The 144,179-nt window shown below is 28.0% G+C and overlaps 10 protein-coding genes and 1 non-coding gene across 16 annotated transcripts; 5 read left to right on the top strand and 6 right to left on the bottom strand.

Annotated features, from left to right (window-relative positions):
- Window positions 1-1,167: 1,167 nt before the first annotated feature.
- LOC105364001 (probable phospholipid-transporting ATPase IIB) lies at window positions 1,168-10,720 on the bottom strand. Of its 4 annotated transcripts, XM_011501835.1 has the most exons (14): window positions 7,421-7,922; window positions 7,134-7,348; window positions 6,137-6,281; window positions 5,788-6,060; window positions 5,318-5,560; window positions 5,046-5,234; window positions 4,263-4,849; window positions 3,629-4,042; window positions 3,366-3,531; window positions 2,887-3,265; window positions 2,235-2,475; window positions 1,993-2,159; window positions 1,697-1,900; window positions 1,168-1,602 (listed from the first exon to the last, which is right to left on the bottom strand). In XM_011501835.1, the coding sequence occupies exons 2-14, from the start codon at window positions 7,187-7,189 to the stop codon at window positions 1,469-1,471; spliced, it is 3,198 nt and encodes a 1,065-aa protein (XP_011500137.1). In that variant the 5' UTR covers window positions 7,190-7,348; window positions 7,421-7,922; the 3' UTR covers window positions 1,168-1,468. The 4 variants fall into 4 exon arrangements, with proteins under 4 accessions (XP_011500137.1, XP_011500134.1, XP_011500136.1 ...); XM_011501832.1 differs by lacking the exons at window positions 7,134-7,348; window positions 7,421-7,922 and adding an exon at window positions 9,859-10,720; XM_011501834.1 differs by having other exon boundaries at window positions 7,134-7,922.
- A 421-nt stretch (window positions 10,721-11,141) lies between these two features.
- LOC105364000 (coiled-coil domain-containing protein 103) lies at window positions 11,142-12,128 on the bottom strand. The gene is made up of 3 exons (XM_011501831.1): window positions 11,843-12,128; window positions 11,528-11,775; window positions 11,142-11,462 (listed from the first exon to the last, which is right to left on the bottom strand). Exons 1-3 carry the CDS (start codon window positions 11,993-11,995, stop codon window positions 11,153-11,155), a joined length of 711 nt encoding a protein of 236 aa, XP_011500133.1. The 5' UTR covers window positions 11,996-12,128; the 3' UTR covers window positions 11,142-11,152.
- Window positions 12,129-13,753: 1,625 nt separating this feature from the next.
- On the bottom strand, window positions 13,754-22,781 carry nan (transient receptor potential cation channel subfamily V member nanchung). Its single transcript, XM_011501976.1, has 15 exons — window positions 22,691-22,781; window positions 22,430-22,608; window positions 22,024-22,114; window positions 21,762-21,938; window positions 21,367-21,556; window positions 20,554-20,707; window positions 18,956-19,210; window positions 18,805-18,887; window positions 18,063-18,560; window positions 17,636-17,801; window positions 17,301-17,562; window positions 14,482-14,663; window positions 14,205-14,321; window positions 13,976-14,101; window positions 13,754-13,879 (listed from the first exon to the last, which is right to left on the bottom strand). Exons 1-15 carry the CDS (start codon window positions 22,779-22,781, stop codon window positions 13,754-13,756), a joined length of 2,697 nt encoding a protein of 898 aa, XP_011500278.1.
- A 1,423-nt stretch (window positions 22,782-24,204) lies between these two features.
- TRNAP-AGG (transfer RNA proline (anticodon AGG)) lies at window positions 24,205-24,276 on the top strand. The gene has a single exon. It is a non-coding gene; the product is annotated as a tRNA-Pro (tRNA).
- A 1,251-nt stretch (window positions 24,277-25,527) lies between these two features.
- Window positions 25,528-47,821, top strand: LOC105363999 (tubulointerstitial nephritis antigen-like). Its single transcript, XM_011501829.1, has 8 exons — window positions 25,528-25,833; window positions 43,202-43,494; window positions 44,869-44,932; window positions 45,002-45,194; window positions 45,556-45,851; window positions 47,002-47,204; window positions 47,295-47,452; window positions 47,530-47,821. Coding segments are annotated over exons 1-8 (1,329 nt in total). The 5' UTR covers window positions 25,528-25,831; the 3' UTR covers window positions 47,650-47,821.
- Window positions 47,822-51,648: 3,827 nt separating this feature from the next.
- LOC105363998 (venom acid phosphatase Acph-1-like) lies at window positions 51,649-56,634 on the bottom strand (the record flags this gene model as incomplete). Its single annotated transcript, XM_011501828.1, has 6 exons — window positions 51,649-51,828; window positions 52,184-52,392; window positions 55,128-55,411; window positions 55,568-55,833; window positions 56,338-56,442; window positions 56,539-56,634. Coding segments are annotated over 6 exons (1,140 nt in total), but the record flags the coding sequence as incomplete, so codon positions are not given.
- A 4,564-nt stretch (window positions 56,635-61,198) lies between these two features.
- On the top strand, window positions 61,199-62,887 carry LOC105364111 (venom acid phosphatase Acph-1-like). The gene is made up of 6 exons (XM_011501975.1): window positions 61,199-61,243; window positions 61,347-61,460; window positions 61,537-61,750; window positions 61,840-62,039; window positions 62,117-62,452; window positions 62,588-62,887. The coding sequence occupies exons 1-6, from the start codon at window positions 61,199-61,201 to the stop codon at window positions 62,885-62,887; spliced, it is 1,209 nt and encodes a 402-aa protein (XP_011500277.1).
- A 4,772-nt stretch (window positions 62,888-67,659) lies between these two features.
- On the bottom strand, window positions 67,660-72,973 carry LOC105363997 (putative GPI-anchored protein PB15E9.01c). The gene is made up of 7 exons (XM_011501827.1): window positions 72,720-72,973; window positions 72,207-72,355; window positions 70,590-70,839; window positions 69,720-70,265; window positions 69,093-69,592; window positions 68,500-68,801; window positions 67,660-68,061 (listed from the first exon to the last, which is right to left on the bottom strand). The coding sequence occupies exons 1-7, from the start codon at window positions 72,778-72,780 to the stop codon at window positions 67,989-67,991; spliced, it is 1,881 nt and encodes a 626-aa protein (XP_011500129.1). The 5' UTR covers window positions 72,781-72,973; the 3' UTR covers window positions 67,660-67,988.
- Window positions 72,974-76,529: 3,556 nt separating this feature from the next.
- On the top strand, window positions 76,530-79,156 carry LOC105363995 (uncharacterized). Its single transcript, XM_011501826.1, has 3 exons — window positions 76,530-76,739; window positions 77,193-77,587; window positions 77,737-79,156. Exons 1-3 carry the CDS (start codon window positions 76,587-76,589, stop codon window positions 79,133-79,135), a joined length of 1,947 nt encoding a protein of 648 aa, XP_011500128.1. The 5' UTR covers window positions 76,530-76,586; the 3' UTR covers window positions 79,136-79,156.
- A 2,119-nt stretch (window positions 79,157-81,275) lies between these two features.
- On the bottom strand, window positions 81,276-125,039 carry LOC105363994 (gonadotropin-releasing hormone II receptor-like). Of its 3 annotated transcripts, XM_011501825.1 has the most exons (10): window positions 124,847-125,039; window positions 122,955-123,225; window positions 111,285-111,406; window positions 99,133-99,238; window positions 96,278-96,485; window positions 93,523-93,709; window positions 92,926-93,131; window positions 91,892-91,984; window positions 91,622-91,746; window positions 81,276-81,761 (listed from the first exon to the last, which is right to left on the bottom strand). In XM_011501825.1, the coding sequence occupies exons 1-10, from the start codon at window positions 124,894-124,896 to the stop codon at window positions 81,681-81,683; spliced, it is 1,449 nt and encodes a 482-aa protein (XP_011500127.1). In that variant the 5' UTR covers window positions 124,897-125,039; the 3' UTR covers window positions 81,276-81,680. The 3 variants fall into 3 exon arrangements, with proteins under 3 accessions (XP_011500127.1, XP_011500125.1, XP_011500126.1); XM_011501823.1 differs by lacking the exon at window positions 91,892-91,984; XM_011501824.1 differs by lacking the exons at window positions 81,276-81,761; window positions 91,622-91,746; window positions 91,892-91,984 and adding an exon at window positions 92,147-92,223 and having other exon boundaries at window positions 92,891-93,131.
- Window positions 83,917-89,306, top strand: LOC105363993 (hydroxysteroid 17-beta dehydrogenase 12 spidey). The gene is made up of 4 exons (XM_011501822.1): window positions 83,917-84,137; window positions 86,253-86,628; window positions 87,313-87,656; window positions 88,919-89,306. Exons 2-4 carry the CDS (start codon window positions 86,254-86,256, stop codon window positions 89,175-89,177), a joined length of 978 nt encoding a protein of 325 aa, XP_011500124.1. The 5' UTR covers window positions 83,917-84,137; window position 86,253; the 3' UTR covers window positions 89,178-89,306.
- Window positions 125,040-144,179: the final 19,140 nt, after the last annotated feature.

The following is a 144,179-nucleotide window of genomic DNA, read 5'->3' as shown; positions in this document are numbered from 1 at the left end:
AATTACAAATATATGATACATTAAACAAAACATGTTTAATATGAATTAGCGTATCTATTTTTAATCACCAAGATTACAATGTCCGCTATGTGTTTTAATTAATAAAAGATATATATCTTTTCCGAAAACGGTCTTATCATTATGTGAGAAATTTTTTTTTTAAACTAAGCAATTTAAGAGAAATATATACTAATCGATAAATGATATCTTTGGTAGATTAAGTTCAGCTATTTATGAATTGATGTAAAGCTAACTTACATTAACTTTACAAAGTATAACATTAATCGAACGTTACTTGTAAAATTAATATTTAACATTGATATTGTAAGTCTATTTTTGAAAGAATTCTTAATTATAACTTCGTTTTATGTTATAGGGAAAATGCAAGTACATATTTCTATTCTTATAAAATCATAGGATTAAAGACGACTAGTTACGAGAAACTGTAGTTATATTCTAAAATATCTTATTAATAACTATTTGATAACATTAAAAACTATGAAAATAGCCGTGCAGAATTCTGCAAAAGTTACTACACCAAATGCTAGTAGTCTTTATCTTGAGACTTGCAGGTTCCCTATGATATTGTTATTTTTAAGAAAGATATTTATCATTAGATGATAGAATATTAAATACAAAATATGCTCGTTAAAAAAATCATTTTAATATATTTTACATAAGCGGAACAGCGATTGATGTTCACTTTTACGCCATCACAGTCTGTTTTCTACGACATTTGTACACACAATGATTTACTTCACTTCATAATTTCCACATATATTAGAAGTAATATTATAAATAGCTAATAATGTATATTGAATAATGATTGAATTGTGTATAAAAAGCAAAATTTATCGAAAAAAAAGAGAATGGATGAAAGCTTGCAAAATAATCGAGAAATCATCAATCTCGTGTGTAAAATAACTGCATAGAATACTGAAGATATTAAATTTTTGTATTAGAAAAAAATATTATTATATATTTTATAATAATGCAATTGCTCAAATTTACACCGGTCTCAAATGTTATCTAATCACATACACAGAATAAGATGCACTATGAACCGAAGGCAACGCACTTCCGTGTCTCAATCGAAGTCAGGATAAGCGTAGAGGGGAAGTCAAAATTTCTTGATGATTACAGAAGCAAAATAATATCAAGTCATCTCTCCTTATCAAATATCCAAGAGCCGATATCAACTCTTGATCAACTCATGTCTGGCTCGTTGTGAATAGATTTACCATGTACAAGTAAATTAGATAGAATTTGTGGATATGAGGCTACTAATTGCTTCGTATAATAAAAAATTAGTAGCAAATGCCACATCATCGATATACGATGTTATTTTAAAAACGATTATACAATAAGTTAATCGGATCAGTGATTTTTAAAATAGATTAACTTCTGTTGGAAATATTACATTCAAGGCAAAAATGTATATTTGAATTTTATTTACTGACGACAATTTCTATGATAACTTTGTGTAACTTGGCGGAGAAAACTTTTTCCTCAACAGTTTAAGTATGTAAAGAGGCATACAAGATACGAGAGTTATAACCACTACTTTCCATAAGAAATCTGGCGTTTTAATAAATTCGGCATCTAAGACAAATAAAAAAAAAAAAAAATTATCCTTTCCGTTTTATTATACTTTATTAAGTAAATCGTATAATTATAATTCAAATTGTTTACTTACCAAAATAATCTTTCAAGACAACTAGTGATAGCATGTATAAGGCCAAAGAGAAAACTTCTGCAAGAACCATTATATGATGCCATGTTCTAATTGTCAAAGCTACCATAATCAATTCTGTTAAAACTAAAGCTGAAAAGCTTATAGCAACTATATGAATAAATTCATCTTCAAACATAATTAACGCACCATACATTATAACACCGCCTGCAAATGCACATTTATACATTGAATTTACTTCAAATAGATTTGCATAAATAATATATCATATAAGCATTCATAAAAGAAAATTCTTTTACCTTGGTAAATGCTGATTAAAACCCACATGAAAAATGTTTTATACGACAATGACCGACCTTTGCTTAAATCTTTATAAAGCTCTGGAAAAGTCAAAGCTATTTTTCCAGACACATCTTTGTCTAAAACAAGTGAGAAAACAGGGAACATGGTATATATAGTTGCGTATCTGTAAAATGTAAGTTAACGTTAGTATAGGCACAAAGCAAATATCAATAATATACTAATCTCTTTTACTACGTACCCAACCATTAAGAATCCTTGATAGAGTGGAACTGACGAGAAGTAAAATACAGCGGAAAATACAGCCTGCATTGTTGAAATAATTAGACCACGATGTATAACAAATTGACTCAGAGCGGCGGATCTTTTATAACTTCGTCTACCATGAACAAGTAGCAAGTTTGCCAAATGACTAAACTGTTGAATTGAAAAATCAGCAGCCAAAGATGCTTGTCTACCTTCAAGACCTTCAATACCAATACCTATTAAGACAATTTTAATTAATTGAAATTATTACCTTGTTCTTTATTTATATTACACTAAAATTATTTAATTTTAAAGCCAGGTTTAATTTACGATTTGTAAATATCATAATAAAATATGTAAATAAATTTCAATTAAATAGTCTTTCTCTTTCATATACAAGTATTAAAATAACCAAATGCGTGTAGTTAATTTTTTAGAGTTAAAAATTCAGAGAAAAAGTAAAATCGCACAAAGAGCTAATGTTCCATATATATGTACATTTATATTTATATGATATTAAATTAAATAAAAATGTAATTTTATTTTTATTGGTATTGTAGACTATTTCAACGACAGATTCATATTAAAATCTTCCTGAAATACTCATTTCACTCTTATTATTATTGAATATTATTATAAAAACTTACCAGCATCAGCAGACTGAATCATAGAGACATCGTTTCCACCATCGCCAACAGCAGCAGTCCTTTTGCCGGTATGCCTTTGTATTAAGCTAACAACCTCAGCTTTTTGCGTTGGCGAACAGCGGCAACAAACTACAGCTGGTGAACCACATGCGAGTTCCAAAAATTCATCCTCGTAATACTGTAGGCATACCTCCAGAGAATCACCACTTATAACAAGGGCGCAATCTTGCTTTTTCCGGAATATATTTAATTCTAAATGAGCATCTGTTCTTGTTACAACTGATTTAAATACATGGAGACCCTGCGTTCGAGAAACAAGTCTCGAAGATTTCGCTATACAAGTTGCGGTCTCTAGTTTATCTCCGGTTAACATCCAAATCTACAACAATTGTTATTTTATTACAAATCCATATATTTTCGATGTTTTTATATAATAAAAAAAAAAAAAAAAAAAAAAAAATATTAAAAATGTCTTCAACCTTTATTCCTGCATTTCTTAAAGATTCTAACGTAGATCTAACTTTATCCTGTAATTTGTCTTCGACTCCTGTAACACACAGTAATTCCATTTCTCGTTCAAGACTCTCAATTACGGCAGTAACTCTTGACACACGATCAGTGACACACATTCTTGCGGCATTGTATCTAAAACGTAAGAAATAATTTATCTTGCGTAATTTGTTGCTTTAATAATAAAGTATTATCATGTGTTGCTTTTCATAAATATAATAATGAAAATTACCTTGCTTCAAAATCTAAGTACTGCTCTTCAGTCAAATTCTTTTTTGCTACAACGAGTGTACGAAAACCTTCTCTAGCCATATTTCCGCATTCTTCTTCTAGCCAATCATTGTATTGTACAATTCCAGCCATCACAACGTCAGCGCCTTTCAAATAAAACGTAATTTCATTCGTCGATTCTTCTTTAACGATAACACCCATTCTTTTTGTTTCGGAAGTAAAGGGAAAAATTTGCAGAATCGTATAATTTAAAAGTTTGCCATTTGGAGCTTTAAGTTGCATGGTATTTAAATCTCGTTTTATTAATGCCAAACCAACTTCTTCGGTCCATTTAACTAAGGCTACTTCATCTGGACTTGATGCTTGGTACGTAAGTCCTTGATCTGAATTATAATTACTATCTCCTTCTGGTTGACTAAAATTTTAGAAAAATTATACATTAAATTAACTTTTTGTTATAATACGATTACATTTTTAATTTATAATTATTATTAACAAAAGTCAAAAGTTTAACATATAATTGAGAATTGTACGTTATATTTAATAACGTATGTACGAAAATTTAAAATTGTCTGTTTGTTTAAGCTAAACTGAGATCATTATTTTCTAAATAAAGTAATAATAAAATTATATACCTTCGAACAGAATTAGTTTCCACAGTTTCAACACTATCAGTATCGAGTTTACTATTAAGATCTTTATTTTTGACATCATCGTACACAGGTGTAACATTGTGACATAAAGCTAGTGCATGTACCGCTTCGTAAATCCTTGTGTTTTCTGATCTTCTAACTTTTCCCGAATATGTATTAGTCGATACCTTTATCGGTGAAGATTCGGAATCAATAGTATAAAAAGTTTGTAAAACAGAAGACACTTCATCAAAAGAATCTTGTCCATAAGAGATAGTTCCCAAATGCAATTTCTTAAACACCATTTTATTTTGTGTCAAAGTACCAGTTTTGTCACTCAATAAATATGATATTCTGCCAAGTTCTTCCGGAATTGTAGTAGTTCTTACAACTGTGCCAGCAATATCTTTATCTCTTTGGATGCACCAAGCATAAAACGTTTTTCCCATATCTAAGTTTACTCGAAGACTGATTGGAATTATGTAAGAGAAAAGTAATACAAAGCGGAACATATAGCGATACCATGGACCACTAAATCCTTTCAAACACATCATAACTAAAGCCAAACCAATAACAGCACAAAACAGAACCTAAATAATATGTTAATATGAATTGTTTTATAAATACATACGTACAAAAGGGCATACATACATAAATGCATACATACATACATGCATATATGCGTACATACGTATGCGCGCGCATACACACATACACGCGCACACACGCGCATACACACACACACACGCGCGCGCGCGTTCAAGCGTTGAAATTTTTTATATTTACTTTTGTTAATTGATTAATTTCTTCATCGAGTAAACCAACTTTAGATCTTGGTGCCGAATGATTCATTAATGATCTTGTTTCCTGTCCTGTATAAACAACAACTCCTAATGCTGAGCCTGATGCAATTGCTGTATTTGCCCACAATGTATTGTCAACCCCAAGACTTTCTTCACTGCTATATCCATCATACTGCAAATAAAGTTTAATGTCGTATAACTTATTTTATAATTTTGATATTTTTAAACTAGCTTAAACAAAAGTATGGCACATACTCTTGTAAATGTACCAATAAAACTATGAATATCTTTTTGTGGCTTTTCTACATAAAGACTAGCTTTAATATCAAATAGCTGAGAGTCTCCGTCTAATTTTTGCGTTGTTGGTACTGCTAATCGCAGTTTCCAATCAGTTTCTCCATCCAGTTGATCAGTTCGTACAAAGCAAGCACCAGACTTTTCTGTTGTTCTCAAAAGAACAAGATCTGCTGGCACTCTCTGACCTTTTTCTACAACAACCTATGTAAATTTAAACTATGTAATTAAAAATTTAAAGCACAGAAAATATGAATTGTCAAAATAATGCATGTGTATAATTTTTCTTAATCTTTCTTAAAAAAAAAAAAAAAAAAAAAAATTTTAATTTTTTTAAAAAAAAAAAAAAAAAAAAAAAAAAAAACTACTTCTTCAAATAATGAAATGATATTATATTATTTAATAATATATATAATATAGTAAAGACTTACTAAATCTCCGACTCTTAATTTTGAACTTGGTACCAGTTCTGGTGTATTAAAACCTTTAACTAATCTATAATATTTTTGACCATTAACTTCTTTATCTCTCTTATATCTTCTACAATCATCCACAGCCTCTCTGCAGAGTGTGACTGCCAAAACAAAACATAATGGTCCCCAATATGTATATAAATATCCAATTCTAATGTCTGGTATAAATTGGGAAATGGCCATTAATAAAAAATAGAGATTGAGAAAAAATTTAAATTGTTGAAATAGAACCTGCGATTAATAAAGGATAAAATATTGTTAGAATTCTTTTTAATTATATTTTTAATGGAATAGCTAGAGTACAAACCATTGGTAAGAAAGTAATAATACTATATTTTTGGTTACGAATGACATTTGTTGGAAACTTTTCGTACATTAGCTGACCAATTTGTATAGTTCTTGCCCTCAATTCTTTTTCTTTGCAACATCGTCGCCACATCCATGTACAGCATCTGAAAGACGAAATCACGTAAATAATGCACACATAGCAAACGTTAAAAGTTAAAATTTTCAGACAACAGACATAACTTCTGATGTTAACGATTTGCAAACTAACTTTATACAACAAAATTATAATAAAATAGATTAATAAAAGTGTATAAAGATAGTGTAATTAATAGTATATAATAAAAGCTTCAGTGATAGCATTAATTAAAAATATGCACATTGTAATAATGACAGATATGACAGCACAATAAATAACGTGTATCCGCATTAAATTTACAATATACACGTTTACATGCAAACTTTGTTTATCGAATGGAATACTTGATAATTTGTTTAAGAATGAAAGATCAATGTTTTACATTAGCTATAGTAATGTAATGAAACTACAATATAATGTACCATTTCAAAACAACTATTGATCATAAAACAAATAATTAAGTAGAGTATATAAAATATATGCATACATATATATATAGATATATATATAGGTACTTCCGCATACGCGCGCGCGCACACAAACGCACGCACGCACACACACACACACACACACGCGCGCGCGCGCGCATATATATAAATTAGCAATATGGTGAATTGAATGTGATGTAATGTTGAAGAATTTAAAACACATTGTAACGTTGATTTTTAAGAGCAATTATGAATAAAGCAATTTCCTTCTAAAACATTAAGTAATGCGTTTGAGAAACAAATATTTATGATTTACTTATGAGCGCAGTGCATGCATCAAAATATGACAAAGGAATCTTAGGCAAAAAGATCCCTAAACAAATCACTATGTAATTAAACAACTTTTGACAATGTGATAAATTAATAAAGTATCTGTCAAAAAAAAAAATTACAATCGTCGCAAGAATTGACCGAGGGCCGAGTAGTAACGTCGCAGTCTTTCCATCATGTGCAGCTGCTATGGTGTTTTTTGTGTTGTATTACATATGTATATATAACAATATACGCGAGACTGGACAGAGTGCGAGACTGGATGTGGCAGTCGTGAAGGCTCGAGGCTCAAGATATGTAAAACAGCGCAGAAGAATGAGTCAGAGACTGGCGTGGCCTGCACGAACATGAAAAAAAACCTGCTGGGGAGAAAAGTTCGGTTCTGACGCCTTCTTTATTAATACGTCACCTCGTCCACGAGCTGATATGTCGCGGCTTGCTTATCAATGGAATGTCCTCCTTCGACAGGCGAATAATGTTGCTCTGATTTTCCATTTCAAACATTCAGACGGGCGTAACAACCCGCCCGTCACGCTAATACAACACTATCACGGCTCGTTTTTGGCCCCCGTAGATACGCGAATATGTTCACTAATCGTAGCACCGATTGAAAATTAACGTAAACACAATTGGGAACGATGTAGGCAGTAAACTTATTGACAATTGTGCTGCGGCGCTCTTACGTGTGGCGTTTCAGACTTGAGGATCTGTAAACGCATACGTGCGTACATAGGCACACTTCCACGCATTGAACCGTTCTGCCTCAAATGACGTCAGAAATGTCATATTCAACTGAGCATAGAGAAGGAAGTTTCAAGATCAGCAACAGCAGCACCTCTACCCACTACACGCCTCTGTATATTATGTATACAGAGTAATTGGCCTGTTTACTCGCCTATTAGCAACATCTCTGCTTTACTTTAGATTGCGACATTTCTCGTTTGATTATTAATTACGCTTGTGATATTATAATCTCTCTCTCTCTCTCTCTCTCTCTCTCTCTCTCTCTCTCTCTTTTTGTTTTTATAAAGGTAAAGATATTTTTAACAATATTTCATCGCGAAACAAACGCATTCGTCAAAATGCATTTGAAATCTTTGTTTATGCAATCGAATGCACGTAGTACACGTTCGTTCTCCACGTTCGAATTGAAAATCGTGCTGGCGGATTACAGAGACATTAGTTAATGATTATAGAATTAAAACACCGTCAATAATTATAGAAGAATAACTATATCGACCCGTTCGATAGACTGACGCATCATTATAATAACCTTCGCATTGTAATTCGCGTTTTATTTTGGTATAATCATATTTATATATATATATATATATATATATATTATTAAAGTTACTATTTTTTCGGATTACATAAGAACGTTTAGGTGGGTGGATGTCGCATAAAAAAGAAAAAAAGGGAAAAAACTGTAATGCTGCCAATATTTTATTTTTAATCCATTATAATGTTTTTTTTTTTAAAAGACCATTTGTTTACGAAATGTGACGAAATTTGAGTGTATTGAAAAAAAAAAAAAAAGAAATGATAATGATAATAATATTAATGTTGATACAACGTACGTAGATATAATTTCGGAGAATTTGAAATTATGATTATACATATCGATCGATTATATAAGCGTCAACGATGAATCCTAGATAAATATACAATCTTGCTTATTAATTTAATAAAAAAAAAGACTTTCGTAGCATATAATCATAATATTTGGAATGTATTAGTCACTGAATGAATGTAAGTTTTCCATTAGCACTCTCAAGTTCAGCTTGAAAATACTCAAAAGTTTATAGCAGCACGAAGAAAATTATTAATATTAAAATATAATTTTTATCCTTAACATAATAAATTAACATATAATAAATACTTATCAATTACTATTTGAGATTAAACAAATTAATTAACATGATTTTCAATTAATTTTAACTTGAACGGCTTAAAACTGAGACTTCTATTTTAATATTAAGAAAAACATGTGTACATTAGATGCATAAACACCATAGTCAGCTTTAAATAATTGATTTGCTTTACAATGTTCTTTATAAAATTATGAAATATTAATAAGTATGATGTATTATAAAAAGTATTTATAATCAGTTTCTTTTATTAACTTAAAAGTCTTCAAATTTTTTTCTCTTTATTAACCCTATATAATCTTTATTAGGTAACAACATTTGTAACAGTATTTTTCAAATTTAACGCCCTTCATCTGGTGGACAATTCAACAACTAAAAAAAAAAGAGAACAATATATCTCTGCACTTATCGAATAACGAAACAAGGATGCATGATGCCGTATAAATCTAACCTCTTTCTTTGACAAAGTAATAATATCCGATTCCATTATAATCAGTACGTTTATATTTTTGTTTTCAACTTTTTTTCTCCCCCCCCCTCCCGCCCCACCGCCCCCGTCGCTATAATTTTAACAAGTATAATCGTGCAAAAGCAATATTTTCATTTTAAAAATTAAAAACCTATTTGGTTTTTGATTCACACAAACAAAATATGTTTGTCAAAAAATAATAAAAGCCTATATGTGTTTGTTTGGCGGAAGTGTAGGAATCGCGTTCTGATAACTTATGTGCTTTATCCAACAACAAACGCTTTAAAAAAAAAAAAAAAAAAAAAAAAAAAAAAAAAAAGAGGAAAGGAAAGGAAAAAACAACCAAACAATACGAGTAATACGTGAAAGAGAAAAATCCTGCTATTTAGAGATCGAACGATTAAAGGTCCCATTAAAATATTAAAAAGACAAGAAGCAAAAATAATGAAGTAAAGTAAGGCCCAGGGGATCTTAAAAACATTTGCTCCCACAGGCGCATTACTCACTCACCCACACAAGATGTGCTTGAGCAATTGGGAGCATTTGGACAGTCGTCCGTGACGATTCCTATTGCTCGTCATCATGCGTATACTATCTTCCGCCGGCTGCAAAAGATAATCGGTTTCCTCATCCATTTCAAAATCCCGCTCGTCGGAGCTCAGCCGCAATGGCATCTCCTCTAACCTCATCGCCGTGTTCCGTATTCGAGCCAGCTTTCTTCAACTGTTGCTCCAGCTTCGTAATGCCAGCGGCGATGGTACGCCAATTTCCTCCTACTCGCTTCATCAATCAAAGGACGCGCAAGGTGACCACGAGGATAATTTAATAATCGAACGGCTAAATAAACAAATACAGCTGGACGACGGAGGCCTTGCTCGACAGTCCCGTCCTCGTTCCTCCGTCCACCCCGCGCATAACAATCGCGTCAATCGTCAAAGCTCCCACCACTTCGCTTGCAGGCTCCCTGGACCGTTAACGCCTAACCATGTCGTGAAATTGGAAGGAATTCGCCATCGTCGAGCACACGCACCAGCGCGCAAACGTAGAGTCATTCGTACCCACGAGCCAGCACACGCGCATAATCATTAGTGGGCACACGTGCGTTATAACCGAGGCCGGACAATTCGAGCCCGTTGGACTTCCGCCTCCTTATTCCTACGAGTCTTGCGATGCTTTTATCTACGTACGCGCGCGACTTATCGATTGTGCATACTTTTTCACGATCGAGGCTAAGCGTACACACGTGTACGCCATACGCGCCGCAGTCCCGATAAAGACGTCAACATAATGGCATCGTGCCAACTCCGTTCAATCGCAGTGTCAAAATAAAAACTCGACGTCCCGTAAATTCCAGTCTTCACTACTCATATTGAGACATCCCTTTCTCTCTCTCTCTCTCTCTCCCTCACACACAGCCCCTCTGTCTAACTATCTATCTATATCACTCTCTTCGTAATGCGGATTTCACGTGGACTGGCTGCTGGATCTTTCATTAAATTTGCGCACTCACAGAGCTAGGAATATGGCCTTATCTCTAAGGAGGAGACGTTACGAAATTATGAGGCCTAAGGCTATTAGTGCAATCGCGGAAACGCTATTGGAGGAGTAGATTTTTTTTTTTTTTTCAAGCACGTTCAACCGGTACGACCACATCATTTCTATACTTTATTGCCATTATTATCAAAGTATGTATATTATGTATTTTTCGCATTTAATTATTCCATTATTAGATAAGTGCCACGCTACGTATTTTAGATAAGAAAGAATAAATATTACTCTATTACTTGTGTTTACATATGTTTACTTATGTTTTATTATTTAAGCTATGTTTTTCCAATGAAATTAAATAAATTTGTTCAAGCTCTTTTATGCTATCTATTGCCGTGTCGTCCCTCATAAGAACCAATATCCTTTCGAATAAAAGCTTAATAAGACTCTTTTCGGTCATCATTGCTAAACTTAAAGATAATCTATTGCATTTGCTAAAAATTTGTAATAGTTCAATGACATCCGCAACATTATCGGTAGCACAAATTTCTATGGTAACGTGAAAAAATTCTTGAAGAAATTCGGTCGGCACTTCAACATGGAAAAACTTTTTTAATAAGTATTCCCTGCAATATAATTGCCTTTTCAATACCAAATTCAAGCAGTCATGCATTATCTATTAATTAATTACCTAAATTCGATCAAGTACTCGAATTTTAATTTACAATCGGACAAATTATTCCAAATCCTCAAAAATTCTGCATTCGTTTGTGGCTTTTTAATAAGAGAATCGTTACTTGATTTTGAATTGAGAATATTTGATGTATTGTGTGCTTGTAGGAGCGCTTCTTCATTTTTGTTAAAACAATGATTCCATGATACTTCAGCTTTTTTTTTCATCTCTGATCGCTCTAATGGTCGTAGATGTGCAGCTTGTACCTGTTGCACTCACTTAGATGACTCGATAGGCATTAAAATATTATTGGAATAAATAATAAAATCTTACCATATTATAAAAATGATCATAAGTTGGAACTCTTTGTTCAATCGCTCGAAGTTTCGCGTCATTTTGTAATTTATATAATTCATCCGCTTTCAAAGCTTCATCCAACTCGTTTTCTAACATCTTGTAATCTATAGGCTTCTTAAGACTACTCATTATTTTTTAAATTATAACAATGCCTTGATTAACCAATTAGATATTACGAACTATCTTCTACTGCATAATTAGGCGATTTTACTGTTTTATGGTTATCGTTGTCATAGTAACCATAGAGCTGCTTACTATAAAACTAACACGAACATTATTTTTCAAATATTATAAATAAGACTATTATTTACATTTAAAGAACATATACAAATATTAGACAAATATTTATACAAATTTTAATTATTTAATCTTTTTTATATTAAATGATGTACTACTATATGCATTAATGGCTTTTAGCCCAACGTTTTATACGATTAGAATAATTAAATCAATGGCTTAAAAATGAAAGTTACAAATTTTAAATATTTATTATCGCGAGTGAAATTAAAACAAATTGTATAACAAAAAATAAATATATATATATATATATATATATATATATTATTTTTGTCTATAGGGGATGAATGAAGAGGAATATTTTAGTTTATTCATATTATTCATATTACTTAATTAAATAAATATAAAATCTGAAGTAAATAAAAACTATGCTAGTAATATTTTTATATACTTCTTATATTTTTGATTAAGTTTATTTTATTTTTCATGTAAATAAATGAGTAATACTTTTATTAGAAAGATGTAGAAAAATATAAGGAAAGATAGCAATTTTTTAATTTATTGCTAAAACGCTCCATTGATACAATTATCTTAAACCTAATAACGACAAGACGTTTTTAAAGATAAACAATACTGCAATTAAATTGATTATCTTATTTATCTTTAAAAACATAATCGCCGTAATTTAGTTAAAAGAAATTTATATAGACTATATCGCTTAAGTACTCTGCTTTATAAAATTAGTTTGTGAAAGTATCGTCTAGCCTCTTTTCATGTAGAGATGATTCATAGATAAAACTGTTCTTTAATAATCTAATAATAACGGAATAGTTAATAATGCGTAAAAATGATCATAAATAAATGTCCATAATATTCTTCAAAGTGCTTGTACAAATGATGTTTAATTAATAAATTACTATTCTTAATATTTAAAGACATTTTTATATAACATACGCAATTCAATCATTTGTAAAATTAATAGGAATGTTTAATTAATTTAGACGATGAGTCTAATAGTTTAGATATGAAATGGAAAAATATTTATTGCTAAACGTTTCTACCATTTATCATATTTCATATCTGTTAACAAAAACTCCCTCAGTTTTTTTCATCGGATTTTCAGTTTTGATATCTGAATATTATATAATAACAAAATATTTATCACAAAAATCGCTAAATATAAAATATCCATAAATTTTTATGTTTATAAAATTATGTTTATAGAACCAGATAATGCTTAGAATAATATATTCAGATCAATATTCAATAATATCATTAAACGATTTTCATATCATATGCATTTTTTAATGCAAGTTTCTTACGCGAGTGATATTTAATCGAGATTAAACAAAAATTAAAAAGATTTAAAAAAAAATACGGGGAAATTCAATAAATATTCAATGGATATGCCTTAAAAAGACAGATTTTTTGTTTTTTTTGTTTTTTGTTTTTTTTTTTTTTTTTATTTTTTCATATACATTTAAATTTAATTAGTAGATTGTTAATCATAAGAACCTTTTTAAATAAACTTTTTTTTTTTAATCTATTGATATTATTATTATTATTATTATTATTATTATTATTATTATTAATTACTACTATTATAATTTCAGATAAAATAATTTATGTTAGAGTATTTTTTTTTTCTATTTACTGAACATGCGTGTCATCAGTGATTTCCTTTTCTTTCAGAAGCTTATCTTTTCGTTTCTTCACCAACTTTTCGTGAATTCTTTTCATTTCAAGAATTTCTTTCATTTCTTCCTTATCTTCTTCCTAAAGCATAAAAGTACGATTATTATAGCTTTGTCATTTGAATGTGCATACAATATAGTAATTAAGATGTGGTAAAAAATTTGGAAGAAATCTTACGGATTGATTTAATCGTAACACCAGTGCTTTTCGCCCATCAGACATTGGCTGCGAATAATCGTTTAATTTTTTCAATCTTTCCGCAGGACTCACGCCTCTCTCAACCACAAGAACAATTCTTGCCCACTAAAACAATATTATATTAATCCATGCTTAATCTATATTTTATTACCATCTATCAGTTGCTTATCAAACATAACGAACGTATGCATTATAATGCCGAACAAACCTGTCTTTGCCATTCGTTTCGCGTTTCCGCTATTTTTTGATAAGTGTTGCCCATCATAGCGATTAGCATGTTTACCAGTAGAATGGCAACGATAGCCATATAAACCACAAATAGCGACTGCAATAGAGAGAAAATCTTAATTTCCACGTCGGCTTTCATACGGCATAAATAATGCATTAAGCGTTAATGCATAAGCGCCCAAAATATCAAAAACGCTTGTAAATGCTATTTTCGAGCTAAGACGTAAGCATGCGAATCACTAGAGAGTCAGAGTCACCTTGGCCTCCATCTCGTGCTCTGTGTTCTCGAACGCGTCATAATAATCGCCAAAATTCGTCATGCTCATAAGGAACATCGCCATGATACTCTCCATTGGCGATGGCATGGGATTAGCCTTTGAATCGTCAACTCCCTCGGGCGTGATTGGATTGTCAAATGACAAGAATATTATGTAGTAGGCTGAAACAATATTGTTGCTGTAAGGCGTTTGCTTGACGATACAACCTAGCGAAGATCCGAAGGAATAAGCGGACGTTGCGCTACAGATTTGGCGCACATATTTTGTCGTCCTTATAAGTACCGTAAAATTGAAGTATTCTGTGATTCGTTGGAATAAGAGAATCGACGCGTGAGAATCTAACTCGAATAGTTTTCGCTTCGTAGAGAAGAGGCGAATAACTCCAATGTCGATGGTAAGCGAACAATTTTTCAATTTTTCTTTTCTCCATATTTTTTTTAGGATAAAAATTAACTTTCTTCGATCTCTCGTTGTACTGAAATCTATAGATACTACGCGATATAAATACTTTCGTCTGTCTTTATTTCATTTCTGACATTTCTAAAGTATTCCAAAGTCGTGTCTTACATTATCACTTATCTGCACAATGGTATCGTGCACATATCGACGTACAATCCTAACTTTTTTTTTTTTTTTTTTTTTTTTTGTATTAAAAGTCGAATAAAAGTGTACTCGAACATTTGATAGCTTTGTTGATCAGAATCGTTATGATTATTTAAAATAAGTGTCATGCTCAATCATGCGATCGGTATAAAAATCTCAAGACTAGGAAGCAATATTGCATTTTTAGACGATTGATTTTATACAATCTATAAACGTCAAATTTCAAAGAGATTGCTAAGAAAAAATATTAAAATTCGGAATGCAAATAAAATATAAGTCAATGGCACCGTGCCATTCCTCACGGGGTGCATAGATGATTCAGTTTTCAGAAGTGCATAGAGCAAACACATAAAGCGTTACATAATACTCGTGCACAGTTAACATAATCTGACCTTGGCATAGTACCCGTATGCTCCTCGCATTCCACTAATGATGGAGTGAATTTATGTCAATATCGGGTTACAATATGACTGCTTATTTGGCTTAATCCGGTTTTCTCATTTACTCTATTTACAGGAAATTTCATTTACACCGAAAAACCATATCACAAAAATTGATAGTTAAACAAAGCAAAAATCATCCCTCTAAATCTCGATAAAACGATCCGCGTTAACCCACGTAATTTGATTGAATAATCAGACATCGGATGGACTAGTCATTTTCATCACTATTTAATTTCAAAAAGGGATTAATAATTCTTCTACTATTATACATAGATACGATGGCGAAGATATACTGTGCTCATCAGCTCGTATATTATGTACTGAAATTCTTGGAATGTATCGTATTACAGGAACGGACAGTAAATTTGCCATCGGACAATTAATCATCGCTTTTCTTATGCGTCTGTCATGCTTGTATTTTATGAATCTTACTTAATGGAACAAAATAACAATGTAGTGGGCGTTTAATTTTATATTTTGACAGTATGTTAACTGGTTTTTCTTGCTTTATTAAATATCAAAAGTGAGGTGGCTTTTAAAATTTCATATCATTTAAAATTCTTTTAAAATTCATACATACTTTATGAAATGATCAATAATTTCTAAATAAGTTCATAGAGAAACTTGAACTTGAATTGTCTGAGAGCTGACATTATTTTAGTTTTAATTTTTATTTGTCCCAAAATTAAATAGATTTAAAATATGTTAGTTGCATTTCACATTTGTATTCCAACATGTTAGAACACTGTCAATTTCAATAAATCATAAATGTATATAATAAACTGCATGGTATTAACAAAAATCCATGAAATTTAAAGCCTATTGGTTGTAATTCATGCGCGAGATAAGTTTTATACCTTAAATAATCTTGCTTATTCTTCGTATTCGAAGAGCATAAAACATGCAATAAAACAGGTTTTTCACGAGAATTAAAAATTTAACAATAAGCATATTTATAACTTTACCTTTTGTAGGTAATTAAAACAATATATTAAGTACGCCGATTTGATACGAAAAATTTGATTTTATCCACGTGCAGTGTGGACATTTGAGATTGTGTTTGTGAGTAGTTGCTTTAATAGAATTCTAAGTATATTAAATAGCGACTGTGTATAAGTAGTATTTGATTTATTATTAGAAATATTGAAAATAAAATATTATTTATATTGCGAGTAAGTTATGTAATTAATCATTCATAATACTGTAATTACGAATATAAATATTTTAAAATAATGATTACTCGTTAATTCGACAAGAAGTAAATTCAAGAATAAAGAAATCAATATTGAACGTCATCAAGCTTATTTGAATAAATCTTTTCTTATTTTGTAATTAATTTGTCAATTTATAATTAATTTCATAATTTTAATGACCAATAATGAAGTCTATAGTAATCACGAATTTTTTTTAGCTAAGATGCAATCAAATATTTATGTATTTAATAACGCAAACGATGACTGTATACATTTGCATAGAAAGGACAGATATGTATTTATAGGAATTCATTCGTGTAGTGACAAATATTTTGCACGAAAATTAATTTTAAATGAGCAATTATTGAATTTATAAATACATCCACCAATATCCACCAATCAGAGAATCTTCGGAACATAATAATTTACCGTTTATCTTTACGCGACTATAACGTTCATTTAATCAATCCACCTCCCGATTATCTCGTTCAATTGACGCTAAATGATGGCCATAAAAAAAAAAAAAAAAAAAAAAAAAAAAACTCAATGTAACACCTGCCTTGAGAGAATCCCATGACGAAGACAAGGTAGATCGAAACGAAGCGCAGTAGATCTCCCATTATCATTCGATAAATCATGACGACGAAAGGTCCGACGGTTTTAAATCCACGGCAGAAGAAGAGGAAATACGGCGCGGTTGTCAACATGACGACGACCGCGAGTTTGTCCTCGACCTCGTCCGCACAGATTATCCGTAAAAATGGAAAAGACAATAAGATGCAGCAAGAAAAGAGAAACATGACACGCGAGGGAGCTGTCATCTGTAAATAAATTCGTCTTCTGGCATGTACTGATTTCAACAGGCAGTGCCTTGAAATGGATGTTCGACCTTACGAGATTCTCTACAAACATGTTGAGGCCCAGGAATCTCGCTTCTCGTAAGGCTGCGCATATGTAAAGTATCGCCCCAAGTTCCATGAAAATCTCCGCTGTCAGTCTGATTTTCGATACGGAATCGTTTAATGACAGCAGTCGGCATTCGCCAGTCAGATCGTGCCACCTGCAATATGTTACTACAATATAGGAATTTTCCAATAGCCTTTTCTTTTTGGCCTTTATTCTTTTCAACGAATGGCCATTTGAAATTCAATTAAATTCTATTTAGACACGCTCACATTTGCATATTACATTAAAATTAACGCCATTAAAGCAAACATTTGAGCAAACAATCGTTACTCCCCGGTGCAGATTATTGTTAAAATTGAATGAAAAGACAAAAGAAAAATATTTTTGCCGTTGTATAATGAGAAAAGTGGCTTACCAATCGACAGTCTCTTCCCTCTCTTTATGTCGAATCGGTAAGTTCGTTTGATTGAAATCGAAATTATTCAAACGATCGTCTGTATAATTGTTCGCGCTTGAATTGAATAAATCGCTGACGATATCGTTGAAATCGTCATTGCTTTCCAGCGTCAATGTTGTATTTTGCTTCTCAGTCAAATTCCAAATATCCTTTATCGTCGAGCTTATGTTCGATACAATTTCTAAAGTAATTTTCTTCATGGAATTTGTTATCGATTTTTCCGGAAGCTCCAGATTTGCCGCAAGATGCTCCACTAGATTTTTCGTCAGCAATGATGTAAGCGTGAGTTCCAGAGGTTTAACTGCAGAAGCTACAATTGATTCGGACGATGTATTATTGTTTATGGATTGCTGAATCGAAGGTTTATTTGGCCACGGTATCGGACCCGGTCGAAGCGTGAAACTTATCACCGAAAGAACGAAATACGAGCAGAATAGATAAAATTGCCTGTAAAATCTGAAATTTAATACGATCGATTATTTATTTATTTATTTATTTATTCAATATGAGGCGATATATATTTATCGATATCGGCGATATCGATAACTTATTGCTAAGATTTGGAAAGTTGCCGCAATTATGAAATTATTTGAATATCATTTGTTAAAGCCTTAATCGTTCGAAAATTTATCATTATAAATAAGCGAATTTATAGCCTTAAACTGTGTGTCTTTTGTGCTTGTAATAAATTTATGTAGACCTAGATTTGACAAAAGTATTCCATTTAGCATTCAAAAGATCTATCAGTACTCCATCCATTAGTTCCAAATGCTCGTCCTTGTCCTGTAAAAATATGTTAAGTTTATTTTAATTTTACCAAAGTTATTTATAAACGAGATTCCGATACTTGCTCCAAAGACTACCAAGTTTAGGGCGGAATTGTTGCTTATTTGTCCCGTATTAACGTCAATCGTATCTATTTGAGAAAGTGGGTAAGCGGCGCAAGTTATACAACCGATTTGCCAATAAATTTCTCTTTCGATGTTTAGAATGTGAAAGAACATGTCGATGCGTGCGAGTTTGGCAGCCAACGTCAACGGTGTTAAATGTTGAATATTTCTCACTGATAGTGATGATCCTACTTCATATGCCATGTCAAAAGTTATCTGCAATTTTTAAAAATCTTTTTACTCAAAATCGGTGCTTTATATTTTTCTAACGACATAATAATTTATTCTCGATTGCATAATGCTCTTCTCGGCTCGAGTATCTTTCATATTTATTATATTTCAATTTTTATAATATAACCCTGCCGTGCGTAGTTATTATAGATTCGTAACATTAATTTCATTTTTAGCCTCAGATTATTCATCAATTTTGAAATTTAAATACAATAAGCATTAGATTTAATTATTCAAAGCATTAGGTAAATTGAATTAATAATACAAAATTCCCATTCGTTTGTCACGAGAGTATTTCAATTAGCATAAGCCCTTCAGCAAAATGTATTATATTTTTCAATAATAGTGTTGTTACCATGTCTCGTTAAAGCCAATTTTTCTTTCCAACTAGACTCGAGCAAGCGAATGCCCTAAATTGCTAATTTAGAATATAATTTCACCCTGAATTAAACCTCGAATATAATTTTAAGATTGTGATGATATATGATTTGAAAATCTCTGTGATCTTCAACTACATTTCTCTTGTATTTTCAGGAATATTCATTTTATTTATAGAATGCTCGTATGTAGGAAGATATGATGGGAAAGGAGCGAAGGAGGACAGAAGATGCCGATACATACATCGCTTCTGTTTTGCATGCGTCGAAGTAGGTGTTTGACTTTCCTTGCTAAATTTAACAAATAACTTTGTCTGGCGAATGCAGGAAAATGCGATGTTATATCTTTGCCTGATTGGAAACTACCATGTGGGCATATCTTGACTTTATGAGCAGAACAAAAATTGAAAGTAATGGTTGTTTTTCGTAAACTATAGTATCAAAATATTTTAAATTAAAAATAAAACGCGCGCGCGCTTATGGGTAATATAATAAAAAGACAGTGAGAGAGATATTTCATTTGGATAACAAATAATAATAATAATAATAATATTAATAATAATAATAATAATAATAATAATAATAATAATAATAATAATAATAATAATAATAATAATAATAATAATAATAATAATAATAATAACGTTTTCGCTACAAATAGAACGCGCATTTTAACAATTAAACGGCTCTTGTACATAGATATACACACAAGCAAAGGCCAATATTTATCAAATCTATAAATATACATCGCAGTACCTTTCAGTACTCACTATATTATTAATTTTTAAAATAATTGTTATCATACTTTCAATGCTTTTGCGTTTCTATCGCAAATGAAAAGAGTTATGTGCTCATGTAGCATTAATAGAGAACAAAATGGGCACAGTTAGATTGATACTAAGATTTGCTGTATATTTTTTCCCTTAGATGATAATTCGCATTCAAACTCACGAGCTTTTGATAAATGACGAGCATGTGTAGCACCGTGTTGCCGTTTGTGTCTTGCTTATCAGGATCTGCGCCTCTGGCCAGTATCAGCCGGTAGCATTCTTCCTGGCCCAAACAAGCAGCGAAGCTCAAAGGATATTCACCCCAGTAAACGTAACTGTTGTGTCAAATTAATCAATCTTTCAATCGCAATCTTTCATTGCCATCAATAGTTTGTGGCTTTGTTTTAAAGTCTGAAACCCCCGTGTAAATTGTTACTATTTAAAAGTAACCCCCCCCCCTTTATCTTATAACTATATAAATTCTTATTTGTTTGTTTGTTTGTTTTTGCTTCATTTTCCATCACTGAATCGTTTAATTAAAGTATTGATTCTTTCGGAACAACATGGTAATTATCTATTTTTATCATTGCCATTAACTAAAAACAAAATTGCTGTCCATAATAATTAATATCTATCCTTGTATAAAAAAGACAACGATTAAACGTTAAAATCTCACGAAATAGTATGAAATTGAATTAAAAAATATATATTAAAAAAATATAATTATTTAGAATTTGAAAAGTCTGGGCTTTAAAAAGCGAGGAAGATCGAGAGATCATTCGTCGAATCATTCGAATAATTAGTGCTTTTATTTTTATTGAGGTAATTGAGTAAAAACGAGCTAATTAAGTAGTGACAATGATATTAAACAAACATATTTACATGCGAATGGTCGTTCAATTAAAATTCGAAAAAATCCAAGTAAAAGTATTTCGCTGAAAATTTATCCATACTCTATGTATGAGTTAAAGGTCTGCTCTTACGAGCGCCTTACCCGTCATAATTAGTTTCTGGACACACGCCTACCCATTCGTGATCGAGGCTGTCATTGCGTGACGCCTTTTGATCCTCCGGGCACATAAAGTTACCGAAACAGCGCTCGTTCACGTTCGCACCGCTGTCGAGCAGGAATTTCACCATCGACGGATCCTCATTCACTATTGCTATGTGCAATACGTTTTCGCCTGCGTAAATAATAGCCTTTTAATTATATCTTTTGATTAAGCGTGCCTTTTCTTTTGTTGTTCACCTAACTAATAAAAACAAGCGAGCTTTGACGCTAAACGTAGCAAGGCTTTTAATGAACTATTTGACCAAGAGCAATTATTATAAAAATATTATGATTATGGCTTTAAGACGAATTTATAACAATTCGGTCTCTTCAATTACCGTAATATTCATCGTCGATGTAAATGTCGTTGATAAGATTCGGATAAAATCGAAGCAACCTTTTTGCCAAATCCGCGTGAATGGCCGTGGCATTAAGCATGCACAGGTGTAGGATAGTTTCGCCAACTGCGCCTCGTTCCCCAAGAGTCCAGCACACCAATCTGTATTTACTTTTATCTATCGGCATTGGTTAATGCGCGTGTAACGTTGTGTTATCGATGCAGACTGCCGTTTATTTAGTTAATTTCAACCAATTTCTTACCGATTTTATGTTCATCAACTTCTTCGTCGCTTTGCATGTCTTTGTCGATATCATAGTCCTCGGGTTTCTCCATTGCCTTCAATACCGGGAGCTACGGGTAAACAGTTTTTAATTAAACATTATAATCAAGGAACAAGTAAGTTATATATACCAGCTTTAATTTAAATAACAACAAAGAAGAGGAGAAGAGAAAAAACTTTTAGATTATTGGCTGAATCGTCGTCATACTGGATTCAGCCCGTATTAAAGATTAATTTTGTCAACGATACGCATAATAAAATAAGCGTTTGATCTTAATCCCAGATCACGAGGACAAAATAGATACATTTTTATTAATCGTTCGGCGTACTCCGACCCATAAAAGATTATTAAAGCTCAGTGTACAAATATTTAGTATGTCCGTAACCATTTTATGCCTCGGCCTCTCTTTATTTCTCAAAAGTACTAATTTTGATATTGGTATCCATTTTCCTTTGCCTCTGTTGTAAAGAAAAGGCTCGACTTTTGTCCTAATTGCATGGTCAATTTCAGCATATTGCTTTGTTTGAGATGCTCGCTTCATCATATCTACTAAAAGGCCGCCGCCTGTGAAATTTTTAATGATATACGGTAACGGTAATTAAATTCCTTAGTTTATAAACAGCGATTTTTTTCAATATTATTTTACCCTTTAAATCGACGAGTTTGTACAGTAAAATAGACGATGCATCCGTTTGTTTCTTTACACCACTAGTCACGTTACTTTCCGTATTACCCATTATTATTAACAATGAACATAAATATTCTCCTATAATTAATATAATTGTCTTGGAATATTGAATATAATAAAATTTTTATATCGTTACTTTCAAAATCGTCGTAGAGTAGTCGAGAGTTTTTACGTTACAATGAACATTCCGTTTCCATGACGTAAAACAGAATTATCGATCAAACTTCATGGTACTCATTTACAATACACTATGGTAATGTCTATTGATAATTTACGTTAAATTATTTGATAATTTAAGATTTTTCAATAAATATATGGTATCAGAAAGAAAAAAAAACAGGCCAAAAATTGATATCTGTATAAATATTTAAAATATCTTACCGATCATACATGATTGTTAATGTATATGTGACAATAATGATTGACCTTTACGGTTTATTTCAAATTACACATATAGTTCTTATTTTTCTTCGCATCGTTTTAGAAATTGAATTTTAAATGACAAAATTGCATTTAGTTCAAGCACTTTAATAGTGGTTATCTCATCTATAAATATGACTTTTATTGCTATACACAAGGTACGAGAAAACTTACCGCAATAGTCGAGAATGATATATTCAGAAAATAGTTTGATTGTTAACGTTATTCCAGAAATTAAGTCAATCAACTTTAAACAAAGGTTTCATATTTGAGGAAAACGTTTCAATATTAAAAAAAATTATTATTAATACAATTATAGAGTTAGTACATCTTACAATTTATGACGTAATTTTCATTTTTGCTTATTGCACAACTAGTTGTTTGCAATATTAAATAAACAATTTAAAAATAATGTTATATCTTTTTACCATTGTTTCTCAGAGAAATTTGAAGCTCACATTATTGTTATTATTATTTTATTTATTTTGTTTTTGTTTTTTAATACCCTAATGAGGAAGACCGCATGCGTTAAAGTACACATAAATGCAAATATATGTATTTTTTATATATTTATAACAATTATTGTTGCAGCAAGGATCTATGCTATGCATAACTTCCCTAGAATTAGAAACGATATTTCTATGGAAAAACAAAAAAAAGAAAAAAGAAAAAGGAAATATGTTTTATTACTATAGAAATATTCATTTATACGAGGAAATCTATAAATTATTATTTGTCGTATTTTTTCATTAATTTCATTTGATTGCCACCTCATAGTGGCAATTACTCATTAAATTTTTCTAAAAACAAATTATTATTATTATTATTATTATTATTATTATTATTATTATTATGCATTATCAATATACTAATGTGTAAAGTTCTCGTAACATCGTTTTAATAAAACTGTATCATCTATCGCAGTTCATTCAAGAAGAGTATTTTTATAATATTCAATAATAATTACAATTTTGTTAATAAGAAAATACTTCTCTTTTTATATCTATGAGTCGTGAACGTAATGTAAATAAATAATAATTGCACATGCGCGCGGCTCGTTGGTCTAGGGGTATGATTCTCGCTTAGGGTGCGAGAGGTCCCGGGTTCAAATCCCGGACGAGCCCGATGTTTTTTTTTTTTTTTTTTTTATTATTTGTTGTCTCGATAAGATCTATCGATCATAAACTATAGAACTGTGTTTGTATGTGGGATTTTGTATGCGAAAAGATACATTGCGCGTTTATAGTAATTAGAGCGAAAGAGCGAGAGACGCGCGCCTAAGATGTACGTGACTACAGATTGACTGAAATTGTAAACAATTTAAATAATTAACGATAACCGACAGCGTGTAATTATTAACAGTTAACTGGCATATTAGCACATAGACAATGACTTTATTGCTTTTGATATCTTAGATTTTTCATTTTTCTTGCGCACAGGTAAAAATCGACATTCGTTTAATCCTAATCGGATTGTAAATCGTCGACGGCTTAACCAATATTTATTGTAATGTAATTAACATAATCGAGAGATCTATTAAAAACATCACCGATAATTGACTATCGGCATATGCATATTCTACGATATATATTTTAAAAAGGCAAATTATATGGTTGTAATAGGGAATTCAATTAATGCTCGCAGCAACATTGATTAAAAGCAAAATCAACGAACAATGCAATGTTTGAAAGTTTCTCAGCTCAATATTTAAGGTTTCGTTCCATTTATAGAATGGATATGAGAAAATTATTGTCCAACATATGTAAATGAAAGAGAATTAAGATGACGTTTGCGTGTATTTTAGGGATAATCAACCGTAGTTATTGCGGACACACGCGCAAATAATAATAGTGATATAAAAAATGCGATTTCATAATTTTTGCGCGGTGACCTTGGCTCAAGTGTTCGGGAAGCGGAGCTTTAAAAAAAAAGGCTCGATTAAATAAAATTAAATAAAAGGACAGGAGAGGAAACGGCGTGTGAGCCAAGCGAATAATCCGGCGGCTTTTCAAGCTACGAGGAAAGCTCATGGTCTCTCAGCGCTTGAGTCGACGCTTGATTATCGTCCGTGGACGGCGAGAGCGAAAAATTCATTGCGACGATCGGAGCTTTGGAAGGGCCGAGTTTTCACGATCCGCGGGACCGACGTGCGTGCGTGCAAACGTGGCGGGGTCAGGGGGCGAGGTCGGAGGGTCGAGAAGTACAGACTAAAGACGGGAAAAAATATGAAAGTGTAGAATGGCCAGAAGGAGCGAGAGCGCGCGGTGTCGTGTCGCCGCTGCCACCGCCGCCGCCGCCGCCGCCACCACTGCCACCGCCACCACCGCCACCACCGCCACCACCGCCACCACCGCCGCCGTCGCCGTCGGTAGCGCGCGCGCGAGAGTGCGATCGTGGCTCTTGGTACGGCGCCGCTTTAGAACCGAATTGTAATACGGGCGCGAGACGACGAGACGACGTGTACTCGCAGCTCCTCGTACGGGGCTTCGGCTTACGTTTACCTCCGCGGTACCCGTCTGGGTCAGTGAGGCTCGCGCTTTCGACTCGCAAGCACATCGTCTCCGCGGCTCCACCCCGTCGCACTCTCGCTTTCATCAGACTCGCCGAGCAAGAATTAGCCGGAGAAGTGTCGAGGGTGGTGGATTCGTCGTTGTCGAACCTCCAAGCGCCTGCCCAGCCATGTGAGTATATTACTTGCTATTGTCCCTGGCGGCGTTTATACCGTCCAATCGCCCGAGGCTCCTTTCTCACGCCCGCCCCCTTTCTACTTATTATTCCTACTTTCCGAGCAAAAAACGAAAAAACAAAAAACAAAACACAAAAAACAAAGGAGAAAAAAGCAAACAAGTAACACCGCAAATAGACAGTTAGGTTGATCGGGCGAGTTGCGATTAGCGCGAGGATTAGCGCTAGTGAGCGAGTGCCCCGAGCGAATTGGGACTTACGGGTACGTGGACCCATCCTGAGCGTTATCGGTAACGTCTCGACGGGAATAAATGTCGAGAGGAGGGTTACGATTAGACGTGGACATCGCGATCTTCGTGAGCCCTGGCTCGAGCGCTCTCCCCTTCGTCACGCGCGAAACAATGGACACAATGGAGGTTGAGGAGGTGGGCCGCGGAGGAGAGATCGCTCAGTTCGCTGGCCGTTATCGGGATTTCGATTTTAACGAGCAGGGTCCCCTTTGTCGGACCCGCGATTGAATTCGCGCCTCTCGCTCGGCGTAGCCAGAGTAAGGGTCAACGCCGATGACATAACCGCCGCAAGCACTTACGCCAAAAAGCGCGTAAGAAGCTCGACTCGGGACTCGCCGTTCCTCCCCGTTCCTCCTCTTTTATTATTTCGCAACACTTGTGATATTTAAAAAAAAAAAAAAAAAAAAAAAAAAAATTCGAAAAAAGGTGCCGCTTTCGCAACGCCATCCTTCAGCTTCCGTTCGCCATTCGGGTGCTCGCGCCGCGCTCCTCCTCTTTCTCTACGTCTTTTTAATCTTGTTCCGCGTTCCGCAATGCTTAATGATGTTTTCTTATTTTTAAACTAATTCGTTGAAGTGACGCGCTCCGCGCATTTGTTATCGTGCGTCCGCTCGCATTATTTATCGTTTGTTTTCGCTCGCGTTCGACCATTGAGAAGCGATACGATATATCGATAAAGGCTCGCATGAAAAGCGATGCGTTATCTTCGAGCTTGACATTAAAAAATGCATTTTTTTTTTTCCACGATTTTATCGATGATATTGCAACGACAATACGCCGAGTAAGTGGTGAGTGACGATAATCCATTCATGTACGTTCGTAGGGGCCGATTTCATCTTGAAGCTGTACATTTTCATCATATCGCCCGCTCATTCTTATTATAATTCCAAACGCTATCACTCTAATAAACATTGCTATCGTATTTATTTACCAAAGTTACGAAATTAATTTTAACGTTCTTAAGATTTTACAATGTATGCGATTGAAAATAAAAATTTGTTCAGTCGATAAGCTCAGTTTATCGAACACGACCTAGAAATCGCCAGACTCGCGAAATAACCGTCAGTGTCCCGTGGCCCTTTGCATTTACGGGATCGGACGATGATTGATTATTAATTTTAATAAAAGCAAAACAGCTAATGAGCTAAATAGCAACAAAGCAAATGAGCAAAATAAAATAAAAGAAGAGAAAAGCAACGTCATGATTTCACTCTTCATTCCACACAACGTTATTTTTTATTATTAATTTTATATATTAATTGTTAATTAGCGCGGGGAGTTGAATTGTTTTTATACGTCGTTACTTATCTTTGAGCGAAATACGATGTATAGGCTCATCGTTTTATATGGGACACAAGCGTTGACACACAACCGTTGAAACATTAGACAACGCGGGTACGAAGCTTAAGATTATCATGTCTTTGTGCGTACGAGCCCCTCGACTGCGAAACTCTTTTCTTAAAACGAGGATTCCGTCAATGTAAACGCGATTTATTTACCGAACAAACGATACTATTGGTACGTCAATGGGACTCTAGGCGGTGCATTATTACGCAGCTCATTCGGAAATATGGGAAAATCTCTGGCGACGGGCGCGATTATTTTTTTTTAACGTTAAGTTGATTAAAGCTACTAGGATGTCGTCGTCATTTTGTAAATCTTAGGCGAGTGCGAGTGGGATGTAAATGCAATTTAGACGATAGCCCCATCGTTGGAACGGAGCGCGACTACGAAAGCGCCGCTTCCATCAGCGAATTTTCTCATCGTCAACCCTCAGTCATTGCACTCTTTGAAAACTTCGCCCCTCTCCGTCACTTCATACACGCGCCCCGCCTCCCTCGCACCCCATTAAATCTCCCTTCCCTCCTCAGCTGGTCTGGTACACTCGTTCGTTGATCAAAGATGCGATGGCCGTCGTCGTCGCGGTAATTTTACGCGCCGAGATGCCAAACAGGTACGAGGCACATGTGGCTGGCTCCGCGGATGGATTCGCGTTGTTTTCGCGGGAGGGCAATCCAGGACAGCAGCAGGCGCCCCTATCGCCTCGACTCATCGCTATTATTAGTTGATCGGATATTTAGGATGAAGGCACAACGAGAGCGCCCATCGTCGGCATACGGGAATAGAGTGGGATAAAGCGGAGCCGAACTGAACGGAGGAGAGTATTCGAGAGAAAGCTATCTACGCGCACTAATGAGAAAAGTATTCGGCGGACTCATGCAGCGTGACTCTTCCTCTCGTTGCCGCTATCTATGCGAATAATTAGCCTACTTTTTTCAAGCATCGCTCGCTTCTGAGCCGAACTCTCGCGCAAGAGGTGGAGAAGGAGAAGGATGAGGGGTAGGAGGAGGATGAGTTGATCGGGTAGGAATTTGGTGTCGGTTATGGAGGGGGTGTGTGTGTGTGTGTGTGTGTGTGTGTGTGTGTGTGAGGGGAGGGAGGTGAGAAAATCCGAAATTACTTCCCGGAGCGTGAGTTATTAGGAAATTATTGTTAGCGCGATTCGTTGGAACGATAAAGTGAGACTCGTACGACGCGTCTCTCGTCATATCGAGCGGAAAACCGAACACGTGTTGCGTATTTGATATAAGCGCTCGTCGATCCACACCGACGATTACCCGCACCGCACTAATTCCTATCTTACATATTCTTAAACGATTGTGCAATAATCTTAAGAATTAGGGCAAATACGTAATGATTGGCTTATTCGTTCAATTGGAAATTGATGGCACTTGGTGATGAGCCTGTAGGTGAGAGTCCACGCAACAATGATGTTAGTAGAGTTAAAGTTAGTCTTGGACTTTTTCAGCATGTAAAGTCCAGAGTAGCTTTGTGGAAAGAGAAGGGAGGAGAGTGCGATAATGCCGCTGCGTGAATCACGCAATTAGCACGAACCTCGTCATTTCGTCGATGATTATTCTAGATCGATGACGATCCGTCCCATAAACGCTGGCGAATTCCAGAAGTATTATTTATCTTGACAAGCCTGCGTTTCGCCTCTCCCTTTCTCCCTCGACGCACGTGTTTTAACGTTCGCGCGCGCCTATTTGAATCCACGCCATAAACCGAAGAATAACTGCAATGCAGCGTTTTCAGCGTTTTATCTCGGCTCGATCATTACGCGCTGCATCTTGGCTACGTAATAAGCGGCTCTTAAAAAAGCCGATGCACGAAAGTTTCAGCTAGTATGGCATGATCGGTAACGCACGCTCTGCACAAAATCGCTAATTCGTTCATTTTCGTAAGCACATGTTTCATGCCAAGCATTTATCGTGAATCTACCGATCCGCGTTCATTTATATCCATTTATATCCATCGAGCGGCTCTTTTGCGTCCACCGGCATTCATACATTGTTTACGCGCAGATGAATTTGAATCATTGATTAGTCATGTATCATAGGAGACCTGATTGGTATTCCTCGCCCTAAGAGCATCGATCCCGGCGCACGAGTTGGCCGATTACTTCATCCATCAGCTTGACTAGGCTTATAATTTGCCGAGAGGCCCGATCGATATTACCGCTCAATCCAAAGGAATATAATATTATTTATTCAAAATATTTATATTGAAAATTACTTCGCGCTCCGCCCTTAATCTCCCCATCCTTCCCCCTAACCCTATACCACCACACACCACATAATCTTTTAATTCCTCATTGGCGACACTTATTCTGGGAATTGCTGTAATATTCGTGGGCATAGGAACGTGATAAATTAAGGCTTTTTATTGTAACACAGTGTATAATATAAAATTCTAAACAACGTATAAAAATCTTTGTGCGTGCGTGCGCGCGTGCGCATTTTAATAATGTCTATGAATAATTGAGTAGCTATAAAGAGTGAAAGTAGATGCGGAAACTTTTAGTATTCTAGTCGACTCGAAACAATTACATAATTAAATTATACTTGTATATTATTTCGTAAAGTACTTATCGTTAAAAGACCAATTTACTTTACAATTTTAATGAAATATTTGATAATTGCTTTATTTCACCTTATCATTGTCCGATGTAATATCTCGTTTCTGCACTTTCGCCTTTATATCGAATTCTTGAAATACGCTTAAGGATTTTTTATTCTTTCGCTCTTTTTTTTCACTCTTTCTTTACTCAACCATCAAACTAAAGATACGTCGCTATTTTGTATTCGGAATATAAAGAAACTAGGAGATGCAATTGATGTTGTATTGCGACGGCAACGTTAAACGACGGCAAATTCAAACAATTAACTAACCGCACATGATAACTAAGCAGTTTAGTAAATAATTACAATAAAAAAATCATCGAGCTTGGCATCTGGGACAATCGCTCCCAACTCCGCGTGTATCACAGGAAGGTCAATGAATATAAATTAATATTTATCCATGCGAATATCTAATATTTTTCATTATAAGTTGCGAGGCAAGGCCCTTGATGACTAGTGATTTACCGTGACGGCTGTCAATAAAAATTAGATTTGTAGCGAACCGGTCGTCTTTTTTTCTTTTCTATCTTCATCGTTTTGTTCTTTTTTCCTTTTTCTTGTTTTTATTGTAAACTCGGGATTTAAGACTTTTTTTATTGCGATAAGCGACAATGTGCAATGAACTCGATATATCACCGACGAGAATCTATACCTGCGAGTGTTTTCGCGAAGAGTTCACTCGCCTATCTATGATTCGCGCGGTAAAGACCTCACCTTAATTCGATAAAGTGGCATAGCATTCTGTTGACGGAATATTTTTGAATAATCTTCGGATTAATTTCGCGGTAGCCTATATTTATTAATGTGAGCACTCTTTTGCCACTCGTATTATTCACATTCTCAGTCAAAATTTTTTATTCCTTTCATTATATTGCACGAATTTATCTTGTATATGAGAGAAATATTATTTACGTGACAAATTTTTCGTATGATAATTTAATGTTAACATCGAAACTGGCATTTAAAGTATAATTTCAACATTTTTTTTTTTTTTTTTTTTCACTCATTATCTGAACAATAGTGCCCCTTCAATATAATTCAATTCTGTAACTTACATAATGCATTGTATCGTAAATTACACATTACTTTAAAATAATGATAAGTGTAATTGGATTTAGATTTACTTTTAATTCTATTATTTACATTTACAATGTATTTCATATAACTAACAATAAAGATCTTGACAATTGGAAGTAACGTAAATGTAAAAGCATTTTGATGCAAATAATTTGGATATTCGCCAAATAAGCCAAATAATATCAATAATATTTATCATTTATTGAAAAATATTTATTAACAATGTATGTAAGATAAATCAATCTGTTAAGTAAATGTCTTAATAAATTGGTAAAATAGTGATCGTGTATGTAATGATCGTCATATTTAAGAATCAAATTATTTGCAAAACATTGATTGATATAAATATTGTTTGTACTTTTCATAACAAAAATTAGATTTATAATAAGATAAATATTGTCGTTGGATGTTAAAAATTTCATTTATCTCGAATCACGACAGCCAATCATTAAAAACTTAAATACAATATATCAAATGTTGAAGCCATTAGACGAGATGGATGATGATTAGTTAACAATTAGCATAAAGATAACTTTGATTATTAAGCGAGAAAATACTCGTGTACATGTATGATGTATAGGAGGTTTTAGTCGTTAAAGGATTATTGATTTGGTAATTTATGATTTATTGATACTTTGATGAATATAATTTTTTTTTTAGCGGTGGAAAAATTCATGCTTCCAAAACAAAAATTGTATTTTTCAAAAATATTAATAATTTATATATAAAATATGATTCTATTGTTATTCAAACAACATCGTGACGGCCTTAACGCCGAAGGATGGAAATTCCGATATTTCATTTAAATGTTTATAAGCTACACAAAGATATTTTTCGATAAAAATAATACTCACCATCAGAATTTATTTGGTTTTTTAATTCTGTTTATTTATCCACTCATTCAAATCGTTATCATTCTACGAAATAAGTAATAATTATTAAGAATATTCTGTTAAATTATAGTATACACTTAATTCGCCAATTTATAAAACCAAGTAATTTTACTAATTAATATTTCATGACCGAAGATTTAAATAAAATTAAATCTCAATCAAATCATATATTCAAACGAACATTTATAATTAACGATATGGCTACCACCGTAATTACATGTTTATTCAACATTCATTCTAAGATTTACTTGTACATATTTTTAATTTGCATTTTTGATTTTCTACCCAATAATTTATAGATAGTATGTAATGAAATTCGCTTTTGGATAGTCATTAATAATGTAAGATTTCTAACAAAGGTTCAATCCAAGAACTAATCATATTATTAGAAATATTATCAGTGCCAAAGAATTTTTCATTAACGTGTATATCATCATGTGTTTTCAACTATGTCGGAGTACTTAATCATATCCTCGAATCATTTAATTTATTTCGTTCTTGTTACGAACAAAAAAAAAAACCAAAAAAAAACCAAAAAAAAAAAACCAAAAAAAAAACAAAAAAAAACCAAAAAAAAAACCAAAAAATAATAAACAAGAACAACAACAGCGCCAAGGTAGGTTATCGATAATGCAAATATGAATTATTTAATGTTGGATTAAAAAGGACAGATATCGAGTGAGTATCGAGCATTAATAACCATATGTATTAAATCATAAAGTGCGTTTAAGTCACGGATCCGCGTCATCAGGTGCACTCTATCGCAATACAGGCAATGGCACACCTAAGCATATATTTTTAGATTATTACGGATTTATAGAGGCAAAGCTGCGAGGCAAATGTTACGATTATCGTATTTGATGTAGCCAAGTCGATTCATTGATATTTCTGTTACTGCCGATGATGCGATTCACTACCATTGTGGATATAAGAATCATTAACGCCCACTTACTTTAAAATTCTGGCATTTGTCAAGAAAATATACGAGCCGGAGCCTCTATTGGTTTTAGGCCTTGTAAATATACTATATGCATAGCCTTTTATTAAAATATACGTTTTATTATTGCAAACTCCTTGATTTAAACGCTCAACTAATCTGATCATACAACATGTAATATTATCTTATATTTATGCATTTAACGGCATTTGATTCAAGTTTATTAAACAGACTTATTTTTTTTTTTTTTTTTTTTTTAATTTTTTTTTATTTTTTAATCATTAAATTTATGTAAAATGGAATTAAGCCTAACTAAATATACTATTATGTTTTATTATTCTAAGAAAATTATACCTTATAAGGCCAATGAATACACAAGCTTTTTATATCTTTGCTTCTATATCTTTATTATTGAAAAATGGGCAATTTAATATAATAGTTTTTCTTTTCTTTTTTCTTTTTCATTATTTTTCAATCCATTATAAGATGGTGATAATTAAACAATAATTCATTTTATTTAAGATTTTATGAAGCATCAATTTTTTCAATGCTGAGCATAATGCTTTCTAACATTAAAAATTACAAATTTAATAACAGTCGAATGTACCGAATATGAATGAAAAAATTAATTATTTAATTACAGTGCCTTCGCATGCTGGTTTGCATGTGTCCGTCCGTACGCGCATGTTTCAGAAAACCGTACGAGGAATGATTCTTTCGAAGAATTGATAATTATCTAGATATCTCCATTTTTTTAAATAATAAATAAAAAGACTTTTTTTTTTTTGTTTAATGGAAAGAAAAAAAAGAAAAAATATATATATTTTCAAAACCCATCACTATTGTATAAATATATGTCGGTGTATTATATTTCTAAGCAATTTTTTCGTCTTATGCTATGAATGTAACTTAAAATGTACCGTTTCACCCGATCCTTTTTGAAATATCCAAGCATTATACCTTACTATACAAGTTTCTTAAAGGTACACGAATAAGAATTTAAAGATAAAAATATTTTGTATGATAAGCAGAGTCGAAAAATATAAACATAAATTAATTTTAAGTCTTACTTATAGAAGATGGCATTATAATTAAATCTATCGTATTATATTGTATTGTATTTATAATGATAATATGTAAAACGTTCGTGAATAAAAAATGGGATAATAGAGTTAGATTTGAGAGAGCTACGTTTGAGAGCATAATCATGAATTATAAATATGACAATAAATGATAATTTAAATTTAAGCCCATAAAGCTGATTATACATTTGATTAATCTGCCGCAATCCAGTAGTATCGACGCAAATCGTTTCGATACCACCAAGAACACGGATATTTTGAAAATGCATAATAGCCGTAACCATCGGTATAGGATTATTTCTAACGGATAACATTAATCATTGTTCTTAACATCTGTATCAAGTGGGTCAAGAACGTTATGCTGTGCTTTCATAATGCAAAGCTAATTGGTTAACTTTGATGCGTGGCTGCTCAATTTCGACTGAGTTGCATGGCATACAAAAATCATTGCAGGCTGTGTACTTTCTTTTAAAGCGCTCAAGTTCCGCTGTAGGAATTCTACATAATACATGCGCCAAATAAACATTTCTCCGATATCGACTCTAGTCGGCACAGTCGTGGCATTACATTGTGCTGATAATCTTTTTGTTGAAATTTCATATGATAATGAAGTAGCGATTTATTCAGCAATGCTTATTTATACGTCATGTTAAATAAGGGAAACAAGTGCATTTATTGCGTCTTTTTGCCGATATAATGTAAACTATAATTTGTTTAATTATAAATACAATATAAGACATGCAGCGTGAAAACAATTTAACAACTATGTCGTAAATTAAAAGTTAAAATCGTAAGAAAGAATTAATGGAGATTCGTCATGAAAAGCACGATTCTTCCCCGCGATTCATTGATTCTTCAAGACGAAGTTGCGAGGTGCGAAAAATTGATTTTTCGCATGTCGTATTTTTGAAACACTCGGCTATAATAATAAATTAAATTAAAAAGGGAAATATAAAATGAGGAAAGGCTTAAGTGAATTTCATTGAGGCGCGGAGCAAAAGGACGTGGAGCAGGTGTCAGAATTTAAGAATACGGCCATTATATTCGTGGGCGACTCCTTCGATTAATGCAAGCAGCCCCTCGACTCTTAAAAGCGTGAAAAAAAAATTAATATTTTTAGCGTGGTGCACACAAAGAGAGCAATGATTATCCGTAGCGGTCGAGACGACGACTCGTAAAGACAAAAGTTCATTTTCGTTATTCAAAATGCAAATTGACACACGAAAATAAGAGGAACATGGCGAAAAGGAGAAACGTCCGCTCGTATAAAAGACACAAAGCACTTCGAGGAAGAGGACAAAGCGGAGACCATTGGAGACGGGATGCACGGGAATTATTGACGCACGTATCGCGCACTTGTGGAGTGCGGGGGACAGGTCGGACGAACGGGAAGTTTTCCTTCGTCGTCGCCTTCCTAATCACCCCGCCCCCCTCCCTCCTTCCCTCGCTTGCTGAATGTGGCCCAATTGTTTAGGGCACCGTGGCGCCAGTCGGATCGTTAATTTGCCACGTCACACGGACGTCGGACCGGATGCATCGGTTCGCCATTCGGCTCGCGTTTTCCAGCGGCACTGCCATCCAATCGCGAAAGCTCGGAAAAATAAAATTTCATAGACAAACGACGTTTAGCAAGGGACATTATTGCGTTACTCGAATGCTGAATAATTAGTCGACGCTAATATTTGCGTACTGGCGTGTTAATTCTCAACTATCAAAGATGGAGCAAAACTCTCTTGCTATGATAGTTAAGCCGATGCATCATTATTTACTTAACTGTTAGCTATATTGCAGAATTTCTCAAAACAAGTACATTGCGAATTCCTTAACTTAAGTTTATTTAGAGAAAAATTTCCTTCAAACGGTTAAAATGATTTTTCATCGAGATTTTACGAGAGTTAAATAATCATATACTTCACAAATAATGTATTTTTGCATAAATTTTATATGGTTTGTCGAACATATTGTACAATGGCATATTTATTAATGTAATGCCCATTTATTAATAATGATGAGGTCTCGATTTCTTTTTCATGCAAAATTACATGTTATCTCGGCATTTAACAGGCAAAAAATTACTTCATACATTAATCGAACCTTTATGAAAACTTTTCCATAAAATTATCTGAAACATTATTTCAACAAAAAAAAAAAAAAAAATAGAAAGTGCTCTACCATCAATGAACTGTATAGCTATCGAATTTATTCAAATAACTAAAACAAAAATATTGTCGATAAATGAGGTATTATATGATTTTTTTTTTTATAAATAATATACAAGGTTGTAATGTTTCTGTAAAATACATAAAAATTTTACATCATAAAAATAAGAAAAATAAGATGCTGAATTTGAAAAAGTTATAAGTAATAGTGTGAATTGTGTGATTATGTCAATCACTCATTCTTCTTAAATTACTAATTAAATAATTAATATGTCATATTTTACGTATGAAATCACTTCATTGCACATTTTAAAGTGTTGACAATTTGAAACTTACAACAACAACAACAAAAAAAAAAAAAAAAAAAAAAAAAAAAAAAAAAACAAATAGTGTTAGAAAGATAGTATGAGGCAAAATTATTAAGGAAATCATTTTATTGTCAAAAGTAACGGTAATAACTGAAATATTGTCATTTATACAAATTAATAATAATTAATTATCTCTTCTGGACTGATATTTGAAATTAGATATTTATAATAATAAGTGATTCATAAAACTAGCGATAACATCTTGTTACAAAAATTTCAAGCTTTTAATTTTGTGATATCTATTTGGTAATTTAAGTTGGCATTTTACAATGCAATTTTGTATTATTTATATAAAACGTATGCATTTAGTTTATACTCGCGAGACGCTTAATATGGCTGAAGTGGTATTTAAACAAGTAATTAAACATTTTTCACACTTTATATTATGCATAACGTTAATAAACGTGCCAAAATATTTCATAAGAAATAAATAGTTTTCGAAGCAAATGGTTAAATGTTTTCCAACGATTGCTATTCACCTTAACAACAAATTTTTATTTTATTACTCAATTTGTTTATGTTGATGAACGAGGCATTTTCAAACTCGCATAATAAATAATATAATTTATCGCATTGAGCACTCGAGACGTATAATTTTTCTTTGAGCAATTATGTTTTCTTTATACCCGAAGTTTATTATAAATTATTAATTTATAACTTATAATCTTATTATTCTTTGATTAGTGTGCTATAATGACTGAATTGTATAAGAATTTTTTTTTTTTATTTATTTTTTTATTGAAGACAAGGCATTCTTGAAGCTTCAATTAAACCCGAATCATGAAGAAATAAGAGAAAAAAATCGTGTTTACTTAATTATTATGTATTATTAATATAGCGAATACGCTGATCGTGTAAATATTTAATATAAATTAAAAGTAATTTTCCTTTAATTTTTATAAACTTCTTTTAGATCATGCGCTCATACTGCTTTAATGCCACTCACATGCCTGCGACCCGAGCAATGACATAATTTAAATATCATTCACTTATCAAGTATTCAGTTTTTTTTAATTATCAATAACACGCATCTGCACTTTGTAACAGTTTTTTTTTTTGTAACGAACTCTGACGAATCGAAATGTAGCTCAGGCATTAAAATTCCAGCATCGACTATGCTTACTTTTTATTCTTATCCCATAAATTCATTAGGAATTTCATTGGTATTTGCACATTTTCATTCGCCGCGAGCAGCCGTTACTTTAAGTGTTTCTTTAGAAAATTTAATTTATGATACAAATTCTTAAATAGATGATTCTCCATATAAATCAAGGCGGACCCTAATTCACAGCGAAACCTGATGAATATCGATTGATGCTAATTTCTACATTTATAACAAGCGATTATATTCTCGAATTTAAATATTGGCAAGGCGCCAAAATTCTTCGCATAATTCATAATATCATTACCTGCTGCTAGCGGGCATTATTTTCACTCCATAAATAATGTTGAGAATATATACGAAATGCAGCAAGAGGCAATTAAAAGCAGAGCTAAGACAAGAAAATGCCGAGCCAATTGATCGTGCAGGTATCAAAGGTTTTTGCATCGCTATGAGCGACTGGCGACATTAAAAATAAGTGCCCGCCAAGCCTCGAGTACGAGATGATGCCTGGCACATTCGTAGTAAATGAGAATGTTGCACCGCTGAGAAGACAGACTGTCTACTTCGACGACACTCGAGTGCCAAGGTGCCAATCGGCTTGTCAACACAAGCTCCCGGACAGGGAGAAAGTTTTTTTTAATGGGCGTTACGCGGTAGTGACGTCACAGCGTCAATATTGTACTACTGTCGTGTCGGGGGTCGCTTGGGTCGGTGGCACTCGCGCGCGCGTCTCTCTCGCACGACTTAACTCTCTTGAGCGTTTGGTTGGCGATTAACTGACCGGCGAAATGTCTCCCATTATCGTGGGCGTTTCAAAGTGGGACGAAAGGAATGCATCTGTTTGTAAACACACGAGGAGAGAAGTATTTTGTTAGACTTTGAAATATTACGACAGCGAGGTTGATAATCACGTTCAAAGTCACATTCAAGCTCGGCTTCATCTTTGCTAGTCCAATTGCCGAGTCAATCATATTAGGATCGATTGGTATTCAATAGGCAATTGATAGACTAAGTACTCCATGATACTCGGAGCAATTACACTGTCTTCGCTCTATCGACTTTTCAGTCAATATGAAATAATCGACTAAATTTCTCAATAAGAAGGTAATTCCAATGACTGCCATTGAAACATTTAAATTTCATTTATAATTGAAATAACAGAGTACGATTATAGGAATAGACATAATGTTCATTATCATTCGATTATTATTTCTACTATCTATTGAATAATGCGTTGAAGGTGTTAGTTTTATACTCGACACTCTTACTAACTTATGCGATCAAAAATATTATGTGCGGTTTTAAAGAATGCAATTTTCTTACATTTAATTTTAAAACGTTAAAGAATGATTATAACAACGGAAATTTCTTACATTCGAATAAAAAATAAACAAAAATACAAAACACAAAAATAATTAGTGAAATTGAAGCAATAACTGAATAGCAATTGGCGTTATATTTAAAAATAAATATATGTATTTGAGTAATTTGATGGAAATGGGTAATATAAAGTATGGATTAAATAAACATTATGTCTTATATTTAAATATACAAAATACATGTTCATTTAAACTAGTTTATTTACTATTATTTTCAATTATGACGAACGATTACTCGCAAACTATTAACTCGCGTTTCCTTCCTATTAGACAAATCTTGTAAATTAGTCAATTAGACAAAACGAATGGAGCTGCAAATTTAAGGAAAATTTTACGCATAAATATTCATGCAGATGTTAGTGTAAAACCATGTAGACACTATTGATACATTGCAACAATATGTATGTACTTTTCCATATTGAAGAATATGTGTCAATAACATAATTGCAAAGTTCAAACAATTACAGTACAAAAGTGTTTTGATTATGAAATTAATGTCTGATAAAATATCTTTCTGATCGAATCTTAAATTGAATTATATTTACAACTACCGTAACAGCGTCTTTCTAATGTATATGATCAAAATGAATATTTTAGCTAAACTAGAAATACATCTCGTTTACATTATCGGCGAATAAACTCAAATATTTCGCGTACTTTTGTATTTTCGATTTGTATAAAAATCATCCATTCAATATTATTAATATATATATATATATATATATATATATAATTTTATACTTTAAGGGTACTTTATTGAATTATTTCACCTTAAGGATTATATGAACGTATAATATTTAATAATAATATGCAATAATATTGATTAATATTTAATCTTAACTTCATATTTTTGAAATTAAAAAAAACAAACAATACATTTATAAAAATAGTTTTATATGTTTTTTGAATTCGTTAATCATACAATAGAAAAAAAATTGTGCTTAATTTTATATTACATGGTATAAGCGGTTATGAAGTATACGGCATAATATGATAAAATTAAAAATATTATTAACAACATTTAAATGTATTCATAAGATCATTTCGTAATTGAGGTAAATTCCAATTTGATTCTTTAGGTTGAAATCGAAATTCTATTTTTGATTATTCTACTTAATTTAACTCTAAGCCATTAAAAAAACAAATCGTTTTATTCATCATAATCTCTCAATTAGCGAGTTAATTAGTTAATGGCTTTGCATTACCATATGTGTATTATCAGTAAATTACTTTTCGACTCCATACATCTGCGCATGTCATTTTCATACATCGTAAAACGACAAAATTAACATAATAGAAATAATATGTAAACATTTCGATATTAGTAAATAAGATTAAAAAAATAAAAATGATACGATTTTCAGCACTTTAAAAATTTATGATATTATATACATTTTTATACAATCGTTACATTTATAGGTTTTATTTTAAGTTACGCTATAATTAATTAATTAATAAATGTTTTTTTTTTTATTACTCTTTTGTATATAACTTTACTATAATTTTTCCACGTCTATGTTCAATTAAGACATAAAATCGTGTTATTTACTAAGTCAAGTGGGAATATTCTAATAATATTTATACATAAAATTGTAGACTCTTGTTATATGAAATCTTGAAGTAAAAAATTCTCGATCATAAATTTTGTTTTAAATTATATTTTTTTATGCGCGATTAATTTTGAAATTATTTGGAATAGAATTCATTAATAGTAGTAGCCGACATTGATTTCTAATATTTTATATATAAAACATAATATTTCAAGTGTCCTAAGTATGCGAACTATGATAAGTATTAAAAAATTTATTTTTAATTTATATAATAGGAATTTTGAAATAAGGAACAATTATCGTTAAAGGCTTTTTGTTAAAGAATGTCCTAAATATTATCGATATTTTATCCTTTAAAAGCATAGATTATGATTCTATAATTTCACTTGTATTTAAGTAATCGAAGCTATCGCATACTTGCGAAAAATTGATAAGAATAAAAAAATCATATATGACTTGCGAATAAATTCAATATGTAAGAACTTGAAGAAAAAGCAAAGAGGATTAAATATCAAGTCCAAATCTGTAACCGATTTGAAGTGCTTGATGACTTAGAGCAGAGTATAAATAGCTATGAACTAGTAGAAATGTAGATCAACATTTAAAAAATGAAACTGCAATAGCTATGGTTTCAAAAAGTATACAAACATTTTTACAAGCGATTTTTTTTATTAATATAAAAAAAGAATAAGTTTAAAGATAATCTAAATTTCAGATTATAATTTTAATAATGTAATGATTAAAATGACATTTTTTTTTACATATGATAAGGTTTGAAATGATATTAATAACAATGTTTGCAGACGCGAAGATACAAAAGAAAAAAAAAAAGAAAAAAAAAAAACAAAGATTAATACAATTTTAATATAAAAATAATACTAACAATGTTCACAAGAGGATTGCAATGTCGTGTCGAGTCTAATGCAATACAATACTGTTTAGTCCATAGATGAATGTTGCACTTACACTTCAATAATGTTCAATTGTTGGTATATTTTTATTATTACAAAATTAAACAAAACTATATGACTCGAGCAATGTTCAAAAATTATGTAAAAATGTTCATTTCAACAAAATTTTTCTGGTTCTAAAACATTCTAATAATTTTTAATAATAATAGATATTTTCAATTAGCTGTATATATATATATATATATATATATATATGAGTGATTTTGTTGTTGTTGTCAATTTAAAAACAATATTCGAATTGAAGAATTAAAGCCGAATAGCAAAGAATGTCAGTTATAATTCTCCATATTATAATGATAGGTGAAGTAAATTAAAATAATTATTCTCTTTCTCAATTCCTCTATACGTGTTTGTGTATAGATTTTATTATAAAATTTTATTATATATTTATTATAAAACACATTTTAAGTATTTATTAATTCTTTGTTATCAAAATTCATGAAATTATCAATTCAGTATTTGGATAAATAAATAAAATTGATATAGTTAAGAGTTTATAATTAGATATTTGCTATGAATATGCGTAAAAAATGCATAGGCATCTATCTATTAAAAGAATGAAAATATTTCAAGTTCTAGTTCAACTAAGAGTGCCAGAAAATCTTGTTAACTTAATGCAAATGTCTTAATGGTAGTCACATAAGAGACGAGATAAAATCATTTATCGAAGTCACTTAAGATATATGATAAACTAAGGCAAGGTGACGTACTATTATCTGCGTAATTCCGTTTCAGCTTACACAAAAGAATGAAAAATGGTTGCCCGGGATGATCTAACTGTAGCATTACCGTGCACTAGAGCCAAGATGTACTGTATAATAATTAAATTGTATTCTATTGAAAAAGCAGAAATGCATTTTAAGATACTAAAAAACATGTAGGCAGTTTAACAATAATCAAAGGAAAAGAAATTGAATAAGTATTCGTGTGATAGAATTACACTAAGAAGGCTTAAATTATAATTGACATCCAAGTATTTAAAAATTTCAATCAAAAGCGTGTTCGTGGACGTAGATACAGTAGAGTTTAAACATTATTCTATTTGAAATATGTGTTTTTTTATTATATAAAATCTAATCTAATATCTATATTCTTTTATTTAAATGTATATATATATATATATATATATATATATATATATTATTTTCCGTAGAATATATCTTAAAAATATAAATAAAAATAAAATTTTAAAGTAAAAAAATTCGAGCTTTAAACACTTTTGGCTGATAATATGACGAAATTTGCAGTGAGCGTCGTTAATGATAAACTTATCAAGTATAAAAATTTTATTTTACATTGTTAAAGTGAAAAATAAAAGAATCATCATTGAGAATTATGGTAGAAAAAATTAGATGACAGCCACCAAGATATGAAAGTTTGCATTAAAATAAATATCATAGAATCAAGGCACAACTAGTCATCTCAAGTCCATAAAGATCAAGCGATTATACAAGGAGACTAGAATTTCAATGACTTAAACGAATAGCGCGATTCCGCCATCTTAAAGGTTTAACTTGTCAAGCCTCGCTCGTAAAATGCAATTCTGTTAAGAGTCCATCAAGACGCAACGGATTAAGACTGAAATTTCCAGGTCGGGAGTGTCCAACGCAAAGCTATGGGGCTCGATGATGGGCCTTGCAGCCGTCCTACTCGTCTGCCATGCCCGGACGGACTTCACGGGCCTTACGGGTCCATACTGCGCGACGCGCTACCGCGAGCGGGTCTGTTGCGCCGGTCGCCAGGACGACTGCAGCGTACCGATCATTGGAACCCTCTGCTACTGCGACGACTTCTGCAGGAACCGTACGAGAGACGAGGACTGCTGTCCGGACTACGCGTCCTTCTGCCAAGGCATCGAGGAGCCCGCGCCCAACGAGAATCGAGGTGATTCCTTTGCTTTTCTCGGATTCCGATTAACAGCCGATAGACGGCCATTTTTCATGTAAACTCGGTGGGTCTCGCGACTGGGTGGGGTGGGACGGGCGACGATCGAACACGAGGGAGAAAAATGAAAAATTAACGGCACTGCCCGTCGTGGGTAATGCCAGAAGATCGGCCGTGCATCGGTGATGCTTAATCGGATCTTGGGGCTAATGAGTTTGCGCGTACGAAGCTCGAGCTATGAAATAATAATCCTATTAGCGCGCGATTTAAAATAAAATTGATAGATATAAATTGCAAGCGAGTTAAAGGCTAGTTAGGAGCTATATTTATACGATCTTAAATAATAGTATAGATTGAATAAGCCGTTACTTGGAAAACAAGAAATTTAAGAAATGTGACCCTGAAGTCTATAGCTAATTATATAACATTTCATCAATTTTCGTTGTTACAATCAGACCGTTAAGTTTTATACTGGATTTGCGCCAATAATTGTATTATTATTATTATTATTATTATTATTGTTGTTGTTGTTGTTGTTTTTATTATTATTATTATTATTATCGACGTGATATATTTCTTATTTGTGAGGTGGAGGATATAAATATTGCTTGAAAATTCAATGAGTTCACATAAGCGAACAATTATAAAACGATGAGAAAAATCATTGTTAAGCTAATTTAACTTAACGATTATCGATTTTAAATAAATTGATTTTTATTTATGAACAAAAGTCCGCTACTGTCTATTGAGCTTGTTTTTTTTTTGTTTCTTCATTGATTTTCTTGAAAATAACGATTGTACTTTTTCTTTTTTCTACATTCAATTTAACTTCACGTAGTCATTTTTTTTTTTTTGTTTTTATATGTATTTTGGAAACTACAATATTTTACGTTTTGCACTTTACGTTTACGTATGTTACGAAAAAAAAAATTTACAAGACTCGCATTTTAGCTTTCGCTTCATTAACTCGAGCGATATTTATGTGTAAATTAAAAACAAACAAATTTTTCTCATCTTATTTATCACTTTCGTGTCAATGTTTAAAACAATTGTTAAAACAAATGTAAAAACAAATAGTTTTTTAATAATTTTTCCCAAAATGAAATGAATGCTTCGTATGAATAATTTTAATCACTAGTTCTTTTTACAATTAATATTTTATTATATTTTATATTTAAATTTATATTATGTTTATATAATCAGTGGTAAATAAATATTTTCTTAATGGATAAATGAAACGTCTTAAGAAAATTAATCCGCTCAAGTATCGTTAAATTTAATTTAAATAAAATTTTAAAAAAAAAACCGTCAATGTTATATGTATGAAATGCCAAGTTCTATTTCATAGATAAAAATTCTTAAAATTATTTTCAGATTGTGTACACAATGGCAAAGTATATTATTATGGGAATAAATTTAAAAACAACTGTAATAATTGGTAAGAAAAACGTTTTGTAATTAAAATAATTGAATTCATCGTAGATAATATATATGTTTTATGCAACAGCAAGTGCTCACTACTGGATGACAAACCCGCAGTTCTTTGCGAAGAAAATCGCTGTTTAATGGAACAAGAAGTTATCGATAGCATAAATCTCCAAAATTCCGGATGGATGGCGAGAAATTATTCTGAATTCTGGGGTCGCACACTTAACGAAGGATTAAAGCTTAGGCTCGGAACATTAAATCCCTCACAATCGGTAAGAGCCTCGAGTTATCTCGAATTTACAATTTGCAAATTTAATTACGACACCAATATCCTGCTTAATTGTATTTCTATATATTTATAATTCGTTTGAAAAGTGAATTATTTCAAGATATCAATTTAATAAATGGTCAGCTGCGCATGCACACGACAATGTGAATATAATTCCGATTATCCTATATTACGAATTAAATGACTAATGCAATGACAATCAATTGAAAGGATAAGAGATAATATTCTAGTTAAATAATCGAGCTAAATAATCTCCATAAGAAATAAATATCTGTGCGATAGTTAATCGAAATAAATAGCTATCATGTTGCAATTTCTTACTTACCAAGTTGAAATAACATCAGGTTTATAGGATGAACTCCGTGAGAAGAATTTACAATCCCGACGAGTTGCCCGTAGCATTCGACTGCAGGATAAGGTGGTCGAGCGATATAACCCCGGTGCACGATCAAGGATGGTGCGCGGCTTCCTGGGCTATTTCCACCGTCGACGTTGCGTCCGACAGATTTGCAATAATGAGCAAGGGAGTCGAGAAAGTTCAATTGAGCGCGCAACACTTGATATCGTGCAATAATAGGGGTCAGTTGGCTTGTAACGGCGGTTATCTCGACAGAGCTTGGCTTTTCATGAGAAAATTCGGGTAATGTAACTTTCAGCGCTCCTCGTCATTTCCTTTTCTTATTTATCAACGTCATTTTAATGCCATTTATCACTAATATCACACCTACACATAGTAGTATATTAATTTGATCAATGTCAATAGAAAATGTTATAATAGCAATAGAGTAGTGTAGTAATAAATATTAATGTTTTATAGAGTGATATTGAAATAATACATATCAATTGCTTTCAATTTGAATTGCAAGACATTAATTAGAATAGAAACATTTTCTACTAATTTTTTTCTTTTTTCTTTTTTCTTTTTTCTTTTTTTTTTTTTTTTTTTTTTCAATCGTAATTGACTCGCTGTCATTTTACATTCAATTATTTAATGTTTAAATTTTGATATTAATGATTTATGAAATACCTTGTAGATTCAAAAAAAGAAAAGAACGAAAAAAAAAACGAATAAAATATTGTCAATAGATTGATAAATATTACTTTTTTAAATCATGTGATTTCTATAAAACGTCTTTATATAGACGTTTAGGTATAGTCTGAAAAGTCTTTTTTACGTACTCATATTTATATATCATACAAATTCAATCGATTTTTTGATATTTTTGACTACTTTTTAATTTAATAATATACGAAAATTATAATACAATTTCAACATGTAAATACATTAGTGATTCAATCTAATAAAATAATATAATGTCTGTGTTTTGTCGTGATGTGCGTGTATTGATGAATAGAAAGTTATTATAAATTACACTATTATTCGGTAAAAATGGATTTCTTTTTATGCTATTTATTAACGTTTGTTCGGGTGATGTAATATCGATCTGCCGATATAAAATTATTTCGATTACAAAATATAAAACAATGTAACTTTTGAATGCACGAGCGCACTGTTTGAACAATAGACAAAATTGATTTTAATTCAATCGATAACGTATTAATTGTACTCGATAAATCTTAAAAAGAAAAAAAAAATAACTTATTCATAGGAATATGTTTAAAACAAACATAAGTTCGAATTTATGCTTGTAATATTCACATTTGATTAATATTTTATTGTTCTTTCAAATTGTTTTGTTTTTTACATGCATTATTTTGATTTATCGTGTTAACATAATATCACTATAATTTTTTTTTTTTTTTTTTTTTTTTTTTTGTTGTAATATTAGATTGACCGATGATGAATGCTATCCTTGGTTGGGTAAAAATGACAAATGTAGGATTTTGCGGAAAGGAAAGTTAACGGATTTCGGCTGCAAAAAGCGTAATTCGTATAGTTTAAGAAATGAACCTTATAAAGTAGGACCGGCTTATCGCCTCGGTAACGAGACTGATATTATGCAAGAAATCATAACGTCGGGACCAGTTCAAGGTAATATAACAAAACTTGTAATACAATCAAGATTTTTACTTTATCGATTTAATTAAATGTACGGGATTATTTAAAATACGATTGTTCTAGCAACGATGCGAGTTTATCAGGACTTTTTCAATTACGAATCGGGAATTTACGTTCATTCTCCCCTCTTTGAATGTTATCAAAGTGGATATCATTCTGTAAGAATTATTGGTTGGGGTGAACAACCTTCGCCAATTAATGGTAAACCTATCAAGTTTTGGGTGAGTAAATTACGCGTTCGATGATAATGTGTGCTTATTAATAATTAGGTCTCATAATCAAATTTTCATATTTTCAGCGTATTGCAAATTCTTGGGGAAGAGAATGGGGCGAGGACGGCTTCTTTAGGATTCTTCGAGGTACAAACGAATGTGAAATCGAATCTTTCGTTCTTGGTATCTGGGCAAAGACAGTTTGAAAATGACAGCTTTTGTATAGAAAGAATCAAGCTGCATTTATTTCAATGACACTCGTTACAATTCCCGTTATAGATTTTTGTTCTGCAATGAAAGCGGCATCTTTCTTTAAAGATAGCTTATACGACATACAATTATTTATATAATATCATTAGGATTATTTTTTAAATTATTTGTGACTATTACAAAATCTTTGTAAATGACTCATTGTTATTATATCGTTTTTTTTTTGTTTTTTTGTTTTTTGTTTTTTTTTTTTGTTTTTCCTTTAAAGCTGCATGCGCATTACCTAATATTTCAACTTTCATTTTCATATCGGATATAATTGTAGAAAAACATTCTTACTATTTTATTGTAAAAATTAAAATATCTAAGAAAGTACCGTAAAGTGAAAGTATTAGATTGAAAATTTGTATTTATTACATAGTCAACGTTTAAATATTATTCGTATTATTAAACAAACTATGGAAATAATTGACACAAAATATAAAAAATTCAGCTTGTTGATTGACTGAAAGTGAAATTTATTGTTAATTCGTCTCAATAGTTGAATAAGACCTCTAATTCGTACTTCTATATTATTTATCGTTATGTATTTATTAATACCATGTAAAAACATTACTACTTGTCTGTCTTTAGATAAGATTATATTTTTATTTATTTAAAAAATTAGTTATTATATACTTAGTTTTACAAATTTTTTGTATATCTATTCGATGAAAAAATGTATTATATCAGCTTTTTTGTGATTTAAAAATTTTGTACAGACTATAAGGAAACATCGACAATAACGCGAACAATTTTACAAATAATACATATTGACACGTATACATACATATATATATATCTATATATATATATATGCGTGTGTAATTATTATTAATTATAGATATATATATATTTTACTTATAGCTTTAATGCAAAAAATTGTAAATTTCATTATTGGTATATAGTCAATCGTGTTGAAGAATCGTTGCATTCTGTATGTACTATAATTCATTGATAAATAAACGTTTTTAAAATAATTTAAATCTTTATTTTCATGATTTAGTAATCAATCTTTGTACGTATCTCATAGAGACTAATATGAATTTATTGAAATTCAAATTAATGTGACTTCACCATCACTATCTTGTATACAATTATTATTTTATCTAATATTTATTTAATGTGTCTTAGATTAGTCGATTGTTTAAAAACTTTCATTTCTGCAAATATCAATATTTTCAGTTTATAGACAGTAATTTGAACAGTAATACTAATGAATATCAGAAAAATGTAGTTCATTTATCTTTATTGCTTGATGATAACCGGAAAATCCAACAATATATCGTCAATCTGTGTTTGGTAAAATATTCTTTTATTTTCATCATTAACACAGTAAGGAAAAAATCCATGAGCGTCACTATAATTTACTTAAAAATTTAGAATAATAAAAATTTTATCCCTTTTTTTCTTAATTAAAACTTATACAAATTTATAAAATTTTAATATTTATATTTTTGTAGATATAATCGCGCGCACCCACCCACATACGCACACACACACACGCGCGCGCGCGCGCGCACATAGAGAGAAAGAGAGAGAGAGAGAGAGGAGGGGGGGGGGAGAGAACTCTCTTCGGAGTAATTCAAAATTTATCTCTCCCGTTCTGCTTCATTTAAAAGACGTAATATGCCTTTATCGCATTACCATTTTTCTCAAGTACATGACATCAATACATGCAGACAATTTAAAATATAATTAATTTTATAATTTAGTCGACATGCCACGCAATTAGTTACTGTTGCGTAGAAATGTAGTTGGCAATGATACCCGGTTCTCTGAAATATGCATAAAGGTATCTCTTCGAATTCTATGATCTAGCTAGTATTATGCGGAAACGAGAACCGGGTAAATTTATTAAATAAACAATTCATCTCTTACCAAACATACCATCATCGATCAGGGACGTGGGACGTGGCATTCGTAAACACATTATACAGAATTCTTAAATTCGAGTGTATTAATTTTAAATATTAATTTCACGATGTATATTTTTTACATTCAAGGACGATGGTTCTCGTTGAGAATAATTACAAATTTTAGTTTATTTTTTGTAACCTTCGTGTTAAACAACTACACAGATTATAAAGAAGACTTTAAAGGATGTGTGTGCATATATATATATATATTTATATATTGTATTTTATCATTATGAAATTATAAAATATGATTTAATTGATTAATCATATCTGATATTAATATTTCTTATTGTAAAATCCTGTATTGTAAAAGAAACCGGTAATCCAGGATCAAATATTGCAAAAAAGGTCTCAAATATCGAAAAGAAAGTAATTTTTGCTGTATTTATAATATAACCTTTATTACTTAGTTATTAAAAGTTAATATATGTTATAAGTGGTAAAGTAACTCTTATGGATTATTAAAACATTCGTTGATTTAATAACCGACAAATAAATAATAGACTTTGATTAATTTTCTACAAAACAAAATAAAATTTTATTATATTCATAATAATAACATAATTATTTATTCAATTTTGAAAAAATCACTTATAGATCTTTAAAATGAAGAAATAAAGTGAAATGTTAATTAATTACGATTTACTATTCGATATATATTATAAAGTTAGTTTAATTAATTAATATTAATTAATTTTGCAAGAATACAATAATTATTAAAATTGTATCGCTTTTTTTTTAATAAATCTATATTCAATTTGTTATGTTTTAATTAATACTGTTAAATACTATTATATATTTATAATAATTTATTAACTATAATTATATAAGCTTAATTATACTATAAAATCATAATTGAAATTTAGAAACATGTGAATTAGATATAGTTCTACGGAAATTTTACGATTAACTTTCCTGATAATTTTTCTACATTAATTTTTATAATAAACATATATCCTTTAAGGATAAAAAATTTTTTAACTGTTTTCAAAATAGATATTTTCTATTTTTTATCGCTGTTAAAAAGATCATTGTTTTCCAAAAATCTATTATTACGTAATGATTTCAATATACTAAAATTCTATAAAATATTCTAAAATCAATTAAGCTATTGTTGATAACTTTTACAGCCTATAATTTATTTATAAATTATTAATATAACATAAATTTAAAGCTTTTACCAGAATTTTGTTGGTTAAATTATTTTTAATATATATGATATTTTCTATGATATATATAATTTATATATAAATTGCAAATAAAATAATATTAAAATAATGTATTATTTAACATTTTTATATTTTTCAATATGATATTTATACGTAAGTTTTCAAAATCGATATATTTTGTACCAATTCAATTTTTTTAATTAGTAATGTTATATAAATATAGTTTATTATTATATATTTGTATAGATTATTACTACTCTTTATACTATTAGTTTCAAAAACTAAGGCAAAACAAAAAAAAAAATAGATTGCGGATAATAAAATTATGGAAGAATTGAAATAGTAATTTTTTTTACAAAGCAGTATTTTTTATGTGAATTGTAAACAGATAATCAAGCGATGGACATCATTATTAATTTTATATACTCTAATGGCGTTTATCATTGATACACTAAGAAGAAAAATAATTTGGTATTATTTAATGATTCTATATTAATGCCAAAATAACCTATTCGTGTAATCTATAGTTCAATGATTTCATTAAATAAATCTTTTATTGTATTTTTATTTATATCATTTAACTAATATGGATATGAATGTGTTTAATATATTCTTTGTGTACTTTATTTAATCTGCTTGATTAATTAATATTATTATTACTTTTTCAAAAGGTAAGTATAATATTCTATGAATGTTAAACTATATTATCACTATGTTAACGACTTATTAACAAAATATATTTTTATACATTTAACTATTATAATTATTAATTTTCTAAATTGTAACTAATACTATTCTTATTTTTTCAAATACAGGAATAAAAATTAATTTTTATAATATAATTTTTGATATTAGATGTGTATAAACATTATAGTACATCGGATATATTATTTCCTGTAATTGTTTTACTTTTATCGCACCTTAATTCATTTTGTGAAGGTATTACATCTTTAAGTAAATCCAAAAATTTATTAAATGGACAAAGTATTTCACATCCTGGAATTTGTTGCGTCAAAAGTGTTGCAGGTACACCTCGATAATATAACACCTGTGCACAAAAAATAATGATAAAGTAGATAAAAGAAATGAGAATAAAGTAAAGTTTAAACAAAACAAAGCAAATAGATACGTTTATTTCACTACTAAATCAATCGGTTAAATAGATCTTAATAAATTAATATTAAAAATTAACATTATTATAGCTCTATTGGAAATATGATTATTCATTTTAGTAGCTAATATTTTTGACAAAGTTTGACAATTATAGAATTGATTCGATATTTTTAAAATAAAAATATATCTTACAAAAAAAATAAACAAATAAATAAATAAATAAATTAACAAAAATTAACAAAAATTAACCGTCTTTGAAAATTGCATTATAATTTGATAATAATACTTACTTTCACGAAGTACTCAGAGTTTTGTTCATAAAATTCAATTATAATAGCACTAGAATAAGCAGGTACATGTGGTGTATAAACTCCTAATGTTTGTAGTAGAGCAACGATATTGGTTTCGTGCCCACTGTACAGAGATATTTTACGTCTTTTATCTGCAATTCCACTTTTAACATTTCTTAATTCTTTGACTATTTTATATAAGAGTTTACCTGAAAGATTTTGTTTAATCAAATAATATCATATATTTACTTTGGCACAATATATTATTATGATTATTAGTATTATTATTATTATTATTCAAATAAAATAAACTTATCGGAAAATAAGTGCCGTATTAACGTTTTCAAATTATTTAATATTTCAATCAATATTCAATGATTGTTCAATATAAACGTTCATCACTTCTTGGAAATAATATATAATTCCTAGTGTCTCGAATATAGAATTTTTACTTAGACACATATTAAATTTTACGATTACTAGATCAAATTTATCAACACCTTTGTATTTTTCAATAATTATTTTATTAATTTATAATCATATGAATAATTTATGAGTATCTAGAATTGCATGAATTATAAGAAAAATTTTAAATTTAGATATGGATTCGAGATTACTGTAGTAATTAACTTGGATAATTTGGATCTATTTAACTAAGAGTAAAGGAAAAAAAATCTCTTATATATAATTAAATGCAAGAAATTAAACAAATTAAGGAAATTAAATTTTCCTATTAATAATTATTATGTGCAGTTATTTTAATTGATAAAGTAAGATTCATAGCTTATTTAATCCTACATTGTTATCGATTAACTAGAAAAGAAATTTGTATTCTTTCAAGATATATTGCAAACAACAGAAATTAATCGCGATGAATAGATTACGAAAAAATATAGCTAATTCAAATTATCTTGCCCCTACCATATTAGTTTTTCTAATATGAATATATTTACTCCAATATTTGTTTACTTTTTTCACATTATACACATATAAACGTGCATTATAAGCTCATTAAATATTGAAAACTATATGCTTTTATCAATAAATTATTTAATCGTATTTTATATAATAATAAATTGAACCTTCATATAAAATGTGCTAAGAATATTTAAAAATTTATATACATTTATTATCTATTTCCTATACGATTACATAACTTTATTTATAAATTTAATGATTTACTTCAAATATACATTTTATTACAAATTTATCAAAATAGGCTTATTAAAATATATGTTAATAGACAAAACTATTCTTAATGAAAAAACAGCCTGTAATAGAAGCGATATTAACTAAATAACAGGCTGAAAAATTAGATTCTATTATCATAATCATAAGTAGTCACAAGTATATAAATAGAATAAGTATTTAAAAAAAAAAAAATGGTTTTAAATTTAATTTATTTTAATTTATTTTTCGACATTAATTTACGATTCTTCGAAAACATAGAACTCAATTCGGCTCATCTATTTAATATTTTAATTTACAAAATGAATTATTTACTTTTTAACAATTTTTTTTCTAATATATTATATTTATTTTTTATTAAAATAATAATTTAATAATTTTTAAAAAAATTTTTACGTAAAAAAATTAAATAATTTAATCATTATTGTGGTTATTTGTTGCTATTTAGATCTATTTATTACTCAATGACGTTTTAAACATTATTTTAATAGTATTGTTTCATTTTTGTTAATAGACTTACAGCTATATATGTTACAAAATACATTATATACTTTTTTATAGTTCAATATTTTATTATCGGTTAATATGAATGTACTACATACTTCACTATTTACAAAACAAATTATTATTTTTTATGCTCAGCTTTATGTAATACGACATTTTAATATTGAAGTATTCACAATTAACACCAAAGGATTATTATTTATTTGATTATTTAAATTTAGAAATTCTATAGTATCTCTTATGATTTGTATTGGTCTGATCATAAATATTAATAATATCCTTTAAAACATATTGTTATTCGTATAATATAACAATCCGTGAAGATGGTCTGGCATTAATTAACTTTCATTTTAATGATCAGGGACTCCATTTGCTTTTTTCTCTTTTTATACTGATTGATGAATGTCGATTTTATAAATCTTATACTTTCAAAATTGTTCTATTCCTCAATTGACATTAAATAAATAAGAACAGAATGTTGTACATTTACAAAGGAAAAGTATCATTATTATTGATTGTATTTCTTTAAAAATTGTTCATCTATTTATTTATAATTGTTAAACCGAAATAATGCTTGCGTAATAAAATAGTTTCGATAAATATAATTAAAAAGTTTAGTGGTATTAAAATTTATGTTTCTAATATTAAAAATAAATGCGAATATGAAAATATACATATAATCAAAAACAGATGTTTAAACTATTTATAATAATAAATGTAATATATAAAAATTAATATTGGGTATAAATTTAAAAATTTATACAGAAATGTACTCAATACATTGTATTTGACGTATCGAAATAAAATAGAGAATATGAAGTAAAGTAGATTATATAGGTACAGAAATACTTTATATGCTTTTAGATAATTCCTGTAAAGAAATAAGGTTAAAATTTTTATCCCTTACTTATTTTTTTTTTTTTTTTGCTTTTGAAAAAAAAACAGCGTAAAACATGACTTCGTTTTCTAAAGTTGATTTTCACAAACACATTCCTGTATTTTTATTTTGATTAAAGAGAAATTGTTGTAGCAAATTTAAACAAAATTCAATAAGTCAGTGGAGATTTTAATTTAATTTATTTAAATGTTCCATAAAAATTGATCTAGGGTCAATTAAATATTGCTGATATCGTAAAATTTTATGACTAATAAAAGTATAATAATAATACTGGTGTCGCAAGATCGTATTTTTCTACTCAAGTTTAAATCTCAATTGATCATTCCTATTTGATTTCAATTATATTAATTTTACCTCCATTAATTCTTCGCATATCTGTTGTGTAACTGAAAATTTCATACTCGAGCTTAATAGCGTCGAAAAGTTGGCCATATGGAAATACAGTGTTGGTCCAATTTGGAAGTGTCAAATTTAAAAAGGATTGAGCAACGAAAAGGTGATACAGCATATAGATATCGTATGTAGTGGAAATTGGTTTTCCAGTCCACTCAGTGAGATTTTGCATAAGTCCTTTAAATTGCTTTATCTTGCCTACAACTTCTGGCGTCTTTTCAATTTTTTTACGAAGTTGTATATACCTTGGCAAATACAGAAATTCGTTTATTTTTAATTTTATTCAAATATAATTGTCTGGTTTTTAATTACGCGAAACTGTAAGAGACCAGCATCTGTCTATAATTATTATTGATCTAATATCAATAGTATCACTAAATTTTACATTCAAAATTTCTTACTCAAGACATTCTTCAGGAACCATAAGCCAATCTTGTTCGGAAGTCAGAAACATCGATGGAATAGGTTGCCAATTAAGTTTATTATGCCATTTTTGTACACCAGAAGGAGGATAAAGAGAGGCGAGAACGAGTTGCAAAGACATTTTTGTTCTCGTATAGTCAGTGCTTAGCGCATAGACTGATTGTTGTAAATACAATTCACCTAGAAAATCGTTATATTTATCACGAAGCAATTGGCCGAGCTCGTATTCACGAAGTTTTCCTCTCTAAAAATATTTTAAATTAAAATAAATACTAATAAAAATGTTTCTTTTTTTAGTATATTATAAAATAGACATAAAATGATAAATTTGAATATACGAACGCAAATAGTCTGTCGCTTTTTTTTCTGTATATTTTAAATATTATTATATTAATTTCAAAGTCATTTCATTATTAAAAAATTAAGATTATTTTTATGTAAATAATTTTTTTTTTCTATATATTATGTAAAAAAAATTTCATAAATTTACAAAGTAATAAATTTTTAAAATTGTTATTCTTGTTGAATTAAAAAAAAATACATTTATATAATACCTAATATTTCTTATGCATTATTATTTTAACGATTCATTCAAAATATTTTTCTGTACTAATTAGTTTAATTCATGATTATTTGTTACTACGGGATTGTGTTATAAAAAGACCTTAAATTACAATTATAATTCCATATTTCATATTCCATTATAATTTTAAATAAATAATTTAATAAAAATTAAATTATAACTTACATTTGTTAATTCGCCATAACCTAGGGGATAAAACTTAGATTTGATATTAAGATCTGTCGGATAGGTTTCAGAATAATCAGGAGTGCGATCACCATGACGAAATACCTACATACGAGATACATAAAAATATTATTAATAATTATAGAAATTAAACAATGCTTAGATTGTTAATTGAAAATCATTTTAATAAATATTACTTGCCACATTCACATATTTTAATTTCAATTCATCTTTTCCCAGTAATCCCAAAATTTTAATACTAAATAAAAGTATTTTGATCCAAAAATAAATTATTTTTCCCGCCATTTCTCTTAAATAAATATCTGAAACAAAAAATAAATCTAACAAAATATAAAATGCTGTATTTTTTATTATAAAGCTTTATAAAAAAAAAGTAATATGTTAGTATAAATAATATTTATATTTAATATTTTCTAATTAAGAGTCATTGATTTTACAGTTCATTTCAGACTGCTTATTGAATAAAAAATCTACCTAAAAGATAAATGGTATATACTAATTTGTAAAAATTTATTTTATTTTCACTTTAATTCCTATTCTCACTTTAATAATTATTGTATACTGTTATGAATAATGTTTATACATTAGATAAAATAATTATTTATCTACTACAATAGTTCATTTAAATATCTACTTTGCAGTAAAAAATAATTTATTTAAAACTATACTTAGTTTACTAGTAGTACTAGATTAGATAAATCTGACACATTAACATATATTTATTAGACAAAAAACCAATTATATATAATTATATAAATAAAAAACTAAATAAAAATATTAAATAATTTATTCTAACAGCTTTATATTTATATATCAAGTTGATGATAAATTCACATAAATAAATGCTTTGATAAACAACTCATTTTACTTGATGAATTTGAATAGAAAAATAATTAATTAAGTGTAGAATATCGAGTTTTAATTTGAATTTTATAATTTTTATAAATATTAATAAAATATGGAACGAAAATTTAATACATATGTAAAATTTGCAAAAAAAAAAAAAAAAGTAATTATCATGCTTTTCTATTTTTCCTACTACATTCAAGGAAATAGTGATTAGGAAAATAAGGATTGAATGAGAATGTTTAAGTTCAAAGAGGACGAAGAAAGCATGACTTATACGACATAACGAAATTATAAATTTGGCGATTATTATTTTTTTTGTCGGTATTGCACTTATGTATTTGTAGGTATATGAAATAAACGTATATTAACAATATATAAATTTTAAGTCCAAAAGAAAAAAAAAGCAAATGAGTGGTTAATGAATAAATATTGCAAAAAAAAATTATGTAGTAATTATTAATTATTTTTACTTTAACATTTTGCTTAAATTTCTAAAATTAGATATAAAATATTAGTAATCACTAGTTTCGATTTTTTAATGATTATAGATGTAATTATATATAAATGTTAGAAATTAAAATAACATAATTTTTGATAACTCCATCTATCGCAAAATTCATTAAAATAATGTTTGAAATATGTGAAATTATTAAAAATGTTTGTTAATTTATGACGTTTATAATGGCGATGAAGTGCTTTCTAAAAATTAATCAAGTATTGGATATATAATTTAAAATATTTTCTACCTTTTATTAAAATGGTGCTAGTCTGAAACTATTATATTACAATAATTCTACTGTAATTGAAACTATAATATTTTAAAGAATAATGATAATTTGTTTTCTTATATTGTAAATGAAAAAAATTTTATTACAACTATATTATAAAACTAATTTTAATCAAACGTATTTAAATTTTATCATACTTTAAAATTTAGTTTTTATATAAACAAGATAAAATGACTAGATGATGTTCATATCAGTAATAAATAAATGACAATGATAACTATAATGAAATAAAATTTCGTATTTTCAGTTAAAACAATAAAATATTTATTAAATAAAAATCAAGCTGATTTAACTATATATTAAGATTTTAATTTTTATGTAAATTTTAATTTATTGCTCTTAATGTATAATATAGTCTAAAGTTTATGTTACAAATTTAAAGAATGTTAATTCGACAAAGATAGAAATCTATATTCGAAAGCATTAAAATAAATTTAAAAAAGAAGAAATTTAATTCCTTTATTCGTATAAAACTCTTAAAAGTATAAAGTATGTAATCTTCGTGTAAAGCCAAATTTATATATTTTTTTTTCTTTACTAATAATTAATAATCAACATGTTTACGCATTTAAAAATATTATGTTTTAGAAATTCCAGATTTTTATTATTATTTTTGAATTTGCCGAAATATAAAATCTAACGTTAATCTACTTACATGTATTGAAACTTGATAATATAGATTATTATAATTTTTCTAAATTATAAATTTATAATGAATCACGATTAAAGATGATAATGCCTGGTGAACAAAAATTATATTGTACCAAGATACGTATGCTTTAATTAAACTTACCTTACAAAAAAAAAAAAAAAAAAAAAAAAAAAAAAAAAAAACAAAGAACGAAAAAGAAGACGTACTAGTTATGTTATAATTAATTTTAACAATTATTTTATAAATTATGTTAACTTTGGCTAAAGAATAGTTAAAAATTAATTTATTTAGAGAATGTCTCAAAGATTATGTCTAGCATACGCAAGCTAAAGCCGTCAACTGTAAGTTTGAAGAACGTACAATAAATGTTAATGTGTTTTTGTAAATGTATTTAGGTAGCTCCTACATAATCTTAAGCATTATCGCGTCAATTCAATTGTTCCTACAAATGGTCGTTGTCATTTTTCTTCCTTGTTTCTTAATTCAATTCATCATAGAAGACTTGAGCACAGCATTTTTATCTTGAACAATTCGATTAAGATGACATAAATATTCTTTTGATAAGAAGCCAAAAGAAAGGTATCGGTAAAAAAAAAGAATAAATTACTTTTTGTTGATATTTATTATTAAATAATTACTTTGTTAGCCATTATATGAGTTTTATCGAAAAACAATTCGAGTCTATGAATATTTAAACTTATTTTTAATTAATTTAATATTTTTAATAGCCTTAAATTTTGTATTTTATCATTGTATTGAAAAAATATATATATATATATATATATATATATATATATGATATTGAAAACAAATTTAGTATAATAATACCAAATACAAATAGTTTAACTGCTTATTTCTAAGTAATTAACAAGGAGTTATAAAATTATAAGATTATAAATTTTAGGTTCGATATAAATTATATGTGCTCGTGAACACTCGTGATAAAAAAATCATAATATAAATTTATGATGTAACTAAAATCATATATTTATATGTATTTTATATTAAAAAATAATTCTATCATTCAGTTTCATTACTATTAGATATTCATTTATGCACAGTCTATAGTTCTGTACCTGTAAAAATAATTATTTATTATACTGGGTTATATTATCGATGTTGTTTTTTCTATAATAAATAATTCTATATAATTATATACCATTAAATTCATTTATGATGTTGAAATAATGTCTTTATTTGATAAAATTATCTATAGTTTTACAAAATATGTCTTTTCGATTTTAAGAACCTAACACAAGATTAAAACAATGTTATAATTGCCGAAATTTTACTTGAATTTTTTGTATTATAACTAATAAAAAAATTAATTACTTTTATTTACATCAGGCATTAATAAATCATAAATTATTCCTATTAATCAACTTTTTAAAATAATCTCTAGTCTATGCATATATTATATATTAATTATTAATAATATAATTAAAAATATAATCTTAATACAATAAATAGTTATTTAGCTTAAAACAGTACAATGTAATTTTAATGATTAAGTTATATTATGATGATATAATTAATGTTGATTAGGTTAATAATATTAATGTTTTATGCGTATATATAATGCTTAGATACTTTTGATATAATTAGATAATGTATAATGAAATATGTTATAAATGAAATAGTGATAATTCTATATCGTTACGTATGATATAATATAAAAGGAAAAAATGAAATCATTTTCTTCAATAACGAGTAGAAAAATTGGATACTATTTCTTATTTTATTAAAATATGAATTAATAGAAAAAGATAACAGAAATAATAAGAAACAGTAGGATAAATAGTTCAATTTTCATAGAATTAATGAGTCATATTTATAAAATAATTTAATTCTTATACTATGATAACCAAGAATAAGTAAAAATGCGCGCAATTAGATAAATAAAAATGCTTCATGATTGTTACTATTGAAAGATTATACAATCCTTGTGATAATTAAACAGAATATAAATGAATAACTCGATATAGATTACTTATTTGTCAGGTAGATAATTTAGATAAAATTTTAATTTTTATGAAATTTAAGGTCTTGTAAATAGAGAATCAGCAGTCATAAAATCATATGTAATTCCACATACGATAAGAAATAATGAAGAATCTGATGTATTTAATTTGCTTTTTGAGTAAGTTATCTTGCTAATCATTTAAAAAAAAAACTCACTTTTTACACGCGTCTTCGAGGCTTTTAAGTTTCTGTAGTGTTTAGAGTTGCTTAAGAGTTAGGTAAAACTTTTAATTATATAATTTTAATTAAATAATGGTGAATAAGATATATTTCGTACATATTTGTTTATGTTTGAGTTCCATGAATTTATTTGTTTTGGCTAAAAAGGAACTGACGCTCTTACATGTAGTAAGCATTTTATTTGTTAAATATTATATACTGCCATTAACATAATTAATTAATTAATAGCAAAGTTCAGGTATAGTCAAATTGTTTATTATACTGTTGGCTGTGGCTAATCTGAGTGCTAAATGCAACGTAATATGTGATAATTAATGACTTGTACATTACTATAATTTATTATTTCAATATGTTTGGAAGTGATGTAATAGATAAAAAAGTTTGGCATTTTCAAGTAATATTTTACACTAAACGATTTTAATGAACGGGATAATATGAATTTGATTTAAAAGTGTACAAGTAAATATAAAATATAATGAACATAATTCGTTTTGCAGTTATCAGTCAACAAACTTTATGTTCCTGATTGTAATTCCTCATCAACTCTACTAACAGTTCCTAAAAATTTTACATACGAATATTTTCTAAAAAATGCCGTGGATTTGCCGAATGTAAGCAATTTTTCTATAATTCTATAATTATAGCCTTTTCTTTTCACATTATAATTTTAACAATTTCATATGACAGACTGCTAAAATGCAATTATTTAATCTTGGAACTTACTTGAGAAAAACATACGACGCCTTCTTAGGCTCATTATTGTTAGGAGATACAATGGAAATGCGTACGACGGAATTTTCTGTGTCAATTATTGCCGGAGAGTTGATAAATGCTGGATTATGGCCGCCTGTAGAATCACAAATATGGAAAGAAGATTTGCTTTGGCAGCCTATACCTTTCAGTATAAATATTGTTTATTTAATATCTGTGACAAGGCTTAATTTATATATGTTTTTTTTTTTTTTTAATATTGTATTTATTTCATTATAGTTTACGATGCAGCAGAAGATGACACCTTATTATTGGGTACGCTTTGTCCTAATTTTGAGTATGAAACAAATAAGGTTTTAATGGAACATAAATTAACAATGGCGCAAACAAAACTTTTAAATTACCTAAATAACGAAGGTAAAGTAAAAATTACAAATCCCATTGAAGTTGCTCTCTTATATTTTTCTATTGAAAATAGTGTAAGTTTATTGATCTTTTTATGATATTTTGTTTTCGATATATCTTTTGTAGTAAATTGCGTAATAAATAATTTTAGAACGAATTGAATCAAAGACAACCGGATTGGCTGATGAAAGTTTTTCCCAGTGAAAATATGCTAAATCTCACTTTAACAGCTTATGATTTGCTGAGTAAAACAATCGTACAAAAACGGTTAAACGGTGGTTCGATTATTAAAACGATAATAAAACATTCTAAGGATAAAATTAACGGAATTTTGAGCAGTGATCGTAAAATAAATATTTACAGTGGCGATGATCGTAATTTAGCAGGAGTTTTAAAAGTTTTAAAAATCCCATTCTATGAAATTCCACACGTAGGTGGAGCCTTAATTTTCGAACTCTTTGTCGAGGAAAACAAGTATTTTATAAAGGTTGTATTACATTTTGATATTTATAATTTTAATTTAATAATTTATTTAATTAAATACAAATGAAAATTTCAAATAATTATTATAAATACATAATTTATTTTCATAATTTGTTATTATCGTAAAATATATTTTTAGATTAATTATTATACTGGAATAAACAATGAAGCAATTCCTTATACTCTAGATGGGTGTGATTTATTCTGTCCCATTGAAAAGTTTTCTGAACTCGTTGCAGACATTTTAGTTGAAGATAAAGAATCTCCTTGTAGTTCAATGATGAAAATGACAGATAAAGAGAACATTGCATCTTACGGAGCCTCTGCAGCTGTTTCTCTCACTTCGCAAACATTATTCATTGCTTTTTCTTTAATTTCATATCATGTTATTATCAATATCTTATATCAATATCGAAATAGTAAATTCATAGCAACTTAATTATTTAATTATTACGAATATTTTGATATAAACAAGATTAACTTTTATATAAAAACTATCTGTTATATATAAAATATAAAGAAGATCACGTACTATGATTTATAAAATATCTACAATATATCATTTAATATAACTGTTTTCTCTATCATTTTAAGGTAAACGACGAATTTTTATGTAATTTACATGCACTAAAATAACGACTATTTATAATATGTTCTATTCTTGCTTTATTCATCTATTCAAGTTAACATAAATTTATAACTAATCGATAATTTAATTTCACTTCTACGGTTCATTTTCAAATATAATTTATTAATTCAAATATTATTCGAGTAGTTTTTAGATATGCAATAAATATTTTATTGCCTAGATAAATATACTGTAGAATTGTTGATAATGTAATAAGTAGAATTTTGCGAGTCATAACGTATGTCAAAGTAATATAATTTTATTCGTTTCGAAGTAATTTGTTATTATAACAAAATAATAAATACTATTGTTTTAAACCATAGAGTAACACCAGCGATAACAATTATTGAACGATAATGTGAAATTACAAATTATGGAAGCCTACATTGCGAATGCAAAAGCAATTGAATATTTTCAGCATTTAATTTTTTAAATTAAATTCATTTATCTGGAGTTTCGATAGAGAATTAAATACTACGTAAACTATTGGTTGACATTAATAATCTAAAAGAATTGGGCAACGTTCAATATGCAATGTATTTAAACCTATGTGCAATTATAATGGAATAAAAACTTACTTAAACGAATATAACAATATTTTTGGCTAATGGTAAACCCTATAGAATGCATGATAGTGTAGTTTAGTGGTAATTAAAAATGGTAAACAATAATTTACTTTATTCTTTAAATATTATACAAGTTCATTGCATTAATTTTATCCAGTAGTTTATTAAATACTTTTTCTTAAAAAAAATGTTTAAGATTTAAGATATATACAATTTTAATAATGCATTTACTGGTTAAAAAATTCGAAAATTGTAAGTAAAGTTAAATATAAAGTATTTAAGGAATGTGAGAGTGTTTATGTTAATTTTTTGATTTTCTTAAAATTGAATTTTATTCAATTAAAGATTACTACAAATACTTCTTATATATATATATACGTTGAAATACACGTTATTTTTAGCCATAAAATTATTAACGTATACATTTATCGTTATAGTAAATTTAAATCTCGATTTACTTGAATTTATGTTTTATCCACAGCTTGGGCATACTTTATCAATTCATTCGAAAATTAATTCGAAAAGAGATATATTTGACCAACGGTATATAGGCAACGAGGATACTCTACATTAATGTGTATATTGCATCTAAATGACATATAAAAGCTTTAATAATGATAAAACGTGTCAGTTTAATAATTGATTGTAAATGAATACTGAAAATATTATATCGATTTGAAAAAAATATTTAAAATATATTAAACAACATTATTTCAGACAAAAATTTCGTTATGAGATTCGACGTTCTCATCAGAAGCTATATTATATTGTCTTTAATGAAAAATTTTCTATTCCATAGAAAAAGTTACGGGTACGTACATTCGAAAACTATACACTGAAACCGATGTTTTACAAATTAGCCGGAATCGTTTATTCTCATTAAATGGAAATGTAAATATTCGAATTAATTATGAATCAAATGGAGGGAATAGAAATTTATTTGTTACATAATATAAATTTTCTGCAATTGGATTAATATTCATAGACAAGTACACAATTTAATTTTAAAACTATAATATTTTAAATATTAAGTCATTGAGCATATGATAAAAACTTTGTTCACAATATTTGAAATTTACCGTAGTAAAAACATCATAAAAGCAATTGAAATGTTACGATTTATAATTTACTAAAATTGATTCAAGCCTCTTTAAAACTGAATAATTTGATATTTTTAAAGATTATTAAAGACTCTAAAGAAATGTTTATTTGAAATTATGTCGCATGTGTCATTAATTACACGAGTGTTCGATTTCTTGTGATACAATTATGATTTGAGGGTGAGTTGAAAAAATACTGTAGAAAGTATGGCCGGTTGAGCCACAAAAACAAAGTCTCAACTTCGATTTTCAATTTGTATAAAACTATCTATATTTCTTTCTCTTGAACCTTTTATTCTTTTTTTTTTTTTTTTTTTTTTTTTTTTTTTTTTTATAACAAAGCGTTATTAAACAGAAACTTATATTTTTATCTATTTTATTATTGACAAGAAAGTATATTTCAACATTCACACAAATAAGCCACTATTAATTTCACTGTATTCCAAAACAAAGAACACCAATTTTCTTACATAAAAATGAGAAAGACAAGTAGCTTTATTTGTGTCTGAAAACCGCAGTCAGGACTTTCGCGATTAAGACACAAATGCCCATAAAGTTCTTTATTCTTTATTTGTCCTCGTATCTCAATTACAAGTGAAATCAGACACCCACGCTATTACGTAACATATGACACTCGTATAAATTGTTATTTTTCTATAAGCGTATATTTAAGAATACGTCTTGAATGTATTGTGAATAACTTATGTAAAATTGTTAAGTGAGTCGAGTATATTTTCTTAAATTAATAATTTATTGCTTATTACATTAGAAGTAACATAAAGTTTTAACTGTATTTAATATCTAATTAATGAAGAAAATGATAGCTTTTTGAATCAATAAATTTAATAAATCCAAAAATGCATAATTCTACAGGATTATATTTTTATTCCTTTTATGTAACAATATTTAGTATTATTTAATTAAAACGATAAAGACGGTTGTTTTTTCTTTGTTTTTTTTTTTTAAGAGAAATTTACACTTGACTTTGATTCAATTTTACTATATTAATATATGTGTGTGTGCATGCTTCTGTTATTGATGAATTACAGAAAAAACAATTTTTTATTTGAATTATAAAATGATGATTCTTGTAAATTATATAATGAACTTTGATCCATATAAAAAATTTATGTAAAATAAATAATACATAAATAATATTACAGTAAAGTATAACAAGACTTAGGATACCAATGTAAAAAATTCGATCGATGTATTTTCGTTATCAAAATATATATTCTATATATAATATTATCAGCGTGATCGATAATAAATTTTTTTAATGTAAAAATTACTTAGTATTTGTAAGAAACTTAAAATAATAATATGCTTACAATATTAATAACTAATATTTAGGCTGTAATTACAATTATAAACTACGACGAGTAGGACATTTTTATTGTATACTAATTTCAAGAAATCGTTTAATCAGACTTTTACCGTATTAACTAAATAGTATACTTTCTAAGAGTAAAAACTTATTATCCAAATAATAAATGGTAATATAAAAATTAATCGATTTCGAGAAATGTTTTCTTTTTTTGTTTGTTTTTTTTTTTATACAAAAAAATATCTGTTTGCTCAACAATTTTTTAATTTTCAATTTAACATCTTAAAAGAATAACAATAATTCGAATATAGATAGTAATCTATTTAGAAACGTAACGAGTAAGAATTTAAAATTAATAATAATATATTGATCCCACATTTCACTGGAAGTCAGATAAAAATATATATTATTAATATCAATTATTTAGAATTGGCAATGTGCTTGAAGCAATATTATTAAAAGACGAAATAAAAATACGAATCTTGTAAATCTTAACATTTATAGTTTTCTCTTGTTGTGTCATATTCATTTTTATTTTGACATTAACATGTATTTATAGGTCTGACATTACAAAATATGATTTTTCTTTAGGTAATATGCATCTGTTTATCTATATATAACTTTATTTGTATTTCCATTCATAATTTTTTATCGTTAAAACATTCTTTTTACCGAAAAAAGTCAAATGTGCAATTGAAATTCTATAATTTCTACTTACGGCATAAATATGTTTAACAAAGCTTAAATTATGACTTAAAAAATTATCAAATTTCAAATCATAAAATTTGTTTAGTATACAAAATAATTAAATTACTTGAAATACGTTGTTTATTGTTAAATAAACCGATTGTTTTAATATTCAAATTATGTACATATTTTTCCGAATGACGTTTTTCTTCTTCTTTTTTTAACTAATCCACAAATCTTACATTATCTCAAGTGCTAACTATTTTAATAATTATTGTACTTTTTGTTGGGAAAACTACCGATATACTAATTCAATTTAGCACCAAGTCACGATCGCCCGAAAAGCTATTGAAATTGTTTCTTTAGAATATTTTTATGATACGTTTGGCAGTTCGAAATAGTTAGTAAAGTAGCCAACTCTTTTTAAAAGAGTTTGTATTTTTTCGCAAAATTTCCTTGACTATCTTTTTCTAAAAGTGAGCAGAGGATAAATTTTCGCAATCACAAGTATTTTACATTTAATTAAAAATTTACGAAGACATTGTACCTTTAATTTATTCTATCTTGACAATTAAATTTTGCAAGTATATAGATTTAATTCTAAGTTAGTTGATGACTAATACTGATGTATCTTTGTTAATGGTAACTTGTAAAAAAAATTGTTTATGTCACGTAATGTTGATTTGTCAGTTTGACTTGTATAAAATAAAGTTTGGACGATATATGCATACGTAATAGATAGACTCTTAGTACTTTTTTTTTTTTTTGAAAAAATTAAAATTAATCACAGTTGAAGTTAAAATAAGAGATTAAAAACGCTTTTAAATAATTTCAATAGTTTGTTAGTAGAGTCATATAAGTAAGAATTTCAATCCATTATTTATAGTTGGCAAATAAAATATTTACAAGCTTTGGTAATTTGACAGCTATAAATCAGGTAGAGAAATGCCGTTCTTTCTAAAAAATTAATTATTGTAAACATTAGTTTTGCATTACTCTAAATCACATTAGTAGTATATATTCAAAAATTATTAAGTTTAGGTGATTTGTTCAACAAGAATGATAAACAAATGTCACAGATTAATATTAGATACGTCCATGGGCACATAAGACATGTATTATGTATATAATATCGCTCGTAGAATTACGCAAAAATATGTTTATATTATGGATAAATGATCGATTGGCACATGGATACATTTTTGTTTCTGTTTATCGATCCAAATTTGTTATTATTCGCCATCTGAAGACTCTGTTGAACTTTCTGGCATCGAACTAAACCAGTTCCCACGAGAGCTACTGCTTCTACATACAAGTAAGAAATTTAATTTGAAATCAATATTTATTCGAAATTATTAAATAACATAAAACATTTATTAAATCCGTATAACATGTTATTATGTTATTTTTAGATTTTAAATATACGCAAAGCAAACGCATTTAAGCATTTTTTTTTTGTATGATGTATTTTTAAGTAAGATATTAAAATTTAAAATCAATTGTTTTACAATTAATTGAATTGTTCAATAGTACAATTTAAAAGGAAAATACATAATTAGAATTTGAAAAATACGCCTATGAAATTAGAGACACATATCTAATTACGTATCAACTAGTACGTTAAAAAACTTGAAATCAAATACTTTTCTTATGCGTCATTTTTTCTGTTTGTATATTCTCTTATTGAATAAACAATTTGATTTAAATTTCCTGTTTAAATAATAATTTATGTAATTACTTTACCTAGTACGCTGACGAGTACTTGTTGGTAGAGTAAGAGAAGCTCTATAATAATGTGGAGCTACATTCGAGGTAGTGTCTTCTGGTCTTCTTTGCAGTGTCATTGTTTCGTGTGGCGATGTAACAAGCTCATCTTCATTTTCTAAATAGTATTTAGAGTCAGTAACACCTTTACAATTTTCACATTCACTACGATAATCATCGGTATCATCGTGTAACGGTGCAGCAGCCTGCGCATTGCAGGTACAAGTTACAGAATCAAAACTTCCTTCCTCGTTAACTTCGTTTGCTGCAGCTAAAGGAGGCTATGCAAAGAAATCAATTTTAAGCGTATTAATAATATATGATTATTTGAAATGAGAAATTTTACGAATAACTATTTCATCAAATGACAACATTTTGTTAGTAATTATTAACAATACTTCAATATAAATTTTTATTCTACTCAACGTAGAAATAAAATGTAAGATTAATGTGTTTCAAGTATTAAATTATTCAAATATTCACATATATAATAATTCATATTATTTAACAAAATTAAGTTGCAGCTGTTACTACGAGCGGCAAAATAATAGCTTCAAAAAACTTTTTATCACCTTATAATTACACAAGGAATTATCTGCGAATGCAGTTTCTCCAGTCACTGCTGATATAGAGGATGAATCTCGAGGACATGAAATATCATAGAAAATATTTTTTTGCACTGTAGCATCGCCACTTGATGTTGATGGTACGCTCGACGGAATGACTAACGGTGGAATCGTCGACCTGGGCGATGGGTTCCCATTATCCGTTGTATTTTTTGGAAGAATTAACGATGTCTCGAATAATGGAACTGCTGACTCGTGCATTGGATACTCTTTACGTAATTGTAAGCTACCACTGGTAGTTGCTGGAGTTCTCGGTATTGTTCGGTGCACTCCTGCACTAGAATTCGAAAGTTTGGTGGATATTGTAAAAGCTCCATTCAAACGAGGAAGAGTAGTATACTGTTGATGACTACATACAGATGAATTTTGAGAGTTTGGTAACAAAAGTTGATTACTTGAAGGAACAATCTGTTGAGACGTAATACTTGAAGCACTATTAGATAAACCTGTGAATAATTGAAAACAAAATTTTTTAATGAGAATTATGTATTTTTATTCCGTATTCATGAATTCAAGATATATTCAAGATAATCAGATTTTACACGTCAAAGGATATTAAATTGTTAGCTCTACCTGATCTATTTATAGGAGTCGATATCTTCTCATAAGTATTTGGATTCGAGGCAAAACTTGTTGAACAAGCTCCGGTACATAAATCCGAAGCTGCTGGTTCTATTTGATTAATTTGATAGCAACTATGAGCTGCTGGACTACTCAGAGGTCTAGTATTGCTAGAAATCAGCGGTGATGTATTTGTTGAATTATTTTGTAACAATGTCGGAGAGCTGGCTGGTAAACCATTCTGACTGTTTGCGACTATCGACAGATTTGTATGAGTATGAGTGGTCAAATAGGTATTGGAAAAATTCAAAGGGGAGAACGAATGTGAATTAATTGCTAGTAGAGCTTGTTCCGCTCTAGCTGCTGCTACTGCCTCTTCATAAGGTGGAGGAGCTTCGCCACGCGGAAAGTAATTACTCGGTGGTTTCCACAGAGGATAGCTCCCATTATACTGTAAATCATCCATAGGCATACCATGTTGTATATTGTTTCTATCTAAGTATCCCATACTACCCAGTGACCTTTGATCATCGGCTAATTGATGACTTTGTCTTTCAGCTATACATATTAAAAGATATTCACCTTTTATCGATAGGAATTTCTCATCAATAAAAATAGTTAATTCATTATAAACTACACAATATGCTATTATGTAACGTGAATAAAATTCAGTAATAATAAATATTAAATATCGTCATATCAATTAATTTATATGGTTCTGGATCCAAATTCTGTATTTTTGTTAATGTGATTTGTAAGCCGAAGGAATCATTTTCTTTGAAAATAAATAGATCTCAAATATCAAATGAAATACGAGATCTTTTTCAAAAGTAATTATAAAAAATAAATATAATAGTTTCCATTGTAAAATCAAAACATTACCTCTTAGTTTTCTCTGTCTTAAACGATGTATCAGGAATATCAATAAGCCAAGGCATAAAAGAGCTGTGATACAGCTGGCCACTAACCGCAGTCCCAAATCATAATTTGTATTACCATCCACCATGCTTGTACCATTTCCATCCACTTTATGATTTATAGAGGATCTTGAATCATCCACGCAAATCAATTCACAGCAGGTATTGCCAAAACAATTCACTCCTGCATTTGATAAAGTTTCTCGATCTTTGTACTATAAATAAAATCAATTTACCTTGTAATTTTAAATAGTTTAGGAATTATCTATTATTGTGGATGAAAAAACATGGCAATTTGAAAAAAAAAAAACAAACAAACATAGTTGTACAACAATTTAAATTCCTTCTGAGACTCTATTGAAATAATATGTTTCAAATTTATTTGATTACAATAATTTTTACTCATATTTGAAGAAAATATATAATACATTATGGAGACTTAATTTATAATGATCGTTTATTATGACTTTCTAATATTAAAATTATATTGACTTATGTGTAAACAATTATATTATTACATACAATACTTATGTTTAATTAATTATAATAGATTTATAATTAAAAAAATATTTTCTTGTATTTTATAATACAGCTTTTAACATTTTGGATATGTAGGAACTGACTGAGATCTTAAAACAATCTCTAAATCATTTTAATAATTTTTCAACAAGAACAAAATAATTGAATTGTCAAATATTGAAATTAGCTTAACAATTATAAAACTACTAGACTATTATAACACAGCTATAATATATAATATATTAGATTGATAGTTTAATAGAATAAGATTAAAGAAACGCAGAAACGCATAATATTTTATAATTACTGAAAATAGAACAGTTTTTGAGAGTTAAATGGAATAAATCAATACGATAATCATTGTGTAAAACACTAACAGTGTTAATGGTAACAGTTATAAACGTTAAGTTTATTTTCATTCATTTGCATTTTATCTATCATAAAATTTAGGTTATAGATGTTTTAGAAAATAATAAAAGGTTTAATCGTTGGGCTCCTCATATGCATAACAAAAAGATGTTTCCATGCAATTTTTTAAACATAGATGGTACTATAGAAAAGTACCATGTAAATAATCACTTATGCAATGATCTTATTGATCCAATTTATTTACTATTAGACTATTTTCTATTATAGTGAACTATTAATTTTATTATTCCTATAAATTGTGCTCGTATAGTATCAAATATAAACTTTTCTTACAAAAGACAAACGAAAGCTTAAACGTATGTCTTTGAAAGATAGAATTCATCGACATTGAGTTTCTAAATTATTAATCCTACTTAACAAGTACTATTTATTGTACAAATTTAAAACAAAATATTCATCTTTTACTTATTATTCTTGTAAAACATATTTATGTATTACTTTAGCCATGGACAGTGTGATACGTATGCTATATTAAATTTCGATATTAATTATAAACAAGACGTTCATCCGATTTTTACATCACTTTGATAAAATACACTTTAGAAATTTAAATACAATTTGATTTGTTATTTGTCCGAATGACATACAATGTAAGGTGAAAAAAGTTAATCGATACAAGTAAAAGAAATTATACCTTGCAGAAAAATGGCTTACACAGCTTAGGATTTCCATTATCGCACACACAAAGCGTACAAGGTTCTAATTCAAGAATATAGTGAAAGCCAGATTCATGAAATAATCCATTTACATCTTTGCAGGTAGCACCAGCAGCCGATACTTTGCCTTTAAATAAACAAGAAAACAAACACTGTGATTATTCATCGACGTATCATTCAAAATTACAAAATATTTTATAAGAAATTCGATTTATAAGAAAATCATAAGAAACTTATTTAACGAAAATCACCCTCTCAACATTCTGACAAAATGCCACATCATTTTCCTTAAATATCACAATACTACCATTAAAATTACCAAAGCAAAGCTTAATAAATTGAGAACAGGGCAGGCTGATGATGAAAGGGTAAAAAAACCTTCCATGATATTCGTCGAAGAGATTAAACGTGCCAAGGCCCGGGGCACAAACACGCATAAGCCGACTCGCTCATCTCGGTCAGCTTTTGTATAAAAACAATGCAACAATCACCGTTAAATTGCAGGGTGAACGTGAGGACCGCATAGCCAAGAAGGTCAGCGCTGTATTTCATTCTGCAATCGTTATCTCATCGTAGCGAGGTGGTACGGTTTTCGTCGACAAGCATCGAACGATAATCGGAAAACGTCTCGTCAACTTTTCTTCCTTCCTTCTCGAGGAGACGAAAATGGAACTACTGTCAGTGGGTGCCGTCAGCTCGTCACTCGCCAAGCTGTCTCTTTCAATTCTGCGATCTATATGCGCGAGAGATATGTGTGAGAGAGAGCGAGAGAGAGAGAGAGAGAGAGAGATAGAGAGAGAGAGTGAGTGAGTGAGTGAGTGAGTGAGCGAGCGAGTAACGGAGCGTTGGCGAAGGATGGCCGAGAGGGAGGAAAGATAGCGGAGAGAGGGAAACACGCGTACATATGTACATGCATGCACGGGCCCGTGTATCAAGACGTCGCCGTGAACATCATCTACGTGCGCGCATTCGGAAAGTGTCCGAGCGAGTCTCACATTAGCATACACCGGCTAAGAAATCTCGATACACTGGCCGACTAGGGGCGGCCCTTCTCCAGATCCAATAATCCTCTCCGCGTAGTCGGTCGGTCTTGGCACGCACACATGGGAAAGGGGAGAAAAGCCAGCCAGGACAAAGAGCCGCTACGTACGGTCGATTGGGGGGCCGGACGGAAGCAACAGCAGCAGTGGCGGCGGTAACAACGGCTACGACGGACAAACAATAACAATAACACACACCTATATCCTCTCACCCCCCTCCCTCAACCGTTTTAACTCCACGCCACCTGCGCAGGGTAGGAGAGGAGATGGACGAGATGACTATAGCGGGGCTCAATTGGGTTGGCAACTACTGCGTTCCACACGTCCACGGACTTTTTCGTTGGAGGTGCGTTATTGAATGGGTGGATGTGCTGAGCCTCGGTATAACGAATTCTGGATCGTGAGGCGTGATTGTTGAGAAGGCAATATGGCGTCGCATGGAGGAAGGGGGCCGTACGCGCTTATTTACATGTGAAATACGATCGAGGAGTGGAGCCAGAGTTGTGTTTATATATTATATAATGCGCGCGCGGTTCAGTTACTTTCCTCACGATTCGCCATTTTGACTTGAGTGTTCAATTACCGTGTGCGAACGTTGCTCAGATTACCAAAATTGTTGCCCGTAATTTGCATTACTTGTAATGGCTTTAACAATTAAGATTTATGTTGCAACAAACACATTGCCGGCACTAAGAAGCCGCCACCACGAAGCTAATTCCGCTCGTTTAATATTCTCTTTGATTCGAAATTAACCCACTTTACGCTTTATTTATTTATTCATATAATTATAAAATTTTTTTTTGACGAAAAATCAGAATAAATCGTTAAATACTGGCACTGTTTCATTAAAAATCCGGTATTATTACATATTTTATATATTTTAACTGTTGTGTATACCAAATTTACTTTATATTTCAATTGTTTGAAATGCTTTCTTTTCTTATTACGTGCATTCCCAAATATTTATAAAAGTTTATTTTACGTTTAGTTTAGGAAAGTTTATACAAATTGGATATATATTTTATACGTTTATAAGTTTGTATGAATTAAAAAAAAAAAGAAATAATTATAAATGATATAGTATGAAAATTTATGCACTGCAAGTAAATGCGTCGCAGAAAAAAAATATAAAAAATAAATTATTTTTTTTTCAGCGGTTTTCAATTCTCATAAAAAAAGAGAGAGAGAGAGAGAGAGAGAGAGAGAGAGAGAGAGATAGAGAGAGAAAGAGAAAGAAAAGCGCATTTCTACTCCTAAAACCTAGGCTTATTCAATAATGTAGTTATAAACAAGAAAATACAAATCGTTTAATATCGAAACGACGATTTTTGTATATGCGCATTTATAAATATTTTAATTGTCTTATATAATAACATTAGAATTTGAAATTATTATAGATAAACAATAAAATTATTCCAAAACATTTTTTCTCACTGCGCTGTTGTTAAATATTAAAAATAATTTGTTTCAACGTGGTACATAAATATTATGTAATAGAATTAGATTGCAAGTGTGTGTCGTCATTAGACTATAATTAAATGTATAAAACCAATTAAATTTCTTAAATAGCAGTTATTAAAAAAAAAAAAAAAAAAAAAAAAAAAAAAAAAAATTACCTTAAATTAATTTCAATTGAATTATAAATTTAAACATTCTCCTTTTGATTTTGTTAAGGTTTATTAATAATCAAAGTTATTGAATACAATAGCTCAATGGTAACTCGGTTAATATAATAAATGATTATGAATATTGAAATTGTAGATTGATATTTATGTACTCAAATTTAAGAATTTAAAATTAACAAATATTTAAAGTACATAGACTTTTAAATAACTTAACATTTGTAATATAGCCATTTCAGATAAGGCATTGATTATTTATTTTTAAATACTTAAAAGAAATTCGCCTAGAGAAAAACTTTCTAACTTTCTCGTATGCTCAACGCTCGTTTAAACATATTTTTATTACAGAATACTGAAAAACAAGTTGTTTTGTACAGATAAAACTAATATTTTATGTGTCAATATTTTAGGCGTAGGAGAATCTTAAGTAATATATTAACTAAATTGCTCATCTATAATATAAAATTTAATGTTACATGGAACTTTTATTCCTTTATATCATTTATTAATATTATTCCTTATACCAACAAAGATAAACTTATGGCAATATAATGCCGTATGCGACTATACTTAACATATATAATTGTATTTATATAAACTAATTATATCTTTATATTGTATTTTTTTATAACAAAATTGGAAAGATAATATATTCTAAAGTTGTTATAATTATAGCGAGTATAAATTTATTTATAAAAACAATAGTAAACTTTATAAACTACATAAAATATTATGAAATCCGTGTAACTATTAATTGGCCATAGTCCTTAGATACCTATTGTACTAATACACAACTATATTATACAATTATATTAATAAATATTATACCACAAATAAGGATTACAGTGCACTAGCCATTAAGCAATTCCTTAAAACCTTCTTACTTATATTGACGCGTAGTTTATTTTATTTAAAAAAATTTTTTTTTGTTTTTGTTTTTGTCTTTAATAAATGCATTGTTACAATTTATTATTATTATTGACTTTCAATTTAAAAACTATTTTATAAATAACATAAAATCAAATAATTATTACTAAAATTATAGTAATATTGACAGTAAATATGTTTGTTTGAGATAAAAATAAGAACTTCGTATCGCATTATGAAATAATAAATGAAAATAAAGAAACCTATTCGATCAATCATGAATATATTTATAATTGTTAATGTAAACACATAATAAGATATATAATTATATAGTGCTCTAGCGCTTAATAATACTTAAATGTTTGAATTAAAAAAAAATAAATAAAAAAATTAAAAAAAAACTACAATAATCTTGTGTATTACATTAAATTAAAGAACAAAATGAGATTTTTAAATGATAATAAAAAGCAATGATGATATTTATATTTCCAAATACGAAAATTAATTGAAAATTTATGTTAAATCTATCTTTTTAATAAAAAAATTCAAATGAAACAGTGTTTATACAGTCATTATAAAATAATTCTAACATAATTCTAATATAAAGTGATTTAAATTTTTCGAAATGCAACTCAAAAAATGAAAACAAAATTAAATCATATTTTTGACATTTTCAGGTTAAGCGATTAGTTTAAATTTTTCACAATCAGTTCAAAATTAATGTTTCGGCTTTAATTTCAAAATTACATACTAGTTTACATTTTACCACAAATTATATTTCAATAATAAATAATATTTAAATAAAAACAGTAAAATATAAAAATCAATTATGCAAGAACTCGAAGATGAGCCCGATGATGTGAAAAATGCAAGTCCGGTTTCCGAAGAAGTTAAAAATGGAGAAGTTGATGAGATTATTGAAAAAGTTTCATCTCCCGTAAAACACGAACCTCGAAACGCACATAAATGCTGCAAGCAAAATGCACGTATTTTAATAAACTAAGAAATATTTTAATTTTTTGGTTGAAAAAAAAAAAAAAAAAATCTGTTTTACCGTGTACATTAAACATTTTTTTTTTTTCATATATAGACGTTTAACAGGGTACCGACATTTGACGCTTTAAATACATTTGTTTGTTTAAATTTTTAATACTTCTCGGAAGTATGCAAAAATTTTATATATATTATGTCTTAATGAAACTAAATATTTGTTTAGTTTGCGTTATCAATGCGAAAGATAACACAATTCGAATGAAGATAATATATAATTATCTTTTGCCATTAACAAAAATTTGAAAATTAGAAAATTTGCTTTATATTTACTATTTATGATTTTGTTTTTATATTTTTAAACGATCGAATATTTTAGGTAATGTATTATTCTTGTAATGGGAGAAAATATTTATCACGCATTATGTTTATTTTACTTATGTAGAAACCGGTACCTAAAATCTCCAAGTCTTGCCCTGAAAAGAAGGAAAAGAAGGTGGAAAAACCTCCTGAGCCCATACAATTTTGCACTCCAAATCCTTATAAACGTGTAAAACTGGAATTAATACCTCGCCATTGCCTGACCAAAGATGAACACCAAGACACTCTTGCTATGCCAAAGTACATTCGTGAAATTGCAGGTGCTAAAAAGTGTTACGACAGCAATGAAAAAAAATCAGTTCGCAAAGTTCGCACAATATATCCACGCACGGAGTGGCTATCTAAACCAACTAAACGTCGAATGCTCATGACACTTACATACAAAAGCTCGTTTCTGTCGGCAAAAATGTTAGATCACTTGATCGATGTTTTGGAATCTGAAACTGCCATAACACCCGAGTAAAATATTGTTTTTTATTTCTTAAACATTCGATATTTCATTTACAATATTTTTTGCAGTAATATTAATGTTGAACGAATAAACATTATTGATAGCGCTTTTTTATTTTAAGTCACATAAGATTTTATATAAAGACATAATATTACAGGCAAGCGGAAGAGATTATACGAGATAAAAAAATGAAGAAAAAAGAAGTAAAGAAGAAGAAAAACAAAATCGATAAATGCCAAAGTAAATGTAAATCGGAAACAAAGGAGACGGTAAATAAACTTTTAAGCTGTGGCGATCCAAGCTTAGATTTAGAAGCAGCCGAATGTCAATATTCAATGGCTCAGCGTTTTGTCAGAAGTATCTTAAATTGGAAATGTTTGTATCCACGGGATGACTATCGCGATATAGCTGAGGTAATACTTGAGAGGTTAAGTAAGCAATTGGAATACATACCGATTGGAAATGAGGACCGAAAGTCCGAGCAGATGCGACTGTTGGCTGATATATTTGCGTGCTGGATATCAGAAATATTGACCAAGGTAGCGGAAAAATATTGCGATGAACTAAGCGATATTGAAAGCGTTAAATGTACAGACCTCGAAGAGGAGAAAGATGACGATGAGTATACGGACGAGGAAGACGGATACCCGAAATATTTGGAAAGCCATTGTGGAGATAATGCAAGGAAGTGCCCATCGATCGATGATTTTGAAAACGATGATACTGATTCATTGCAAGGTGAAGAAAATTTAAGTATATCATCATCGGACGACTGTATAGACGAGGAACAACAGACCGAACCGAAACCCCAGATAGATTGTTCAACAATAACGCCAATTAAAGTTGAGAAGGAAATTAAGATAGACAAGGTCGCTGTGGCAGATATTAAATGCTGCGAACAGGTAGAGATGGAAAAAATTGCATCTCGTCTAGGCCAAACGGACGTACCCTTCATTACTTTCGCTAAGATCTTTGATGCTCTCTACTGTATGATCGATTCCGAACCAGCGAACGACCTCTGTTGTCCAATGGATAATCGCATTCATCGGGCGATTTATGAGAAATTCGAGGAAGTTATACTGCTCGAGGACTCCAATCTTCTTACCGAACGTATGAAAGACATCTTGGACGTGGTCACTGGTAAATTGGCCAAATGGTTGAGTAAGGCACTCAACAGGCGACAAATTAAATTCTTCGAGGAAAATCCGGCTCAGGTGGAATCAAACGAGATACGTTGCTGGGCAAAGTGGATAGACAGCGCGGCTAACGTTGCCTCCGATTGGTCTAACTGGATACATACGGTGACCACAGAGGCTCAGTGCATAAAACAAGCCGGTGGAATAACGCGCAACAATTGGAAAAACTGGACCGGAAAGTTCGAGACCAATGCTTTACAGTGGAGAAAAAAGTACATGGAGACTGTTCACCAGGAGCATCATAATACCATGATGTTATGCGATAGGGAAGTACTTAAGACCTGCACGAAGAAGATACCAGAGTATAGCGAAACAATTCTAAACAATACAAACTTCGAGTCGTGTTCGAAAATGCATTAATGAGAGCAATGAAAAAAAAAACAAAAAAAAAATTAATAAAAAAAAAAAAAAAATAATAATAATAATAATAATAATAATAATAATAATAATAATAATAATACAGTAACGAATTTGAATTAACAAGTAACATTTATAAAAATAAATGCAAAAAATATAGTAAAACATTAAATTGTAAATGATTGGGGGGAAAAAAAAAAACAGAAAAAGAAAAAAAAAGGAAAATAAGAAAAACAAGTCTTTCATCTATTATTGTCTACGGATACGTTTAATTCTTTATTTGTTAAATTGAATTGAACAATTCAAAGGGATTTGTAATATAATATTGAATTATTATATAATATTAAATTAAATCATAATATTGTTAATAAGCTCATATTATACAAAAATAAATAAGCTCAAGCAATAATAATTTATTTCATTTGCTTAAATTTATTCGGTCAATAGCTGCTCGAAGGTCTTTCAGACGTGGATGCAAAAGCACAATATTAAAATATCAATGCAATACGCAGTGAGAGTTTGTCAACTACTTTCTAATCCGGTTTGGTAAAGTTTTTTAATATAAACGCTCGAGTCCAGCCTGTCCAATAAATAATATCATCGACTATGAGGGAATGTGAGAGTAGACGGCAGAGAAACGCTCTTGAGAAAAACATTTTATTAATAAATATTATTTATACAATTATAGTAAACTCGAGGATAGACGAGTTTTTTTTGTATCTATATATATATATATATATATATATATTTTTTATATTTTATATTGCAATTGATAGGCTTACTAATTACTATAAATGCCGGAAACGTGTAAAGCCTACGCAATGACGTTTATCAAATTTTAACATTTGGATTATTGAAGATGATAACTCACAATTTCTAAGACAAGTATTTCAATATTGACACTTTTTCTAATATAATCGCCAACTATATACATTTCAAACATGCTTTTTTAAATTGTTCATTATAGATTAAAATTTATTACTTTAAAATTTAGAAAAATATATCTTGCATAATTCAAATCGTAGTTTCCATGTATAAGAAGTCGTAACAATTATCACCATCCTACCAATTTACTTCTTTTTATTCATAATTGTCATTTGACTAAAATAAGACATTTAGACATCCACTTGAAAAACAAAAAAAAAAAAAAAACAAAAAAAAAACAAACAAAAACAAAACAGAAAAAAAATGTGTGTATATCGAAACGAGTAAATGCAAAGATAACGATAATGCATCGGAAAGGTATATTTTACTATCATTTAAGCTCATTACTTTAGTAAATGAAAAACTTTTGAATTTTAATTTTAAATATTCAAATCTATCTTATATTAACAATAAATTCTATACATTTATTATTTTAATGTATACTTTTGTAATTTTTTTATATTCGTAAAGCTATGTTTATAAACTTAAGTATCATTAAAAATGTTATTGACAGGAAACGCGTAAAATGCTAAAATGTTTCGACCAAAATACTATTCAGAAGATATAAAATATTGTATGCTAAGTATGGGTGAAGTTGCGGAGTCACCAACATTTGGTAAGCACATTTTTCATACGCGATTAGCGCAATACATGAAGCTCTGCAATGATTTAATGAAGTTTATTATTGTAATTGTTAATTTTATTCTTGCGAGGAGAAAAGTAATTAAGGAGTAAAATAGTAATATAATAATAATAATAAGTTTCGTCATTAATGAACATCATGTTTCTGTAACGGACTAAAATATTACATTTTTTAATTTAAGCACATTAAAAATTTCAACCTCTAATGCTAATTTATACAATAGCAAATTTTTCATAACATTGTTTTAAATGATTACATTGTCCATTTTCTTTACACAAAGCTTGCACATATGTTGGAATAATTATTCATAGTATGTGTGCAGTGTCTATGTAGCACACAGAATGAATAAAGCATCTTTCATAATGTATTGCGTTCAATTTACATAACAGATTTCCTATATACGAATATTCCATATATTTAAATATTTAAATATTATATGCTTAATGAAAATATGTAAATTCAATAAGCGCTAATATTTGCAAAATTAATCATATTTCTTTTAACGATGATTCTTGTGCTTTTTGCAATGACTCTTTTATTATTAGCATTCAATGAAATCTCAAACAATTAGAGCCTTATAGTTTTTAAATGGCTGCAATTAAAGTATCTATCGATCATCCTTTATCATTGTCATTAATATCAATAAGATTGATTTCTTAATATGTTTTAATATAAAAATTAATATTAAATTGTGGCCTTGCGTTTCGATAAGATTAAATTCGTCATATTTTAATATACACGATGAATCTCATCCTCGCTGGCTACATTAATATTTCCCATTAAAAATCAATAGAATACTTATTCAATTATCGAGTACATAGTATACACTTTAAGATGTTTGCAGTGATGAAAAATTAATTAATATTGGTGAATTTTCATTCTGCATCGAGCGAGATTTTAGCAAACACGTAAGCACCATGCTGGCAAAAAAATTTTTTACACGACTTAATTTCCTATTTTTGATAACTCCGACGGTGAATTTCAAATGGTTGATTGTTGTAAAAAGTCTTCAGCGGGTTCATTGCACGGTGATTTAAGAATATTTCCCTTGAATTTTGGTTTCTGCAAATAAAAGAGAAACAAATACAGAGGCATGTTTATAATTGATAATAGGCAATTAAACAAAAATATCATTATAAATTTATAACAAAAGCACAACAGCTATTTATCAATATATTTATCTTTGATTCTATACTTTTTCTAGCCATTAATATTTAATTGAACTTAACAGTTTACGATAGTTGCTCGTAAGGTAAGTATACCAATTAATTGTCATTACACTAAAATCCTCTTAGTTTAATAAAAATAAAAATAAAAAAAAACAAAAACAAAAACAAACAAAAAAAAACTTCTCTTACCAAGTAATTCTTCACCACAATAGCTTATAAATTATTACTCAAACTCAATATTATTAATAACTTTTATGAGACGTTATTTTTAATATTTTTACGTTGTTGATAATAAAAAAAAAAAAATTGATTTTTTAAATAAAGTAATCATTTTACAATTTCATTATAGACGAGTAATTTGTCGAATTTTAATGTAATATTTAGCACGTAAATAAATATTTTTAATATAAAATAATAATACAGATACTTATAGATTTTCAATGATATTTTCATTGAACACCAACATCTTTTTTCGTTAAAATTCTTTCGTTAAACATTTTCCAACTTTTTTTCTAAGTTATTAAGCAAACGAATATTAAAGATGTGGATCTATATAAGATATTATATAAGTTTGCCAAAGTTGATTAAACAATCTTGGAATTTTATTGGGCAAATTTTGCAAGATCTCGTGAACCGTCGTATATTGCTTCGATTTCATTTTAACTATATAATTGATTTTTATGAAAAGTCTCTCTGTTTATTTCATAAAAAAGAAAGGCCTAAATAAATACATACGGGAATATCCTATTGAAACGCATAACCCGTCTGTATTGCCGTATTTTTTATAATAAATTATGATGATTTCAACAAAATTCGTCTATGCCAAAAGTGGAACGTAAAGCAACGTATAAATGATAAATAATCTAAAGCTACTAAGATAGAGTAATAATGGTATCTAAAGTTTTGGATGTAAATTTATTGAAATTTCTCTTTTGCCGTATTCAAAATGAAAAGCAAAAAATCTTGAATTTTAAGTCCAACGCTGGCGATTAGCATAAATAAGCCTCATAAAATAGAGAATTGGAGCAGATCGACGAATATTTGAATTAATCTGAAATCTAATGGTTGATGGGATATGGATGGGGGTTATGATGAGGGGGGGGGGGGGGGGGAGGAGGAGGAGGAGGAGGAGGAGGAGGAAATAAAGGCATCGACAAAAAGATCGACGACACGAAAACGGAACCCGTTAAAAAGCGAGAGGATTTTGAGTCTCGTGTAGCATTGAAACGCGTCCAATGCAGGTCTTGACCTACTGCGAGGCTATCCAAAGGAAAAGAAGTCGGCTAAAGTAAAACTGGTATTGGGTGAAGGTAAGCGGTGGAAGCGGAAGCGAGAAAGAGAGAAGTGAACGGTACTTGCTGAGAAACGATGGCATCGTTGGGATCGTTCGCTCGACCATAAGATTATGGTTTACCGGAAGGTAAACATTAAATATTAACCTTCCAACGGCACCAGTCATCCGGTGCGCGTCTTCATTCTTAAATCCCGGAATTTTCTAAATCTTTACGTCTAGCAGATTATTAACGCCTCGTCCATAAACACGCGGCGTTTGTTTACACGTTTTCACGACCGCCAATATTGTTGGACGAGCAGCCCACGTAATTCATATAATAATTACTATCAAATAAAAGCCGCTGACGGCTGATAATCACTGTAGCGGCACGCCTGACATTATTCGCGCTTAATATCGTGAGGAGAAGAAGTAAGAGGCGGATGAGGAGGGGGAGGAGGGCGAAGATCGTAACAGGAGGATAACCTAGATTCGGCTCATCCTCGTTGAAAGTAAAGTGTGCCATCGGTGTTTCCTACTGCGTGTCGGCGTTGCTGCTGCTATTCCTGTTGTTGCTGTTGTTGCTGTTGTTGTTGCTGTTGCTGCTGCTGCTGCTGCTGCTGCTGCTGCTGCTGCTGCTGTTGCTGCTGCTGCTGCTGTTACCGCTGCTCGTGGTATTTTTACCGCTGTTGCTGTTGTTGCTGTTGTTGCTGTTGTTGCTGTTGCTATTGCTGCTGTTGCTGTCGCTGCTGCTGCTGCTGCTGCTGCTGCTGCTGCTTTCTCGGCTCGCGGGTAGGGGGCCTCGGTAGCCCTGACATTGTGCGCGCGCGCCTGGAACGGGAGCGAGACGACGACGGCGCATCGACCGATCGACGTCGCGACGCCCGTCACAGCGAGACGCTACAGCCAGACGCTGCTTGTGTGCCGTATTTAAGGTTCGCTGTAGTTACCGGAACGTCGAGCTGTCCGTTCAAGAGATTAGTCGGATGTCACTGGCAGGTAGGTTATTTCGCATCTCCGAGGAGGAAGTTTCACGACTTGAGCTTACGTAAGCTGCTAAGTGCGGGGATTAATTCATTACATCGACGGATGTGCGGATTATTGTAGTCGTCGAGTTTTTATTATCGCTCGTAGAGTTTATTAGTTTCGTGTCGATTTTTTGACGATTTCATCCTATCTACGACCTTAATTTACGCGCAATTTAGAAATTCGCCGGATGTTTAACAGTGAAAAAGTGTTGTTAGTTTATGGAATTTAATTTTGGATAGTTACTTAAAATATTAAGTATGTTAGGGCAAGCAGTTGTACGGATGCAGGCCACTAGGAGAAATTATAAAACTATAAAGAGAAAGCGGGCATACTATTTATATCTATTCCGATCTGTGCGCTCTCTTAATATTCGATCTTATGCGTTAGTTGGTGTATTATTACTTTAATAATTTAGAAAATTGACGATGCACGAATATACGTACTAACAATGTTAAATTAGTTGAAAATTTATTTGTTTATAAAATTGAAATTCCGAATTTAAGAAAGCAATTTAAGGGCAAGTAAAAGTTATTAAGACATTTTAGCGATGCACCACAAAATGTACAGTTTATGATGATTGTTATTTGGCATTACAAGAATTTCTCGACTTTCATATGTACTCATATGTTCATAGAGCAAGTATTTTATGTAATAAGTATTTAACTTCCCTATCAACACTATCTACATTAATTCTTAATATTTAACCGTTGGTCGCACAACTCTCCTTATTACACGACCAATTGGTTCTTTGTCGTTATTGATAACATATCAGTACACACAAGTTTGTTCTACTTTCAGTATTTTAGTGAAATATAAATCATTTAAACGATCAAACTCGCTATTATTATAAGTTCAACAATTTAAATTTAAATTAAACAATTTAAATCATTAGATTTAAAATTAATAAGATATAATAAGAGAGGAAGTAGTTGATTCATTTATTAAAAGATCAAAAAGTTCATACTCTTAAAACATAATATTAATGTCATGTTCAATTATTATTAATTAGTTAAAAGCTGAAGTTACTATTACAGCTTTTAGTACATGGAATAATTATAGAGAATTATCGATGTTACAATTATATTAAGTATTTTTTATTTTACTTTATATATATATTGTTATATAATGTCTATTATCTAATTGTCTTCCTATAATATGTGATTTATCATCTCGCTCGTTTATAATGTACATAAGATATGAGAAAAGGTAAATGCTAACCATGATAAATCCTATCAATAGAAATAATATAGAAGTATTTTAAACTATGAACCGAGCAATGTGGAGCAATGGTCGTATATATAACTTAATGATTTCTTTAGATTTCTCCAACTGAACATCGACTTACAATTTCTAATGTGCTATAAAATTTATTAAGATTAATTTGTTAATGTAACTTGAAGGGACTATAACACTAAGTGCGATTAAAGGGATTAAAAAAACGAGACGAAATGATTATTTCGCTTATCTCCCCTGTGTCACTTCTATAATCTTGATAAAATTCTTAAATGTGATGGATAAACATTATCATAGGAAAAAAAATATCTAACGAATAAACATATCTTGCTTATATATAAATCAAAGAACATTCGTATATTATTTCTTATGAAAAAGAAATACGTATAAGTCACTTGTGTAAAATCAATTAATAATCAATTAATAATCAATTAATAATCAACTATATATATATATATATAAGAATTCAAAATACAAGGGCACGATTATTTTATAAACATGGATATCTTATTGAAACTGACTTTTAGCTCGGCAAGCGTTTAATATCTTTTAAACAAATCGGAATTATCGATGAATCTATCATCCATCTTCAAAGCCTCATTTGTCTTTGAATATATGTACAAATATTCATGAATTTAAAATAAATTCTTTCTCTTCAAGTACTATTTAGAAGAAAAAAAAATCCGAATAAATTAGACGTATTGTGACTTGGAAAAACTATTGGTGTCATTATCGTATTATTATAGAATCCAACTTAAGATTTGTAATATCATATCAACGCTTTTCTCGCATAATACTAAAAAGAACCATTGATCATTCAATCATGTCAAATCGGCCCGACAATGATTTCAGAATGGCATTGACATGCTGGGAGAAGATTGCGGTAGTGGTGATAGCAGCAGTCGGTTTGCGTATCGCAGTCCGACTGAGCATCGTCGTCTGGAAGAAGCTCATAGCGCCGAACCTTGGACTTGGCATCGATATCGCCTCCCAGGGTAAATGGGCGGTCGTGACCGGCGCTACCGACGGCCTCGGCAAAGCCTTCGCTCACGCCCTGGCCAACAAGGGACTTGACATCGTCCTTGTCTCTAGGACACTAGAGAAGCTCGAGAACGTCGCCGGGGAGATCAAGCAAATGTACGGCGTGGAGACGCGGATTGTCGAGGCTGACTTGACCGAGGGTCAAGCCATTTACAACAAGATCGGAAAGGCGATCGAGGAGCTGGAGGTGAGAGACACGGTTAATTGCTATCACGTTAGCGTTAAATGCTATTATGGAGAGTCACGAGTCACGATTCGAGCTTAAAGCACCAACGGCATTTTACTCTATTCGCTCTAGCACTCTAAAGCTTATATCGTCTATTTATTAAAGTCTGTGTGAGACGAACGAAACCGGAAATCTATTGCCCTCGTTCGTACGTATACACGAGATAATGCAAATGACAAACATGAAATTTCATCGTACCTTTTGTCATAATTATAAATATCACGTTTTATCATGCAGATTATAAAAGCAAGTTAGCGAAGGAAATTATTATTATAATCGCAAATAATATTTACTTTTTATTGTGCTACTTAAAGTAATGATTGACTCGCGATTTATTTCGAGCGCATTATCACCGAATTATAAGCGAATTACAAATTTGTCTCGTAAAGAACAATTTGTAGAATTCAATTCAAGTACAAATGTCTGAGAGTAGAGTTTGGGGGAGCGAATAATCGCGATGCCGGTGGATTAATCGTCGTTTAATCGTTTTCGGAGCTATTCAACTACGTTTTAACGAGTCGCCAGCGACGCGAAAACTTTCACGCGCAATCTAACCGGCTGTTTCCCTCGAAAGCGGTCGTGCAACTTTCACTGCGTCTGAAATTGGACAAGGAGAGGGGGAAAAATAAAAACAATTGACCGCAGGTCGGGGTCCTAGTGAACAATGCCGGAACGAGCTACGACCACCCGGAATTGTTCACGTGCGTGAGCGAGGAGACGATAACGAGGATAATCCAGTTGAACGTGGCCGGGGTGACGGGGGTGGCGCGCCAAGTACTTCCGGGGATGATGGAGCGGCGCAAAGGTGTGATCGTTAATATCGGCTCGGCCTTCGGAGCTTTACCCGGACCCTACCTGGCCGTCTACGCTGCGAGTAAGATGTACGTGGACAAGCTGAGCCAGGATTTGGCGGTCGAGGCCGCACCGAGAGGAGTCACAGTGCAGTGTGTCCAGCCTGGGCCCGTCGCTACCAAAATGTCCAAGATCAAGTACGTTTGCATTTGTTCTATCGTACGCCTAAGTTAAGTATATTTTTGAGACACTAGCCGACATATACAAATAGGGGGCGAAAGGTCACTCCGTACTTGGTATGTACGGACACGGCGTCGTACATTTGAGAACGACGCTATTTTCAAGCTCAAAGCCTTCCAAAGTCCGAAATAGTGTAAAATAATCGAGCTCGGACTTCCTTGAATCGGGTGTTACTTATTCATTCTAAAAATAAAACAGTCGATCGAAATGTATACTAACAAATTCAAATTATTCTCTTTCATTAGTAATAATGTCTATAAATTAGAATTTCAAATTTTAACCTTATATTTATAAAATTTAATTATGCATGCTCGTTGAGCTTTATCGATCGAAACTATGCATCAAACAAATCATTAAATTCATTTTAATAATGATCGATAATTTACCTAATACTAAAAGAATTTCGTAGTCACATATGATTTCCATACAATTACTTTGAATTTGTTATATTATTTAAGAGCTCTCTTCATTTATGAATCATAAACATGTAAAATGTGAGTTAATAAGACGATCTTAAAATAGTCAGCAATAAACTTGAGTTACAATGATTAGAATAATAATCGCGTTAAAAAAACAAATTGCATCTTTTTTCTTTCATATCTGTATTCTGCACAGTAAATAATACTTTATATTTATTTAAATGAAAGCAAGTACTGTTCCTCTTCTTTTTTTTTTTTTAATAATGTTTTTTTTTGTTTTTTAATTAGTTATTTATGATATTTTTAAAGCAATGCGAAGTAAAAAAGATGTGCTTACAAAAACCTAATTAATAATTTATAATATGCTTGTGCGCTGAGTTAAACGCTTATGCGTATTATTTAAAATAAATTTTGAAAATGGCGCTCTTCATATACCACGCTGCATTCGCAATTCCAAGCAATTCGCTCCGCCCCCCCCCTAAAAATTCGCTCTCTCTCTCTCTCTCTCTCTCTTTCTCTCGCTCTTCCTCGCCTCGCCCTCCCGCCCGCGACCACTGACGCGCCCCGACACAAAAAACCGAACGCGCTCGACAATGTAGGCAATAATAACACGGGGCACGTGGTCGTAGAGGTGAAATTCGGATAAACGCCGACTTGAAAAATCAAGTGAACGGGGTCGCTTGCGTAATTCGCCCAAAAGAATGAAAGAATGAAAGAAAGAAAGAAAGAAAGATAGAAAGAAAGCAAGAAAAAGCGCAAGCTCGGCGGCTGACGTGCGATTGTGTTTGTTCTGTTTACAGGCGAGCGACATGGATGGCACCGACGCCCGAGCGCTTCGTCGAGGCGTCGCTGAAGACGATCGGCATCGAGCAGAACACCACGGGATACCCGCCCCATTGTCTCATTCTCGGTTTCGTCAACGGACTGCGAGCCATTTGCGAAAAGGGCGCCGTCTGGCTGGTCGCCAGGACAATGCTTAACATACGTAATCGCGCCCTTAGCAAGAAGACGAAGAAGGACGTGTCCGAGGAGACGGACATCCGAGCTTCCGAACATTGACTGTTTCTGGCTGACTTTGATAATATACGCGGGACGATATGACCGTGGAACTTTCGACCAACACTAAAAATATTCGTCCTTTCCTCAGAAATATCTTGGCTCCTTTTCTTACTTTTTATATTTTTCTTTCTTTTTCTTTTGTTTGTTTTTGTTTTTTGTTTTTTGTTTTTTGTTTTTTTTTTGTTTTCATTATCGATACTCTCTAATATTTATTACTATCGTAAAACGCTTGATATATATTCAATATATATATATATATTCAATATATATATATATATATATATATATTCAATAGAAATACATTATGTTAAAAATATTGTAACTCGTTTGCTCGAGTAAGCCACGCGATTGTGACGGCTTATCCTTTAATATCTCCTTTTGGTACTTTTTATTAATTTCTGTATTCCGCCTTGAAACTGAATTTTTATTGATTCGTTAAGTCGTTGGCTCTCGCAAAGAGCCCATTATTTCCATTATACTGTTAATCTATTGCATTTCATGTATCCTTAGATAATTTTTGTTTATGTTTATGGTTGTTTTTTGTCTTTTTGTTTCATTTTCTCTTTCTGTTCCTTCAAATCCATTTTCATGAAAATTTCGAAACTGACATAGTGTAAAGAGAACGAACGTGAGATCGTTTGCGAAGAAATAGCGAGAATGAAATTTATAATTCACAATATTGCGAGCAAGCAAAATCACGGATAGAAGAAAAAAAAATTAAAATTGATGCAATGATAAAGAAAAATACTTTCTAGATAACTTTTGGCTATGCCTGCCTGGTGTGTGTGTTTTTTAACATTACTTTGATCGAGGCAACAAATCGCTCCATTAATGAATAAATTTTGCTAATCGAGCAAATCTAGTCTGAAAAATTAATGCAGCTTAAATGAATTAATATAGAAAAATGACGACATTTTTATTAAAATAGAACTCCGTCGTAGCAAGTGCATCAGTATAGTTTGAAATAATACTTTTACGTTAAATTTCATCGTTAAAATCGAGCTGTCCAATTGTGAAAGGGCGTTGATTAAAGAACTTAAACTTTAATCGCTATCCATGTACGCGCTCTCCTCTTATTTGTAATAATGTACGTTTTAAGAGTTTTAAGAAAGCTTTTGCTTCATTTTTTTATGTAATGTACGCAAGAATGGGCATAAAAGACCTCTGGGACAAACAAAAATTGGGGCAAAGTGGAAATTAACTATTGATATTTAATGGATAAAGTATTAAATAAAATTGATTATTAATGTATGACTGGATCAACATAGACACACACACACACAGAGAGAGAGAGAGAGAGAGAGAGAGAGAGAGAGAGAGAGAGAGTGGGGGAGGGTATAGGGGTATAGGCGTTGATATTAAGATAAAGGCGGACGTATACCATTGACCCGTGGGAGTCGTAAGGTCAATCGTGCACAATCACGAATGACACGAGGTATGTTTAATTATTCAATGCGTCGGCCTCTGTCCGGGCGTGATCAACCGTTTTAAAAATCCAGTGCCTTAGAGCGATGTAAAACTGCTGTGTCGACGCAATCCGCAAATGTTTTTGAATATGCCAGCGCACATCGCGCTTGTAATTTGAGCAAGAAACACACACGATACGTGCACCGACGATAATTCGATGGATAATACGTGGCTCACGGATTTTAACGAAATCTTCTATTTTATTAATGCCACACAATTACATTTACGCATTAACTGGCATCCAAACAAAAAGTTTATTGTAAAAAGAGGCATGTTCATTCGATTGATGACACATTTATTTAATAAAGATAATATTTTGTGAAAATTGTTTAATTATGTGGATAAGTTCATTTACAGGTTTTTTTTTAAATTTTGGATCATTATTTACGAATATTTATAGAAATAAACTTTTTTTTTTGTTCTTGTTTATACATCAATATTTATTAATAGTCATTAAATGGCCATTTCAACATGCGCTTAAGGACAGTCAATGAAGTGTCTTGTAGTTTATGAATATGTCATTATTCTTAAATTTACTGGGACGAGCGTCGCATGGATATTAGTAAATTCACATATTTGTTGTTTGTAATGCCTTACAACGACGTCATACATTGATTTTGTAATTTGTCATTTCGTGGATAAGTAAGAATGAGGAAAATTTTATTTGCCTAATGATTGTGCTATTAGTAATGATCGTTGACTTAAGAAAGAACTTTGGTAATTTTAACTTTAGCTATAATTTAATTTTTTATTTACTTTTTTGTTTTACTTTCCATACTACCGAAAAGCTTTGTTGTTGTTGTTGTTGTATTTTATTTGTTTTTTTTTTTTTTTTTTAAATCACATTGCAGCGCATGATTATAAAATGATAAAAGATACTTGTGATACGATTGTCATGAAATTTATCATACGTCTTATGCTTACGTCTTATGATTGCTAGACATGTTTATTAAAAATTTTGACACTCATAGACTTACAATTGTTCGGAGCGGCATGTTCTCAACGATAAGTCCCTTCGACGTAGCTGAGACGAAGAATCTTGGGCTCGAGGGCGCCGTTGCCTTGCCGCAAATGGCTGTGCTTTTCGTTTGTCCGCTTCCAACTAGAAAATTAAGGGTCTATGCAAAAAGGACTTACTCCTTTTTGCCCCGAGTTCTCATTTAATATGTGCAACATTGAGTGTGCTTTATCAGCCAGCTAGTAAGTTCAGTGTGAGGAAAGGTAATGAGAATCATTGGAATACGCACCTTTAAGCAAGCCGTGCACGGCTTGACGAACACTATGAACTATTTGTTTGCTGACGCCCGGGGACTTCATATCTATTTTCTGGAATTTTGAACCTGGAACAGACGCTGGCGATTGTTCGCTCTTGGTGTTATAATGTGCTATTGATAATAGTGGGACGCCAGATTCTTTTTCCCAGCCCCGGGCGCCAGCTTTACTTTTTATTAACTCAATCAGGCATTTGTACGTCGTGTGCTTTTTTTTTATCTTTTTTCGAAAAAATCTTTTTTTTTTTTTTTTTTTTTTTTTTTTATGCTAATGCACGCACAATTCGTTACAAAATTGCAGTTATTCTCTACAAACGTGTACACAATTATGGAAAGTATATTAAAAGCTTGTTCTAATGATTAATATCAACAATACTACGCAAAACATCATTCTTAAAGTTACAATTCAGTGTTACGCTTTTTAATTTTAACAAATCATTTTATTTGTTTAATTGATTAACGAATACTTGTGTTTCAAAGATGTGAAAGCTCAATGTATTTGATGAATTTTTTTCTGTCGCCGTTGGAAAACGAATTGTTTTCGTATAAACATTTATGACGCTGTTTTTGTACATGCCTTTTGCTATTTTACATTGCTTTAATATAAAATTAATTTTCGCTTGTGTGCTCGAATAAATTTTAATCGGATTATTGCTTCAGTATAGCGCGAATAAATTCTTACTCGAGAAGTGAAAAAATGTTTATAATAATTTTACATCCATTTCAACTTCAAACGTCAATGATTTATTATTAACTGACTTTATCATCAAGAAATCATCACGAACTATTTCCATTATATTGGCTTTCGAATAAATTTTTATCAATAATTCGAATTTAAGTATTTTGTGAACTGACTTGGATTTTTTGGCGAATAGTTACAAAATGCATATTTAATGCTTTTATAATTGTATTTGAGTGCGCACACTGAATTACTACTTTAATAAAGTTTTTTGGCAATTTAATTGAAACTCTTACATATGATTTCTTGGTTGAAGTCGATTTAAAATTACCTAAGCTACGCTGAATGAGATTGACATCGACATTGGACTTTCTCGATGTGCTAGGAAGAAAACAACGACAACACTCCTTTTTCAAATCGATTGCATAACTCCCATAAACTAAGGGGTTGGCACAGGAATTTCCTACCGCCATTATGAAAAGTGATTCTTGCACCATTTCATTAACTCTTTGGGCGCTCTTCTTATCGATCACATACCTAGCCAACAAATAATATTAACATTAAATAGTACTTAATTTACTCAACATGGCTAAATGGCCTGACATTAGCCTTCTATTCGTATAAATTCCCTACTTAATGCTTATTTATGTAAATTATCCACTAACGAAGTAGTCATTGTTAAGGCAATAGAGCTATTCGCTATTTGAAAGGAAAAGCATATAATTGAATTTAATAGGCACATTGTTTTATCCGCGAGTCCAATTTTTCCCCTCACTTCCTGAATTATTACTTGATTTCGAATGAAACAATTGAATTCCCTCCTGCCCGTATAATATTACTTATTACGGCAGCATACTCATTGTCACCTATCATTCTATTAATTTGAAAATTATTTTTAAGATTTTACGAATATCTTATGTCACGTTACCAAAGATTCATCGTGATGTAGGGCGTCCAGCAAAAAATGAAAGCTACAACTATTTTGATAGTCATCTTGAGTGTTCTACTTCGTGCTCTTTCGATACTTGACATATCCGATCGTCGTAATCGCATTCGACTTCCCTGAGTACTGTTTGAACTCTCGAGTGTCCCATTACTGCACGATTTCGTTACAACTGAAACATATAATTAATGATAATATTACAGATTAAATTTGTTCAAGCATTTTTGAATCTAATTATAGGATTTTTACATATTTATCCTTAATAGCAATAAATACAATTTTTGTTTGCATTTTGAACGCTTCGATTAGATGAACTCGATCGTTTGAATTTCATATATTATATAGAATTTAAATTTTACAAACGTATTTATCAATAATATTGGAATAATCGCTGAATAGTTAATGATATTTAATCAACAAAACCAATAATGGAATATGCAATATAATGGAGTACGAGATTCCATTTCTTGGGTCGTTTGAATTTAATAGAAAAAATTCATGCGTTTAAAAAAATTTGTATACATTTCATTCATATGGATTGGGTTATTTGATTTCTTTTTTTCAAGCTCTTAAGAAGTAAACAATTTAAGCGCATATTTGTTCTCTTCGATACATTATGAAGAGTGAAAAAGGATTTTTAAAAAATGATAATTGTCAAATTCTTCATCAAAATCCAAAGATTTTTCTAAACTAATATACATTTTCACTGTTGTATTTATAAAAATTTTTATCGTGCGATTTTTTTTTACTTCAGTATAAAAAGTTTTTAAAAAATTACTAAAGCTTTCATGAAAAATTCTACACATTCTTAAATTTTTTTTTAAACTCATTTGGAATTCTATTTGAATGTTCCAATGTAAAAAATAAAGGAAAAGTAAAGTTTCAAAGAAAATGTATTTAAAATTTTTACTTCTTATTCAGAGTTTGAGTACCACTTCAATATTCTTGTTAAATTGAGAATTCCAAGAAGTTTAATATTACATTACTGCAATAATATAACGAAAGAGTTTTACTTTAAAAAAAAATTAATGACTTGATACTATCACTTATGCCATAATAATCATTAACGTATATGTTTGGAAACGGAATTTTCTGTTTTGAATAAAGATAACAATAAAAAGTCTATTAAAAAATTGGAATATCAATTAATGTGAAAATATCTTTTAATATGTTATTAACAATATTTTACCCTTAAATATTATTTGAGCATTCGAAATCTAATTTCTTAAATTTCTCAAATTCTTAAATAATAAAAATAATATAACAAACAATAAGTACAATTTATGTATCAAGTTTCATATTTTTCAAATTATTCAGTAGAATAGTGAGCTTTATTTACAAAATAAAAAAAGTATTATTACAAACATTAAATATTTCAAATAAAAATCTTATAAATTCAACAAGATTGTAAATTGAAATATAATTAAATGTGTAATTAATTTCGAAACAGCCCAACTTATCATTAGAGTTTTAAAGGATTTCCAAATACTTTGTAATATTTCTCAGTTATTCCATTCAAAAAGTTATTTAATTTTGATGTCAATTATATTTGTGTAAAAATTGAACTATAAATGTAAAAATTTTCAAATTCACTACTCTGCAAACCCTTAATATTAAGACCAAGTTGCATGCATTTATAAATATCAAAAACAAATCATAGTATATTCGAAATTACATTACAATATTTAAATTGAATACATAAAAAAATTTATTTAAAGTATATCGATTTTTACAAAAATTTAATCGGGAAACCCGTTTACAGAAAATAACGTTAGTTTTTTTTTTTTTTTTTTTTTTTTTTTTTTTACAATATAATTAAATTTGAATTTGAAGATATTTTTCAGAATAGATAGGATTTTAATTTAATTAATATTATTATGTCTTAACGATGAATTATATTAAAACTATTTCCAACTATAATATTTCTTTTTCCAAATTATTTCATTATTCTTTATAAATAAGAAATTAATTATATTTTCCTCTTGGCATACTAATACTGCCATTTCCATAAAATGTAGATTACACATTTGTCAATTCAATAGTGTTATATTATCAAAATTTAAAATCAAGGTTTAGAATTAAGTTATTTATATAATTAAATTTAAATGAAAAATTTAAATGTTAAATTCAAATGACCATAAATTATGCTAGATCAGTTTATATTGACAAGTGTTTATATTAACAATACAAAAAGATTCAATTAATTTCTTATTAAAAATGTTTGGTATTTTAATATATTTAAATTTTCTTTTAAATTATAATTTTAATTTTCATTAATAGTATCAATTTTCTTTTATTGTAAAGTATATATTATTACAAAATCCTCTTTTTGTTTTATTGAAAATAAAATAAATCATAAAAAATGTACATGTTTTAGTCTCAATTCTGTATATTCAAAGTCTTTCTTATATTTTTCTTTCTTATTTTTGCTCGGTAAATAATATTTTCTCGAAAAAATTTAAGTATTGTACACTTAATATTTTTGTAAAGAAGTTATTAATATTAAACGTGTCGCTTATATAATAATAAAATATTTTGATAATACTTTAATCCTCGTTGCATCGAGATTAATAAACAACTATATACCGAAATACTATTAACTACACTTTTTTTTTTCATAAAAAAACATAATATATGTATATGTATATATACGGATAAATTATTTTCCAAAACATTTTCAATTATAATTTCCATTATAGTAAAGCGATGGGAGAAGTTTATTAAAATTACATGACATTACCTGGTTTATTATCCCTTGATTTGCTACTAATCTCGCACAATATTTGTAAGTACACCCAGCAAATAATGATAAGAGGTACAAAGTACATTGTCACTATACAAAATACGGTGTATGTATTTTCAACCAAATCCGAGGGAAATGAGCCGAAAGTGACACATTGTGTAAAATTCGTATGATCTGGATGTTTTGATACGTGGAAAACGATGCTCTGAAAGAAGTAAACGTAACGTATTTTTTTCATTAATCCTTTGCAAATGAAACAAGAGCTTAGCAAGAGCTCGATAATATATATATATATATATATATATGTGTGTGTGTGTGTGTGTGTGTGCGTGTTTTTTTAAATTCTATTGCTCATTTAAAAATTCACATATCCATTATATTTATATTGATATTCATAATAAATTAATAATAAATGCGTATGATTGTCATACTAATTTTATAAATTAAGCATATATCAATAATGTTCGTATTGTGATAATTACATTATCCTTAGACAGGGTGTAATTAATAATTATGAAATAAAAGAAGAATTCTTTTGTTGCACGCCGATAATAAATTCGAAGATGTAAAAGTTGATTAAAGCTCTTTAAATGCCATACATTGTAGATGCAAAAGTAACAGGAGAATCTTTCGATTAATACAACGCTCTACGGTTAAATAGACTTTAACAACGAAAGTGTATTTTTACGAATAAGGAAACGATTATTAGTTAAAAATAAACTCGAGATAAGAGTAAGTAATAAAATTTATAATCAATACGTATAAATGTACAGTTCACTTTGATTTCGTATAAAAAGGAATAGTACCATTGATTAAGAATAACATAAAATTGATGCAACTAAGCAATAATTTTATATCATAAAGCACATGATCAATGTACAGTTATCACATGAAAAATTACTAATACACTCGTATTAAGTTGCTATGTGAATAATAATGCGCCGAGAGTTCGTGCCCGTTATGAATAATTAACAGCGTTGCCTTTGCTGCTTGAGTGGCTAGTTTATGCTCACACGCGTATTGTGAATCGCGACTGTTGGCGAATATTCAATGTTAGACGTCGTTTTGTCTTGGGTACACGGGGCGTAATTGAAGTGCCTGAAAATTATAATTTGATTAGCGCGAATCCTCTCTGCCCTGGAAGCCCTGGCTGACCCGTCTATCCGCGGAATTTAATTAGTTTAAGTTGAATGACAACTTATCTTGCACGTATATGCAATTATATCCTGTAGCGCTCCTCGCTCCATTTGAGTCCGCTCACTTATCATTCGTGTCGCTCATTCCTGAAAATTTCTTTTACTGCGAGATGCGCGGCGTCGTCAAATTTCCCTATCACTCGATCCAAACAATTTATTGCGATGAATATTAATTGTGGAGTCGTGAGATCGACAGATTTTCAGCGCAGGTCGAGTGATTTTTAATTGAACTTACGGCGCTCCTACTTTTTACGATTGTCGGGATTGTCGTGGAGTCTCATAGCACTTGCGAATTGTGCAAGATATCCTTTCAATCTTTGAATTATTTTATATACAAAATACATGTCAATATTAGTTTTTAAAACTGATAATTAGTATGTAGGAAGTGTTATTTTATACAATTAAATTTGAAATAAATAGATCTTTTTATTATCTATCACTAATATACATTTAAATTTAAAGGATTTATTTTTAGTTTACCGCTGCATGTGTGTGAATAATCTTTAGGTGATACAAAATATTATGAAGGAATTGATCTTTAAAGGCTATTAATTAAAAATTTTCATTCATTCCACACTAATGATCATAATGCAATTATTAAATCATTGAATTACAAATATAAAAATAAACTTCATTATTCGAATTATTGGAAAATACCAAATGACTTTCCATATTAATGTAAATTGGCAGAAATTAAAGCCTCACTTGGAATATGTTTATTTCATTAATCACTAACAAACAAATTAATTTTTATAAAAATCATTAAAAACAATTTATCACTTAATTATACTTCTCATTTAAATGAATAATTTATTTACGAACAATGGTGTAAGCGTTTAAAAATATTGTAAGTATTTTCTCAGGGAAAATGAAGAGAAGAAAGCTTTGATACAACTGTTCAATATATTGCAAAAAAAAATTTCGAAGAAATCCGTTTTATTATTTAAACTAATTTGTCATTTATATATATATACATGTGCATATGAGCGTATGTATATAAATATGAATTTATATGAATATATATATATATGCACATACTTGCAAACAAACACAATTCAAGATACACGTAAACACATATTGAAATTTAATAAATAAAAAAAAATTAATATTTTAGTTTAATATATATCTAAATTATACTTTGTGTGAAAATATCCTGTCGTTATTATAAACACGATAAAACTTAATTTCTTTGCAATGAAAACATAAGAAATTGCGTATTTCTATCGGAATATCAATATTATTCAATAGATATATGATCAATATTTACTGAAATGTAATGAAAATCTTTCCTTCTTTTTATTAGTATGAAAGGCAATAGTTTTTTTTATTTAGAAGAAACAAAAACAGAAATTCAGATATCGACAGGTTCATTTGCTCGTAGTAGTCCATATGCTTTTATCGATTGAAGTTCGAATGATGAAAAGGTACAGAAAATTTGCAAAGTAATCACAAAAATGATTAATATTTTTCAGAAAAATTATTATTTTAAAAGAAAGCTTTTAAATAAGAAATTTCTTGACTAAACATTACTAAAATGTAAGAAATTGTTACATAGATACAAATTATGACGTTTGGTGTGAATTAAATAAGATTATTTATGATTATTAAGAGCATTAAGTGCTTTTATTTATAAAGTAAAACTAGAAGTAAAGTTACCTGCGGTATGGCGTAGATGATGCTGAAAATCCAAGCGATGCTGAGCATGAATTTTCCTCGGCGGCGTGCATCATTCACGCGTAAGGGATAAAGGACGGCGAAGTATCTGAAACATTTCACGTACACCTGTATAACATTTCCCTTATATCTTATATGCGCATGCAAAGTTTGCGTGATCTCGCACGATGCTTCACAAATGCAAAATAATAACAAGAGCCTCGTTAGCTTCACTTTCATATTAGCCTTGAGAAAATCAATCGGACTGTCTAACTCGCACTCTCTCCTATTCCAATAATATAAACTAATATTGTAATTTGCTAGACTATGGAGTGCCAAATGGCTGATTACCTATATATTTATTACTGCATCGTAATATCCTCTTGATACTACGATTTTTTTCTTCTATGTGTACGTAAAGTCTGTCGTTGCTCTACTCATGGCATTTACGTTTGCTCAATCTGCCGTATTGGGCGAGTGATTCATGCTTTACTAACTGTTGCTTTATTGTGCAAATGTTGATAAAATGTATGAATGCGTATGTACGACGTATGCCACGTGTACTTATATACTAATTCACCGATATTGATATTCCATGTGCAATAATAATTAAGCAGTTTGTATTTGAGATTTATTATTATGCTTGCAAAAGCGATGCGCCGGATTTTTTTTTTTTGGAAATTAAAGAGTTTTAGTAATAACATCAGCCACAGCATATTCCCGTCAAAGCTTATATTCGTTTATTAATTATAAAATATGGAGACTGTATAAATTATAATTTATATAATGGCCATATAATGATTTACGTAACATATTCAAAAGCCTTGATTTTTTAAAAGATAATATATTAAAAAATTCAGTGTTATACTACTGGTCATATCGGGTACATATTTTAACCATAATATTCAATTTATTGGCAGTTTATATTTAAATTTGTAGTCAATTTAAATAACTATTTTTGCATAAACAACATTTATTCATTTTTAATAGATATTTTATCCTTTGATATAATAGATTACAACGTTCGTATAAGTAATGGAAATATTTTTACAAGGTCTACGAGTTTTTTCCTCTTGTATGAAAATTATGTTTTACACTAAATTATCTTAAAGATCATATTGCATTATATATATATATGTGTGTGTGTGTGTGTGTGTGTGTGTGTGTGTGTGCGTGCGTGCGTGCGTGCGTGCGTGCGTGCGTGCGTGCGTGCGTGCGTGCGTGCGTGCGTGCGTGCGTGCGTGCGTGCGTGCGTGCGTGCGTGCGTGCGTGCGTGCGTGTGTGTATAATGAAAATAATTATCGGTACGATAATGTATATAAAATTTTATAATAGCATCACTAAAATTATTTTCATCTAACTTAGTAATTACGTTAATCTAAATCGTATAGTAATTTAGCAAAGTATAAAGGTTAGTCTTAAAATTTTGTTAAATTAAGTATAAAAAACATATATCCTCTATTGATTATATATAATACAATGATAAATAATTGCAATTTTCAAATTAGATTTAAATGTTTTGTAAAATAAGAATTATATATAAATATGTGAATATTATTAATGCATAAAATTTTTATAAACTTCTAGACGTTATTATTGCCTACGACGATAAAATAATACGTGAATAAATTTTCAGCGTATAAATGTGATTCTTCGATTAATCGACGTTAAATTTATTCAAGAATAACCGATAGAGTTTGTGAAAAATACAAAAGTACATAGAGTATATTACTAAAGCACAATAATACATTTAATCTTTGCACTTAAAAATGTTAATAATAAGATAAACAGCTGTACACGATTTTGCAAAATTTTAACTCCTTTTCAATTTATTTATATTTAATTATAATTACTCAATTATAATTAATAATTCGTTTAGTTTTAAAATGAGTGGGTATATCTACTTGTCATTTTAAGGAGCAATATTTTGTATTACTTGAGATATTCGGACATGCATTGTTGATATTTTCTAAACTTTTATCACTGCTATTGAGTGGAGAAGTTTATAAAATACTTGACAAATTAATTAATAATCTAAATTAATTAACAAAGCGAATCATATACTGAAGTATTGCAAAATATGTTACTTTCAAACTTTTGTGTACAGTAATTGTGCCCAATTTGAAAGCCAAGTGACAATGAATCTGAATAAAAATAGAAAATTGTCTAGCGCTAAAGATATTTTTAAATAGATTACTTTTAATTTAATTTTTTAATCCAATGGCTACGTCACATACGTCTTGTTTAATACAACGTATAAAAATTCAGCAGCTACTCTGATTTCGGCAGTAGTAGGTCTCATGGTGATATACACGAGTGTCGTACGGTACATTTAAAATCTTGCATACAAACCTAATCGAAAACCTAATGTTCGCTATACCTGGTATATATTATATATATCATTAAAGTTAATTTCAACATGGTATACTATTTTTTTGATAATCTTAAGATCTTAAGTAATTGTGAGACGTTTAATTTTGACAAGAGGATCGCCTTTGTCATGGAAATGAAGGAAGTGGTCACTAATCCTTGCCACAGATTTTTGAATACCACTGCTTCCATATCACCTTAAGACCACTTTGTCATCACCTTCATGACCGCAGTCTTGCGTTTTGAGGACGCTCTACTAACATAGGTAAGAGTACAGTTTCAATTACTTTTGCATGATATTTTATAAATACGTCCACAACGGAGATTAAGAAAGAAATTACATTAAACCGTCGGCTTAATAATGGAAAGAAAATTATTCGCGTCTTCTACGACGAGTGTCACTCACAAGTAAATCTCAGTGTTATGTGATTATTTAAAATATATTTATCAAATTAATTTATCAACGTACTTTCTTAATTAACAAATTAAATATAAAACTTATTATTTTGAAGATTGTATTTAATATATTTAGTATACGAAAAACTTATTTAAATTATCTTTGCGTATCTAGGTTCTTATTTATATTTAATCTGTGACTTTATATAATAAATAATTAGTAAACTTTTATTATTATTGCGCTTGTTAGATTATTATTTTAGGACTCTTACGATACAGTTTTTGGACAACACACGTTCATACGAGATATCACGCAAAACAGGAAAATTTCGATAGAACGCTTTATAATTTTATTAGTTTGGATAGTCGTATTAGATTTCTTCACGGCCAGAATGTAGATTAAATCACTATCTAGACTTTCTCATCAATAACACGGCAAATAACAGCATCGGATATAAATAATACAGACTCCTAAAATTAAACGACGTCACGGCGAGAATGCAAACTTTTAACAAATTTAATGCATCACATTAATGGACATAAAATACATTCAATCGTCGAATTATGGAGTGCTCTACTTGAGTCTCATTATTCATGACCTTGTATTTGCAGTCTCAAGTACAATATAATATTGCACGCAGACTTTTAAAACTAATTAGTACTGAATATGGATAGTATCATCGGTTCGCTAGTTCATAAAATTCAACAACTACACGCTATTTATTTTATCAGCATTTAAATGTTTAATAATAAAAAATTCAATACAATGAATATAATTAAAGAAATAATTATTATAATGATATTTATATTGTGCATTGTGAAAAAACAAACAAACAAACAAACAAACAAACAAACAACAACTGCAATATGCATTCATTTTAATCGTAAAACTCTGAAGATTTTTATACTTTTTGAACAAAACGGAAATTAAAAACATTTTCTAATTTGCAATATTTCTCCTACCGACATTTTAAATACTATAATATATTTTTTAAATTTTATTCTTCACTCGTTTTATTAAACAAGATAAGACTATATTTAAATTAAATTTTAACGATCATGAAATATTTATGATAATGTTCTTTGCTAGAGTGACAAAACGCGTCAAGTTGTAAAATAATTTTACTCGAATGCTATAATGTTTGCATAAATATTACTCATATCTCATTACCATTATATTATATTTCAATTGCGATAAATATTGTATTTCATTTCATTAACACATGTATGTTTTCTTTTTAAGTAGTGCCTCTCTTCTTTATGCCGCATGTACAAATTTTGATAAATACAAGCGAAAACAAATAAATAAATGCAAAAAATTCTTCGCAGTATTTTTTTAATGTCGTTATGTCGGTTTATTTTAACCTGCTTTATCCATTTAATTTTTACAACTTATAACCTTTTAAACAGTTATATAACTATAATTATTAATTCCATTAATAATTAATCTTTATGGGTATTCACATTGTCAAAGCCATTAAGTCGAAAAAGTAATTTTCACTTACTAAGAATTTTTTAAGAAAATAATTGTTTTGTAATAATATTAATTATCAAACGGAGGATTAGATAAAATATTTTTTATTATATTAAATGATAAATATTATGGAGATTATTGTTATTCGCTAATATTGCAGAGTAAATGCAATTTAATTTTATAATTTGCTGAATTATAATAGCATTTATTTAGATTAAATACATGCGATTTTCTGTGTAGTAAATAGGAATCTTAGTTTATGTAAAAATTATAATTAGCCTACATATCTTGAAATAATGAGTGTAAATCTTGTAACATACGCGGGCAGATTAGGATAGAAATATTTCCAATAAATATTCATCATATATATCAGTCATAACCGCAGTAATAATTTATATGCAAAAGTCACTAAAGTGCTTCCAAGTTTTTCAAAGAATGATTTCTGCATATAATAAAAATATGAAAATATAATGATAAAATTAAAATAATAATAATTGAAACGGCAAAATAAATGCCATACTTTAATCACTATTAAGTTTATATTCTACGGTTTGCATTATTTTTTTATATACCAACTATTCAAATTCAGTAAGATTTTATCTACTTATGCTACTTAATTACAATAAATAATTAATGCTACTTCAATATAATAAATAATTTACCAACTAATTTCAAATATTAATGTAATATTAAAAAAATCGAATATTCTCACATATCTTTACATAAGTTTAGTACTCAATGTAGATTAATTAATTATTGCTAAAATTATAACGTGTAATTTCGAATTATAAGTATTTTTCATACAAATTTTTCTTCAAGTTTTGTAATAATTTTCATTTTCATTTTGAATTTTTATCATTCTTCTTATATTCTACTAAGATTTAAATATTTTAAATTAAAATTTTGTAAATATATACTATTGTCATTCTTTAAATCAATGTTCAAATATGCATTTTTACTGAATTTTAGTTTTAATCCTTCTCAGTTAAAAGCGTTTGTTGTATAAACGCGAAAATTTTCCAAATGGTTTTAAATAAAAAGTTTAGCAGTATCAAATACTTTTCATAATCACGAATATTATTTTAATATTTTTCTAACTATTTTTCCAATTATATGAATTTTTTGTTGAAAGAAGAAAAGAAATATTTTTTCTTCTAATCGATTTGAAGCAATAGAGGAAATTTATAAATTGATATATTTAATTCATTTTAAAATAGAATTCCGCAATTAAATCTTATTGTAGAATTTTAACTGAAACAAAGTTTTCGGCTGATACATAAATATTAATGAAAATAGCTTTACTTAGACGAACCTACTAATTCACATTCGTATGTGTATAACACACGGGCATCTACACACATCACTAGAATCGCAAATTTAAGCTCTTTGCAAGCTTGCACGTGTAGCTGCGATAGCGAGCGAAATTTCAATACAACAATAGTATTTACGATTGGCCGCTAACACGTTATTAAATATATGTACTGTGTATATTCAATTTGAGTCCGTTGTATTTCATACGGTAATTGTGTTTTAATTTATTAATTTTAATATTATTAATAATTTTGTTTTTTTTTTTATAAATATTTTTGTAATTATTTGAGATTATTTGATTATTCGTTAAAATAAGTTACAATGCCGATCATTTTCTGTATTTTATTGCAGATTGTAATACGTTAATTAATTAGTTAAAAATCAAAGTATTATGAATAAATTGTGTCAACTTTTTAAATCATCCGTATTAAGAAATGATTTCACAGTTGATAGTTCAGTATATAAAATATTTATTTTCACAGCAGGGATAGAGAAATTTATGAATGTATAATGTTTGTAGATTCAAATTATAGTTAATACAAATATCGTTATTAATAGATAATAAAGTAGCAAACAACCGAAACGAATACAATCGAAATATCACCTTGTGCTATTTTAAAGTATAAGTATAAATTTAATAAATAAGAAATTTTTACAAATGATAATCAATGAAATAAAATAACTATATCTATTCAGAAAATGTATGGCTAATAATTATAATTAAATGAATAAATATTTCGAAGAGAATGAAATTAATTAATTATGCAAGCACGTATATGATTAATAGACATATGTATGAAAAATACTCTTATAATGAAATATTGCAATTCGAAACGTAATGGAAATAATGGATAAAAACGAATAAACAATAAATATGACCTTAAAATACTGTGAGGATCCTTTATTTCGATTTATGCCGCTAAACTACAATTTCTCGAAGTTTCAAACGCATTCTCTTTCATTTAACAATGGCATTTTCCACATTCTACGACAACTTACGATGGAGAGAATATTGAAAATGAAATATTCATATTTGTAATTCTAAAGTATATAAATAGATATGGAATTTTTACTAAAATCTTTAGAAATATAAAAAACAAGGTTTAATAATTTTGCTTATTTTAAAGCGAATCTTATTTAGTTATAATAATGCAAAAGCGCATTAATATTGAAAATATTAAATAGGGAATACCGTATGATGAGATTATTGAAGTAGGAGTCATAGCCTATTATTTTTTAGTTTATATTTCCATTAAAATAATGCTATCCTATTGATAAAATTTTTGTAGAAAGTAAGTCAGCATGCAGCAAGAAACTTGAGTAATGATCGAAACAACTTCGAATTTCGAACATTTGTTGAATTATTTACCCACAGTATGATTGAAATGTATAATATTCAACATTATTAAAAATAATGTTGGGAATAACATTCTTTTCAATTAATGCATCAAGATTAATTGTTATAACATTAATACATACATTTTTATCATGACTGTGTAAAACACCGTCGATAAATTTTTATGTCATCTTTGTAAATTTAGAATTTAGCTGGTGTTAATTTATCAATAAAAATTGTTTCCATTTTGATTTTTTAAATTATTCGTAATAATTATATTTTAAAAATCTAATATATTATAAATATACATTATTAATTGTTTAATTATAAAAATTATGAAATATAAATTATAACGAGCAATCATAAATTATTAAAAAGATAGTTTTCATATGTATTATCTTGATAAACATTAATTGATAAATTGATAATATAGAATGTACTCTTTAACTATAATTTACCTTGTTGCAATTAAATTTTTAATTACTATTTTCATTATTATCATTTATATATTTTGTTTATGTATTATCATATTGTATTTAAAAAACGATTATTTCTTTAATTGCACATGAAATTTAATTTTAATTTAAGTAATTTTAATTTATAAGTAATACGCAACATTATTGAATAAGGAATTCTCAATCCATAAATAAATAATCGTTAAGGTAGTAATTCATAATAACATTTATATTATTGTCAAGAAAGCATTTGCTTTTCTCATAGAGAAAAGACATAGAGACCCACATTCCGATATTTGCATCTGCAATCAAAATAAGGGTAGATAATGAATAAAATAAAATAGTTTTTCAAAGTTCTACAGCAAATATTACACACTACACTATGTTCAGAAATATATAAATTTGAGAAAATACATATTACGCATGAAGTCACATTATAAAATTGTGAATACCATAGTACACACTTTCGAAGATATATGAATTGAGAATTCCTCTTATTTACATCGGCAGGTAATAGAACCAATAGTTTTATATAATATAAATGGCACTTATTATGACATCAGTAAATAAATATTGATTATCAAGGATAGTGAAAATGTATGTTGGATAAGAATATTAAAAACAGAACGGTATTTTGAAGTATATTTTTATATAGTAATACACCTTTCAAACAATTTGATATGTTGAAAGATAAGAAATACAACAACGACGATAATAAAGAAAAGAAGAAAATACTATTAATATCATACAGTTTTAACGATATATCGATAAAATTGTATAAGATTTATGTCGTTTACCCCAAGAACAATGTTCGAAATGAAGCACAAGATTACTAGATCATAGTTTTAAAATACAATTCGAAATAACAATAGTAAGATAGTTATCAATGCGGTAATGTTCAACAATCATCAAAGGGTAGCCCTATACTTCCTTGACACGAATAACTCAAATTACTCACCGAATATATCGAGCATTTTAATTATCTAATGAATTTCAATTCACCAGAAAAAAAAATCATAAGTCTTGATCATTTTTGTTTATTTAGAAGAGTATATGAGACTGCCAAGATGATCTGTAAATTGTTATTTTGTTCTACAATATCGAACATAAACAATTTAAAAACTATGAAATAAAGAAGAATGAAGAATAACAAGTTCGATCAATAATGGCATACGAAAGAAAATGTCACCGATGAATTTGGATGTTTGGATATATTAGACTATTGAAAGACATCAATGGAACTGTCGTGACCTAAAAGTAGATTTTACCTTCATACATTTTTCAACGACATGGAATATAACAGATAAAACCCGCTTATAGAAGATTATCATTCGTGACTGTCAAGAAGATATTACGAAAGAATTATTGAATGCAAATGATAATCATTTTTTTTTTTAAAGTGAAATAAATGATTACTATTCAGATGTATTAAATGACAAGTGCTCATTAAAGTAAAATATCAGTAAGATATAATTATCAATAGTAATTTTTTGGAATAAGGGCTTAAATTAATCATAGTGTAACTATGAATCACTTAATAATGATCGAATTAGAAAATATGAAGCTAACTATTGATATATTATGGAGAAAGTAGGAAGTGAAAATAGGTCATATGCCGAGCTTTAAATAAAAAATGCCAATGCTATAAAGAGATTTCAAAAGGTGAATCCTAATCACAGAATAGATTACAAAATTTGCTTTAAAGATGTGAATTAAGCAGTTAAGTAAGTTTAGGGTAAGAATAAGTATCTAAATACATGTGTCATTTGCAAATTAATATAAGCAATGAGTGATTATTTTTAAATGAACGCGTGCGTTTGTTTAAAAATCAAAATTGAATCAGCAAGTAACAATTGACTATAAAAGATTCAGTTGCATTAGGGTTTAAGTTCAAGGAAGTTAATTATTACATTAAAAATAATTGTTTTAGTAATTAATAGTGACCAAAGTATTCCATAGTTAACAACCCATAGAAAAAAAAAGTAAAACGAAACTAATAATTAATATGATTGATTTAATTCTTCGCAAACGCTATAATTAAATATTAACTACTTTTATGAACATTTGTTCATATATTGTGTATTGCATTACATAAACTTGTAACTAAAATTGAATATATTAAAATGGACAATTATAAATTGGATTTTATAATTATAATAAAACTTAAATTAATTCCATGAAATTATGTGACGCTATATACATGACAACTCTAATAAAATATGAATTTAAAATAGCCAAAATAATTGGCTATAAATATAAAATTATTTTTACACCAGCACTCTTAAAATTTATGAGTGTGAAATTACAAAATTTATCCATTTAATAAATTGCTTCATTTTAGATAAATTGAATCCCTAAATATTATCATAATCATATTAACAGACATTAGAAACTGTTTTACTGCTGATTTGGCGTTTATTAAAAATGAATTTACTATCATACGTATGCAAATAAATATTATAAGTGAAATAGATGAAAAAATTGTTAATATTAAATTAATTAGATAACAATCAATTGTTATGATTTTTAGATTTTAAAAATTATACAATTTACAAAAAGTAATTGAATAAAAATGCATGCTTGAATTCAACCATCATAAATGAATTTATAAATTTATTTTATATTGATATTGATTTTCAAGTAAATGCCACACTAACTTTTGCAATAATGCTATCTAACGCGTAACAAACATTTATTTTAAAATATATAAAATATAATTTACCCAATTTGAAAATTATAAAATTGTAATAATGAAAATTTAATTATGTAAATATATTTAAATATTTTATTATACATGTTATTTTTATATCATTCAAGCCATATCTTATTATTTCAATTTAAAAAGTATTTTATTCAATAAATTAAAAAACATTCATTGTGAAAAATGGCCTATTAAACAATCAGAAAATTGTGACTCATCGTTAAAAATACATTCACAGTTTACAATCATGATAATTAAATGCTACATATTCCCTAAAATGAGGGAAAATATACAAAAAACAACAAATTCAATCATTTCTATCAAATATTCTATGAAATTCTGGGCTAACATTCAAAAAAAAAAAAAAAAAAAAAAAAAAAAAAAAACACAACAACAACGACACAGAGAATTGGTAGATAAATATATGTCTATTTTACGTTTTATTATTTACATAATTAATGTTACAGTATAAAATATAATTTATACATTTTGTGAAACCGTCCATGTAATTTGAATTCTTGTTTTATTATTTTCGTTTTTGAATAACGTATATTCAATATGTTTGCTTCGTGAATTTTATATATAAGACATCCAATTTTATAAGTTATTTTGAGCATAAAATTTGCACAAATGCACGTACAAGTATATTAAATATAGTCGACACACTAAGAGTGTGAATTTTCTTATGTCTTTCAATTACGCTTCTCTATAGCTAAGAAAACTCTTGAATAATAATCGACATACAGTCAAAGTAAAACTGCTGAAAACCTCATGACAAATAAATACAAACTGTTCCATAAGCCATTCCGTTGTTTTATTAATAAAATGTTTAATATATTATTTCATTTCATATATAATCAATTAACTTTTATTTATCAACTATATATTTTCCGACCTATTAACAGGCTAAATTAAAGATTCAATGAAAAGCGCGATAATATTAAAAGCATTAAAATCGCGATTTTATTTAATGTAATATATAAATATCTCATGATTATATAATATATAATGTAAATTTTTAATTTATCAGTATTATTCATTATTTTGGAATATGAAAAATGATAATTATTTTATTGATATGTATATCATTTGATACGTATATTCATGAGTAAACGAAATCCTTAAACCAACGACTTTCTCTCTCTCTCTCTCTCTCTCTCTCTCTCTCTCTCTCTCTTCATTTGCATATGCATGTTTCAAAAAATAAAATATATAACTGGTATACTAATATTTTTATGGTCATACACTAATTTAGATATTCTCAATATCATGGTTGTGCATTAATTTCCTAGTTGTAAAAATATATAATAAAAAGTATTGTGTTATTATGGTTATCCAATTAATAACATATTTTTTATCTACAGATCAACAATATTTTGATTCATGAAAAAGCTGAAGATCACATTCAAATTAAATCCTTTTTTACAGAAGCTACGACTAAGAAAAATGAAAAATTGGTATCAACGAAACCGTAATTTTAGATTTCAAATGATAAATAAATAGAAATCTTTCATAAATTACACTTTTTACCATATTATTCGATAAAATTGACTGAAATGAATAGGGGATAATGATTTAAATTCAATACAAATAAGTTGTCTGCCTTGTATTGATTCTACACACACACACACACACACACACACACACACACACATATATATATATATATATATATATATATATATATATATACATCCGCAGACGCACAAATGAATAGTTGCAAAGGTATCTTTAGCACATTTCTATTTTATATTGAATAAAATATAGAGGGATTAAAACTGGTATTATTGATTAATTTTTAAATATTTTCAGCGTAAAATTTCATTTTAAAAGTTTATTTTAGAAATAATGCAAAATTAGAAGTGTTAGACATATTATAAAAATGGAATGAATTATATAAATAATTCTGTAGCTCATTCAATAAAAAAAAACTATATATAAATATATTGTATTAATTAAAAGTAATTTCTTATCGAAACTATGAATGCGTTTATATGAGTGAGTATGTGTGTGATGTACGGATATCTTATATGTATGTATGGATTAATTAATGAAATTAAACAAGGTAACTCAATATTTAGGTAATACTTTCTACCAAAAATATTTACTTACCTATCCAAGGAAACGCAGATCAGAATATTATTTGACAGGTATAGGCCAAAAGCTCTTAAAAATAAAAATATTTTACAAGCCGGGTTTCCAGCAATCCATTGTACAGTTAGTCGCCATCCAATCTGAAATGAAATTCAAAATTGGAATAAGAACTTCGCTGTAATTAAAAACGAACAAAATTCAAAAATTAATTTTTCATATATGTTGATTTACTATAAAACTTGCAAAGTAAATAAAATAAGAAATAATTATTTCCTCTTGAAAAAATTATAAATATTTGAAATTCTGTAATTAAAAATAATATTTTTTATAAACACAATTTGTTATGAAATACCATAATAGCCTGATGGTTTTCATAAAGTCTTAAAATTAATAAAGATTTCACATTAGTACATTGAATATGATAGATTATTATTAATAGAAGTAATAAATGATTTTTGAATTACAATAAAGATCTCAGAAGAAAGATTAATATGTTCAGGAACGTGTTTTGTTAGTTAAAATTTAATAACTATCAGTAATAATAATGTATTATTATAAATAAATTTCTATTATAAATTCATTAAAATATTTTTATATTTACAAAGATTATTAATTCAATTATGATAGAAGAATAATAATTAATTATATTAATTATATTAATTTTGTATTAATATAAGAAAAGTCTTATATCTAAAAATTATTAATAATGTCGATATAGTAAAATATATTATTATTATTTCATTTGCTTTAAAAATCTATCAAAGCCGAGTGAAACTGAAAGCTGTTAAATTATTTAATTTTCAAAATCAAGTTCGATTTAATAAGTCTTTTGTAAAAAAAAAAATAGCATAGCGCATGAGATTTAGACACGACGATATTAAATTCTTCTATATTTGTTGCTACTTATTTATATTTTAAGTATATAATTTTACAAATATTGAAAATAATCTTTAAGAAGCATTAATAAATTTAGCTATATTATTATAATATTTCTAATTAATCCAATGCTGAAATATTACAAAGGTTTAGATGTATATTTTTAACTTTATAGATTGAATATAAATGTTAGAGTATAAAATTGTCGATACAATATAATTGTTAATAGAATCGCGGAATTAATGTAAATATAATTAGAGTAGTCCTATGAGTTAAGTTTGTATGCCTATGTAATATTTCAGTCAATTCATGTTACTCGAAGTTAATTGCAATATGAATGACGTATGAATGAGATAGAAGACTAAGTTAATCAAACGTTTCAATCAAATTTTTAATTAGAGAAGGTTTTGAAAACATTCAGTTTTTTCTATATAGAAAGACAAAAGTGTAATAGAATATTTACAGGAATGTCGGTTGTTCAATTACAAAATTAAAATTGCATGAAAATAAAAATTTAACGAAAGTATTATATTCAAATTAATTTAATTCATAAATTTGGGAATAACTTTTTTTTTTTTTTTAAATGAGAGCTTTGACAAACAGAAATAGGGCTTTTATGTCTGTTAAATATTTTATTAGAAACTTCATCTCTGTTAATTATTTTATATTTTATTTTATATATGAAAGTGCAAGAGGAAAAAATAATTTAAATTATTTAGAATTCAAGTGACGAATAATTTAATAATGTTTCTATTACCGAAGACATTGAGCATTATGCATTTAATTTATAACAAAAATTTCTATACTATATAAGCATTTCTAATTTCACTATATAAAATTTAATATAGAAAAATAATATATTTATAGTATTTGCATTAAATTTAAAGCTTTTGAAAATCAAGCGCAATGCTAAATCAAATAAGAAAGTATTGACTAGATAAGATTTTTAAAAGTTGAGATTTAAAGGGAATGAATTGATGAAACTTAAATTTCAATTTAAATAATTAACTTTAATGTATTTAGAAAAAACTTATCCGAGTCGAATGAAATATATCCAAAAGGAGAAAATACTAGAGTTAATGCAGTATAATTAATTAATGTATATTAAAATTATAAATCCTACATCTATTCTATTTTCATTATTTATCATACATGAAATGAATAATATTTATAATATTAAGTAAAATATTTTTCATGAGCTGTCTATATTTTAATATAGATATTTTAAGAAACAGAAATATATATAATAATATCTCCTTCTAATATATGCCAATATAAGATAAAATATAATCTATTAAACTATAAACAAATTATTATATAAAGATAATCTATTTACCTTGTTAATTAATGATGAAAAATATTAATCATATCGTGGTGTTTGCGACGTACACATCATGTATTTATACGAAATTAATATGTATGTAGAATATTTATTAGTAGAAATTCATAGCATTAGATTTCATGCATCGAGAAAAGCTTTATTTAGATAAATAGTTATATAGTTCGATAAACGCAAAACGCTTTAAATTTTTTAATAGTTAATTCTTATAACTCAGTCATTAATTTGTTGTAAGAATAGGTATGGATTTGTCTTTATACATTATAATTACATTATTCGTTCAGAGTTTTATACTGGTTTTATTACAAGAAATATGGGGGACGTTAAGGTGCCTCAAATTAAATTATATTAAATGATTAGGATATGAAAAATGATAATATGATAATTACGAAGCCCATTTACCAAATTTGAGCAGTGACAAGAATGCATTAACATCTTTAATAAAAATAAGAAGCAATTCCGGTACTTATTTTGAAAACAAAAAAAAACAAAACAATCTTTCACAGCCTTTCTTTTTAATTAGGTATTAAATATTTTAATTATTGTGTGTAATAAATATATATATATATATATATATATATATGACAAGTACTGGTAAAAATGCACTCTGATTGAAATGAAAATACATCATGATCAATAAAATATTGATATTTTAAAAATAATGTTGAACGAAAAAGATTTACCATATTGAGAATTAAATTAATGATTTAATAAAATTTGGAAATAATCTTTTTCATGTACTTTGCATAGAAATAAAATTTATATTTATTGGAAATGTATCAAAATTTATTTATGATTAGTCATACATAATTTTATTCTTTATTTCGTAATATACAATTGTCGTTTTTAACCAAACAATTACTTTTTACGTTTTATATGTTCAATTTGATTATAAATTATGAAATTAGTAATTTATGGTATGTGCAAAACTTCTAAATTAGACTATTTGGTAATCGTTATTTGTTACAAATTAATTTTTTATCCACAATATTTAATTAAAAATATGATTATTCATACGTTAAAATATTTCATTATTATATCTTAAAATTGTTAATAATTATTATTTAATTATAAATACTATAATAATGATGCTTTATAAACAAATGTAAATATAGCTCACAGAATAAATGTTAATAAATGATTGTTTTTAGATTTTCTAAAATATTTAAAACCTTAATTTATTTCCATGTGTGATTATAGATAATTATATTTACGCACATGGGTGTAATTCTATGCGTAAATAGAAAAAAGAAAAGAGAGAAAACTGCTTATACTGGATATTCTATATGCGTACGCATTAATTATTTGATTATATTACCTGCTCAACTTTAAAACGAATACAAACATAAATATATATATATATATATATATATATATATATATATATATATAGATGCCACTCATGTATAGTGTATAGTATTTTATACTTGGTTTGCAATAATAAGAGAAAAAATTAAATATTTTTAATTGAGGTAAATGAAAAAATATACGGGTTACCAGATATTCACCTTTTTAGAATAACATTAAAATGTTATTTCAAAGTTGTAATGAAAAATAAGACTTTTTATTTGACCTTCGGTTTTCTTAAAAGAAAAAATGTATTACTCGAATTGTTATACATAATATAATGTTAAAATAAGAAACGGAACAAGTTTTATTTTCGTATAGCCAATTGTCTTGTCATTGATTCATTTGATAATTTTTAAAAATTGAGGTTCGCAGTTCAAATTGGTTAATATGTATTTACTTTTATTTTATGATTTTCTGACAGAAGAAATTGGGTTGGTATAATACAGGAAAAAGTAGTGTTGTATATTGACTGTATTGTAATAAAGAAATTGTTTCTTTAATTATATTTGAGAAGAAATGCCATAAATAACACATTGTTATAAAATATCAAGCGACTCGTATGAATTTCAACAATATAAAATTCTTTTTTTTTCCAATATGTAATATATAACGTCATTGAGTATTAAAAAGTAGTCATTCTTTTCTATGTAATTTGTTTAAAATTTGAAAATTTACATACCTATTTTTGTTAGAGTATTTTCTTAAATTATTTCCTATGAATATATAGATATAAACTCGAATATGAATGGACGAAACATGAAATAGAAATTATTAATAACTGATAGTAGCTATTAAAGTAGAACGCAAATTTCTATTTCTGATGGCCCATTATAAATCAAGCAAAATTGTTAATAATCATGAAAATTATAATAGCTTAATCAATTTACTTTATAATTCTTGGGAGTATTTTTATTCAGATTTATAAATGGCTCACTGTTTATATAGTGTCAAAGTTTTCATTTAAATGGTTTTATTAATTTTTTAATATAATGCTTGAAAAATGTTGAAAATAAAATCAAATAAGATAAATAAAAATTATATGTCTTTTATAATACAAATTTTTCCGTTATAAGTAATTTTATATTCAGAAAATGAATTTTCTAGATAAATAATCCACCCTTATTAATAATTTCAATTTAATCAAATTAAATAAGGTTTGTTTCTAATTAGAATTATTTAATTTTCCTATTATGTTCATTTACTTTCACAAATCGCATTAACTTGTGCTAAATTTAAATTAAGTTAAAAGCAAATTGGTAATTGTAGTAAACTTTATAAAATAAAGCTATCTTTTACTGAAATTACAGCTATTATGAATTTTTTTAATAATTTGTGTAAATATTAAATTCTCATGAACTTTAATTTAATTCGGTTGTATTGTAAAATATTTGAATAGTTATTGTTGTGTGTAACAATATGAGAAAAAAAAAATTTAAGGCAACTTAGAAATATTGCATATATTGCAATAATCTCAAATGGATATACTTTGTTTTATTCTCTTACTATAAGTTTTTTATAATTGACTAAACTATACTATTCGAAAGTAATTTCTAATATTAATTATATATTTTATACAGATTTTATAGGATATGGAATCATTTATATAGGCATAATGAGAAGTTTACCGAGATAAGTAAATTTAATAATATTTTTATTAATATTTTAATATAATGCTAAGTTTAGTGTAATAAGAAGATACGAAGGAAAAGCATCCACATTGATTTATTTAATGAAGACTGCGAATCATCCAGTATACATGGATGTTTACAATATTAATCAGCTATCGCAATATAATTAACTGCTTTAGTGATAAATATAATGGATTATTATGCAATTTAAAATAAATATATACCTTACGTATGCATTAAAATAAGTTGTATGTAAGCATATTCTTTAAAATAATTGACAATGCCTTAATCTAATTATTTGAAATCGTTGAACACATGATATAAAAATGAAATTATCCTAATATATAAGCAGTAGGCTTCAACTAATTAAGCCGAGTTTAAAATTTAAACAAACCCGTTAAAGTAGTTGTAATGTTAAATCTAGAGATCCCGCTTATGTCTACTACTAATAATTTATCAAATTTAATTTTTTAATGCTTCTTTTACTCGAAAGTAATTAAGATCATTTTGATGATATTTTCGTTGGAAATCACAGAATATAATGTGTAATATTAGTTCTGATAACACACGCGTTTCTATCGTTGCTTTAAATAAAAAATAAATGCTATTAAGTAATTTGGAAATCCTCACATAATTATATTCTCTAAAAATATAATTCGCGTGCTTAATAAAACTAGCAAATAATAGAGATATACGTATTTTTATTTATTTTATTATAAAAAATATTATACATAATTCACTCGTTATTCTACATTAACTCAACGTTAACTCAACGTTTCTTCGTATAATTAGGTCAAAGTTAATATAAGACCAATAAAATTATTATAATTAAAAATTCAAATGTCAGTATTTTGATTAGCATATTAATATTTGATATAATACGGCAAATACATAAATTTAATCTCTACTAATAAATAAAAATTCTAAAAAAAATGTATAACTCTTATAATATATCTTTAAAATATAATAAAATCGAATATACATTTTAGATATCAAAGTATAATTTAGAATAATAAAATGACAAAGAAATTTAATGGTAAAGATATCTGAAATTGCCATCTAATTCATGAACTCAAATTATTCACTGAAATATTCCATAAACATTTTACAAACATATTGCAAAATAGTTAAGTAGCTTTATATCATTATCGATATTTCTACGTGTTTTCATAGATTTTTATTAATTATTCTGTCTAATAGCTTACCGTAAAATATAAATAGTAGTATTTAGTAGCATAGACAAAATAAAACTTATTTGCTATGCTTTTTACTCAACTTTTTACTATAACTAAGACTTGTTGCAGTTAACTCTATCTATTGGATAATAAGATACAAAGACAAAGTTATCCACTTTAAAATAGTACAATAAAAAAAATTATTATCTCTTTAATGATCCACATATTAATACAAGACGATACTTTATTTATTTTTTTAAACTTTTATTAATTCAGGATAACTGATAACAGGATAACAAACTTGGTTAGCACAATATCAGCAAAGAAACAGCTTCCCATACAAAAAATCGACAAAAACGAAAAATTTATTTACATGATTAATTTTTTTGTAAATAAATAGAGATATGAGTTTATACATAACGTTATATGTATCATACAAATTCATGAGAATTATTCATATAATAAATAATAAATAATATCCATTAATAATAAGTAATAAATAATATCCGTTTTTTTCTTACTCAGTATTGCATTTCATATATTTTGAGTTTCCACTAATTTAAATATTTCATTAAATGATAATCATTATTGTATCGAATAATTCGTTTTATTCTTATATCTATCTGATTATTAAAAAATTAATTTGCCAAATTAAAATTTATTTAATAATTATGTTATACCAATTTTAAAATAAAATTTTATCGCTAGTTTGTTACTATTTTCCTAAAGCAATATAGTGAAATAAATAATAAAGAATAAAATAAATTGTTTATTATTCATTATTTATTATATTTTAATTATTCACTAATCGTGCCCTATTTCAATAAAACTTTCATTAAACTTTTATACAATTACAGGTTATAGATTTTTTTTTGCAATAGCTTAATGTAATACCGGGAAAAAAGTATTTGTACAATATTTACCCAATAAAGAAAAATTTCAAGTAAATATAATTAGTTTTATAAAAATATAAAACAATATACTATAAGCTGGTTATGAAGTTTCAATTTTTGAGAAAAAGTAATGAGCTTATAAGCCAGATTTTTAGCTTTATGCATTATTTTTTAAATACATTATTTGCTATTATATAAGTGTGACTTTTCTAATAACTTTTTTTTTTTTTGTCTCTCTAACATTTCTTTAACTATAATATATCAATGCAGCTAATTTCTTGTTTATAAAAGTGCCTATTGTATATAAATCTACCTTATAATAATTAATTATTTCGAATAAATATATAAATCAGATTTATCAGATTATTAAAAATGTTAGAAAGTAAGGCTTTACCTCTGTAGTTAAAAAATTTATTGAAAATTTTCTATTATAAGAATTAAATTGAATACAATTTAATAAAAATGTTTAAACATAAAGATTAAATAAACATCATTTTTAGAAAATGCTGGAATTATTTTGTCAGAGGGGTATCAATAGAAAATATGAAATATGACAAACAAGAAATAGCAATAAATAAAAATAAACTAATTAAAATATGGATATTCATAATTGTATAAATCAAACAATATAATGATCAAGAAAATAACATTCAATTCTTATTAAATTTTTAATTCTTAATTTATATATAAAGGAATATAAACATTCATCATTTTAATAGTAATAAACGAGTTTTTTTATTCATTTATCAAATTGAAAATACTAACGAAACTGAATAGTATCACAAGTAATCACAAAGAATTTATTTATGTGAAAATATAAATAATGGATATAAATAAATAAGAGACGATCATTTAAATTATTAAAATACAAATAAATACGTTAAATAGTATTAAATAATATTAAATATAACCAAAGTATTAGTAGCAAATGAAGTAGAATTTTAAAATATCGGTAAAATTAAAAAAACGAAACAAGCTTAAGAAAATTGAAATTGACGAGGATTTATATGATTTGTGAATTTTGGAACTAAATTAATATTCTTTTAATATTCATAATTCCATTTTAATAGAATTATACTGATTTTAGTTATTATTGACTAAAAGCATAACAATATATGGCAATAAGTTATGTGGCAATAATAGTATTTTCATTCACTAATCGTAAATAATCTTTGCAAAATAGTAATGTACTAGTTCAAATTGTTTTTGAAGCAACAGAAATTAGTAGAAAATTACATCACTCTGATTTTATAATAAAATAAGAAAGTTTGAGATTAATGATAAAAATTATAAATAAATTTTTTAAATAATCATTTTTCTGTTCTGAATTATTGGCATCGTTTATGTACGTAAGTGAGGATTTTTGCACGAACACCTCTGTAAACCAATAAATTCAATTTTAGTGAAAACCATAAGATATTGCATCTAATATAAAATTCTTATCTACAGTATATGAAATATCAAAACTGTATGACAAAACTTTTATAATTAATTTTATGTATGTCATAAATGCCAGTGCTTAAGACGCTTCCGCCGCATATCGCGTTCTTTATTACACGTTCATATAGGTTCGTTTAATTTGCTGTTTAATGTATTCATTGATCAAACGAGGCAATTAAGCACAAGATAACACAGAGGAAGCCCAACACGAAATAACGCGTCAACAACAAGTAATATCAAATCGATAGATTTTCAAAAGTCTTGTCAATCGTCCATCAATAAATGAAAAAGCGATGATCGATCGTCCGATCTACTTTAAAAGCGAACACAGTTCATTTAAGTGATAATAGCGACGGGGAGACTGAAACAGCCGTCAAAAGCAGAGCGACGGTCTTTCGAATATACTCCGCCCTATCTGTTTCCTCACTTTTAAATCGGCTACATGAACAATGAAGTTGTAATGACAACGAGTAACGACTTGGGGAAAAGAACCGCACTATAGCATAGGGAAACTACAGTTGCTATACAGTACCGAGACAATATACGCCATGTCAGAAGGGTATTTTTAAAAAAAAAAAAAAAAAAAAAAAAAAAAAGTCATAAAGGACAGGAACGATTTCCGATCATCGTATCTCTTAAGCGAAGAGATTTATCTTTTTCTCTATCTATCTATTTATTTATGAGCATTCAGTATTTATTGAGTGTAAATGTCAGCCCTGAATAGCTGTAATTATGATAATAATAATATTTCTGCGCACAATGGCTAGTAAGTGAAGTATTAATATAAAACTTATATAAAGCCAAAATATTGAAAATAAAGCTTTGAAATTTTCCGACATGAGCATTTTTCATAATGATTTTAATGCATTTAAGAATGACTCGATTAATACATTTGCTTACATTAATACATTTGCTGATAAAAGAATTAATAATCGACCTTTTTAGTTTTATCATAAAAATATAATTTATATAAATTCACTGAAAAAAATATGGCGTTTTAATTTATATGCTCATGAAAATATGATATTCCATTTATCACAATATCATTTTATCAAAAATAAGATTAATTTTTATATAAGCATACAAGGCATATTATGTAAATTCATATAATTTTATTGCAAATATTACGGACCAAACACTTTTTATTCCACTCTTACTAATTGTTTTTGGAAATATAAGATTTTCATTGTAATGGAAAAAAATATATAAATAGCGTTGAAAGAAAGCAGACGTAAAACAAAAGTTTTGACAAATGTAAGTAAAGTATTTAACATAAAATAAAACAGATACAATTATCTTAACTGAGCTGATTATATGAAACTTACTTTTCATTCCAAATGTATATGATTTTTTAAATCTGCTTAGTTAAAATAAGCTTTCAAAGTTAAATAAATTTTACTACTTTTATTTTAGACTCTATTAAACATTTTTAAAGAACTAAGGATCAAAGCCAACAAATGTAAAATTATTCGATTTATGTATTTCGTAATGAAATCGAGTCTATTAGATTTTTAAGTCTTTTTGAATAAAAGTTCTATCTTAGCGTGTAGTTTTTAAATAAAACAAAAAAAAATTATCTTATACTATAAAAAAATAGTTTTTGAAAATTTATTTGCATTCTTTGCAATTCTGCATCCATGTTTGTATTATCAAAAAACCAAATATAAAATCAAAATAATAATTTTATGATATAGTAAATATTGCAATATATCAAACAAATTTTCTATAATTCACAAACGATATTGAGTTATGCATATATCAAACAGAATAAATGTCTAAAGTATAAAATATACGTGCATACGTACATATATATATGTTTTTTTTTTTTTTTTTTTTTTTTTTTTTTTTTTGATTTCATATTCAAATGTATTCATTTTAATCACTTTCTGTAAATATGAGGTATTCGAAAGAATCTAGAATTCAATCAATCATGTAAAATATTTCATTAAAATATAGTTTCTTATAGAAGTTTACAAATATCACATCATGTCTGGACTCTAGTAGTTACATTGAAAGTAAATAAAATATTCACTTGAAAAATTTTTATTTGGATATAAAATTACTGTTTAAAATGGAGATACGAAAGGAAGAACATATTATTAATACATATTTATATAAATTATTTGTTAAATTATTGAGTTATGCATTTTATACATTATACAAATATGTTGAATAATGATAGTATTTTAATTTTATTTTTATATTAAAGATTTTTGTTTTATCAAATAATAATCATATATATAAATTTTTGTTTTTATTAAATAATGTTTCGCATACTATAGAGATGAGTTAGTTACAAATACATTTAATAATATATGGTTTGCATATATTATTGACAATATTACGCTATATTTTCTTTAGAAGTAGTATAACGTAGTTTAATCGTTACATCAACATTTTAGACATTTAATTAATTAATATTTAGTGCCATTACTTTTTATTTTGTTAATATATAAATCACTTTTCTATAATGAATAATCTAAATAAAAACATATTTCTAAGGATTTGCATAACTCTTTTGATTTCAGATTCTCGGGTGTATTTTGATAAAAAAAAAAAAAGAAAAAGAAAAAAAAAAGTCAAATATATAGTATAAATTACATAGAAGCTTTCATCAATACATATATAATTATCATTATATTAATTTTAAATAGAGTTTTAGATAAATTAAAACTCTAACTAGCCTAATAAAATGAATTTAATAATATACTACAACTACGAATTATTGAAATGGAAAAATTAATTGAAAAATATAAATACAATAAACAAAACGTACCACGGTACATAAAATTAAATGAAACTAAATGAATAATAGGTAGACTGATATTTTTGTAATATTCGGCGTTGAATAAAGAGCCATTAAACGACGGTTTTTATCATATTAACGGGAAAATTCCAAATTTTACAAATGCTAGCTTCTAAATACAAAATAAAAAGTGCATCTTATATTGATAAATTTCATATTTTAGTATAAATAATAAACTTACTTCAATGGGAATGGTGAAGAAAGCAACGAGTAAATCGGCGATGGACAAGTGGCAAATCATCAGTGATATCCGCGACTTGCGATACCTGCCCCTCGAAAGCGTAAGAAAGACCGTCAGATTGCCAACTGCGGCGACGAAAAAACAGACACAATAGACGATTACAATTGTCAGCGATTGATGGGTAAATGTCATATTGGGCGGCATCGTAGCCATCGCCAAGCTCCCATTACTATTGAAGTCCTTCATCTGGCCCGAGTCCTTCCATAATTCACTGCGTCAACAAATTGTTAGTCGTTTCACATTGAGAATTTCTGATTTTTTCTAATTTTTTTTTTTTTTTGTCTTTTAACTTATCCTTAATTGATCCATAATGTAAATCTACTATGTAACATTTATGTAATATTTATGAAATTTGATTTATATAAGCATAAAATAAAATGTGAGTGAAAATATGTATAAGCCTGTGACGTAGTAATTCAAGGTGAATACATAAATAATGAATGCATAGTAATTAGAAATAGAGAAAAAAAAATGATTATTCAAATATATTTAATAGCAAATAATTAAACCACTGAAACTTACAAAAGTATAATATAAATATATCATTAGTAATTAACTTTTATTGTATTTATATATATATATATATATTATTTAGCTGAGGAATATTTATCAACGCAGTTTAATATATTTGTTCATTTTATCACAGATTTTATTGCGAAAAAGTAGAGTATACTAAAGTTATGCAGTTGAATGTTAAATTTAATAGTTTAGATCTCACAACTGTACAACTTACAATGAATCTTTTAACAAATATTATTATTAAAACTTCAAGTACAACATAACATGAAATTTTGTAGCTAAATTTTGAATGAAATTATTCTTCAACTTTTAACATAAATGTTTCTTAAGGCTGTTAGAGTAATTTATATTTTAAAAGGATATAATTTAATACATGTTATAATATAAAGTACTAAAATGAGACAAAGGTTGATTTCATTATTCCAGAAAGAAATTGAAATAATTAAGTTGGTTTATGAAAGTAATTCAAAACTGAGGAGTAAAGTCATGAATGATGTTTATTGTTATATAATTCAAATCGAAATTATTCGAAATAATTTAATTGTTTCGTTTAATTTCTTATCCTTTATGAGAAACTTCTTTTAGCATTTAATTGAAAAACATAGATCCAATCACACGATAATTATAAATTTCAATTATAAAAATCTTTATTTATCTATTGGATTCACGAAAAAAGAAAAAATTTTCATTTTCTCAAATTGCGTTGTATATTTTTAACTATATTATTGTCTTCGTACTTGATTAATTATAATAACGTTTTTTTTTTTTTTGTTAAACAAACGCAGCTGAAATGATTAATTCGGAATCGCGAGAGATGAAGATGCAGTTTAACTAAAGAACTTTAATTTAAATATTTCATTTAAATATTGCAATTAATCTGAGCTAGATAATTTCAATTTAAAACACTTTAATTAATTATCTAGCTAGTCTTCGTTAAAAAACTTTCAACGTTTCATAAATCGTCGTAATGCTTCTTTGACTCATCTCCATCAAATTGACGAAAAGCCTGCATCGAAGAGCCAGCAGCGACATTCTGATAAAATGAATTTACAAATAATAGTAATACGACGATGGAAAAGATTCTGCTAATAAAAGAAGGAAGGAGGTAAAGAACGAGTGATCGAAGGCCTGGCTTAGGAGAGATCTAAGGAGAGGATCCACCGCGGCACGTATAAATCGCAAAATTCATGGGAAAAGGTCGCGTTCGATCTCTCGTTAAGGCGCAGAAATAGTCGTCGCGTTCGAGCGAACCGCCGTGGCGTTATTATTTGAAATGCCAAGTTTGCCGTTAAGCCCTATTGCCGCTAACTTACCTGTTAAAGTCCTGGAGGAGGTTCATCCTCGTGCCCTTGAGCTTGTCCATGACTCAGCCTCGGTCGGCTACGCACTCGCGCCGCACGGCCTCTCGGAATCACATAATCGCGCTCCCGCCTCTGGGGCCATTCGCGCGCCGACGAGGACGTTCGACATCGGGGTCGGGACGCGCACTTCCGCGTCGAGCGCCGCGTATCGCCCGACTGCATATGCACTGCGCGTGCCAGCCCCCAGCCTCACCCGATGGTCGCACGTCTCCCCCGCCCTCTGGAGGAGCGATCCACGCCTCGTCTATGCGTCTCCTTCCTCATTTTTCCACCCCCGCCTTAGGAGCTTCTCTTCACTCGCGGTTATTACGCTCTTTCATTAATCGAGCCACCCCATTTTTGTGTCGAACACTACCCGCGCTTTTAATTGTTTATTTCACTACCTGACTCCGAGGCTTTAACGGCCGCTTTAACGATTCGCCTATCTCGTTTTCGTTAATCAAGCATTTGGATTCGAATGTTTCATCCCCGTTTGCCCCTCGGTCACGTCGGCGATCGAGCGGTTACCACTAGCCTCGCCGCTTATTATTTTGCTCCGTGAAAATTGTGCGAAAATCATGAAAAGCCTGGGCTTCACGCTTATGGGAACCGAGCTATTTACGATCGTAGCTGCTGTTACTTTATGAGTGAAGATATTCGTATTGGAGTTGCTCGCTAAAGCGGCCCAATACATTTTCCGCTCGTGCTTTATAGAATCCGAGATTTAGCACGATTTATTTGAACAATAGCAATTAGAGTGAGAGCGCGATAAGCCGTGAGTCCGTTAGAAAAGTTTACTCTTCCAATGTACTCGAGAGCTGATAAATGGATGGCAAAAATTCACGGTGGATGTCGCATAAATTTTTATTAATGGTAAAAGCAACGTCGGCAAGTTATTTCAACACTTTTATTCTCCCAATTTCACTTGAACTTATGGGCAAGACGTCGTTCAGGCCGAACGTAATTGAAAATCAACAAGATATTAGGTAAATGGAATTCATCAGTGTCAGACTTTTTCCCACGACATTTCATCTCGTACTTCTGTCGCGCTTCATCAATAAGCTTAGATGAATAGCCGTTTCTGTATTTAAATTTTTACTAATTTTATTGCATAATTAGATATATATATATATATATATTTAATAATTATTATAACGTAATTACCTTTTTTTTTCTTAAAATTTCTATGTAATTATTGCTCTTGTCTTTTTCTCCTTACTGTTATTACTCCGATATATAAAAATATATATATATATATGTTTTACAAGATATGCTTATAATAATATTAATATGTCATTCTTCTTCTAAATATTAATTCTTCTAAATATGTAATTCTTGGGAGATGATTCTTAGAAGCATATGAGATAAATTTATAATATTATGCATAAACATTTTATTATAAGCATTATATATTGTAATAATAAGTGAAATATATTGAAATCATTATATTACTATTCAGTTAATTCTATGTACTTTTTCAAAATTTAACACTATTCGAATTCATTGATATGTTCATGTAAATATGAATTAGCAAGCCAAATAATTGCCAAATACATTATTGCAATATTTAATATAGAATATAAATAATTATATAAATAATATATAAAATACACATAAGAAGGACTTTATGTATATTTAAATTCTTTTAAATTTAATAAAGCAATTTTATTCTAATTTATATTCAGCAGATTAATTTAAATACAACATAATCTTACTACTTAACTATAATATAAGTAATAGTTTTAAAATTATGCAGATTTAATTTTATTACAAATAATAAGTATTTAATCATATTGAATTTAGTTATAATTTAGCCAGTTTATTATGTTTTTCATATACAAAACAAATTAAAAAGATATAAATTTTTGCTTCTTATAAAAATTTTTCATTAATTAAAAATATGAATTAATGAAGACAAAAACTTTCTCTCTTAGATGTGAAAAGATTTTGTAATAAATGAAAATGTTGTCGATAAATTTATGAATACTATTTTCGCACAGTTGCAACTAGATATTAAAATTTATCATAGAGTATAATTTTTGTTTTCAATTCATTTGGAATTATTGTTCTTAAAGTCACTTTTAAATAACACATTTTAATGCTACAGCAACTAATTATTCCTAGTAGAAATTATATCAATAGCATATATAAAAAATATACTCGAATATTCGAATGAAGACATAACTAATTTGAAAATTCTTAAATGTAGGGCTTGACTAGTTAAATATTTTGAACAGTTATAAGCGATACGCAAACATTTATAAAATGAACATTTAGTACTAATATGAAATAAGTATTAACATTCAGATACGATAAATAGTGATTATTAATAATTATGATGCTGAATATAATATTAGATATTATTTCAAAGAATAAATAGTGAATATAGAATCATTATATCAACAATATTAATATATATATATATATGCATTGCATAAGATTATAAATAATATATTTATATCTCGTAGCTTTAATTTATAATGTTATTAGTTTCTACCTCGCTAATATCTGAAAAAATTACCTTTTTATGTATACGAACTGAATAATTTGAATTAAATACATAATCCCGAAGGTGAAGCACTATCTAACTAAATTTTATATTTTATTGAATTCTAAGGAGATATTAAAGCTTATATAAACATTTACGTATTAATATTTGCAACATATTTTAGAAACAAACTTTTTTTTTATAAATAAATACGGTGCTTTAAAAATGTAAGAATAGTCTCACAGGTGATATTACGATCGATACTCGATAATTTATCATTAAAAATACATGAGCAGCGTAGAAAAATACGAGTGTAAATTTTTTTTTTTTTATATGTAATAACATTATAATAATAGATGGATTTCTAAGGAATTATGAGCGTAATGTCAAAAGTCGAATATTCCATTTCTCCGAATTAACGAAACTAATAAAGCAGTAAAATATTGGAATATAAATAATCAAATTTGAATCCATCATCTAAGATAAGAAAATGATTAAAGAATATAGAGAAAGTCATAGAATATTGAATAAATCACAGAAAAGAAGCTACAGATTTTCGCGAATCAACAAACCAAAGAGAAGCTAATAATAACTGCATAATATAATCTATCATCAGGTCTGGATAATAATTTTATGTCACCAATAAGTTATGAATGTTGCATGAAAAAAAAAAAAAAAAATTAGCAGGATATCATCATATTATTGTAATAATTTTAAATAAAGTTCCTTTATGAATTATTACATAATATGCTAAGTGAGTCTTTTCCTAGAATACAATTGTCCCTTCAATCCATTTAAATTTAAATAATTAATACGAAGTCGTTTTTACTTCGTAATATAAAATACAATTTAATCTACTGTGAATTAATATTTAATTAATTCTATTAATTAATTATTATCAAAAATAATGTTTTTAAAAATAATTTTGACCATTGAAAAATCGATACAGTGGCGTAATTAACAATAATTACAATAGTTTTGTAAGCACATAATAATTCAAATAGTAATAAATTTAATGCTACATATAGTATTTATAATATTTTGTCAATGTACGCAAATGTAATTAAAAATGAATTTTTATAAAATTTCTATCATAGAATAATTCATAATTGGTAAAACTTGTATTATTTAAATACCTTATGCACAATTTGAATTTATATCTCGCTTATAATTTAACTACAATATTGAAAGTTATAACTTTGACAATATGCAGCTGAGATATGATGAACGGAACCCAAAGAAGAAAAAAACGGAAAAACGAGCTTACCGCGCATAATGAACAAATGGCCAAAGGAATAAATGATTGTCGTCTATTATATCCTAACACTTTTACATTTTCTCTTAGCGATTCTCTATATTAATGCATTACGTACAAATTCGATAATAATATGCATATCATAATATCCTTCTATATCTTTATGAAGCAGAACATAATTCATACTTCTATTTGATTTTTATCGTTACAACGTATCATAATTTATCAAAATACTTTTAAAAGCATTATTTTAGATACTTAATAAAATTATTTATGCTAAAATTGTTAAAATATTATAAGAGTAATATTATTTTAAAAGTGGAATTTTTCATATACACAAAGCATAATCGAAAATTAGAATTTATCGACAGACCTGGAAGTTATTTATACGATATTTAATTAAATATATTATTACAACTTCATTTCAATAAAAGAAATATCTATAGTCTAGTTATTTTATTTTTTTTTTTATAAATAAAAAACTTTTAATAATCCATACGACTTTTTTGCTTAAGATCTTAATTTTAATAATTTCGAGCATGCACAATTTATATTATGATTTTGATATTTATTTATGAAATTTATTGAAAATTAAACTACTTCATTAAAATTATAAAGTAAAATTCCTTTTATTATTATTATTATATATATATATATATATATATATATATATATCTTAAAAATTATATAAATTAAAATTTTTGAAATTACAATATTAATTATAATATTTTTCATTATCTGAAAATCCTTAAAATTTAGAAGATTAATATCGAATTAACTGGAATCAACTATTGAAAAAGGTTCGAGTTCATTTCAAATAAATAGTCTATTCTAATTATATTATAAATTTATAATTTCAATAAAAATAATGTTCTCAAATAATATATTTTCTATTAAAAATATTTATGTACTAGATCATTGTAATTGATTAGTATTTGATTTAAAAATATGAAAAAGAAGTTCAATACTTCTAGCATATGATATTAATTCACTTGTAATTATAATATAATAAGTGGAATCTATTAAAGATAATAATATCCATAAATATTAAAGTCAAGCAGTTCGTATTAATTCGGCGTGATTATAGAAATCCATAATATTCTCGTATTAAATATATTAAATATAAAATTGAATGAATTAGAAAATATCTTTCATCTTATTTTTGTAATAAATAAATTTAATTTATCATTTTTATGAAAGAAAATTACTTGCATTAAAATTAAAGTTTTAGGTAAATCGAAATAATGAATAAAGTTGCATTTCTAACGATATAATTAATTTTATCAACAATACTTCGATATTCCGAATAGAATATATTTATCTATTTTAAATAATGTGTCATAAATATTTTCAGAGTAAATTTAAAAAGAAAATTTGTTTTTTCAAACATTTATTTTATACATTGAGTATTAATCACGTGATGATCTTATCACTATCAATTGTTAAGAGAACGGAAATATTACTTAAATTGACAAGTGAGTATCAACTTGGACAGTTATTATTGATTGAATGCTGAACATATTGGTACATTAATTAATTTTGAATGTATAACCAACGTTTATCTTAACTTTATATTTATTAATTATAATTGCCATTTCGATATATTTAGAAACTTGTTATTAATATTGATAAAATAAATTATTAATGAAGAAGCATATACATTTGGGACATATAATTTTAAACCTTTCATTAAATCAATTAATTAGTTCTTATTATTTTTTCTTGCTGGCTTAACTTCCCAACTGAATATTGATTATTTTGCTATATATATGTATATATATATATATATATATATATATATGCATATATATGCAAGCAAATCTAATAAATTGTCTAGGGTAATATAGATTATAGATAATGAAGATAATTAAATAGAATGTCTTTTTTATATCTGTTTGCGCAAATATTTACATTTGTATATTGACATTACAACAGATGCAATAAGATTTAAAAAAAAAACATTCAAGAAAGTTTCAAATAAATAGTTCATTCTTGTAAATTTTAACGAAAGTTGAATAAGTCTTTAACCGTAATTTTATGTTTTGTGTATTTTGTATTTCATTCAATAGTTTTTAATTTTTCAGAGTAAGATTTTCTTTGCAATTTTTTTTTTGTTTACAAATTAACAGACACTTAATATTAAACTAAAGAATTAAAAACCTTAACCAACAAGCTATCTTATATCTATAAAGATAGAAAGTTTAGAAAGATTAAAAATATAAATGACGTTTTTGTGAAATATTAGAATATATTTTCTCGCTATTATTTTTTCAAAATATATTTCAAAATCTTTTGATCTAAAAGCCGAATGAGTCTTCGGATTTAATCTTCGCAAAGTTTTTAACTAGAATAAAGTAGTCGTAGTTGAGCTGCTAACTAGGCCAAAATAGCTGTTTTTACTATCAATATGGCTACCTACTTACGTAAATATACATGAAGAGTAAATTAGAAATACTTAATAAATGAGATGAACCAAAAACTCTTTTTAATAAAGAAGTCTTATAAAAAAGAAAAAAAATATATATATATATATACATATAAAAGGATTAACAAGATTATATCTTTTATTAAAAATGACTATTTAAACTTTTAAAGAAAACGAATCATTAAATCTACTGTATGAACTTTATATTTAATGAAAAAATAATAAATGTATTAAATAATTATAAAAGAAATAATTATGTTAATACAATATATGTATTAGAAATTTTGATAATTAATGAAAGTGAACTTTCTTGTACTCATTTTATAATAATTTAATAAGTTATTACATAAAGTTTATGTACATTGAATGCAACACTATATAGCTTGGAAGAGAGAAAATTTGGTATGTGATGTTTATATTATTCTTTGCTTAATTAAAATACTATCAATAGTAAAAGTAAGTTTATTCATTCGAGATATTTTTCAATTAACGGGACAATAATTAAACTAAAATGTATAGCATATACCAAGTGAAATTACAAAATGAAATCAGAATAAACAATAGAACTATAAGCGTAATGGTATACTAAAACATACAGATACGTATGTATATATATTAATAGCACCATAATTCTCATATATGCTAGAAAAAAAATGTATACATGTAATAATTATAATAATGTGAAATATAGTTTTACATGATATATTGTTTGAGTAACAAAAATTACAATTACATTATAAATATTTCTTAGTTATTGTAATGTCACGTGAAATATTCGAAAATTCCATAATATAATAATTATAAAAATATAATGACGAACAAAGTTAAATTAAGTTAATAAAATTATCAATTATCAAAAATTTATTTTTTCTAATATTATAAATAACATCTTTAACATTACTCATTTTTCTGTTCAACTTATCAGTTATATTTAAATGTAACGATTTTATAAGATCAAAAAGGCTTTGGTAATAAATAAATATAAATAAATACCTGCCAATCATAAGGTAAAAAAGTATAATATAATATAATCATTTTTCAATGCTATAATTTACTGTTTTCTTTGGCTTGTTTGAAATTCTCATTACGTAATATTCAAGATTATTTCTATCTAGCAGGTTTTAAATATTTTGTCAATTACTTTAGTATTAATTTTAAGGGCGAGGAATTTGATAAATTATTAGGTAAAATGTAATTATTTCTTATATAGTACAAAGTATTCTGATGATTTTTAGAAAAATTATAACAAATATTTTGATACTCAATAATTATACATTTGTATTCGAATAATAACAATTATAAATAAAAAGGAAATCTAGAAATTAAATTCTAGTGTCATGTTAACAGTTACGGAATCATAATTTAAAAAGGGAAACGGTTTACAGTCATATTTTAATTTAAACTATATATTACATAACTGTCATATATAACTTATCTATATGATTTGTTATATCGTAGCAACTTTTTAATTTTATTATTGCTTAAATCTAATGTGATAACTAAAAATTCCTTTTTTTTATTCAATATAATTTACATCAATTATGTATATATATATATATATATATATATATATTCTTATTTTAATGACAAACTGTAGCCTAACAATATTTAATTTGCAATCAAATGTATCAATTTTATATTATATTCGATATTATTAATGTATAGATCAAATATTATTTAAATATTTAACTTTCCTTAAATTTACATTACTCGTGTGAAATATTTTACTTATATATTAAAAATTATTATATATAAACCTTATAAAGTACTATATACTATCTAAAATATTTACAAATACAAGTATTTCAGATGCTTTATTAAACCTCTACTGCTTAACTTTATTCTGAAGTAATAAAGATACATAGAAACAAATACAAGTTGACAGCAGTCTATAAGTTCCAAAGCATTTATCAGCTTTAAGCTTTAAATAACTGTAGTAAAATAATTTTTGGTATACTTGTTATTAAAATTACAACATGTGCAGAATGATTAAATATTTCAATTACTATGCTTATAGATGAATATTTTTCAATATTATAACTAATTACTTGCTTTTACCATAACCAAATTACTACAATATATTATTTATCAGAAAAACTTCCATTACTATTTACCTCATTTCACCATCGACTGATGCTTTATTTTTATTTCAAAAAAATATTATAAAAGCATAATAATATTTTTGTGTACAAAGTTAAAGATCGTATTTTGTTCAAGCATACTTTCCAGCTTAAAATATTGTTTATATTAAGAAAATTTACATTGTGAATATATATATATACACACACACACACACACACAAACGTACATATAGACCTGTGTGCATACGAGAAAATTTATATAAAAATTAATTTTTAAACAAATAAGAAATAAATCATTTTAAATAATAATATTATGTACACAGTTTGCTCTTTTACTTTCATTAAATAATGTATAAAATACGTGTAACTATATTTTAATAAAAATTACTTTTTTATTTTGACCATCTATTCGATCAAGTATATCGTTTTAAAAATCTTTAAAGTCTTATCGAAATTATAGCAAAGCAAGAGTAAAGATGGCATTTTTGTTATGCTGGTCTAATATCAAATATAGTAAATCTAAATTTTACGCAAATATGGTTATGGCCTATATATTAAGTAATTATTTTTCTTCTTTAAGCTCATTAATGTAATGATAAAATGCTAAAATTTTTATCAAGTAACTTTCAAAACTTTTGCATTATTGAAAGCAACCTTTTAAATTGTTCTAATACTGTTTTAAATTAAAAATAAAGTTACTTTATTAAAACTGTTTTTGCCATATGTAGTAGATTTTGATGTGTCCATTATTAAGAAAAATATATTCATTCTTTTCATCTTAAGTCATTATACATTATTATTATCGATAAATGCCTTGTTGAAATTGACTCATACATGGATTTTCTCATCTTTATATTTATTTTTTCTTCCAGATCAGTAAAATTTAATATCCAGTAGTAAGAATTTTAAACTTGATAGTTTCACTGCAAAATTGTTTCTTTAAAGATTATTTTCAAATATATTGGAATATATGATACTGGATATAAATAATTTTTCGTTTAAATAAACAAATTGTTGATTAATTTTTAATTAATAATTTTTAATTATAAATTTTTCTGTTGAAATATTTATATTCACAGATTCATCAGATTTGCATTTGTTTTTAATATTTAGAGAACTATAAAATAAAGATTAATCAATATCGTATATTTTTTAGTGATAATAAAATCAATATTCATACATTCATATGATCTCGAATAATCCGACTTATTTATTAAAAAGATTAAATTTTATATATGAAAGGTGGATTTATTTTAGAATATATAGATTGTTCCTGAATATTGTGTAGGAATTATGGGATTCACAAAAATAAAGGTAAAATAAAGTGTTTGTTTAACCGAAGGTAATATTTATTTTTGAGGTTAAAACGAACGGCATTTTGCAAAGGTAAAAATGTCGTTGCAAACAAATCAATATTGTTTGTCTAGTACGTTATTACATTAAATTGGAATGCTTTTTACGAAAACGGGTAATTGCTTTTTAAGTGATGTACATTTTATTACCTATGAAAAACTATGGGGATCTGTGTAAATTGTATGAGTGAAAAAGAGGAATAAAAAGATCTTATTTACTACCTTGTATACTTAAAATTCATATGTTTTATTATAGATGTCATATATAACGATAAATTAATTTGCTCTACAAAAGATAAACAAATCTCATTAAAATATATCTAAATATTTTAAATTTTCCTCAAAATTCTCAATTCTAACTTTGTACAATATTAAACTTGTATAGGATTTGTTCCCTCGTCTCAAAGCTTTTCTAGCTTCGCATTAAAATGCATCAGAGCAAATGCGCGTTTGTATAACGATATTGAAGAATGCTTAATTGCTTGTTCGTACTACACACGCGCGCACGGACTCACGCACGCACGCGCGCACGCACGCACGCACGCACTCACACCACTTCCATTCGCTGCCGCGAATCATCCAATAGTGAACTTTAACAAGTCACACATATTTCATACTCACTTCTAGGGGATCTATTTCGACTTTAAATCTATTTATAAATTTAAAAGTTTTTAATAAGACTTGATCATAATACCCATGCAAAATATTATTCTACGCATATTATCGAAAATTCAAATGGGAACTGCGACTTATCAATCAAGTCTCACATAGAAAAATAAAAATGTCTATAATTTCACTCATATTTCTTATTACCTAAGATAGAATTTTTCATCGTTAGTGAATACACCTAAATGAAAGGGATATTAAAAATTTTTTTTCCTTTTTCCCAGACATATTGAATATCTATATGAAATTTTATCATAGATAAATGGTAGACTATAGATGAATTATTTTATAAACTCATTCCTTTAATTAATTCAATACTACAATTATTAATCTTAACATTAAATTACTTGCTAAGCGATAGTAGTTTATCCCTATATCTTTAATTTACCTTAAATTAATCGTACAATAATTATCCAAAAAAAAAAAAATAAATAAATAAAATAAAACAACAAAGAAAAAAAATAACGTTTCTTTTTCAAGTTCTAAGATAAATTCAAACAGTCAAATCGTATACAGATATTTGTCTAAGCTCTTCGACAACTTGCATTTTCGCTTCTGTCCAATCCAGATAGACGATACTCGAGTCTCACGTATTTTGCTACGTGCACGCTGCTTCTATACAAAGCAAACTTTTCCTTTTCGACTAATTCCACTACGTAATACATCAATAACTTTAACAAAGGATTACCCGATAGATATATTTTTTATTCTATTAAAGAATTAATTCTCAAGTGCAAAAAAAAAAACAAACAAACAAATATCGGCATTATTTTAAAATAAAATTTCTTATCGAAATGCCAATTGTTATGTGCAAAAGAATTTCAATTATAGCTCATTTAAATATAAATCAATTTAAATACTCGCAATATGAAAATTATAAATATTCATGCTTATAATTAATGTGACTTACTCTTTTACTTTATACTTATACTTATATGTCTTCATTTACGTATAAAAATAGTTTTTGACACAAAAAGAAGAAAGTGTTAGGCTTGGAGACTTAGGAAATTTCACGGAGATTCGTACATTTGAATAGTAATTGATTTCATTGGAGACATCAGATTAATTGAACAGTGCGTAATAAATCAACTATAATGGCATTGGTGATGTTGATTTATAATATATTGATTAAACGAGCGTGGGAATTGCGACAGAAATAGCATAGCAATGTTTCTACTTCTTATAAGTATTAAATTTCATACGCATACCAAACCGTTGGATTTTCAAGCTAAGCAAATTTTAACAAATAATTGCACCACTGATCATATAATAATAAACTAACAATTTAGTACGTATCAAGTAGTTGATAATAAATAATTACTAGATAAATCACAGTGTTTATAAATTTAAATTAAGTTAAACAAATAATGTTTGTGATTAGAGTCTTGAAAAACACGAGGTCAATCTGAAAAAAAAGAAAATTAAATAATAACCCTCTAATATTGCATCTACAACCGATAACTTAAAACCGTTGATAATACAAAGTTTATAACAATGCAATAATTATTTCTAATATTTAACAGATATTATTCTTAATCTTCTGTCAATGATATTTGATAATAGTCATTTATATCTGGAAAATTTGTTACATTAAACATTTACTAACGAAATTGAAAAATATTTATAAATTTAATTTAATAACTTTACAATTGAAATCATCCGAATAATCATTTTATTTTATCAATATTAGATAATGAAATCTGTTGACAAAATTTTTCTAGCCATGCATATTTTTAATATTTTTTTGTATGTTCGTAATACTCAGTATTCAAGTTAATCAAGTATGTGTACAATTTTTACAGGTATTTTTAAAAATGCTACATCTTCAATGAGAATAGAAGTAAAAAAGAGATTATCGAGAAATTCAATATAATAAGAATTAAATTAAGTTAATGTAATTATTAAAAAATTTTTATTTACTTAAAGTTCTCATCACGTATACATGCGTCAAAAGTATCATAAGCATATTTTGCTTTTGTTCGTCAAAGTTTATTAATTTTCAGTTACAAAAATGAACATCTTTTTGATTTTTCTTTATTCTTACTAAAGAACACAAGATTGATATCCAAGTTATACGAATGAATCTTATTGAATGAATCGAATGATTTGAAATTTTTAGTACCTCGTTCTCTGCTAACAGCATATTCGATATTTCCAGATGATGACGTTATATTTTAGATATGATCTTGAATATTTGTCAGATACAGTTGAGCTCGAGGCTTATGAACAACGTTTACACATCTCGTGCTCAGCGTATCAACTACTGATGAATTTGAATTATCACGTATGTTTGCAATGCATTTATATACATATATTGAAAAAAGAGATGACGAAAATTTACAAATTTATGGAATTATTGAATTTTTAAAATAATTCTAATCAAGATGATCGAATTACCACTTGAAGCAAATATACCTTTTTGTCGATTATTTCATTATCGTTTGATGAAATGAAAATAAGGAAACGTCGTTTGAGATAACCTGATGGCATTATCAATGGTATGCTGTTAAATTTAATCAACTTGGTTTATCTTATAAAGCAAACCGTCGTTATTCTTAAAATTTTTTCTCCAGATTCGATGAAGGTGCTTAAATTTCTAAGAGATCAAGTTTATACGACAAAAGACTTTATGGAATATATTGTCTAAAGGGTCTGCGTTAAGAGAAAATAGCCCTATTGTTCCATTTTCATTGTACATAAATCCAATTACTGGTGCCATTAAGCTTAAGGTTGCAGAGTCCATAGAGAGTGTATCACTTGTCATGTACAACATCTACTTCCAATATATGTATGTAATGATAAAAAGTCTTCTAATTGAAAAGCACTTTGCTACCAGTCAAAAGTTTATCCTTTTTCAAGGTTGTCAGGATTACAAATAGGTGAGACACATTTGCGATAGCGTCAATGACCAGTTAACCATTATTTCTATTTCATTATTATGTCGTGTATTGCATGTCAATTATCACAATCTGCATTTTATGTCTTGAAACAATATAATGCTTAAAGTCAAAATTACAACCTATAGTTATTTGGAAATGTGATTTTCAAATTCATTCAGTTTATTATAATTAATACAAAATAAATATTAAACTAACGTCGATTTGATTTTGATTGTTGAAAAAAAAAAATAAAAATATTTTATATTCGGTTCTGAAGTTAATATTCACCAGAAGATAATTTATAATTGACATTAATGTTTAGTGAAAAATTATAGATTTTTCAATATTAAATTAAAAATCATATATTTTTTCTTTCATCGTAAATCTTTGCAACAATATGTTATGAAATATTAAAATATAACAAATGTAAAAGATTATCATTACTAATATTCTACTAAAGGTACATATATTTTATTAAGAATATCAATAATATGTGTATAATAATAATAATAATAATAATCATAATAATAATAACAATAATAACAATAATAATAACAATAACAATAATAATAATAATAATAATAATAATAATAATAATAATATTATAAAAGTGCCTTTGATATACTTATTTTAGCATAAAAAAATAATTTTAATTTTCTTTTTATAAAGATTTTACATGAAAATGCTACTTGAAATTGTATAATCATTTACTTAAATAAAAAAAAAATGTAATAAATTTAAAAGTACGAATCTAATTGTCTGGTATAATAAATAATCATTAAATGTTGTCGAACAAATTTTATAAGTTATAATATTTATTAAACGATTCGAAAATTTATCATGAATTGTAAAAATACTTAGAATTTGTTTGATTCGTTATCGTTATGTGAAAAATTGTTTATTAAATTATAGGATTTAAAAGATGAAAAATAATTGTAATTATTTGCATATGTTTCGTATGTTTATGTTTAATATGTTTAATATGTTTCGTAAAAGTTTACTTAAAGTTGTTGAATATTCAAAAACTCAAACATAAATTACGGTTTTATGAAATATTAAAATAATAGAATATATATTGGAATAATAAAAAATATAATGATCATTTATTATCATTTTTAATTTCAATAAAATATTTTAAAACTAAATTCAAGTTTTGCTTATTATTATTGTAATATTTTAAACAAATTGCATAATTAATAGAAATTAACAGCTAGAGCGATGAATTATTCAAAAATTGCGCTAGCTATGGTCGTCAATAACATTCATAACGGTACATACTCTGTAATTAGTCATTAAATAATTTATTATAGTTCGATTTTTAAGTGGCTAAAATTAGAATTACCCTTTTCACTCTTTTAATAATTCTTATATTTGGTTCGTTTAGTTATTGATGTAACGTATTTGTGCATGAGTTGAGTATATTATTTATTAAATAGTTGCCTCTGCATTGAAGTCAAGTTAAAACATGTACTCTGCCAACAGGTAATTAGAATAACAACATAGTTATGACGTTAAAAATTGATGGAGTAGCTTGAAGAATATGTTTCTGCACAATTTTGCTATTAACGACCTCGCGATTAAAACCATTTAATACGCATTCACAGGGCGAAGAAGAAGGATGATTGCAGACATTTGAATGATTCCGCCGGCAGCATTCCAACTTCAAGCACGTATGCAGAATAAACCTTTTCCCCGATAAGACACGTAATAATCTGCTTAGAGATGTCAAGTGCGTTTGGATAAACATGGGATGATGCCGAAGTCCGAGGAAAAGACAAACATAGTCGCGTAATTTAACAGAATGCGTTTCAGGCATCCAGATCGTAATCTTTAATACCGTTAAATGCAATCTATATTATTTTATTACAATTTTTAAAAATTTAGAGAGTCTTAACTAACAGCTAGAGATAGTTGATGCATGATGAATTTTCAAAAATTTCTAATGTATTAATATAAACTACAATGTTCAAAGATAATTGAACAACAATATTACATTACTGTAATTGTATGTTAAATATTCAGATCTCATTTCAATCTATTAATTTTATGCATACATAGTGTAATAGTTTTCAAAAATATTTAATTGATTTTATTCTTTAATTTGTAAATAACAATCTAAAAGATCTTTAATATCCGTATATTAAAGAGGAATATGCATTAATGATTTTAGTTATTATATGCAATAAAGAAATTAAAGATAAAAAGAAATTAAACCATAGGGGTAAAAAATACAAAAATTTTAAATATTCAAACTATTTATTGTTTTAAGTATTAATATCTGCATACATTATTTATATCAATTATTTTCTAGTCCATAGAAAAGTCAAACTTTTCACGATTAGCCAAGTCCTGGAAACTAAAATCAAATATATATATATTTCTTAATTATTAAAACTAAACAATAAAAAGACATTAAAAAATAAGCATTTTATATAGTATAATATAGTATAGTATAATATTTTATAACATTAAATTTTGTAAGAATATTTATCTTAGATAATAAAAGAAAATTATATAATGTTAATCAAAGCTTTTTCAAAATTAATTATATATTTTTAAAACTTTTCTGTAATTATATTATAATACTATTATTCATCTTTTTTTTTTTATTTTTATGAAATGTTCATTTATCTTCATTATTGAAAACATATATCAATTTATTATTTGAATAATATTTTGCATGATACTGCATTTTGTACATCAATTTAAATACATACTAATTAAAGATATAAAATTCAAAAGAAAAATTGATTTTATTAGAATAATATTTACATTATAATAAGTAATCAGAGAGTACATTAAATTTAATATTTGAGTTTTAACAAGAATAAGACATTTAGATTTTTCATTTACGTAATAGAATACGCAAAAAAGAATTATACATGAATAGGTAATTTGTATTTAATTTAGTTGGCATAGGAAATATAACAGAAAATATGCAATGAATATGTGTTAATACATTATTAGATACAACAGAATGTAGAAAAAAAAACAAAACTAAAAACTTTAAAATTTTTACTATTTAATCGTGTATAAAAGTTTTTAATAATCTTTTGCTCGATGAATCTATAGAAAAATGCATTCCCTAATTAACTGGTATAATGCAATATCACATGAAGTATTAACCGATTACCCTTTGAGTACTATTTATAACATTTTGTGATATTCGTTGCATCGTTATTGTTCCCATATTTATTGCCTTTCGAGTAGCTTCTGATGCCGCTGATGCCATTTCGGAAGCCATTTCCGCTCCAATTTCACCAAAATTGGACACCTGTCGTATGTTCTATAATAATAAATTTAATTTAATGTTCGTGTTTCATGAATTTTTTTATGATATATAATATATATTACATGTGATGGTCGTACAAATTATCCATTACATATACTTTTAATGTAAAAAAAAATTTGTTATAGCATTAAGATGAAATATTGAAAAACAATGATTTGATATGAATCTTAATCTACAATATTTTTGTATAAATGACAAACTAAGTGTATTAAAATTATTTATAAAAGTTTGTTGATATTAAGAAAATTTTTTTGTAAATTCATAATTACTCGATATAATAAGTTTCACGAGAATCTCATGTTAGATACAATAGCTTCTTCCGTTATCAGAATGAAGCAATTACATATTCTATGAAATAATATCTCTATATTTTCCAGCTATCTGATTCGTACATAATGCATTACTAAATACATATGAGCTTTTCATCTATCAGTCAATTGTGTTAGTAGAGGAGAGTCCATAAGTGCATACATTTACCTTAATACCATTTCAAAAATTATCGATTTTAACAGCTGACATGGAGCATAATTATGAAAATACTATTTATATAATTATAAAAATCATGTGAGCATATGCATATGTAACAATGTATGTAATAATGAAATGAGGAAAAGTTAGTGAAAAATAGGTGAAAGATAGTGCTTGAAAATAGGTAGAATTAACTGACAAATAAATACAATGTTCGTGGATTTCAGCATTTTAATTGTAAAACATATCGTAATGGCCGAATTTCTAAGTATTTTAATAACTTATATATAAAATAAATGAAAAGATAGTTTAAATAAAAAATACGTTATGCTAATATTTTTATTCTATTATCAAAAATTTTTGCGTAATACGTACGATTTCATTAAGTCATAATAAGTTTAATTTGCCAGCTTGTTAACTAATATATAAGTAATGTTCATTTAAAAATACATAAATGACAATTTTCATTAGCGTATAACTAAATATTCGTAAGCAGTTTGTACCACAAAAGTATTATTAAAAATTATAATTAAAATCACTAATTAAATTAATTATTTTAATGCTTACTATAATTGTATAATCTATCTGTTATTTATTCATGATAATCGTGTTAATCTCATAAACATTCTTCGAAATTCATTCGACGTATACGTGATGTAAGAATTTACAAATATGTTTATAAATAAGTTTTTAAATGTCTACAGTTGCGTCATAATTCAAGAAAGATAAATCATGAATTCAAAAGTATGATAGATTTCATCTGATATTTTTATTGAAATGCTAAGATCCATAAAATCGATTACAACAATATGTACTTTATACATGTATATATATATATATATCGTAAATTCGATTAATTTAAAATCTCTCAACCATATTTTATTATTGACTGCTTAATTACATATTATTGTAAATGAATAAGAATATATTTTATATAGTATTTGAAATTAATCAATGTTGTAATTAAATTTTAATTGGTTTCTTATAAGAAATCATGTAATTAGCAATATTTTAATGAAGCTCATAAATTATTAAGGATAATACATTATTTTCGTATATACCATTGCTTGTCTCAAAAATATGCCTGTATTGATAAAAATATGATACTTTCATTACAAATAGTTTTAATAGATAAATAATTAATAATTTTAATAAAACTCTTTTAATGTATAAACTTAGCTAAAATTAAATAAATAGAAAGTAAATATTGATAATATAAGGCAACCAAAATTATGATATTACATAAATTATTACAATTATTTTTGTATGGAAAATTATTTTAAATGAAAAAAAATAATGTTTAACGAAACAAATAAAGCAAGAAATAAAGAGAAAGATTAAGAGTAGGGAGTCGACCGACTAGATAAGTTCAAAATAGTCTAAATTTTGTCCCGTGTATGAACAATTGTTTATCTACTATAAAATTCATTGCATTATTAATCTTAACGATAAAAGTTATTTTTACAGGAAGTAATATACATTATACAGGGTCAATATAGTTTGCATTGTGGTTTTTTTTTTTAGTTAGCTCTAATACAACAAAACCTTAATCATCTCTCCAAGAACAAAACTGTTTTAGATTTTATTTTATTTTAATATGGATTTACGACATCATCGTAGATAACATTTTATTATTATTACATTTGATAATTATTATTTATTATTTCGTTGCTGCTGCCATATATTATTATTTTTAAAGGAAATTAAAAATTTAAAATAATTATTTTAATAAATTTCTTGTTTTAAAAACATTTAATAGTATGATGGAAGAATTAAAACAAATTTTTTATTAACTTCACAATTCATTAGTTAATTATCTTACGACTATTTTTTTTTTTTTTATATAAATAATTATTAACGTATAATATTATTTATAAAATACATTAATAATATTTCAAATAATGTATGCGTAGTTTTTTAAAAATACAACATTATCGATATTTAAACAATAATAATATGTTTGTGACATAATCTAATAAATAAATAATATGAATTTTATATACAAAATGTGCAAATAAAAAAATAATACCGATATAATGTGAATATATTTTGAAAGGCATAATGATATGCATAATGATTTGCAATAGACTATAATATAATCAAAATTACGTTTATTCAAGAACGTGGAACAAGAAATTTATTATACACTAGTAATGGAACGTGTATGAGGAGTTAGAAAAATAATTACCTCAACGTTCCTTTCATACGTTCATTTGTTTAATTTTTTTCGACAAAGGTAATAAGGAAAATTGTCAAACTATAGTATATCAATTGATGGATTGTAATATTCACCGTTTATTTCTTTTTTCTCTATTTTTTAAGTCATTGTGTAGAATAATGAGTAAATGATTTTTATAAAATTATTGAAAACATTAATAAAGTACTCGCTTAAATAATTAC

Source organism: Ceratosolen solmsi, unplaced genomic scaffold (genome assembly GCF_000503995.2).
Source record: "Ceratosolen solmsi marchali unplaced genomic scaffold, CerSol_1.0 scaffold23, whole genome shotgun sequence".
NCBI lineage: Eukaryota > Metazoa > Arthropoda > Insecta > Hymenoptera > Agaonidae > Ceratosolen > Ceratosolen solmsi.
This window is presented reverse-complemented; position numbering and strand designations above follow the sequence as displayed.

Coding starts and splice junctions, on each gene's coding strand:
- LOC105364001 (XM_011501832.1), bottom strand. CDS start 10,037: ATGAGGTTAGAGGAGATGCCATTGCGGCTGAGCTCCGACGAGCGGGAT. Junction 5,561..5,787: donor AATTAAGAGTCGGAGATTTA/GTAAGTCTTTAC, acceptor AAATTTACATAG/GTTGTTGTAGAAAAAGGTCA. Junction 5,235..5,317: donor TTATTGGTACATTTACAAGA/GTATGTGCCATA, acceptor CTTTATTTGCAG/TATGATGGATATAGCAGTGA.
- LOC105364000 (XM_011501831.1), bottom strand. CDS start 11,995: ATGAGTAGTCTTAAGAAGCCTATAGATTACAAGATGTTAGAAAACGAG. Junction 11,776..11,842: donor ATGATCATTTTTATAATATG/GTAAGATTTTAT, acceptor TGAGTGCAACAG/GTACAAGCTGCACATCTACG. Junction 11,463..11,527: donor GAGTACTTGATCGAATTTAG/GTAATTAATTAA, acceptor ATTATATTGCAG/GGAATACTTATTAAAAAAGT.
- nan (XM_011501976.1), bottom strand. CDS start 22,781: ATGGGTAATACGGAAAGTAACGTGACTAGTGGTGTAAAGAAACAAACG. Junction 21,557..21,761: donor CATCGACGATGAATATTACG/GTAATTGAAGAG, acceptor TTATTTACGCAG/GCGAAAACGTATTGCACATA. Junction 14,102..14,204: donor GAAACGAATGGCAAAGACAG/GTTTGTTCGGCA, acceptor ATATTGTTTTAG/TGGGCAAGAATTGTTCTTGT.
- LOC105363999 (XM_011501829.1), top strand. Junction 45,195..45,555: donor CATTAAATCCCTCACAATCG/GTAAGAGCCTCG, acceptor AAATAACATCAG/GTTTATAGGATGAACTCCGT. Junction 47,453..47,529: donor GTAAACCTATCAAGTTTTGG/GTGAGTAAATTA, acceptor TCATATTTTCAG/CGTATTGCAAATTCTTGGGG.
- LOC105364111 (XM_011501975.1), top strand. CDS start 61,199: ATGTTTGGAAGTGATGTAATAGATAAAAAAGTTTGGCATTTTCAA. Junction 61,244..61,346: donor AAAAAGTTTGGCATTTTCAA/GTAATATTTTAC, acceptor TTCGTTTTGCAG/TTATCAGTCAACAAACTTTA. Junction 62,453..62,587: donor AAAACAAGTATTTTATAAAG/GTTGTATTACAT, acceptor ATATATTTTTAG/ATTAATTATTATACTGGAAT.
- LOC105363997 (XM_011501827.1), bottom strand. CDS start 72,780: ATGAAATACAGCGCTGACCTTCTTGGCTATGCGGTCCTCACGTTCACC. Junction 69,593..69,719: donor GACTCCTATAAATAGATCAG/GTAGAGCTAACA, acceptor AATTATTCACAG/GTTTATCTAATAGTGCTTCA. Junction 68,062..68,499: donor AGTACTCGTCAGCGTACTAG/GTAAAGTAATTA, acceptor ACTTGTATGTAG/AAGCAGTAGCTCTCGTGGGA.
- LOC105363995 (XM_011501826.1), top strand. CDS start 76,587: ATGCAAGAACTCGAAGATGAGCCCGATGATGTGAAAAATGCAAGTCCG. Junction 76,740..77,192: donor ATAAATGCTGCAAGCAAAAT/GCACGTATTTTA, acceptor TTACTTATGTAG/AAACCGGTACCTAAAATCTC. Junction 77,588..77,736: donor GAAACTGCCATAACACCCGA/GTAAAATATTGT, acceptor ATAATATTACAG/GCAAGCGGAAGAGATTATAC.
- LOC105363993 (XM_011501822.1), top strand. CDS start 86,254: ATGGCATTGACATGCTGGGAGAAGATTGCGGTAGTGGTGATAGCAGCA. Junction 86,629..87,312: donor AGGCGATCGAGGAGCTGGAG/GTGAGAGACACG, acceptor AATTGACCGCAG/GTCGGGGTCCTAGTGAACAA. Junction 87,657..88,918: donor ACCAAAATGTCCAAGATCAA/GTACGTTTGCAT, acceptor TTCTGTTTACAG/GCGAGCGACATGGATGGCAC.
- LOC105363994 (XM_011501825.1), bottom strand. CDS start 124,896: ATGGACAAGCTCAAGGGCACGAGGATGAACCTCCTCCAGGACTTTAAC. Junction 111,407..122,954: donor TCTTCACCATTCCCATTGAA/GTAAGTTTATTA, acceptor ATTTCATTTCAG/ATTGGATGGCGACTAACTGT. Junction 91,985..92,925: donor TCTCATTCAGCGTAGCTTAG/GTAATTTTAAAT, acceptor CGTCTGTTCCAG/GTTCAAAATTCCAGAAAATA.